At 40.8% G+C, this 131,796-nt stretch overlaps 4 protein-coding genes across 6 annotated transcripts in view; 1 reads left to right on the top strand and 3 right to left on the bottom strand.

Moving 5' to 3' along the window:
- The window catches only part of LOC119495757 (zinc finger protein 420-like), a 79,418-nt gene extending 70,984 nt beyond the window's left edge, over positions 1-8,434 (bottom strand). The window contains 3 exon segments of the mRNA XM_037782517.1: positions 7,255-7,378; positions 7,759-7,975; positions 8,299-8,434. Coding sequence (XP_037638445.1) covers positions 7,255-7,378; positions 7,759-7,871 — 237 coding nt within the window. The 5' untranslated portion in view covers positions 7,872-7,975; positions 8,299-8,434.
- A 3,761-nt stretch (positions 8,435-12,195) lies between these two features.
- On the bottom strand, positions 12,196-19,634 carry LOC119496058 (zinc finger protein 501-like). Its single transcript, XM_037783104.1, has 4 exons — positions 19,453-19,634; positions 18,913-19,129; positions 18,409-18,532; positions 12,196-14,776 (listed from the first exon to the last, which is right to left on the bottom strand). The coding sequence occupies exons 2-4, from the start codon at positions 19,023-19,025 to the stop codon at positions 13,733-13,735; spliced, it is 1,281 nt and encodes a 426-aa protein (XP_037639032.1). The 5' UTR covers positions 19,026-19,129; positions 19,453-19,634; the 3' UTR covers positions 12,196-13,732.
- A 6,390-nt stretch (positions 19,635-26,024) lies between these two features.
- Positions 26,025-77,682, top strand: rasgrp3 (RAS guanyl releasing protein 3 (calcium and DAG-regulated)). Of its 3 annotated transcripts, none has more exons than XM_037783103.1 (17): positions 26,025-26,170; positions 55,852-55,990; positions 56,957-57,059; positions 57,270-57,332; positions 58,352-58,483; positions 58,878-59,025; positions 62,219-62,392; positions 63,383-63,499; positions 64,661-64,939; positions 67,692-67,772; positions 68,035-68,148; positions 68,257-68,372; positions 70,263-70,410; positions 70,738-70,774; positions 73,824-73,973; positions 74,169-74,536; positions 75,633-77,682. In XM_037783103.1, exons 2-17 carry the CDS (start codon positions 55,921-55,923, stop codon positions 75,639-75,641), a joined length of 2,109 nt encoding a protein of 702 aa, XP_037639031.1. In that variant the 5' UTR covers positions 26,025-26,170; positions 55,852-55,920; the 3' UTR covers positions 75,642-77,682. The 3 variants fall into 3 exon arrangements, with proteins under 3 accessions (XP_037639031.1, XP_037639029.1, XP_037639030.1); XM_037783101.1 differs by lacking the exon at positions 26,025-26,170 and adding an exon at positions 32,358-32,798; XM_037783102.1 differs by lacking the exon at positions 26,025-26,170 and adding an exon at positions 43,525-43,674.
- A 3,490-nt stretch (positions 77,683-81,172) lies between these two features.
- On the bottom strand, positions 81,173-112,177 carry LOC119495699 (B-cadherin-like). The gene is made up of 18 exons (XM_037782428.1): positions 111,754-112,177; positions 109,763-109,877; positions 105,543-105,631; positions 104,861-105,073; positions 102,406-102,543; positions 101,665-101,820; positions 98,661-98,805; positions 96,898-97,070; positions 92,312-92,440; positions 91,493-91,678; positions 91,083-91,327; positions 87,989-88,131; positions 87,736-87,827; positions 86,630-86,762; positions 85,914-86,132; positions 83,867-84,000; positions 82,558-82,701; positions 81,173-82,176 (listed from the first exon to the last, which is right to left on the bottom strand). The coding sequence occupies exons 1-18, from the start codon at positions 111,802-111,804 to the stop codon at positions 81,964-81,966; spliced, it is 2,718 nt and encodes a 905-aa protein (XP_037638356.1). The 5' UTR covers positions 111,805-112,177; the 3' UTR covers positions 81,173-81,963.
- Positions 112,178-131,796: the final 19,619 nt, after the last annotated feature.

The following is a 131,796-nucleotide window of genomic DNA, read 5'->3' as shown; positions in this document are numbered from 1 at the left end:
GTATATAGAACATGTTTTATTATAAGACACTTAAGTAAAATAGTTTGACTACACAATATTTTCAGTCAGCATTAAGGTAAAGAAAGAAACATTTATTTATCAACTGATTTTAATGTCTCTGATATTGAAAAGCAGATATTTTGTATTGTTCATACACAACAAATTACAAACACAAATATTTAGACTTATTAACGTTTATTGATTCACTTCTACTGAGAACCTCAATTACAGCAGCTCCAGGAAATATTGATTCATCTGGAATAAAGCATTCTAAACTCATGGCTCACATACTCTTTTTGAGCTTTTGACCATATCTATGGCTGGGGCAACAGATTAATAATCAATCATTAATTAATATCAAAATATGTATCTACAATTAATAACTCAATATTATGAACCATAAACCCCTGAATTGTTGCCAAAGGTGAAGGAGAGTGATGGCACTCAGCTATCATACACAATTAGTTTTAATATCAGAATCAACCTTATATTCAACTAAATTATTCAATTTAGGACACCACCCAATTTTGGAAAAACAGGGAAAACCCAAAAATGTGATATTAATCAAGTGGATCTCATAATCTTAGGGATACCACGGAGTTCTTGAGCATAGTGTACAGTCATTGAAGTTGTTTTATAGACACACACATCAATTAACCAAGTTCTTTAGAAAGTGTTTATTTAACTAACTACATGACTAAACTACTAACAGAAAACAAGTGAATAAATGATCAAACAAAAGGAAAAAGGAATAGAATGATAAATGATGAATGAAGGAATACAGTGAATACAACGAAGAGAAATTATGAATAGAAACAAATCAAATGTGACCAGGTCAATTCAGTGACTGATATCTCTTCATTAAATTTGTTGCTTGACGTTTAGGCGCATCAATTAAATTTAGTTTTGGGTATTAATGCACCGTTCAGCAGTTGAGAGTTTAAGAAGCACCAGGGAAGATTGTGATGCAGTGTCATATTCTAAATTTAGGGATGAGCCTAATTTAGGGTAAAAGCTTTTTGATTATTTTCTCAATTACACTTATATCTGATATTAACTACCAACTTCTTAACCAAACCCTATTTATTAATTGACTCTAAATTTGTTTAGTAGTAATCAACAAACTCTTTCACATCTGAAAATGTATTTATATCACCTGACGTTTCAGATGTGCAGATGGGAGGTTGTGCTGGTTACCAGGAGTGGTTACAGTTTCTGTCTGGACCTCGGCATTCTAGAACTGTTTGATCCCACGGCGTGAACTCGGCTTGACTCGGCTTGACTCGGCTTGACTCGTTTCTGTCCGTCTCCATCTCTCTGACATTGCTGGATGTTGTTGTCGGCGGACACGTTCCCTCGGTGCGACTTGGCATGAAGTTTTCCTCCGTCTCCATCCCTCTCTCTCGTGCAGCGGGTCTCTGAACCATTTCTTCTAGCATCATCGTCTCCAACCATCATTGCCAGTTAAAAATGTCCTCTATATTAATTGTCCTTGGACAAATCCAAACAAAGTTTTTAGTAGAGATCAGAGTCCACAGTGGGATGAAAGTTGGTGTCAGCTGGTCTCTGTTAGGGCGCTTTATGATGGCCAATGCTGAAGGGATGTTTATGTAAGTGTCTGTGGAGATCTTGAAGGGTCAAAGGTGGCTATATAGAAGAAAAGGGATCTTCTTATCTCGATGGTTGCTGTTCGCAGGATGTTGTAAATCTATGATGTCTTGTTGGCCAGCATTCCTGGGGGTTGAAGGAAGAGCTGGTCTTGTATCTGGAAGGTTCTACTGTCTGCATTCGAAACATGCGGCGACATTTCCTACAAATAATATGTGATTATATCAGAGATTCACCTAACACCTCCAGAAGCAACAGGGAGGCAGTGTAGTGAACAGAGAAGAGGAGTGGTGTAGGAAATTTTGGGAAGGATTAGGGTTAGGATTAGGATTCACCTCAGCTGGCGCCATCTTTACTTAGCACTTAAACTTCCTCAGTTGTCATCATATGACGCTAGTCCAGCACAGTCACATCATAACAGGTGGTTGTATTCAAGGGGAGATGGCAACCCCTGTCTCTTTTCAAAGATGGTCTCTGGTGTCGGATGTGAATGTCCTCCTTGATCTTTCTCCAGCTGTCGACTCGTGGACGGATTATTGAATGGGTCTACGGGGCACAGGCCCAGGGGGTCGACTACAGTCACAAGTTTCTGGTCTTTACACAACAATTAATCAACAAAATATTCAAAAAATGTATTACAGGAATAAAGGCCAGTGTGTAGTCATAACCACAATAACATACATGCAGTTTAAAACATACATTTACGGTTGGTCAGCCTTCAATGTAGAGAGAAGCTGAGAATACAACAACACAGCTAACAGGGCATGGGGAGGAGGCAGGAGGAAACAGCTAGCTGGGCTTTGAAAAATATCCAAAATGATGCAGTATGAATGCGTTGGTGGTATTTAAGGAAACCATCCTGAGAAAAGGTTTCCCACATTGGTCACACCCGTATGGTTTCTCTCCAGTAGGAATCCGGTGGTGGGTTAAAAGGGAACTACCATCAGAAAAGGTTTTCCCCTCTTGGTCACACCATTACGGTTTCTCCCCACTGTGAATGCGTTTGTGGGATTTAAGGTTAGCAGACCAAGAAAAAGTTTTCCCACATTGGTCACACCAGTACGGTTTCTCTCCAGTGTGAATGGCTTGGTGTTTTTTAAGGGAACTACCATCAGGAAAAGTTTTACCACATTGGTCACACCAGTATGGCTTCTCTCCAGTGTGAATACGTTGATGTCTTTTAAGGGAACCAGCTTCAGAAAAAGTTTTACCACACTGGTCACACCAGTAAGGCTTCTCTCCAGTGTGAATGCGTTGGTGTTTTTTAAAGGAACTACCATCAGAAAAAGTTTTACCACATTGATCACACCAGTACGGTTTCTCTCCAGTGTGAATGTGTTGGTGGGATTTAAGGTGACTACCCCGAGAAAAACCTTTACCACATTGGTCACACCAGTACGGTTTCTCTCCAGTGTGAATACGTTGGTGGGCTTTAAAGTGACTACCCCGAGAAAAACTTTTACCACATTGGTCACACCAGTACGGTTTCTCTCCAGTGTGAATGCGTTGGTGGTCTTTTAGGTGACTACCCTGAGTAAACTTTTTCCCACACTGATCACAGCTGTACGGTTTCTCTGCAGTGTGAATACGTTGATGCCTTTCTAGGCCACCTTTAGTGGCGAAAGCTGCCCCACATAGGTCACAGCTGTACGGTTTCTCTCCAGTGTGAACTCTCTCATGAATCTTTAAACATCCAGATGTTGTGAAGGATTTGTCACAGTGTTGACAGCTGTGACGTTTGAGTCCCCCTCTTCCTCTCTGTTTCTATAGCAACAGACAAACATACAGAGAGAGAGAGTCAGTGACATGCCATGCTGGAGCGAGCTATCTAAAACCATAAATAACATTTAGAACATGTCTGTGGAACATAACCCACAATGGGCCTCATGCAGCAACGTTATCTTAAATTAACGTCATATTTTCTTTAAAATTTCTGCTAAGAGAAAAAATAAGAGAAGGGTTAAACGTAGAAGATGAATTCCCCCGTGGGGATCAATAAGGTAGTATTGTATTCTATTTTATTTTAATTTAGAAACGGGTGCAAACTCATCAGGGGTAAAAAAAAGGTGACAACGATGTGTATCCCCTTGGGACATTTTTTTAAAAAACATCAGCTGTAAAATTTGGATTTATAGTCGATTTTAGCACGAGGATAAAAGGAATTAATTTAATGTCACTGCTACAAAAGTAAAGTAAGGGGGACATCCACTGTGTCTGGTTCACTGGAGACACTCACCTCACCTTCCCCTCTCATTGTCTCTCTGCTGGACTGATTATATACCTCACCATACTGATGTATTTTTGTTATATATTATACTATACCATATGATACCATAGTATATTTGACATTCTAATCAATTCTACATTATATTGCTGCATTATACTACATACTGTATTATACTGTAGCAGACTCTTAGGACATAATTCACCAAAATCTGTGGTACAACACAAGCAGTTATGTTATGTGCCTTTTCTGTGTTGTTTTTCCTTCACACTGACAAAGTGACAGTTGGTCCCATCAGTGTGTTTCTATGGTAATGTTGTGTCAGTGAACTGAGTAACACCTTTAACGGCTTGTTTTTTATTGTTAGCTGAGAGAAATAAGAGACGCACACGTTTGTGTAGTCAATATTTCACGTTTAATCTCAATGCCATAAGGGAACCATAACATTAATGAGGTAATCGCCGCGAGGTGGATGGAGCTGTCACAGCTGGTGTGCATGGAGCACAGGTGCCAGGTAGACCCCCGCAGCGGAGCCCTGCAGCAAAAGCGCTACCGGAGAGGCCAGACACACCGCCACCCGATGGTAAAGATCAGAGTGAGCGCTCTGAACATGTTGACCGTCATCTTTTCTTGTAAAATATCCGGTGTTATCCGTGACACCGGTGTTGTCACAAGTTTGTTAACCGGTGGGAAAATTTTCCTCACTGTCACATCCCTACCAACGACCATTACAGGCATCGTACGGTACCGTTGGTACTGTAGAAAAAGAGTACCGTCACTTTTTTAAAAATTTTGGCATCGACTTGGTCCCGAAGTATCGGTTCTCGTGACATCCCTACTCCCTACCATCACACTGTCAAATGTGCTATCTCTTAATAACAACATTTATTTGAGTTAACAGAGAGACTGACCCACGAAAGAGACTTCAAACTGTGTAATCTCATCTGCCTAACGGAGACATGGCTAAAGCCAGAAGCAACAGTGTCCGTTGACGGATATAGAACAAAGTGGGCAGACAGAGATAAGCACCTGTCAAAGAAATCAATTGGTGGAGGACTATGTATATTTATGGACAATAAATGGATAAATACTCATAGAAGACTTTCATTGTTGGATTTATAACTTTTATGAAGTCTCTAAAAAAAGACTGTTGTTCCAAGTTAGATTACATACCATCTGAAAGAAATACGTTACACAATACATTAGAAAGCTACTGTGGTGACGAAGCAGCTGCAAGTTAAAGTAAGTCTCTACGCCACAGCTTTCCAGAGATATTCTAAAAAAGAGTAACTAGAGTAATTTCCTGTCGTATACGACAGCTTCGACCTCAGGGGGTTAATAACTATCGGCCAATTTCCAAACTGTCCTGTTTTGCTAAAGTCTTGAAGTCATTAGTTAATAATCAGCTCATATCATTCCTAAATTCAAACCAGTCTGGTTTCAGAGCTAAACATTGTACTGTCACTGCGATTACAGTGGTTATAAAGGATAGTGTATCTGCTGTTGACAAAGGGAAATACTGTGCTGCCCTCTTTGTCGATCTAACAAAAGCATTTGACAGTGTTGATCATGCTATGCTCCTGCAGAGGGTATGTGAAATTGGTCTTGATTATAAATCCTGTAAATGGTTTCAGGACTACCTGTATCATAGACAGCAATGTGTGATCCTGCAATGACCGTTCTGTATGGTTTCCACTGTCAAAGGGGGTTCACAAGGGTCTATATTGGATCCTGTCTTGTTCACAATTTATATCAACAACATTATGTCCTTCTTAACAAATTGTAACTCTCATCTTTATGCGGATGACACAGTTTTGTATTGCTTTGCTGATACTGCAGCCACTGATATCCTACAACAAACATTTGACAAATTGCAAGATGCACTTTTTAATCTGAAATTAGTTCTGAATGCAAAGAAGACTAAATGTATGTTATTCTCGAGCCAGAGATACTGTGGACAATAATTTATATATTACCACTCTGAATGGAGTTAGTATTGACAGGGTCTCAGAGTACAAATACCGCGGCATCTGGCTGGACCCAAAACTTACGTTTAAATTTCACGTTGACACACTTGTCAGCATGCTACAACAAAGAATTGGATATTTGTACAGAAACTGAGCTAATTTTCTTGTTCTGTAGGACGCAAATAATTGAGGCCGTATTCTTGTCTGTCTTGGATTGTGGTGACATTATCTATAGAAACGCCTCTGCCTCCACTCTCAAACCCTTAAATTCAGTTTATCACTCCGCCCTCAGATTTATTACTGCTGACAGTTATTGTACTCATCATTGCATCTTGTATGAAAAGGTTGGTTGGGCGTCTCTAACAATAAGACGTGATAGGTATTGGTATTTATTCATTTATAAAGCCCTTAATAGCAACTTGCCATCATACATCACGTCCTTATTAAATTGGTCCTATAGTCATTATTCGACTCGTTCAAGTGAACGGCTAAAGCTTGAAGTCCCGCGTGCAAACACTAAATTTGGGGGAAACTGCTTTTGGTGTTTGTGCTGCAAAAACTTGGAACAGTTTACAAGTAAGGAATAATATACAGCGAGCCGGTCATTGTTGTGAACATAGCAATGGTCTGCTATACATAGCAACGGTCTGCTATACAAAGCAACGGTCTGCTATACATAGCAACGGTCTGCTATAAAGAAATTATAGACTGCAGAACGCTGTGATTGACCAATCAGAATCAAGTATTCAACACAGCCGTGTAATAAAACACATTAAAATTAAACACAGTTGTACCTCTAGGTGATTTTAAATCCATGATCACAATCTAATACGCTCTTGAATGTGACTGTTTTTCACAGTGTTCTATTGCTGTCTGGCTGAATGCTTCTTGTAATTCGTTGATTTGGTTTTTGTGTATTTATTCTGTTTTATTGTTGTCTTGACATCATTGAAATTGAGGGCATGCCCTCAATGATTCCTCGAGAACTAAATAAAGGTTGAATGAACGAAAAAAAAAAAGATGACATGGGAGATATATGCGCACCCTGCTAGGATGTACGAGGACAACGCCAGAGTCCTGGGGATTCATACCATATTAAGCACCACCTAGCACTAGAAGGCAACGAAGAGCCTCACGCTAGAGTGAATACCAAGGCAACACCCCAGCGGCGCCAACAACCTCGCCAGCAGGGTAGTCAATAGAACCAGGGGGGTGGTAGCCAAGGCCACTTCCAGAAACAGACCAGGCCAAGGCAACAAAGTACATTCCCATCAAAAAGAAAGTTTACAGTGTTGAGATTCTACCTTAATTATTATAATAGGACACCCGACAGACCAAAAATAGCTAAAGAAAAATGGCTTTGACCTCAGAGGGTTAAACAGTAATTTATTCAGTTACTGACTCTTCCTCATGTCTTTAGAGTCGTTATGAAGCCATGAAGTCATGAACACTGACCTGAACACCGATGGTATCAGAGGACAAGCCTGCTGCTGGTCTTCTTGGGACCTTGTTGTTCTGCTGGTCTGGGTTCTGCTGGTCCTCCTCCATTTCACTCTTGTAGTGCTCCTGGTCCTGGTCTCTGTTTCAGAAAGTGTGATTAGTGTTTTATTCCCTCATTCATTCAGTCCGTATCGAAGGTTTACTGTGTGTCAGATATTAGTTTGTTACTCAGGACTGTCTAAAGTTACTCTTTTATGTGCTGTCAGTCATTTCTTTGAACATTCAAATATCTCACAGCATCAAGTCACCATCAGCTCAGAATAACACTTTATCATCCATTAAGGAGATGTCAGTCTGCTAAAAGATGAATTAAAGGACAACACTGAATTCAACTTTATTGTGTTGTTGACGCTTTTGCCTGCTGGGACTTTTTTAAAGAGAAATGTGCACAGTCAGCATATCCATGCATTAATATCTCTAGTGGACTGGATTCAGATGGAGGCTCTGCCTCTTATTTACCTGTTGCCATGGTGAATCGTAGTATCAGAGCTCCATTGATGAAGGCTGGTTTCATCCTCACATTTGATTGAACAAACTCTGATCAGCTGTTCTGGATCTGAAAACTTTTCCATCTCAGAGTTTGTTAAAGCTGCTTTCTGAAACGGGCTCCTGGTCCTGGTCTCTGAGATCCAGCAGGTCTCCACTCTGACTGCTGGACTCTGTTGTCCTGGACTCACTACAAATCAAAGCACACAGAGATATTCAGGTCCTGCTGTCTCCTCTGGTTTTACTCTCATCCACGTAGTGCTGATAACACGGTCAACTGAGACAAACTGAGAAACTCCTCTCAAACTGGACTAAAACACAAAGGAACCGGAAGTTCAATCAGATAACAGGAGCACACATTACAGAGAGCTAAGGCTAACGCTAGCAGTTAGCCACACAGCAGCAGGCCGAAGCTAACAGGCTAACTAGCTGTTAGCATCGCAGCTAGCCCAGCGTGCTAACGCTATATTCACTTTGATTTCCGGCTCAAAGAAACATTATTAAAGTGTTTACCTGAGTGTGTGCGGGTTCACCTGGAGCTCTGCCGCCTCGAAACGGATCAAATATGCTCGTCAGCTAACGAAACAACTCCCCGCCACCAGGCCGAGGTCACTACGAGACAACCACACTTCCGGTTCCAAGTACTTCCGGTCTGGTTTTTCACTTTAAAGTAACAGAAAGTCTCCACCTGGAGGTCAAGAGGGAAACAACAGGTACTATAGTCTCTTAATTAATCCAGTGTTGATCAGAAACCTAAAAATCACCTTTCTCCCCTCCACCGTGTCCCCGCATCCAAGCAAATCCTCCACCCTATTCTCCACTGGTGCCACCCTCTGCAACCCTGCTGTCATACTCCGTCTATTTAAAGGGACTGTTTGTAACTTTTTACACGTATAAATCAAGTCAACGAAAGTCAGAAATGTCTGAAATGTTAACATGCATTTCTGATTCTTACAAACAGTCCCTTTAACTCATACTTTGTACATTAAGTAAGTACACGTTCAACTGTCTCCATGACCTGACGCTCACTACAGTGACCAGTAGGGTGTTTTCCAATAATATATAGTGAGCTGTGCAATTGGCAGTGCCCAATTATTAGTCTGCTAATTATAACCTGTTCTTTTCTGTTTTTACCATGACTTCTTAACCCTCCTACTTTATTTTGGATTTTGTGTAAATGTCTCCCTTTGGACTCTCTATCCCAGCACTGCTGCCACTGTTTGTTGACCTCCCTCCAGACGGTGCTTTTTCCCTCCGATTTTGAAAGTTTTATACTTCTTTCGACCTGCTCTTTCATGATCGCCGCCTTTGCTAACTTATCTACCTTCTTGTTTCCTGGGATCCCTGAGTGTGCTGGTACCCACATGAATACTATGTCCTTCCCCTCTCTGGTTATTCTTGAGTTTATGAACAACATTTCATACAATATGTCATGGTGGTATTTGGATAATACTGATTTAATGCTTGACAGTGATGAAATTGAATTACTACAGATGAGTATTTTACTTTCTCTCATATCCTTCACCCACTCCAATGCTAACAGAACTGCAACTAGTTCAACCGCATACAAGGCAAGGCAAGGCAGCTTTATTTGTATAGCACATTTCAACAACAGGGCAATTCAAAGTGCTTTACAGAAACATTCAAGAACATTGCGACAAAATGCAAAAGAACATTAAGAAATAATTAAAACAGTTATAAAAACATAAAAACATTAAAACATTAAAGATTAGAAAATAAAAACAAGCTAAAAATAAAAGCTAGGATAGAAGCTAAAATTGCATAAAACTCAAAAGAGTAAAAGTTATAGTGCAGTGTCAGAATGAAAGGCACCCGCAAACAGGAAAGTTTTAAGCTTTGTTTTAAAAGAAGTGAGAGTTGGAGCGGTCCTGCAGGTTTCTGGGAGCTTGTTCCAGATATTTGGTGCATAAAAACTGAATGCTGCTTCTGCATGTTTAGTTCTGACTCTGGGGACACTAAGCAGACCTGATCCAGATGACCTGAGAGGTCTGGATGGTTCATAACACAGCAGAAGATCAGAAATGTATTTTGGCCCTAAACCATTTAGTGCTTTGTAAACCAGCAGCAGTATTTTGAAATCAATTCTCTGAGAGACAGGCAGCCAGTGTAGAGACTTCAGAACTGGACTGATGTGATCCACTTTCTTGGTCTTAGTGAGGACTCTAGCAGCAACGTTCTGAATCAGCTGCAGCTGTCTGATCGATTTTTTAGGAAGACCGGTAAAGACGCCGTTACAGTAGTCAAGTCGGCTGAAGATAAATGCATGTACTAGTTTTTCCAAATCCTGCTGAGACATCAGTCCTCTAATTCTTCTTATATTCTTCAGGTGATAGAAGGCTGTCTTTGTAATTGTCTTAATATGGCTGTTAAAGCTCAGGTCTGAGTCCATGACTACACCAAGGTTTCTGGCTTGGTCTGAGCTTTTTAACATCACAGATTGTAGGTGAGCACTAACCTTTAATCTTTCTTTTTGGCTCCAAAAACTACAACCTCAGTTTTGTCTTTGTTCAGCTGAAGAAAATTCTGGCACATCCAATTATTGACTTGTTCAATGCACTCACTCAGTGCTTGTATTGGACTGTAGTCTCCTGGTGATAGAGTTATGTAAATTTGTGTGTCGTCTGCATAGTTATGGTAATTTATTTTGTTGTTCTCAAAAATCTGACCCAGTGGGAGCATGTAGATGTTAAACAAAAGAGGCCCCAAGATGGAGCCTTGGGGAACTCCGCATGTGATTTTGTTCAGCTCAGATTTGCAATTACCTATAGACACAAAGAAGTCCCTGTCTTTTAGGTAGGATTTAAACCAGCTGAGTGCTATGCCAGAAATACCCACCCAGTTTTCCAGTCGGTCTAGTAATATATTATGGTCAACCGTGTCGAATGCAGCACTGAGATCCAGTAAAACTAAAACCGTAGTTCTACCACTGTCTGTGTTCAATCGGATGTCATTGAAGACCTTAACAAGAGCAGTCTCAGTGCTGTGGTTTCGTCGAAAACCTGACTGGAAGACATCAAAAGAGTTGTTTAGTGCCAGAAAGCTATTTAATTTTTGAAAAACTGTTACACTCAAGTAATGGGTATCATCACTGCTGCACCTGTTGCCTCTGTCTGTGGATTCTTCGATCCATCTGTACAAAGCTGTACATGATCACTGTACTTCCTATACCTGTGACTGTAATACTCCTGGACTAGATCTGCTGTCTTATTTCTGTGCTTAATATTCGTACGACGGTGGTTCACTTCTTACCGGGTAGATCACTGATGCTGAACACCTGACCTGCTCCGGAGCAGGTTATGTTCCAGATAAGAGATCAACTCGTATAAAATCACTGCCTACTGACCAATCAAAGCTCGGTGCGCGGATTGTATGATAATATTATACAAATACGAAGTTTTTATCATAATCCAGACTAAAATCAACACAGTTTAAACTGAAAACTGCAGGAAGGACAGCTATGTTTAGTTCTGACTCTGGGGACACTAAGCAGACCTGATCCAGATGACCTGAGAGGTCTGGATGGTTCATAACATAGCAGAAGATCAGAAATGTATTTTGGACCTAAACCATTTAGTGCTTTGTAAACCAGCAGGAGTATTTTGAAATCACAATGTACAGTAAAATGTACAGTATCTGTAATTAATAAATCAAAATTATGAATCGTAAACCTCTGAATTGTTGCAAAAGGTGAAAGAGTGATGGCACTCAGCTTCAGTTGTCATAAACAATTATTTTTAATTGCAGAATCAACCTTATATTCAATTAAATTATTCAATTTAGGACACCACCCAATTTAGGAAAAACATGGACAATGTGATATTAATCAAATGAATCTCATAATCTCAGGGATACTACAGAGTTCTTGAGCATAGTGTACAGTCATTAGAATTGTTTTATACACACACATCAAATAACCAAGTTCTTTATAAATTAAGTGTTTATTTAAATAGCTACATGACTAAACTACTAACAGAAAATAAGTTAATAAATGATCAAACAAAAGGAAAAAGGAATAGAATGATAAAGGATGAATGAAGGAATACAGTTAATACAACCATGAACATTTATGAATAGAGACTAATCAAATGTGACCAGGTCAATTCAGTGACTGATATCTCCTAATTAAGTTCTTTTCAGATGATCATTTAAACATTGAATATTAATTACTGTACATTTTAATAGCAGAATTAGTTTCATTCTGATTCTCAACATCAGTTCATTGTGTCTTACCGGTCTTCACTGCTTCTCTGAGTCTTTGGGAAGAACTAGATGTCAGAGCCTTTAACCCATAATTCAATAAACAGCTCAATTGGTCAGGATGGGTACTAAGTCTTGTGGTTGTTTCTCCTCTGTGAGCTTAACCAGGCTGGTTGTAAATTACGAATCTCACCACTTAGTGCCCTGAGAGGTCAGGTAACATTTCTGGAAGAAGTTTCAAAATAAAAGGATTTGCATAACGTGTGTCGAAGCATCACAAGAAAGCATTAATGCTTATCTCCCGATCACATATTTTTACTGAATGTTGGCTGATAACGATCGGCAGTAAAAACTTTATTTTACAGTATGATGGTGGGGATGGGGGGGGGATTGGTTCTGTTGGATCAACTACAATAAATGGATCAATACATTTTCTAAACATTTTCTCATCCCCTCTGTGTTAAAATTAATTTCTGCACCGTTGCTGTCATGGTAACGTAACATTACAACATGCGTCATCTAACGTCGTTATTGGGCCGTTTTATATTTTCTGTTTACTTTAACGGCCATTTATCAGTGAGAAAATGGCTTAAACTAACGCTACAGTCTGTCAATTCTTTCTAATACTTTCATTGCCCCACACTGATTGCCAGTGATGATCTTATTAGGCCAGTGATTAAATGAATCCATATCATAACCATTTTAAGTTTGAAGTCAAGTACTTCAGTAAAACTACTGATTCTTAAGTTAAGGGAAAGGGTCGCTGTGACACACAGTGATTAAAATAATCTGTGTGTCACAGCAATGCTTCTGAATTTGAGGTCCAGTATTTTTCTGATCAGGCATCTGACAAATAGGGTCTATAATCTTGTTACATTTGTTTGTTTTTAAGAGAACATGAATGAATACAATATTGAAATATTAATCAGACAAGGTTTTGATAATTATTTGGGGTAAATTAGTTATGTGTTATTTTAGGATTTTTAAAAAAATCTTTAGAATAATCAATAAATTAGTCGTTAGTTTATTCGACTAATTGAAAAGATTAATCAATAAAAAAATACTTGGGGGGGAGGGTGGGTTACCCCTTTCTTTGTTCAAAGATGGTCTCTGATGTCGAAGGTGAATGTCTTGTCATTAGGGTGTACCAGCAGATATCTCAAAGGAAAATTCAGCTTTATTTATACCTGATGTATTTCCCATAAATTTGTCCATTGTGACTCTATTGGTCATGCTAACTTGTTGTTACTGAATCTGACCGAGTCAGTTAATTTGGAAAGTTGTAGGAGGCTCGAGCAGCTGTCCCTGATATCAATGTTCTGTACTAGTCTTTGATCCCTCATTCTCTATAACTGAGGTGCTGAGTGCAAAGTTAGCGTGACCCATAGAGACACAACGGTTACATTTATGGGAAATACGACAGGTTGAAATAATCCTGAAATTTCCTTTAAGATTTTTAAAAGTTTGTGGTTGGTTCTCCCTCCTTGTGATTGGAATACTCTTCCAGATGTTCTGACAGTTCAGCCACATAACGGAGTCCCATTGGGAAGATTCTGGTGGTGCAAGTATGTAGTTATAGCCAAAAAAACAATCATGCTGTTTAGAACAGGAATTTACTGTTGGTCTGCCTTCAATGTGGAGAGAAGCTGAGAATATAACAACACAGCTATCAGGGCATGGGGAGGATGCAGGAGGAAACAGCTAGCTGTGCTCTGAAAAACATTCAAAATTATGCAGTGTGAATGCGTTGGTGGGCTTTAAGGTGACCAGAACGAGAAAAAGTTTTCCCACATTGGTCACACCAGTAAGGTTTCTCTCCAGTGTGAATGCGTTGGTGGACTTTTAAGGATCTACCATCTGAAAAAGTTTTCCCACATTGATCACACCAGTATGGTTTCTCTCCACTGTGAATGCGTTGGTGGACTTTAAGGTTATCAAACCGAGAAAAAGTTTTATCACATTGGTCACAACTGTAAGGTTTCTCGCGAGTGTGAATGCGTTGGTGATTTTTGAAGTGACCACTCTGAGAAAAGGTTTTACCACATTGGTCACACCGGTACGGCTTCTCTCCAGTGTGAATGCGTTGATGTCTTTTTAGGTGACTCTGTTGTAGGAAAGCTGCCCCACATTTTTCACAACTGTAGGGTTTATCTCCACTGTGACTACCTTGATGTGTTTTTAGGTGACTCTGGCGTTGGAAAGTTGACTCGCATACATCACAGCTGTAGGGTTTCTCTCCAGTGTGAATGCGTTGATGATTTTTCAGGTTACTTTGGTGCCGGAATGCTGCTGCACATTCATCACAGCTGTAGGGTTTCTCTCCAGTGTGAATGCATTGATGTCTTTTTAGGGAACTCTGGCGCTGGAATGCTGCCCCACATTCTTCACAGCTGTAGGGTTTCTCTCCAGTTTGAATGTGGTGATGCATTTTCGTGACAGCTGCACCAAATTCATCACAGCTGTAGGATTTCTCTCCAGTGTGAATGCGTTGATGCCTTTTTAAGTGACTCTGTTGTAGGAAAGCTGCCCCACATTCATCACAGCTGTAGGGTTTCTCTCCAGTGTGAATGCGTTTATGTCTTTTCAGATGACTCTGTTGTAGGAAAGCTGCCCCACATTCATCACAGCTGTAGGGTTTCTCTCCAGTGTGAATGCATTGGTGGACTTTGCGGTTACTGCCCAAAGCAAACATTTTCTCACGTAGGTCACAGCTGTGTAGTTTCTCTCCAGTGTGACATCTCTGATGAATCGGTCCCTTTTTTCCTCTCCATTTCTAAAGCAACAGAAATACAGAGAGAGTCAGTGAGATGCCATGGTGGAGCGACCTATCTGGAACCATAAAGAACATTTAGAGCATGTCAGTGGAACATAACCCACAATGTTTCAGTTTGACTTATGCACTACCACCTGTGACAACAAACTGCAGGGCTGTGTCCCTCTGTAGACATTTGATTGATCACCACAGATGCCCCTTGACATTTCTTAATTATCAGTCGACATCCCTAGTATTGAGTTGCATGATGGGAAATGTAAGACCCAGTATTGTTGAAACTTGACCCGTACCATGCACTAAGTAAGGATATCTCCACCTTTGCTGCACAGATTTAGACCTTTTTTTATTAAATATGTCTCTGTTTCTGTCATCCTCTTGTGTATCTATTTAAAATACATTTTATCTCATACAGCTACGCATGCACTGTCAGTATCAGCTGCTCCAACTAAGTACATACACTTTAATTATCACTTTGAATGCAGGCAGGTCTAATAATTCATTTGCACTGTTAGTGTTGACAAGACATCAGCCTGATATTTGCAGAAAGCCAGCTAGCTAGCGTTAGCTAGTTATCAGCCGACATCAACAAACATAAACAGAGCTCAGATCAGTCTCAGTCTTTTTTCAGTCTAGCCTTTTCATTGATGAGATCTCTAGACTTTATTTTACCCAGCAGCACTACTGAGTAAAAAGGTCTCCTCTACAAATCTTCACTGTCGATCCTACAGGATACCTGTCCAAAATCACATAATTAAAAACACAATGACAAAATATTTCCCTGCTCAAGTCCAGTTGGTTTGCTGAAGGAAATCCTGAAAACTTCTGTTTTCCAGAGATGGTATTTCTGTCTAAGCTCTTAATCACTCTGATGTTCATAAGAACGGCTACAGAACGTCGGGCATCAGTGATGAACCTGATGAACACAACAGATTTTTTTGTTTTTATTATATTACATTTATTTTGCTGACTTTATCCAAAGCGACTTACAAAAAATATCAAATAAAATAAAAATTAAATTAAATTAAAATTCATCAAATAGGCAAACTGCTTTGAGTGCTACATATTAGAAAGAAGAGACCAAGTTTTTTTTTTTTAAATTGCAGTCTGATGCAGTCTGAACAGGTGTTTTCAATCTGTGACAGAAGATGTCTAGGGTTACTGCTGTCCTAATGTCAGTGGGGAGCTTGTTCCAAAACTGTTCAGCTCTTTCACTTCAAAACAAATAGTGCAAATATTTTAAATCTTTTTTCATGTCCTTATTGTAACTTTTTCTATTCAATGGTTTTGTTTGTCTTTTGCAGTACAGTGTTTGCTATTATTGATTTTATTTCTCTTACTATGTTTATTGTTATGCACCAAAAACACCAAGGAAAATTCCTTGTATGTGTAAACCTACTGGGCAATAAACCTGATTTTTGATTTCTGCTATTCTTCCCTTTTAGCTCTGATTTTGGTCTCTACCAACTCCTGAGGGAAATTTCTGTCGCTTTAGCTGCTAAATGCTCCACTATGTTCACCAGCTAGTCTCTAACTGTGTCTGTCTGCTGTTTGATGCTGAGCAGGTAGTGTACGGTATGGTATACATGAGCGGGCAATAGGGGTGTCACAATCTTGATTCTAGATTGGAAATAGATCAAAATTAATTTCCGATTTTGGTCATAGAACTCAAAAGCTGGATCGACGATTAGCGATTATTTTTTTTCTCCGTCACAGCCCACAAGAGAAATGTAACAGCTTTCTCACTACTGGTTAAAACTATAAACCAGCACAAAAATCATAATTACAAACATAAGCCTCCATGTTCTGAACAGACACATTACATTCCAAACACTAACAAAAGTATATTTCCATTTTGGAACTTAAAACAGCAAACTACTCAACACCAGCAATTGGGACTAGGCAGGCATGATAGGAAATGTGGGCCGTCCTGTCGCTAAAATACTCAGGACACGTCCTGCATGCGTCCTATGGCATTTTACACTACATGAATTAGACTACAAGGTTAAAACAATTAGCTTCCTGCAGGCAGCTAGCCAGTCCCAGACGGACAAGTCCCCGTTGTCCAGGAGTCAAGGGGGAACACTTCCAATGCTCATGCCTCTTCCAGAGCCTGATCTCGGCTTTGACCCGTCCATGCCACCCACGAGCCCACAGCCGCCGCGGGTTGGCAATCCAAACTTGTTTCACGATCACAGGTTTTTTCTTTGCTTGCTGAAAAACACAAATTAGGCGTTGTACGGCCCCTGTATGATCGGCGGCGTGCACCTCAATGGCATGGTGACCCATGACATGCTCCTAGCACTCCGGTCCGAGAGGTCCGCTGTCAGTCAAGACCTGTACCATGACCAGTGTCAACAGAATCCTCCCCCAGCCTTCGCACAGCGAAGCCACCGCCTTCTTTCTGCGGAATCACCGCAGACTCTCCTCAAGGCAATTGGAGTATATGCCCTTTCCGTACAGATCGGAAAGAAACAGGTCATGTATTTTGTGAATTTAGTTCCTCAACTCCTTCTCAAATGAATCACCACCTTACTGTGGTAGAGGGGTTTGTGTGTCCCAGTGATCCTGGGAGCTGTGTTGTTGGGGGCATTAGTCCCTGGCAGGGTCTCCCCAGGCAAAGTGGTCTCAGGGGAGGGGCCAGACCAAGAGCGATTCACAGACCTCAATGAAATGGACCAAACGGACTGAAGTGACCTCGCTCGGACAAGGGAGACCGGGGCCCCCTCCTGGAGCCAGACCTGGGAGGGGAGCTCGCCGGCGAGCGTCTGGTGGCCAGGCCTTGGCACATGAGGCCAAATATGCTTTATTCACAGGTGGGTGAATTGACCTGGATATGAAGCATCTGTAGCGCAAAATAATATAACGTTAGTTTCTGAAGAGATAAGACGGAGCCCTCTCCTCTCTCCCCTTGTAATAAAAAAAGTATGCAACGGTGGTCGTATTTTAGCAGCAATGCTGCTGCTTGCATATAGAGGAAACACTGGTGAGGCTGCAGGTCACATGTGTGATGGAATTTTCCATCAATTCCTCTCTTATTGGTAGAAAGGTCAGAGTGTTTGTCAGAGTGTCCCTCTGTTGACATTCTTGGGTTGGAGTCCTGTCTAGAGGAGCCACCGTTATCTGTACAGCTGTGCCTGTAGTGGAGACCGTAGAGCCAGTCGCTAGGGCAACCAGGGTCAGAGATGCCAGAGGAACGAAGTAAGTCATAACATGATAAGGGGTAAGACGCTGAGCACCGGGGAGGAAGGACAGAGTTGTGAGGCCTTCACGCAGAGAGCATCTATTGTGGAGACCTGTCAATTCTCCTTGATCAAGCTTCAATAAACCTTCTTTTGTAAGACATCATCAGCTCCGGACCTCTTCCTTCCAAAGATAACTTGTATATCAATTATTCCATCACAGCATGGTTTCTACCTTCGGCTTTGTTTTGGTTTTAAACGGATATGACGTCATGCTACTCAGACTACACAATAAAAGCGGTAACTTCCTTCTACCTGCGCATGTAATTTTTCAACGCAGTTTTGTGGGTAAAAACATCCGTTTTGTGTCGTTTAAACAGTAATTTACTCAGTTACTGACTCTTCCTCGTGTCTTTAGTGTCGTTATGAAGCCATGAAGTCATGAACACTGACCTGAACACCGATGGTATCAGAGGACAAGCCTGCTGCTGGTCTTCTTGGGACCTTGTTGTTCTGCTGGTCTGGGTTCTGCTGGTCCTCCTCCATTTCACTCTTGTAGTGCTCCTGGTCCTGGTCTCTGTTTCAGAAAGTGTGATTAGTGTTTTATTCCCTCATTCATTCAGTCCGTATCGAAGGTTTACTGTGTGTCAGATATTAGTTTGTTACTCAGGACTGTCTAAAGTTACTCTTTTATGTGCTGTCAGTCATTTCTTTGAACATTCAAATATCACACAGCATCAAGTCACCATCAGCTCAGAATAACACTTTATCATCCATTAAGGAGATGTCAGTCTGCTAAAAGATGAATTAAAGGACAACACTGAATTCAACTTTATTGTGTTATTGACGCTTTTCCCTGCTGGGACTTTTTTAAAGAGAAATGTGCACAGTCAGCATATCCATGCATTAATATCTCTAGTGGACTGGATTCAGATGGAGGCTCTGCCTCTTATTTACCTGTTGCCATGGTGAATCGTAGTATCAGAGCTCCATTGATGAAGGCTGGTTTCATCCTCACATTTGATTGAACAAACTCTGATCAGCTGTTCTGGATCTGAAAACTTTTCCATCTCAGAGTTTGTTAAAGCTGCTTTCTGAAACGGGCTCCTGGTCCTGGTCTCTGAGATCCAGCAGGTCTCCACTCTGACTGCTGGACTCTGTTGTCCTGGACTCACTACAAATCAAAGCACACAGAGATATTCAGGTCCTGCTGTCTCCTCTGGTTTTACTCTCATCCACGTAGTGCTGATAACACGGTCAACTGAGACAAACTGAGAAACTCCTCTCAAACTGGACTAAAACACAAAGGAACCGGAAGTTCAATCAGATAACAGGAGCACACATTACAGAGAGCTAAGGCTAACGCTAGCAGTTAGCCACACAGCAGCAGGCCGAAGCTAACAGGCTAACTAGCTGTTAGCATCGCAGCTAGCCCAGCGTGCTAACGCTATATTCACTTTGATTTCCGGCTCAAAGAAACATTATTAAAGTGTTTACCTGAGTGTGTGCGGGTTCACCTGGAGCTCTGCCGCCTCGAAATGGATCAAATATGCTCGTCAGCTAACGAAACAACTATCCCGCCACCAGGCCGAGGTCACTACGAAACAACCACACTTCCGGTTCCAAGTACTTCCGGTCTGGTTTTTCAGTTTAAAGTGAAAGAAGGTCTCCACCTGGAGGTCAGGAGGGAAACAACAGGTACACATAGGATTTTATTAATCAACGTTATTATATTCAGTGTTGGAAGTACATTTAGTACTTTAGTACTGTACTTAATTCATAGTACTTTACTTGATTATTTCCATTTCCTGCTACCTCCTACTTCTCCTCCACTACATCTCAGAGGGAAATATTGTACTTTTTACACTACATTTATCTGACAGCTTTAGTTACTTAACAGATGACAGTTTTTCATCCGCTCCCTGTCCAGTGAAAACCACGTATGTCCAGATGTGTTGATGTTGAATGTTTGTGGTAAATCTGTTTTATAGGACTAGTTGTTGGGATCCCTTAAATTGCTTACCCATAGGCCTGCTGCCTCGACTCAGTAGCGTGTGCGCGATGGCATCTTCTGGGTTATCAAGTGCGTGCCTTCTTTCCTCTGTGTTTTGCTGATAGGCCCACGGCACCTCCAGAGGGTTCAGCAGTGATTCATGGCGTCCCAGGCTCACCCAATGATATATTATGATCAATTTATACATATATTTGTTATACTATGATCAATTTAATTTTTGGACTAATAGTGGTTAATGAAGTGAAATAATATGGCATCACAGGTAAAATCATTACTTTCCCGTCAGGTCAGTGTTACAGGAACTCTTAGCCTGACAGTTAGCCTGACTCGGACCAGGTTAGTTTCCCAGCATCAGTTGCCATAGTAACTGAGCTTGAACTACGTTGAATTTACTTCATGGAACTGAATCAACTGAAAATGAGTCAGACTAACCGAAATAAGCCCGGGTTATTTGGTAAACTGGCTTTATAGAACAGGGCTCCACGTTGTGATTGTGATGCTGATGGATGGACACAGATTCTCTGGATGCAAGTGTTTACCTCATATTATTGGATTGTTATCAGTAGTCAATGAGGAGAGGGAGCTCATGAATGCTAGTGAACAGAAGAACCTGATGTCATGGGCTTTACAGCAACACAAACAGAAATGAAACACTTTTAAACACACAATAAATACAGACACAAATATTTAGATTTATTAAAGTTTATTAATTCACTTCTGCTTTTAGGAACATTTTAAAATGTCAGTCACAGCTGCTGTGTGGGCTATTACTACTGAGGTAATTTATTATCTGACTGGTGCAAGATAGTTAATGATAATGAGTCCAGTTAGCTCATGACTTAGTCATAAAACAATGTTTTTTTTTTTGTTGTTTTTTTATAATTATACATACATATGCACACACAACATGACGATACCAAGAAGGAAAGGAAAAATAAATAAATAAAAAGAAAGAAAAAGGGGGCAGGGAGTGAAGAGCAATCACGGGTTACAGCAAACATTTGAACTTACATTACTGACTGACAGCAGTGGCACAAAAAACATCCATTTCACATTGCATGTCATTTCAGCAAAAACATAATTTACTCATGGACAGTCAGACTACACAAGAGTGTGTGTCTCGCCAGATTGCGGTGTGAACTGTAAGGTGTTCATCAAACTGAACGGGTAACCAGAGGAGGCCAGAGTGCTGGTCATCAGAGAAATTTAAGAACTGGACAAATACCAATAACACCAGAACAACACACCAAGGTAATCATGTCTGTAGAAAATGGGTTCTTGTGGAATTACATAACATTCTCTGAACACTAACTGAACACAATATACATGAACTGGAACTGGAAGATATTGATCCTGACTATAATTTCTTTAACCATCTAAACAACACATGTTGCTACTACACCGATGAACAGTATAATAGTTATGTGAAGTCAGATCAAGGAATGTCAATTATTCACTTCAACATTAGAAGCTTATATGCTAATCACCAAAACATCAAAGAATACTTAGGACAATTCATAAAACCATTCAATGTCATAGCAATATCTGAAACCTGGCTCAATTCTGAGAAGGAACCAGATTTCGAGTTGAAAGGATATGAATGAATTCAATTACATGAACAGGAAGAGCAAAAGAGGAGAGGGTGTGGCCCTGTACGTGAAAAATAGTCTGAACTATAAGATTTTAGAAAACATGTCAACCACTTTTGATGATGTGATGGAATGCATCACTGTAGAGATCTGCATGGAAAACCAAAGAAATATGATTGTCAGTTGTGTATACAGAGCACCAGGAGCCTGCATTGAAACTTTTAAAGACAGTATGGAGAGAATATTTGCCAAAACTAATCAGAAGATTACATTCATTTGTGGGTACTTCAATATAGACCTGCTAAATCCTAACACACACAAAATGACAGACAAATTTATTAACACAATGTATAGTATGAGTTTATATCCACTGATCACCAAACCAAGCAGAATAACAGCGCACTGTGCCACTCTAATCAACAATATATTTACAAATTGCATGGAAAGTAGAGCGGGCTGCTGATGAATGACATCAGTGACCGTTTGCTGGTTCTGTGATCCATGACTGTGATAAAATCACCATAAAATCAAATATAGGAGAATGGTCACTTGCGGAGACAGCTGCTCAGCAGGTTCTCAAACAACAACTCCATTCCTCACCGATATCTGCTGTTTCTCCTAATTCTTTGCTGCCCCTGGTCCCTTGGACACATAACAGGCTCATAATACCAATTCTATTCACCTTATATATGCTTCCCTTAGGCAATGTTATTAGAAAACACTCCATAAACTTTTATTGTTATGCAGATGATACCCAATTATATCTATCGATCAAGCCAGACGAAACAAACCAGTTAACTAAACTTCAAGCATGCCTTAAGGACATAAAAACCTGGATGCCCTGCAATTTCCTGATGTTAAACTCAGACAAAACTGAAGTTATTGTACTTGGCCCTGAAAGCCTCCGAAACAAATAATCTAATGATATAGTTACTCTAGATGGCATTGCCCTGGCCTCCAGCACCACCGTAAGGAATCTGGGAGTTATCTTCGATTAGGATATATCCTTTAACTCCCACATAACACAAACCTCAGGGACTGCCTTCTTTCATCTACGTAACATTGCGAAGATCAGACACATCCTGTCTCAAAATGATGAAGAAAAATTAGTCTATGCATTTGTTACTTCTAGACTACATTACTACAACTCCTTATTATCAGGCTGCTCCAATAAGTCTCTTAAGACTCTCCAGTTGATCAAGAATGCTGCAGGACGTGTACTGACGGGAACTAGAAAAAGAGATCATATTACTCCTGTATTAGCTTCTCTGCACTGGCTCCCTGTAAAATCAAGAATAGAATTTAAAATCGTCCTCCTCACCCACAAAGCGCTAAACGGTCAGGCCCCATCATAACTTAAAGAGCTCATAGTACCCTATTACCCCACTAGAGCACTGCGCTCTCAGAATGCAGGGTTACTTGAGGTTCCTAAGCTGCATCCCAAAGTTCTTAATTGCATCCCTGTTTTCCTCACTTGCGTCTTTTCCTTGCGCCTTAGTCCCTCCCACCAGGGAAGCATGGAGAGACGCAAGGAAACCATGCGAGGAGAGAGGAAACGAGGAAATACGTTTTAAGAGACATGAGACGATCGTTTCCTCTGAAGCGTCACGTGAAGCGACGTCCGTTTCTGATGACAGCAGAAGCTGATCACATCTGGATCAAATGTCAGTCAGCTTTAACAGCTGTTTGTGTCTGAACTGTACTAATACTAATAAAGACAAGTGCAAGCTGCAGTCTGTATTTCTACTGTGGACTGAGTCATGCTTAGAGGACCAGGAACCATCTCTACTGGCACAATAACTTTATATTATTTATTCATTATTAGCTTCTGTAGTTATTGATATTCTGATTGTGAGCTCATTATTTCATAACCCAGAATATGACTACGGTGTTTTTTGAACACTGGACATTATTTATTAGGCTAAAGGGAAAATGTAAATGATATAACTCATATCAAACCCGACGTTCAGGAATTATCAGCCTCATGTGACTGAATGGAAATGAGGATAAATGATGTAAAAGGTGTTTGTTACTGACAGACAGACTCTCCTTCTCTCTCTGACTTTAATAGTATCATTAATAAAAGTTAACGGGGGAAATAACAGATCATAAAAAGACAAATCATTCTAATAAATAAATAAGTTATTTTAAGTCAGTTTGTCAGGTTTTATAAACCCCTCTCAGTGTCGAGCTCCTTCACTGATGGTGTGTGAAGCAGAACTACAGCAGGTCCTTCTGCTGCTGTTCAGAGCTTCAATTAACACAGATTTTAACTAGATGGTGAATCGGAAGACAACTAAAATATAAAACGTTAATATGTGATCTGTTTTCACTCCGGTATAAAACTCAAGTGATGTTGAGAGGTAAAGTTATCAGATCAGTCTGATCGGCAGCAGCGTCCAAGCAGTGACTGATAACCAATAAGGGGGCGTGTCGGTCGGTAAAAGACTTCCGTGGAGGATATACTGGTGTATCCTCGCTCATAGCTCCTCCGGCAAGCCTCCTCGATCCTCGATCCTCGCTCCTCGATGCACAAATAAGAGCTTTGGGACGGTCTTCAAGATGGCGCACCAGAACAACTTCCAGTTCAAGCGAGGAGCGAGGAGCGAGGAAACGAAAATTAAGAGCTTTGGGACGTACCCCTAGAGTCTCCAAAAGTAGAATGGGAGCCAGAGCCTTCAGCTATCAAGCTCCTCTTCTGTGGAACCAGCTCCCAGTTTCAGTCTGGGAGGCAGACACCCTTTCCACATTTAAGAGTAGGCTAAAGACTTTCCTCTTTGATAACGCTTATAGTTAGGGCTGTCTTTGACCAGCCCCTAGTTAAGCTGCTATAGGCCTAGACTGCCAGGGGACTTCCTATGACACACTGAGCTCCTCTCTCCTTCTGTATATATTCATGTCCCATTTATTGTTACTAACTTCCTTCCCGGGAGTCCTTGTGCCTCCTTGTCTCGCAGGTAACCATGGAGCGGGGTTATACCTGGATCTGAATGTCACCTGGATTGTGGCTGCATCTGCTGCCACATCTGCTGCCTGCTTGACACCAACTGATACCATCATTAATTCATTCCGTCTGTACGAGGGACTACCGAGGCTAACGAGGGACTACCAAGACTTAGTGACAAAGTGGCAGCCTGGAGAATGAGACTTCTCGGTTACTGCCAAAGACATCAAGAACTCCCAGTAAGCATGCTGGTGCTGCGGGAACCAACGCACGGGCATCGATCACAGGGACGTCCCACACCAACATACATGAACGTACTGTGGAGAGATGCTGGACAGTGCTGGCGAGCTAGCCAGATGTGTGGTGGACTGAGATAGCTGGAAGCTCCGCTCGAAAGCCCATCTGAGGACGACCCAATGATATCAATTCCGATAGTTGTATTATCACTCTTCTACATCCACTACTATTGGTTTTGTGTTATTAGTCCAACTTTTATTAGTTATTACAGCTGCTGTGCTATTATTGTGGTTGCTTCTCTCTCTCTCTCTCTCTCTCTCTCTCTATCTATCCCCCCAACCGGTCTCGGCAAATGGCCTCCCACCCAGAGCCCGGTTCTGCTCCAGGTTTCTTCCTACTAAACGGGGAGTTTTTCCTGGCCACATATGATATGCATATGAATATATATTTTCAGAATTTTCTGTGTCAAAACTAGCATTGTGATCCATGCTTATTAATATGTTAGACTGGCCGCTCTCACCATTGTGACGTCACGTTCAGTAAGTCTTTTTTTTATGCAAAAGTAACATTGCCAACATTGCCATCCCCAGAGCCGCACCACATAGGCCATATGTTAGCTGTTCTGGAGCTCTCACAGCAGATAGAAGTTTCCCAGCTGGAACGTGGATGTTAAAACCTCCACTTCTCTGAGCACTTTAAGAATTTATCATCCATGTTGGCTTAAACTCCATCTGCTGAGGAAAATCAAGTGATATGATCAAAAGCTCCAGGACAGCTATTAAGTTGACCTTGTGGAGATATTGTTTTGTCAACTACAGTTTCCAGGGTCAACAATAATAATAATAATTCTGCAAATTGTGACTTTTGTGTCTTAGAAGGAAAGGCGGAAGCAGTGGAACTTTGTTATACTGCTGCAAACTCATTCCATTTTTTTGTGTCTCTTCCTCTGTCTCTCTCTTCTCTTCTTTTCTATCCATTACCATAATGGATAGACCATACTATCCATACTCAATGCTACACTAGGCCTACATAATGTATTAGCATATTGAACTGGTATATATTCTTATAGGACACTGACCAACAGTTGAATCAATTGCAGAAGATTTTCCATCTGGATTAGATTCTGTCTGTCTCTCTGGCTCTGTCTGCTCCTCCCCTCGGTCTCTATCTGGAACACGGCTACACAGTTATATTTGCAGAGCTGTCCTGCACACCAACCTGTGTTTCCAGTAAACTCAGAATCTATTTATAGACTGTGTGTGAGTGAAAAAGTGAGGGAGAGTGTTTGTGGAAGTTATTGGAGAGACACAGTTAACCTGCAGCAGATTCTTTTTTCATTGTCTATCCTGAGGAGCACTGATAATATGGGATTATGATTTGTGCTACAGAGGTCATCTGGCAGTAATGTTTGTCTGGGTCACAGTAAGTAAGGTAAGGTGTCCTATAACAATGGTTTGTGTCTGGGGCAAACAGAACTTTATATTTGCTTTAAACGGCAAAACTAACACATATTCAGATAGACATTACGACAGGTGTATTTAGGAGGTAAACTTGAAGTTATAATTTATTATATATATATTATATTATATTTTTCACATATTTTGCAAGAATCTTTGCTACAAAGCAGGTGAAACCGTGGGCTCTTTGATTTTTTTTTTCAAATTTTGATGTGTTTCTACACTGCACTACAATCAGTGGCAAGACTGTAGCCTACTGTATAACTTAGATTTTCTGTGGATGAAATTAGGTGTACAAACATCTAATCGCACTGGTAATTTTGCTGATTTTCTGTTGCCACACTAAGTGGTAGTGAACAGGTATGAACTTATAGCTTCAGTAGGCAGTATATTTTTGGCATCATAGGGCAAAAATTCCATAATAACTTTTCAGCATATTGTAATTCAAGTGTTCTGAGAGAAAACTAGACTTCTGCACCTCCCCCGTGATGGGAGACTTTGACCAATCACAGGTCATTTCATTGAGAGAGCGTTCCTATTGGATTTGCTCCGGTCATGTGACCAGAACTTGGTGTTCCGTCACCAGATTTCACAATGGTGGCGGCGTCACAAACTTTCTCATTTTACTTCTAAACCGTGCGCTACAAGATGATTCTGAAAACATTTGAGGCGAGAAATAGGCATTAACGTAACACAATATTAATTAATATTTGATCAGCGCTGCCTAGTTTGACCGTTTGGTCGGAGTTCGCGAGTGATGGACAGCCGGCTCTCATAGACGGCAGCTGGACAGCGGACCTGAGATTAGCTTGTTTTCCTCCGGTATGTGAACTCTTGCAGATGCCGTTAGGAGCACCGGAGGACACCGAGGCACATGATATTTTTCAGGTTACCTGTTTCACGTACTACTGCCATGATATAGCCACCGTTTTATAAAAATACCTTTTTTAATCATATTTGCTCCAATCTCGCCTACTTCAGCTTTTAATGCTTTTGCTCTGTTAAATACATTTTTGTGCCGTCTATCACATCACCCTTTTTTTTTTCTTGAATTTGAAGTTGTAGTATCTCCAGTTCTGTTAGTTTTTGTTTTGTCACTGTAATTGTGGCCTTTTGATTTCAGGAATGTTTATTGTTACTTCTGATCCTAAAATACAAATGAGCGGAACTGAATGATGTGATAATGAGTATAATTCAAGGTTCCAGCAACATTCGTGTGTATGTGGAAGTGAGTAAAGCTTCTTAACGCCATGTAATTGTAATGGGTTGCTACGGAGCCCCCCTAGACCCCTAGGTGAAAATCTTTATTAAGTCGTGCCCTCAAGTTAGTAACGCATTCCCTCAAGTTCGTAACTCGTTCCCTCGAGTTAGGTATCTCGTTCCCTCGAGTTAGGTAACTCGTTCCGTCGAGGGAACAAGTTACTTCATAGTGCACTTCTTCCAATCATTCCTGACAGTCCACGCATTGCTGATGTATGGAGCCGCGCTAGATGATGTACTTCGGTAAAGTTGGAAAGATATTGACAGATTCAAACTTCCTGCATCAATAACTCATAAACGAAATGTTAAAACACAAACAACGGGTCTTTCTAACCGTAGTAAGGTAGACAACGAACTACAACCTCATTTTAATCAAAACGAGCCGTCCTACAAGCTGGACACATAACATTGGTCTCTATGCGCAGCCGGCTGTGAGACGAGTGGTCAGAGACTGTCTAAGTGCAACACCGAAAAGAGATGCTATAAAAATATTCCATAACTTCAGTATTATACAGTGTAGTACCATCAAAATGATTTCACACATCAATGGTCTCCTCATAGTTGTACTACAACACTTAGTTTGGAAAAATATGCTTTTGCATAATTTTGGTGAATTTTTAATGGGAAAAATATTCAGTAACTTCACTTTTATAAAGTGTAGTGAGAGAGAAAGAGAGAGAGAAAGAGGGAGAGAGGGAGAGAGAGAGGGAGGGAGAGAGAGAGAGAGAGAGAGAGAAAGAGAGAGAGAGAGAGAAAGAGAGAGAGAGAGATTATATATACTATATTAAAACTATTTCATTTGGTTCTGAGTGTAGGTAATTTTCAATAATCTGGAATCAAGGACTCATAACCCCAATCTACAAAAATGGAGACAAATTTGACCCTAACAATTACCGAGGCAACTGTGTGAACAGTAATCTGGGGAAGGTTTTCTGTAGTATCATGAATGCCAGACTTTTGAACTTCCTTACCAAGCACAATGTCCTGAGTAGAAGCCAAATTGGATTTGTACCAACTTTATGCACAACTGATCATATTTACACCTTACACACCCTGATTGATAAACATATAAACCAAAATAAAACCCAAATGTATGCCTGTTTTACTGACTTTCAAAAAGCTTTTTATTCTATTTGGCATACAGGACTGTTCTACAAAGTTAAAGCGGTGTAGAGGGGTAAAGCATATGATATTATTAAATCAATGTATACTGGCAACATGTGCAACATAAAAATTGGTAAAAAAAAAAAAAAGAGAACAGAATTCTTAAACCAAGGGCAGGGTGTTCGTCAGGGCTGTAATCTCAGCCCTGCCCTCTTCAATATTTACATGAATGAATTAGCTACTGTAATAGAAAAGTCCCCTATCCCTGGGGTAAGACTCAACAATCAGGAAGTGAAATGCCTGCTGTTTGGAGACGACCTACTCCTGCTACAGCAATACTATCAGATCTGGACCTGCTAGAGCAGTACTGTCAGACCTCGGCCTGCTAGAGCAGTACTGTCAGACCTGGACATGCTACAGCAGTACTATCAGATCTGGACCTGCTAGAGCAGTACTGTCAGATCTGGACCTGCTAGAGCAGTACTATCAGATCTGGACCTGCTAGAGCAGTACTGTCAGATCTGGACCTGCTAGAGCAGTACTGTCAGACCTCGGCCTGCTAGAGCAGTACTGTCAGACCTGGACCTGCTACAGCAATACTATCAGATCTGGACCTGCTAGAGCAGTACTGTCAGATCTGGACCTGCTGTCAGATCTGGACCTGCTAGAGCAGTACTGTCAGACCTCGGCCTGCTAGAGCAGTACTGTCAGACCTGGACCTGCTACAGCAATACTATCAGATCTGGACCTGCTAGAGCAGTACTGTCAGACCTGGACCTGCTACAGCAATACTATCAGATCTGGACCTGCTAGAGCAGTACTGTCAGATCTGGCCCTGCTTGAACAGTACTGTCATATCTGGACCTGCTAGAGCAGTACTGTCAGATCTGGACCTGCTTGAGCAGTACTGTCAGACCTGGACTTGCTGTCAGACCTGGACCTGCTAGAGCAGTACTGTCAGATCTGGACCTGCTTGAGCAGTACTGTCAGACCTGGACCTGCTGTCAGACCTGGACCTGCTTGAGCAGTACTGTCAGATCTGGACCTGCTTGAGCAGTACTGTCAGACCTGGACCTGCTGTCAGACCTGGACCTGCTAGAGCAGTACTTTCAGACCTTGTCCCTGACAGTAAACCCCTAAAAAGACCAAAATAATGATTTTCCAAAAAAGATCCAGATCTCAGGATGTTCTACCAAAGTAGAGGCTGAGAGTGAAAAGCATGCAGAGCTTTGAGTGTGTTATTGAACCGATTGCACTCTATGGCAGGGGGGTGTGGGGTCCACTTACAAAACAAGACTTCACTCAATGGGATCAACACCCCACTGAGACCCCGCATGCAGAGTTCTGTAAGATTCTCCTACATGTCCGGAGGAAAACTATAAATAATGCATGCAGGGCAGAATTAGGCCAGTATCCACTAATAATAAAAATACAAAAAAGAGCAATTTAATTTTGGACACATCTAAAACATAGTAGAGAGAGAGAGATGCACAGCAACCACAGTAATAGCACAACAGCTGTAAGTAGTAATACAAATAGTACTTATAGCAATAATCAATAGCAGTGGATGTAATAGAGTGATAATATAATTATCAGTAATAATAGCTGTAATAATAATAGAAATATGATTACTACTACTAATAAAAAGGGTGATATGATGTCAATATACTGTCAAAAGATGATTTTCTCTGTCTCTTTTTGCTGTGAGCCACACGGCATGCAGATGAAATTGGCGAGATCTTGAATCTCTAGAGGAGACACAGCCGGAATATAAAGTGGATTATTCAGAGGATGGATGGCTCTCCTAGCTAGATTGACAATAAGGGGGTTTCTGAGCAGTTTACGTGACAGGAGTGCTCACCATCCAATCATTGAAAAATGCGATTCTTGCAGAAATCTCCAAATGTCAAAAGTTTTTGATCCCAAATCACAGTATGGCTTTTTCTATGGTGTTCCTCAAGGTCTTGGTGTCTCAATATGGTATTTTGGAGGGATTATTGATCATTTTTATCAATTCTCCAGTGGTAAAAAATGGTTAGATTAGGCACCAAATCTGTGAAACAAATGGTATCAACCCAAAAAATGCTGCAACAACTAATGAGACATAATAGAACATGGGGATGGACATCATATACTTCTATCATAATGTTCTAAGCCCTTATACATTTTCACAATTCATTTAATTAATTCATGTTTATTACAGATGTTTATCACTGTCAGATGATGTGCACCCCTTCTATGTGATGTATACTGTTGACCTGCTATCTCCCCCTAAAGATGCCCTGTACCCCCCTAATAAAACAAACAAACAAACAAACAAACAGGTCTATGGTGGATCTGTTAGGGTTAATGAAAATGAACAGAGGAAGACCGGTCTTGATTAAATTGTATTAAATGTTTTAATAAGCATTACAGATTGATACAGGTGTACCTATTGACTGCATCTCACTGTCAATGAAAAAGTCTTTTAGTGGACCTTTGACTTGAGATTATTCTGTCACAGTACAGTACGGTACAGTTGTGTTGAAGAGCCGAGCGGGGCTGTTGATGTCATCAAGAACACTGCTGTTCCAATTGCAAATTGAGCGTATACTGCGTCCTCCCATCCTCGGGAGTTTGGACTGAGTTGAACTTGAAGTCTGAACTTGGCGTACTGGTGTTTATCTGTGTCTGCTGGCTGTATACTGTATGGATATAATGTTATGCTAACCCATTAACAACTGAGGCTTTTGTATGACAGGGATTTTTTCTTTACTGAAAATACCAACTGTGGAAGTTACCCACTTGATTTGACCAACTCAGACTGCTGAAGCTTCATGTTAAGAAGGCATTTTTCCACATGGGGGAGGACTGGATTTTTCTTATATGAGAATCACATTAGGAAGTGACCATGGATAATATAACTATTTCGATGTACATATGGGCATGTGAGTATAGATACACTTTGAAAAATGGGAAACTATCCTTTAAGATTGTAGGATGTCCTTTACACGTTTGAGATTGGGACTATTCATAGCATTAGCCAGTGTAATTTATTTGATGAAGGATGCTGTGCAAAACTTCATCATTCCGCTATTTCAGCCAGACAGTTCCACTAAATGTATCATAATGTTGGGGTTATCTCTGTTACATACACACGACCCAATTCATCAACCAGAGAATCAATAAACCTTAACCAATTTTCACTCCATTTGATCTCATACTAAATTACACTAAATTCCAGTGTCCCCACAGTAGCAGTCGTACAGCCCTTTGTTGAAAATGTGACAATAAAAGTAGGAGTTCAATTATTTTTGTCCAACCAGGCAGCAGGATGTGCAGTGTTTAGGCAGACAGTTTTAGAAGCCCAGAGAGACAAAACAATGTGAACAACGTCATTAGAGGGGAATATGGGATGGGTTGACCCTCTCACACAAGCGCAGAGCAACAACACACAGACACACACACACACACACACACACGCACGCACGCACACACGCACGCACGCACACACGCACACACACGCACGCACGCACGCACGCACGCACGCACGCACGCACGCACGCACGCACGCACGCACGCACGCACACACACACACACACACACACACACACACACACACACACTTCCTCCCCCCTACTTGTGAAGTGGTTAGGTAGAAAAATCCTCTCAGAAATGCAAAATAAAAAAATAATGTAATCACCTAACCTCTGCCCAGTTGCAAACATATAGTTCACTGGACATTTAATTTACAAAGTTGTCATGAATGTTGGTGGGACTTAAAACAGGAAGACACACAAATTAAACACGAACGTGCGCACAAGCATATTGTGATACATTTCCTGCTCAGCTCTTTTCCACTTTACCTTGTGTGGTCCCTATATTTAGCTCAGTCCAGGGAAACGAACCAACACAGGCAGGAAAACTAAGTTGGGAAAGAATTGGAGGAAGTCTAGTGGCCATTTAGACAAACAACTCACACACTGGGATCAGAGCTGGCTGAATATGCAGCAGTAGGCCTACTCTATATGGCTGAGACAGACAAAGGACTTTAGAATGATAGAGGGCCATCTGAAGAAAGACTTAGCAGATACTAGAAGAGCTATGCTGGCTTCAGTAGCAGCCTTTTGGATCCTGCTGGATTTGGGTTTTGATGTGGATTTGAACAGACAAAAGGTGGATCTATAAATGACCATGTTTAAAAGGTGGATCCATGTGGTCTGCTGGTAGATCTCGGCTGGTTGAAAGTCTCAGATGAGGTAAGGTGCATACGTGGTTACCTAAATGTTTGAATAGAAACCTGCATTAACATTAAAAAACAGAGCTGTCATCCGTAGTGACTTCCTGAATTGCTTTGTAAAATTAGGACCTAGAATATCTTTCTAATACCAGCTGTAATGTGAATTTGAATGTACTCTAATAGCATATGGTGACAACTGTGTCCTGGTTTGGATGGACATCGATCATCTAAAGACTTGGTTGTCTTGTTACTGATCTGGGGGATATTTAGTGGGCTAGTTGTCTTTGTCATAGCTGTGTGTGTTTGATAGTCTTGTGGTAGTTGTATATACCACATGATATAAATACACCAATTTTAATCTTTGTCCTCGCTGCAGTATTTTAGACTGCTACTTGCACTGTACATGGCAGTATCTATAGTAGATAGTGTGACAGCCTGTTGCCTGCATTTAACATGAATACAATCAACGATGAGTGAACGCACATAGTTACCCCATAGACATCCAATGGTCAGTACATTTATTGTCAAACATTGGCTACACACTGTTTCTTACTGTTTTTACTATTAGTTCATTGTAGTATCAGTTCATTAAGCAATTATCTTCTTTACCCTTTATTGTCTGGTATTTATGAATGTACACAAACCGTCATGCCTTTACACCATTAGTTTTGGGTTTGCACAGATGATTGCATGCTTGTAGTAATCTCATATCTGAGATGTGTGCACTGATATATTTACATACGTTATACTTATTTACATAGTTTAGTTGGCTAGGTAGCAAGTTATAGTCAGTGGTGGTTTTAGACCATGCAAAATGGGGGGCCAGGCTGGGGCCACATGTGATTTTAGGTGTACCAAAAAATATGAAGCACAATTATTACATACCTCAGGAGGTCACTAATCGGAAGATTGGTGGCTCGATCCCTGGCCCCTGCATTCTACATGTCAAATGGTGCCTTCAAATGGGGTCTTGTTTGCCGAGGTTTAGGTTAGGCCCATATGAACGCCCCCCTCATGTCGTATTCACGACCTCGAGAGTGGAAAGTTTCTGAAATTCCGAGTTCACGACTTGTGACGTGTTTCTTCATGTTGACAGAAATGGCGGAAGTTATGGAAGTTCATTTTTCGGTGCATAATAAGTTGATATATTGTAATTTTAGCCATAAATAGTTTTTCTTCGTAATTTTATAATGTCTAAGGAAAATGCTGATATTCCCAACGACCTCATCTTTTTCCTCTGTTACCCACTTGCTAAATTGTTAGTCTCTGTGGCTTCTAGACGCCGACAGTAACGTTAATATTGCCATTGCTTAGCACAACTTGTTCTCACAACTTAACCACTTGAACGCCAAGCATGTTGTGTACATGACTTCACATGTTGTAAACACGAGCGCACAAGTTTCATTTGAAGGCACCAATAGTGTCCTTGGGCAAGATACTGAACCCCAAATTGCTGAGTGTGCATGTGTTAACCGCTCCTGAGGAACAGGTGGCACCTTGTATAGTAGCCTCTTCCACCAGTGTATGAATGTACAGTATGTGTAAATTGGTGAATGCTGACTTGTGTTGTTAAGTGCTTTGAGCGGCTGCTAAGACTAGAAAAGTGATATATAAGTACAGTCCATTTAACACCCCCAACAATACACATATAACAATAAACACAATAATACTCATTCAGTAACGTACATTTTATCACTGCTATGAATAGAAAATTTTTTCTAGGCTATGAAAAATGTGCGAAAATATTTGCAACAGTTAGGGGGGGCCAGAGGAGGGTCCAGGCCCTATTACTGCCCTGTATAGAGTAAGCATTTATTAGCAATTATTATTTATTGTGTGTAGATTGGGGAATATGGCAGGGTGGGGGAATAATGTATACACACATTATATCCAGGGAGAGATCGCCTGAACCAAAAAATGATATGATTTTTGAGGAGACATGTGTAACTGCAAACAGACTGCATCCTGTAATGTGCCATAAATGTGTGTCTTGATCTGATCCAGGAGTGTGTATACAGTTCTGGCACCTTGATGTCAACTATACAAGCGGGAAGTTCCTGGATATTAAATGTTCATGTACAATTTTCTGTATTGGGCCCAGTAATATTTGCTCTTAACCATAAGAGACCCACTTAGACCCGTTTTTGTCTTTTTTTTATTTAAGGGGAGATAGCAGGTCAACAGTAGATGTCACATAGAAGTGGTGTACATCATCTGAATGCTGGGAACCTGAAGATTAATTTGTGATTAAGCTCAGCCATCCCCCTCTTATCACTCATAAGTTGTTGCAGCAAGCAGTTGGGTTAATAACATTTGTTTCACAGATTTGGTGCTAAATTTAACCATTGTTTTTACCACTCAAGAATTGATAACAAATTATCAATAATCGCTCCAAAATACCACATTAAGACACCAAGACCTTGAGGAACACCATAGAAAAAGCCATGCTGGGATTTGGTATCAAAGATTTTTGACATTTGGAGATTTCTGCAAGAATGGCATTTTTCACCGATTCAATGGCGAGCACTTCTGTTGTGTAAACTGCTCAGAAACCCCCTTATTGTCAATCTAGCTAGGAAAGCCATCCATCCTCTGAATGCTCTAGGTCTCTAGTTTGTGACTGTAAAGTTTCATGAGGCTGTGATTATCCTAGAGGTCACCACAGGTCATTTTATACAGTGAGGTCAATGAAATGTCTCCTATGGGGACTAACATCATCACACATGAATATAGTTGGGCTCATTGGATCCGCAAGAGTCTCAGCTTTACAGATTTATGTAATTCAAGACTGTTTAGGGACCCCAGTATGTAGAAATATTCAACTCCATCATTTTTAGAATAGATGAAAATAACACACATTTATACTGCATGCAACTGCATGGTGGTTCATGGTTTATCAAGTGGGCTGGTCTGTAAATGCCATTCACATATCTTGAGATCAGAGGTCAAAGGACCCCTTTGAAAATGGCCATCCTTCCCGACAAGCTAACATGACATGGTTGGCACCAATGGATTCCTTAGGTTTTCTAGATTCATATGATATCAGTGCATTCACTCTAACCAGCTACAGCCTGAAAGACAATATAGTCGTTCAGGATCGCAGAGGGAAGCAGCATGTCATTTGAAGATTAGTACAACCAAGGCTTGAACCTTGGTATTTCAGACCAATTTGGGTCCCGGTTTCCGGACTTCCTGTTTGGAAGTTTTTTTGGAAGCTTGTCTCATCTTTCTCTCTTTCCTCTTCCCTCTCCTTTCCTTCTCCCTCACCTGTACACTTTCCTTTTCAACCAATTTTCATCACGAACAGCAAACATCAAGATGCAAACCCTTTATACAGTCTGACTGGGTCTTACAGGTTAACATTTTTCTTTCTCAACAAACTAGACCTACATACAGAATTATAATTAGAATATATTAAATATCCACAGTCAGTGTGATAATAATGATACTTACTTACTTAGTCCTTGTTGCGCCGGGTGGCACATAGGGCAAGGACTAAAAATAATAATGATAATAATGTGTAATGTAGCCTGGGCTCTGCTACCTATTACCCTCCATAAAGTTATGAAAACAAAATAGACTGCTGTCTCTGATAATCACATCTGAATTGAAAAGTCTGCACTGTCAGTCATAATGGTGACAACAATAAAAGCAGACAATGTTCTCTTTGCAGGATTACATAACTCAAACAAGTTTCAAGTCTACAAGTTGAAGCATATTGTACTGAAATACATAGAAATCAAGGGCTGTAAGGTAAGAAAGTCACATTAAAACATCTGGAAATCATCAGTAACAGTCTAAATAATTCATCATGTTAGGTATTGTAAATGGGCTAAAGTACATCACAAATAGTCAACACTCCCCCCATATTGATATGGCAGATTATCATCTTGTCTACCCAGATAGAGTTTCTTGCTTGTTTTCATGGTCCCTGATTGGGTTGTTCAGTTAAATACAGTAGATGCAGAATTTTGATTGCTTTGGAAATATTGTGAGGAAGTCCACTCATCATGTCCTTCGGAGCTGAGTTTTTTTCTTTGTTTTTTTCATTATAAATGTGAAACACATGTGGCGTGTTCTCAGATGAAGAGGCAGTACTTGTATGTCAGCATATCCGCATGTGGCTCATTGCTCTTTGAGAGGGACGAGTGAATGTAGAATAGGTCAAAATGATGAAATAAACCCGTATTTATTAATGGCATGCATAGCTTGACTTGACTGATGTCACTTTCTTTAAACGCACAACCCTGACTCCTGGAATGTGAGATTGTAAATGGACTTGCATTCATATAGCCCATTTCTACTCTTTTGACCACTCAAAGTGCTTTACACTACATGTTAACTTTCACCCATTCACCCATTCATACAGTGATATCAGAGGCTGCCATAGAAGGAGCCAACCTGCCCATCAGGATCTGATCTAATGCTCACACATTCGCTCACACAGATGGCTCAGCCTACGGGAGCAATTTAGGGTTCAGTATCTTGTCCAAGGACACTTCGACATGCAGGAGCCGGGGATCAAACTGCCCTCTGAGACACAGCCACCCATGTCACACACACACTCACAGTCAGTAAATTACTTTATTAGTTTGACCTTGTGCCTTTGTCAGAGAATGAAGTGCATAAACAATAAAAATGCTCTCAAATAAAAAGCGAGCAAGTACAGTGTGTGCTAAAAAGATCCCAGAAAAGACCTTTTTAGAATACTTGGTGTATTTTTCTCTTTGATTTCGAAATGCACTATTTAATGTTCTAGAAATATACTGTACACTGTATACACAAAAAAAAAATACTCTTTTAAAGAATATGCATTTTGTGTATTCATTGTATGCTTTATTCTTTCAAACATTGTCAGGTGTTTGCTGCACCATCCCCTTTGTTTAACCTCCTCTTAGCATTTGTATTTTGAATTGTTTAATCGAGGATAGGCAGGATAAAATGTAGGTTGAAAAATAAAGCATTCTTGTAAATCCTGACCTTACGTCTTTACAGTCAAACAGTCTATTTAATACTCATAGTGCCTACTGGAACAGCATGAACATGAAAATGCAAGGTTAAATCATCATGTTGCACATTGTATGGATTTAGATTAGCCAGTGTACTTTCCATTGGGCTCATGTGCTGCGTGCAGAATCACAGCACTAACTGAGAAAAAATATTTAGTCAAACTGACTGTGATTTTTCCCTTTCAGTTATTTCTCACAGAAAAAAATACCAACATTACTATGATAAATAAGAATTGTATTACACGCTAATAAAAACACAAATATATTAGCAAAATGGTGTCTGTACTGTACATGAAGTTAGTCCATTGTCAGTTTTGACCCACAGTAACTTTTCTATATTGTCTACATGACTCCTGCTGAGGCTTTCAAAGAGCAGCCTTTCAGATTTGTTGAAATGATGACATATGTATATAAAGAGCAATCAAATGACAATAGAGCAGGAAAATCATACACTTGACATCAAATTTGCACCAATGGGTTTGTCCGATGTTCTAACTCACACAGGCTCTTGCCTCCACTGGACTCTATGGATAATACTCTGCTCCAATCACGCGCATTGCATAAATGTAGCCAGCTAATCAGAACATGCCTACTCGAATACCCACAGTAAATAAGGCAGCCTCCCTAGCTGCCAACTATCCTTTCTTCTTCAGCAATCAGAAATTGTCCACTGACTGCTACATCTCCACAGATAGAGTCGCAGCTTACAGAACCCCGCCAGTGTCCGTTGTTACCTCGGCGCAGAGCGGACCACGCAGAAGAGTGTATTTTGCAACCTCCAGACAGCCTGGCCTGTCGGTCGATTCACAAATTTCATGATGTATATTTGAATATATACATTGTGATCAATGAGCGTGAACGTGAGCCTCATTAACTTTTGGAACAGTTAACGGCTGCATGGCAGTGCAATCAAAGGGGCGGAGACATCATCCACTGTCTATAGCCTCGCCTCCAGAGTCTCAAAAGTCAACTTGACAAGCGAGCAGTTGCGAGCGCGTAAGGAGGGTCGAGCTCACGCTTGTTATAGCCCGGTGCTCGTGTGACCGCATTTGTGCATGCGGGGAGCATATGCTCCCTCGCAAGGATGCTTCTCCGTTTTCCAATCAAGGATACAAATCGGTGCGCTCTTATCACGTGCCAGGCCTGGTTTTCATGTGCATGGGTTTTGTTCTTTATTATCATATGCATATTAATTACAACAAAGCAGTCATTGGCTTGGTCAATTGGTCATTGTCTCCCTTCAACAATGCTCCTTAAATATGTAGGCCTACATAAAGAAGGAAATTCACACAAGTAACAGTACTGACTAACTGAGTGTAGCCAGACTGCTGCCTCTGTGAGTTCCCTCAGCACAGACACAGAGAGGCAGATTGCTGCGATCAATGACAGTTTTTATTTTTAGGCTGATCTCACACACTTTCAACACAAATACACAACCCTCAGACAATGCACCTCTGTAGGCCTGGTCTCTCTGCCCCACAAGGTCCAAAGGCATTTGCATTTAAAGGGAGAACTGTCAACTCACCTGGCACTGCTGTCATGAGCATCTCCTACAACTCTCTCTCCTGCAGTTGAATTGCCAACCATGTCCACCTCCACACAGTAGTCGGTAGGCTATTTCAAATGGATAAACTGAATGTAAACAGGAATATATATATAAATATATATATATATTTCATCATCCATTCAGTATTTGTTGAAGTATTTCAGTCTGGACCAATGTGGTGGATCAACGACCAACAGAATGGCATTACCGTCCCTAAAAAAATAAAAAAGTTCAACTTATAGAGATGAGCATGTTTTCAAAGAGATTGGCCGATATGGTGACAGGGAGAAGAAACAGATCCTGGAGCTCCGTCAGCAGTGACATAATTCAATTCTTACTCTAATGATTTTGATGCCTTATTTCATTTGATACTGGAAGGGATTTTTTGACGATGATCAAAATGTGAATTTTCAGCACAAAGCCACATTAGAGGACAAAGTTATTGGGGTTAAATGGAAACTGTATGTAAGCAATGTAATATAATATTGCATCACTTTGTATTGCTTTGATTACATCTTATTCGAAGCTAATGAAGTACAAACTGTGGGATAAACCAGACTAACTAACCAGTCTGTGGAGGTTATGCATTCACTGATGAAACAGGACATATGAGTGATTGTGAACACACACACACACACACACACGTCATAAACTCAGAGGCCATCTGCTTAAGCCATCCAACCAGCTGTCTGAACCGAAGGTCGATGTAACATCTGTCTCCAGCAGTAGACTCCAACCTGTCTAGTCTGCTCTGAACATCGTATCCATTCCTAACACATTACCTGCTCAGTGGGTCTGCTTGCATTCAGTATGCATCCATCAATCAGTCTTCTTCAAACAGCTACATTACAAAACCTGATCACAGTTAACAACCTGGATCAGCAGATGATTTAGGTTACAATAAGGAGTGCACTTTTAAAGGGTTCTACATCTGGTACAATTGAGGTTATTAATATGAATTAATTACGATTAATGTAATTATCATGAAAAAAATCTGTCTCTCTGATGCATTTTACATTGCTTACATGTGGTTGCTTAAAAGCGCAAAGGGAGATTTGCTTTACTACCAGGGAAATTTCTTTCTACCTTTCCTTTGACATAATTATATTTTTATTGGCTAAAGTGATATAATATTTAAAGTTTTATATTAAGAGGATGGAATCTGCTTTCTGCGGTCTTTACCAAATTTTCTATAAATGCAGATAAAAATATTAAATAAGATAAGATATTGAAGCTGCACTAATCAATATGTATTGGATTAAACTACTACGTGTGATACGTTGCTAGTAGAGTGACTATCACCATCTCTGCAGTTCCCCTATCAGAGGATAGGCAAACTACATAGTTCCTTTTTTAGGTTTGAGGTTCTTACTAATTAGCTGTTTGGGTACATTTGTGTTTTTACTTTGGAACAAACAGGTCCAAGATTACACTGTATATGTTGTTCAGTAGGCCTACATGGCGTAGAACATTGTACTCATAGGATACTTCAGACAGGTTCAGTATAGGTTTGTGTGGGTTGACACTGCTGTCACACAGGGTGCTGTTCAGTGTTATTATGGAGTATGGGAAGCAGAAATGTTTTTTGTGATGAGGTGTCTACAGGAAATAGAGCTGAACGGGAAACCTGGGGTCAGCTGTAGAAACCATGCGTACGTTGTTTCTCACACACAACCTGGTATTGGTATAAAGGAGGCGGTTTCACGCGTACTTCAGACCAGCGTACACACAGCTTAGCTGAGACTGCTGCGGGTGACATGATGAGGAGGAGACTGAATACGAGTTGAGAGATGGGTCACCTTGTTTTTAGGTTGTTTGCCAATTTCACTGATTGTGTTATTATTTTTGCAGTCTACACAGCATTTTGTAAAATATGAATCAAAGGCACATTTATAAAATTAATTCTAAATTATTTATGAGTGCTAAATTGCATCCTTCTTTTTATTTACATTTGAGCATCATCTCCCTGTTAATCATTTAAAGGGACTGTTTGTAACTTTTTACAGGTATAAATCTACCGGGTAAGTGTCCCATGCGCGCCCACGTGTGTGGCTACGCTGTTCAGACTGCTCCCCTGCCTGCCTGCCTTCACTCACACAACGCGCGCATTCTCACTCTACTCTCACATTCATGCGCGCACACTACACACTGCAGAAGAGTTAGTTTAGCTCTGAGAATATCTAGTGAATGTACAGTGGACGTTTGTGCAGAAATAACTGCTGCAGCTCCTCCAGACCAACAGAGGTTTTCCGTGTCTTGTGAAGTGACAGGGCTCCGCAGAGAGAAACGTTATCTTCTCCGACCGGATGCCGGTGTCTCCCTCCGGCCGCGGTTGGAGAGAACAGGGAAGACACCGGCCGCGGTCTCTTCCTGCTTCAGCCCCGCTGCTTCAGCATCCGCTGAAGCAGGAAAAGCCAACACTAGGATCAGCATTGATTCATGGAGAGACCTTCGTCTGGTCAGCTAACATTACTGTCAAGCAGGTGAAATATAGAGTGATATTGTGGTTTTAGCTGACGTGTGTCGCCTCACTGTTTTGAGCGATGCTCGTTCATGTCTATTTAGAGCGAGCAAGCGTGAGCCCGACGCTGACTTTCGTTGACTTAACGGCCACAGGTATCGCTGTTAACAAGCATTTCTGAAAGTTACAAATAGTTCCTTTAATTTTATGCTGAGTTGTGAAGCAATTTGCAAATATGAGTGCTATGAATGAATCATTGATCATCCTTCTGACGTTTCATAATAACGATGATTGAGATTTTACCGCAAGGATGGTTTACATGTACATGTGATGAATTAGCGGTAGGCCTAAGGACGCTACAAATAGCCTCCACCATGCCGTTCTTCTCATTGACTAATGTCCAATGAGTGGTTGAGCAGGCACAAGTATCAATACACAAACAGCTTTTGAAGGGCGTTTCTACTTCCATTTATGGCTAGCTGTGGGAGTGGAAATGAGGCTCCAGCATGTGCGCCCAGTTCCATATTGAGTCAGGCGTACACACAGCTCTTTAAATTTGAGAAGAATGCTTGTGTATTTTTCTGTCTTTGTGCATACACACAGTTTTAGTCATGAATCTACACAGTTTTAGGAGTGTTCATCTAACGGCCAAGGCAGACATAGAAGATGATCATTTTATGTCCTGTCCCGGTGTAACTAGAGTTGTTCCGATACCGATACCAGTATCGGAAATGCGTATATATACAGTACTGTATACTGTATATATATATATATGGGGAGGAGTATCATGAGAATCGCAAATTAATCCTCACATTGTGAATCTGTTCAAAATGTACCTTAAAGGGAGATTTTTCAAGTATTTAATACTCTTATCAACATCGGAGTGGGAAAATATGCTGCTTTCAGAAAATGTATGTATATAAATGTATTTCTTATTGGAAATCAATTAACAACACAAAACAATGAAACATATTGTCCAGAAACAATCACAGGTACTGCATTTAGCATAAAATATATGCTCAAATCATAACATGGAAAACTGTCAGTGTGTCAGTGTGCTGACTTGACTCTGACTTGCCCCAAACTGTATGTGATTATCATAAAGTGGACATGTCTGTAAAGGGGAGACTCGTGGGTACCCATAGAACCCATTTTCATACACATCTGGAGGTCAGAGGTCAAGGGACCCCCTCACCAAAATTTTGTGCAAGTTTGGAGCGTTATTTAACCTCCTTCTCAACAAGCTAGTATGACATGGTTGGTACCGACGGATTCCTTAGGTTTTCTAGTTTAATATGATGCTATCCTTTGATTCACATTCACTGTAGCTTTAAAACTGAGCCCACCACAACCTAAAAATGTGCGTTAATTTGATAAAGAAATTAGTGGCGTTAAAATGAATTAGCATTTTATGCGCATTATTATCGTGTTGACTTTGACATATTCATACATAATCAAAATTATGAACTAACTGTTTGGGTCTTTAGGAGCATATTTCTCACTTCTACTTTAATCAATAATAATTTGTTCCTCTTCTAAAAGTGTGCAAGTTAGGATTCAAGCACGTAGTTAAGATTACGGCGAGGGTGAAGTGTAATCAGTGGAAGGTTCTCAGAAATGTAATAAACCTGATGTGTGTGTGTGTGTGTGTGTGTGTGTGTGTGTGTGTGGGGGTAAGGTCACATGGCAGGACTGCTGCTGCTCCAGGCTGCTGTGTTTACCAACAGAGGAGGACTGTAGCGTAGTATAAGCTCCACCATGGGAGTCTCTCTGCTTGACAGCCAGTAGCAGACTGCAGCATCCAGCAGCAGTTACAGATATCTCAGTTAAGGGTCTGATCTTTAGCCTGGATGGTTACTGTTACGCTGCTGTTCAAGGGGTAAGATTTGACTGCTTGTGAAATATATGTGATATTTATAACTGCTAGTTTCTGTGTTAGCAAGAACAACATTTAAGGGCTGATTGTCGCCTTTCAAGACGAATGGACAAAATGACAGTTTACAGTTTTAGCAAGTAGTTTTTCAGCTATGGCTTCATTTTGTGTAGTTAAAGCTGTCAGTGTTGGGCTGAAGCAAGAAGTAGAAGTCAAAGATGGCATTATATTACAGTTGTGTCTCTGTCTAACTTTGTTAAGTTGGTATTTTGTGAACATTCAACAGATCTTAATGTTTGGCAGGGCTTTCAAGAACAGTGTACTGTGTGTGTGTGTGTGTGTGTGTGTGTGTGTGTGCCGGTGTATGTCTCTGCATTGGTATTATACTTTCTGTCTGAATATGTGTCTGTGAGTGCACCTACAAGCAGCCTATGTCACTGGACTATGCATAAAACACACAATGACGCATCCGCAAACCAGAGGCAGAGACACAGTGACCCATTGTGGAGGCAGAAAAGCACAAGTCATGCTAAAGGGCACAGCTGACTGTAACATGCACAGCCGAGCTGTTAAATCAAAAGGAAGAAAAACATAAGAATGTGTCAGTGTGTGTATCCCGTAGCAATTGACATATAACGCATTAATGTTTTACGCACCGTGAAAGCAGCGTGATGTCCACACAGACAAAGTAAAAGAGAAGTTTCAGAATGGCCTGTTTGTTGTTTGTGAGGCATCTATGTGTCACACTGTCAGTAGCAAAGCAACATGAAGTGTTCTTGCTTTATTTTCGTACTCATTTTACTTTTATTAATGCATTTGCTTAATATTTGATGTGTCAGTGACATTTAAATCACACTCACTTCAGAGAGCTCTTATGTCATGTCCAAGACAAGTCCAACACCAAGCACAGTTGAGATTGAGTCAAGATCAAGACCAACAAATGAGTCCTCTCCCAAGAACAAGCTTCAACAGTGAGTCAGCTATTTACTCAAGAAATTTCACGAGATTTAAATGTGTGACAGGAACAGGCAAGCGCTGCTGTTGTAGTCTATTGTGAAATTATGAAAATATTGTCTGGCTGGGGGGTCTTTCTGTGAGGAGTATCTGCGTGGGTTTCCTGTTGGGGCTCTGGTTTCCTCCCACACACGAAAGTCATACAGGGTTTGAGGACTTTAAATTACCCGTCGGTGTGAATGTGAGCGTGTCTGTCTAAAACAGGGACCCCTTCCCTGTCCCAGTACCTTCTGGGGTAGTCCCAGAATGGAGAGACAGAATTGAAAGTTGGTTAAGAAATGTTGAACTCTCTACAAACAAAGTCTGTGAGCATGCTGCACATGGCTCGCACCATTGGAATTTATAGCAACTCATAAAGGGAAACTACTGTCTCTGCAGTAGAGCAAAGGCAAACAGGTCAAATTTACTATGTCCTTCTGATGTACAAAACAATTAGTTACCCATGTTACCAAGTTACCCCATGATATCCAAAAGTTCCCCAAGTGAGAGTAGGGTTGAAAGTTTTCCTATGATTATAAAAACCTTAAAACCAGCATTTGATTCTAAACGAAGAACAGGGAATAATTCATTCATATATCATAGGCTGGTTTTTATATTTTTGATGCTATTATTTCACATAAAGAATATATGGTAATATTTTTAGGATGTACAGTATCCGCTCAGGACCATAAACTTCCACGACAAATGAAATGGAAATCCAGTTTGAGAGACCTCGACCAATACTTATTGTCTATGACAAGTGGAAATTTTGGATCTCCCTCTTCAATCTAACCAGTAGGTGTTATGATATGATGACAAAAAGTGACTAGCCAAATTATTGGTTGTTAGTTATATTTATCTGTTCCCAAATTTGTATTTACATGTGTTGTTACTTAAAGGGACTCTATGTAAGAATCAGAAATTGCTTCTTAACAGCGACACCTGTGGCCGTTAAGTCAACAAAAGTCAGCGTCCTGTTGCTCGCGCTTGTGCTTGCTCTACATAGACATGAACGAGCATTGATCAACGCAGTGAGGTGACACATGTCAGCTAAAACCACAATATCACTCTATATTTCACCTGCTTGGCAGTAATGTTAGCTGACCAGACGAAGGTCTCTCCATGAATCAATGCTGATGCTGTGTTTTCCTGCTTCAGTCTCCCGACCATGGTCAGAAGGAACAGGGGGGGAGACACCGGAGTTTTGGTCGGAGACGATAACGTTACTCGCTCCGGATCCCTGTCTATTCACTCAGCAGCAGGAAACGACACGGGAAACCTCTGTTGGTCTGGAGGAGCTGCTGCATTTATATTTGCATAAACATCCACTGTACATTCACTAGATATTCTCAGAGCTAAACTAACTCTTCTGCAGTGTGTAATGTGCGCGCATGCACATAAGAGGAGGAGCAAGATAGCGCGTGAGAACGAGTGCGGAGTGTGAGTGAAGGCAAGCAGGCAGGCAGAGGAGCAGAGTAGGCCTACAGCAGAGACTCCGGCCATGGAGACCAAAGCTACGGTCTCCCCTGTGTCTTCTGACAACGTCAGGGGGCAGAAGCAGGAATAGACAACACTGTTTTGCAAGACGGGCTTCACTAGATACAACTTTGCGGTTTTGGTGCTTCTGTGTAGTTTGTGTTGGAACAGCGTAGCCACACGCGAGCACGCATGGGACACCGACCCGCAGTGATTTATAAGCGTGTAAGTGTAAGAAGTTACAAACAGTCCCTTTAAAGTGTAGTGAAATTGACTTCTAACTTGAGTTAGTGTTGCACCAGATTTAGTTTTAGGCTGTATAAAAAAGTATAGTTACATTTTAGTTATTTGCTTTAGTCAAGATTATAGGCTATATGCACACTCACTTTCGCATTTTGAGTCAGCCAGCTATGTCACTTCCGGCACTCGTAACAGTACAGACAGCCATGGCATTTTCACTGTCCATATCATCGCGCTGCTTGCTAGGTTTCCCACTTTGCTAATTAGCAGCTGGCCTACTGTAATTATTCTCACAGTAGCCTGGCAACACTGTTTATATAGGCCTACAGTATGTTCAGAGAGTATTCTGCAAAATCTTCTAGCTATTCCCTGGTGTCAGGACACAGGACATACATAATACATCAGCTGTCTTACAGTAACAACCTTGTAATTGCTAATGGTTGTACTATGGACTATCTATCGTCAGCCGTAAAGTGAACTTATTGATGGTTGAGATGGAATTTGTCACAGGCAAGCCAGACTGTGGTCAAAGCCAGTAACTTCCCACAAGGTCTCTAACACTGTCATAACTGTATATCTAAATCATGGTCATGTCTTTCTCCTTTCCTGACTTTGCAGCTGCCATGTAGAATTTAAACATCAAACAAGAAGAAACAAGAATATAGAGTCAAAAGCAGACCGTTAAAAGTAAATAATCCAACGAAGGCGCCGTTTTATATTTGAAAAAGGTGTTTTTGACTTTTTAAGAAATTAGTTGACTAAATGTAGTTTGGTCAGAACTTGGTGCAATAGGCTTGTAATCCGCTAGTAAACAGAGTAGGAAAAGTAGAGGTTGCGAATCAGAAACAAAAACAAGCCACCTTGGCCATCTTACCATCTACGAGAAAAAAATGGAGAGAGATATTCAGGATTTAATTTCCAAGTTTTAATTGTTCTATCAGGTCAGCAGTATTGGCCACGTTTCATGTTGTCCGGAGACGAAGACAAGTATTCACGTTATGGGAATATCCTATAAGACGTCATCGGAGTTAAATGTTTGCTACGTCAGAGTTTATTTCCATATCCTGTTTAGCTCATCAACTTTCCTTACAGCTTTTCTGAATCAATACTTCAAAATGTGAATAAACACATGTATGAATGGAAACACGGCTATTGTCTCAGCCCGATATGTCCCGATATAGAATAGTTCTGCCATAATGAAAGCATTTTGCATTTTTTATGATGTTTGTGAGCAGTAGTGGAAAGTACATTTTCTCAACTACTGTTCAATTTTGAGGTATCTGTATCTGACTTGGTCTTTGAACCCATTTGTGTCTTTTTTAGGGGCGTACAGGGGGTTTTTAGGGGGAGACAGCATGTCAACAGAATACAGTATTATTACAGTAGTAATACAGTACACACACACACATATATATATATATATATATATATAGAGAGAGAGAGAGAGAGAGAGAGAGAGCCAAGAGGAAGACCAAAATATAAAAGAGTAATTGGTTGAAATAAACCATTACCGAATCTCAGTATCATTTATAAAATAATTGTTCTCTCTTCTTTAGAATAAATCCATTATTTCTAATTAAACAGCTTCTACAGCGACATTTACTAAATGGTAAATGGACTTGCATTTATACAGCGCCTTTCGAGTCATCCGACCACTCAAAACTGCTTTGCATTACGTGTCAGCATTCACCCATTCACACACACATTCATACACTGATGGCAGAGGCTGCCATACAAGGAGCCAACCTGACCATCAGGATCTGATCTAAATACTCATTCACACACCCAGGACCGCTGCCCTCACCACCACGCGCTGTGTGTAGGGCACCAAGTGCCGGAGGGGGCACCCCAATTATGATCATCATCATAATAATCATAATGATGAATTATTTAAATTTAAGATGAAGCACAAGTGCACAACTACAATTGGCATCATTAGACCATTATAGGCAAATCAAAGATATACATATTTGCTTGAAATAATAAAAGGAGTTATGGTGCCATGTGACCAGAAGAGCCAGGGATTGAATCACTGACCTTCCGATTGGTGGACAACTGGCTTTACCTCTCAGCCACATCCACCCTACTACCACTTGACAACTTAACTTCTAATTTCTTCTCTGCTTCGATCGCCAACAGCTGTCTGCTCTGAGCACATCCACCGTCTCTCTCTTTCTCTCTCTCTATCTCTCTCTCTCTCTCTCAACCACACACACTACACACTGAGCTGTTCCTGAAAGCAGAGACGCTACTCTTATAACTTTAACCACTGTCAGCCAGTCAATGTCACTACTACTACGTAGGACAGGGGAGTATTGGATGAAAATATGCAGCCTCTTTCGTTACCCAAAGACAGAACTCAAAATGTTTCTTTATTGCTTTAGAACTGAGATGCTTTCGATGCCGTCATTGTTTGGATATCTGTCACATCACTTGGCTGAGCCGCACCTGCGCAGATAGCCGTTGGCATTCAATAACTGGAATAAGGTGTATAAATACAACAGTGTGCAGTTTCTTTCAGAGAACTCCAGCTAGCATATTCGGGTTTCTCATAAATGGGATAAGGTCTTATTCATAAATCATCATATCCATGTAAACACACAACGATATGAAAGAAAGAAAAGCAGGAATTCTTCACATAGGCAAAGCTGGAACAGGAGGTCAGCACTTCTGCTTAAAAAATTAGAATAAACAGATTCTGAGAATAGTTGCTGATTAAATATTCTGTCGATATGATGTATGGCTTTACATAAAACTACCTAACAGTATATTAAGTAGTTAGAAATAGCTCCACCTCGACCAGCTACAACATTAAAATACTGCTTAATGCATCATAAATAGTAATCTATACAAACATATAATAACATTGACAAAGGCTATTATTCCACCATAATAAGTTCTTTAGTACATTTTGCTGATGACAGGTACTTTTACTTGAGTGCAGGACTTTAACTTGGAGTACTTTTCATTGATGTACTGCTCAAAGGATCTGAGTACTTCTTCCACCACAGTTTGTGAGTAAACACAGAGAGGCATCATTCAAAGGGGTGTGACTGTGCAACAGAAACCGTTTTATTTGTTGCCCTGGCAAGTATGTCAGCACCAGTCCTTTTGATTTCTATTTTGGTTAGCCAGCTGTATGCCGACACTATTCAAGACAACACAGCTTATGTACGATGATTGGCTGTCCTGTGAAGCTGAGAACATGACAGGGTGGAGCTTTAACAAGACAAAGGTCATGGTTCATGTTATAAAAAAACTGCACCAGTCAATGATCATATTGTACAATGACAAAGTCATTTATTATTGGTTTGCTGATCCAGATGAAAGGACTCTCATCCGACTCACTGTTTCAAACACTATGACAGTGTCAGCAAAGACAGTGGAGAACACTGACATGGTATTGTTTGTATTGTGCAGTGCACCATGGGGTGAACTCAAGAATATGTGCTTTTCTAAGTGGCAAAAGGTTTTGTTGAGAAAAGAAGATCCCACACACTACTCTTGCTCAGCATCACAATTTATTAACAACACTAACGTTTCGGTCCCTCTAAACTGTGGACATAGTCACCCATTGGTTTGTTGACTATACGGTTTTGAAGCCTTGAGGTCGGCATTTTGGCCTTCGCCATCTTGGTTTATGGCCGGCGCCATCTTGGTTTTTTGTAACCAGAACAGACACCAGTGGATGGAGTAGTACTCCCGAAGTACAACCGAATACTGATTAAGACATTTTTAGGTGACCAAAGTGTTACAATTAACTTTGATAAACTGAAAACACACTGTGAAAGGGTTTAAGTTGTAAGACGAAAACACAGACAACTCCCAGACCGGAGCGTGGTAGCGACCTGTCAATCACAAGGTAGCCCCGCTCTTAAGCATCCCCTGCTTTATGGTCTATTTGACTCTAAATGGGACCATAATTTACTAAATGAACATCATGCTGTATTGAAGAAGACTTGAAACTAGTGATTGTGACAATAAACTCATATTTACAATGTTTACTGAGGTAATAAATCAAGTGAGAAGTAGGCTCATTTTCTCATAGACTTCTATACAATCAGACTTCTTTTTGCAACCAGAGGAGTCGCCCCCTGCTGGCTGTTAGAAAGAATGCAAGTTTAAGGCACTTCATTATTGGCTTCACAGACCGGGAGGATGCCCACTGCTCAAGACCCTCGTCAAGAGTATTCTTTTGTTTTTAAAAGTGGCATTATTATCATTTTGCAATGGTTCAATTGACTATGTGTGATATGAAAGGGGTTGCATGTAGTGTTGAACCCACAGAGAATTACCACCAACTCTGCAGTTCTCCTCAGTCAGAGGGCTTTACAACACCGTCTGTGCTTTACAACCCTTGCAGAGGATAAGGAAAAACTCCCCAAAAAATCATTTTTAATGGGGAAAAAAAATGGAAGAAACCTGAGGAAGAGAGCAACTGAGCAGCACTATGAAGCTATTTTAGAGTCTTTCAGCTCATAATTTTGGTTGTATGGCCTAAATGGACAATGTTTCCCTGATGTCGGCCAAATTATCTGCCCAGAGAATTCACCAGTGTTTTTGTTGCTGCTGTTTACAGTTCTCTAGATCCAAATTCAAAAAATGCACTACAGCATTGCCCTACTGTTTTTATTTTATCTTTCTTGTGAAGCAGTTGTTTAGCAACTGCATTTGGTTGTGCAACCCTGTGTTGTACAATGACAATAAATGAATGTTGAACCTTCCACTGTTTTGGTTCACTCTCCCCACTCTCATCAAGCTCATTTCCAGCAGCAGCGTGCTGCTATTTTCAGTGATAAAGCTCAATAGTTAGCTAGCCGAATGGCTCTGAAACCTACTGAACACCACCTGTCCAGCAGCAAACAGCAGACACGCATAGTTAGAGACTATAGCTGGTCAACATAGTGGAGCATTTAACAGCTGAGTAGACAGATATTTCCCTCATGAGTTGGTTAAGATCAAAATAGAGCAAACAGGAGATTGACTACACTTTACGTTCATCAAGTGGCCAGAAGCACAACTCCAAATGAATGTAAATGTTGCTCTATATGTGCTGGAAGTGTAAATAAGTAATTTTTGCTAACATGTTTGCCATAAAAATGTTATAATGATATATAAATATATACATTTTGTGTTTACAGCTTGTTCCACGTAAACACAGCTTTAAATCGGTCATTTGGTGAACAAGGTCAGACAGTCAGACATTTTCAAATCCTATACATGGAGCCTTTCAAACGGCCACAGCTCGCTGAGATGGGCTTATATCAGGTTATTGCATTCTCATAAATAAATATGTTAGAATCATTCATAAGTCAAAGGATACTTCAGAGTGCTCTATTATTTATGAATAAGAACTTTCGGGTGATGATAGTACTGAAATCACCAGACGCATTAGGTATAACCACATGTAAGCATTGTCCCTTTTAAGATCTTATCCATTTATAGTCGAGGAACAGTGTCTTCATTCATTCAACTGTGTACACACACACAGACTAACACACTGATTGCTGATGTTGACACAGAATAAATTACATTTTGGCCGGTGACGTCTTTTTTGCCTCGCCAAGGTGACAGCAGCTGATTACATACTGAGCCATTAACAAGGTCCAAACCCCCAGAGCTCCCACAATGCACTGCTAATCCTCATTCAGCTGCCTGAATAATGAGGTTGGCTGCCGATAGATATTCCAACACTGCACCTCAAAAAAAAACAGGATTAAATCAAGTGTGAGACCACCTTGAAATGTCTGAGTTTTAGACTTCTTATGGCGACTATAGACTAGAATTAATCCTGTTCCAGCAAAGACTCATTTAAGAACAATATTGTGTTTTAAAAAGTGCCTCATGTAACAATTGGAGACAGAAAACACCGCTTACTGTAATAGGAGCATATGAAAGCACTGGTACTTTACTCGGTTAGTACTCAGGTACTCGGGATTAATTCACAAATTATGAATTATTTGTTGAAATCTTGCATCTGCACAGCATTGTCAAAAACATTACACACTGAAAACTGTTTTAAAATGTCATGTCCTGCTCTGAAATATATATTTAGAGATGGCGTGTGTGCATGTGTGCGGGGAGACTGAAATAGACCCCATTTAATTGAAACCTGGTATTTAAGTGGATACACAATGAAAAACAATTTTAAAGGATGGTATGTACAACATGAATGTTGTCATTTGTGCAGTCATGTGTTGTTATTAGAAATAACCTACAGATTATATTCTATGCCAGTATACTTGTCACAATGGCTTCCTTAATGTTTATTTCTGCCCATTCTGCCTCTGTGTCCCTCCTTCCATCTCTGTTACCACTTTCCCAAGCCCCTGCATCTCTATTAAGCTTTAATGCCATTGTCCACCTGTCCATCAGATAACCTCAGACTTTCCTGACTCCCACATCCTCCTACTCACCTGTCTCATTTCCCAATCACAAGTCAGTACAGATACCAGCCCCCTCTCCCCAGCCAGTTGCTGATTGTCAATGGGTACATCCCAAGTCTCTTAATTGCATCCACGTTTCCCTCACTTGCAAGGAGAGAGGAAACGAGGAAATATGTTTTTAGAGAAATGAGACATCCTTTCCACTTTTGTTTCCGAAGCAGAACTCGGAAACTATTTAACTTAGGAACTTCACATTTGGTATGATGGTTGACAATGTGGTCTAGTTGTGCCTTTTGGGGGTTAGAAGTCCAGGGTGCCCAACATTTTTTAAATTTTTCCAAAAGGGCAAAACCTTTGGCCCTATAGCAGGGGTCAAGCAGTGAGCGGGGTATGTGAGCCATGCTCACTTTTGCCTTGTTAGCTTCTGTTTTTATCGATTTTCTGATTGTGAATTCATTATTTAATAACCCAGAATAGGATTATTGTGTCTTTTGAACACTGGAAAAGATTTATTAGGCTGAATGTTTCAGTGAAAATTGAAATGATGTAACTCATATCAAACCCGACCTCATTTGACTGAATGTAAATTATGATAAATGATGTAAAAATAGTTTCTTGCTCACTCTCCTACTCTCTCTGATTTTACTATTACGGAGTGTCTATTTGCACCCGGGTGAGAATAATCATATTGCAGCTAGCCAGCTATTTACATTCGACCAAGTTGCATATGCTACTTAATTTAACAATAGTTAGTTAGCTGAATGGCTTTCTGCTTTTCTGGCAGAAAAAATCAGTAGTAGTAGTATTATTTTCTGTTTTTTTTTTTTTTATTATCATTTTCAGTTTTCAGTTGCCGTTTGGTTAGGTTTAGGAAAAATATACATATAGTTCATATACAGTTTACATACAGTGTGCCCAGGTCGGGTGCAAATACATAAATAGCAACAGTTTGCTACGAACACCGGAGCAAAGTAGAGCAGAAATAAGATCTTTGAGACAGTCTTCAAGATGGCGGACCAGAATGAGTTCTGGTTCAAGCGAGGACAGCTTCGCCCACTATTTTTGTTTTGAGTTAGCCTATAAAGTGCCGTCCTGGTCCTGATGAAGCCTCTGAGTAGTCGAGCCTTTTAAGAAGAGGAAATGGGGTTGACCAGGGTGGGGTTCACACGGGTTGGCAGGGGGGTTGTTTCAGAAGAAAGGTGGGTAATAGTTTTGTTCTGGAGTTTGATGCACTGTTAGATGTTGCTGGAACAGACATTAACGTCAGCCAGCTTGTTGCCCGTTGACACTTATCCATGTCTGAGCTAAACGACAAAGGAAAGGTGTTTTTGGGATGTGTTTGATAAAGTCTCACGCATTGACCGTGTCCCAGCAAGCCAGATTACGTCATGGACATTCAGGACTAGGCCAGATCACAGCTGATATTGGGATGATTTAGATGTCATTTCCAGGACGTCATCACCGGGACGTCATCTTAACGACCTACAACAGCTGGTTAGGGCCATTAACAAAAAGTTTAGCATGATCATTCTTTGCATGTTAACATGCTGATGTTAGCATTTAGCTCAGAGCGTTGCTGTACAGAAGTAGCTACAGAGTCGCTTAGCCTTGTTAAAATCTGAACTTCAATGAGCTAAATAAAAACAGATTTTTAAAAATAAAATGTCATTTGAATATATATATACACATAGAGAGAGAGAGAAAGAGAGAGAGAGAGAGAGAGAGAGAGAGAGAGAGAGAGAGAGAGAGAGAGAGAAATAATAGAATAGAGAATAATGTTGGTTTTACAGCAGTTTCAGTTTCACAGATTGGATAACTGCCAAACAGGAAGAGGAAGTGAAATGTAGACCAATCTTGACCTGTACATGACCTTAAATGAATGCTAATGTTAAAAAAAAAGATCTATTGATGCTGCTTTAATCTCAAATGGTAGCATGATTTCAAGAGAGAATTATAAATATGTATTCAACATGACTTGGACATGGACAAGTCCAAGTTGGTCAGGCAAGAAACACCCATCGGTGTTGCAATTTTTAGTTTTGATTATTATTGGTAATTTTGATAAATGATGTAAAAAATGTCCTCATGCATATAGACATTTCTTTGTTGTTGCTGTAGTAGAATTATCATTGTTGTGATTACAAACATCCCTGGCATCTGTACAAATGTCACTATGGATTATAGAAAGATTACTGTCATGGGTAAAAATATCATGACCAAGCATATAACATGCAATCTGCAGATATAAACAGCATTATTTTGGATAAAAATATCATGTCATGGGTCAAAATATCCCTGTTGTTGATAGAAACATCATGGACGTGAGTAGAAGGGTCACGTCTAACAGACACTTTGTCTCTGCTAGGGACAGCCTGAAAGAAAGGCACAACAGAGTATGTTCTCTGAAATGGATTTGGATTAGAAGTATGATCAGATGTAAGATTTATTTAATTGTCACATCACATAGAGGGTACCAAAAGTATCAGTGAAAATAAGAAAGAAAGAGATGAAAGGTGTCCTATACGGGGGACGGACATAATGATGTTGAAATTGGTGGGAAAAAAAGGCTTCTTCATCCATAGTTTGGACATGTTTCTGCAAGTTATCTATGTTTATAGTGTGAATACTGCTCCTAACTTTGTAAAACAATGTTATTTTGTCAATAGGAATGGCACAAGTTTTACATACAGTATGACACTTGTGTATGTGAAATTGCCTGTACATTGCTGGCAGAGAGAGGCTCTTGCGTCTTCCTTATACTTTTTCTGCTTTGGTGGACATTTGGTTTCAACTGATTTAGCTTCAGACCCCTTTCTTGGTGAAGCCTTCAATATCTTTGGTGTGCATGCATGTAAAACATATTGCTGAGGACTGCTTCCTTTGCCTGTTTATAAAGGAAGCTTTGAAGCCAAATTGATTTACATAATGGACACATGCCTATCAGCAAGTGTCTACTTAAAGCTATTTGATTAATTACAAACAACACATGGGCAATTTTGCCTTTACATGATCACAAAACTAGCACAATTAATTTTTTTCTATTATATAAAGACTCTTATACTGAAAACTGTCTCTCTCCTGCTTCCAGGAAAACCCTGATTGGTCCAGAGCAGTGAGCAGGAAGTGTTGACCTCTGTCCTTCCTCCAGTTTGGCACCATGGGATCATCCACATTGGGAAAGGCAGCATCTCTTGATGCTCTTGTAAATGAATGCATTCATGCATTTGGTAAGTGAATTTGAATATATTGCAACCAAGGCTGGATTAACTATCTGATAAAGCAGGGACCCCAAAGGCTCAAGGGTGGCAATTAGTTTGTGGTAACTTGATTCAATTATTAATATGAACAGATATGGAAGGGGATTCATGGCGACCTTTACATTTGTGCCTCATCTTGAGGCCCTGTCTTGTAGAGGGGCCCTGGGTCAAAATCTACTATTAATACCTGTAATAATTCATTTAATATTGTGCTTACATGCTGCATATTTTTAAAGAAATTTACATTTAATCAACTTATAACCAAACAAAGTTGTGAAACACGGAGGTGCATGGGGGCTCACAGCTCAATTTTTATCCCACATCCCACACATGCGTATTCACTTTTATAATAAGACTGGCATTATTCTAAAATCCTATGAAAAGAGCAACACCAACAATGTGTTAGTCCATCTTTAAATACTTCCTGACTTCGCTAACCTGCCTGTAGCTCTCAGCCCAAGCCCATTGATTCCTCCTGAGGACGTCAATTTTTCTAAAAGAGCTGGTCTCTCTTATAGCAAACATGACAAGTTTTATCTGCGGATTAATCCACATTTGGTGTTCTAGTGAGTATTTGGGGCAAAATTAACTACAGTGTGTGTGTTCATGGTAATGAAGGAACATGTTGCCCAGTGCAACAGTGTGGCTCATTGATATGATTTTTTTTTTTGGACAAAAATGGAGCTGTTTGGTACAGAGGAATGATATATATCAGGCTTTTGATACACATACTATACTTAATATGAATTAATTAATATCAATTCATTGTTGATTTCATGAGATTTGTTGACAATACAAATATAGAATATTACCAGCATTATCCTTTAAGACAAGTAAGAAAACAACATGATTAGGCCTCCCACATGAACATTAACATAGTGCCTGTTACCTAAAGTTTAAGTTTGATGACATTTTGTGATTCACTTCTCTTCATAGATGACAATGGGGAGCTGCAGGCCAACCTGCTTCCTCGCAGCCTGCTGCTGATGCATCGTTGGTACATTACATCCTCAGAACTGGCGGGAAAACTACTGATGATATATCCCATCTGGCAGTAAGCCTGTATGCTGTAGGAACTACAGCTTTAACAATATGTTCAAATACTAGTGGTAATTGTCAGCTTGCTGAAGATATATACTACTGTAAAGCAACCCATCCATCTATTATCTGTTACCACTTATCCCATTCAGGGCCAATTGTATTGTATTAGTTTGTCAAATATTTGAAAAAGTCCTTAACTGAACCCCACGTACCGTGACTGTAAAGCTGACAACTGCCAGGGAACCAGGCTGAAGATTTGTTATTTAATGAGGTAAGGTGCTACATACACATTTATCTGTCCATCGCAACACATTAACACTCTTTATTCTGGATTTCACTGAAAAATCAAGGTTACCTTAACCTCTTTTCACCGTGCGGAGCATGGCCGTTCAGAGTGTGTGCCTGTTTGGGTCAATTGCTTGGTAGGGTTAGGAAACTTGGTAGGGTTAGAAAACGGTCGTGATTGGCGTTAACTTCACTGACTTACAACTCACGTGGGTCACGGGGCTGACGATACCGAGGAGTCACCTGACTGTCGTGACAAAATAAGTCAACGTTACTTTTAGTTTCACACGGGACACTAACACCGGTCTCCTGGTTGGAAGTCCTGTGTTTGTTGCCAAGTGTGAAGTAGATCGGATGAACTTTTCTCCTGATATGCCAAGGCAGAGATTCCTTGTTTTATAGTTAATTGTCACACTTTATTTACTGCAGTTATTAACCCAGAGCGTACAGTTTGTCAGTTTCAAGGTTACACACATGAATATTGGAGGCCACAGTTAGATTTTGTCCTCACATTGCTCATTGCCCATGTCTTGTTAAATTTCATAATGGAAATTGAGCCTATTTTTTAACCTTGTGTTTTTATTTATTTATTAATTTATTTGACAGGGACAATACATGTAGGCATTGTTACACTTAATTAAAGTGCAACCGATGCAAGGTATATATGACTTCTAGCTGTAGCAAATTTGCAGACCTTGTCCCTGGTTAGGCTTTTAAGAAAAGGACAACACTGCCCTAGAGCCAAGTCACAAAGGGTGTGGACATCCAACAATTCAAAGTTGGAAACGTGACATAAATTCTAGGGATCTTCCTGCACCGTACCACTACAATACAGAGACATCACACGTGTCACATGTCATAAGGTCGCAAGGGTCATCGTCTGGTGCAGTGGAAAGTTCTTTGGAGCTAAAATTAGATGTTTTCCGTTGTGGCTTCAGCTTCATCATGTCACCATGTTTTTAGTGTCAAAATATTTGCTGCTGAAATGTCTATGTGTGTGTTCAGGTACTGGATTGTGACATTCCCTGCAGAGTTCAACCTGGACATGGGTCTGATCAGGATAACAGAGGAGTTCAGAGATGTGGCTGCTCAGCTCGGCTGTGAGAAACATTTCAAGCTCCTCGACATCTCCACCATGTAAGACGCCAAGAGCATACAGATACACTTGTAGAAACTATTGACCTGATCAGTGTTACCAGATACATGGGTAAGATATTAATTGTGCCAACAATTTAGTCCCCACCCTAAAGTAAAACTAATCCCAATTCCAATCTTAACCCTAAACCAAAGTCCTGGTCCTAAAATATGTGAATGACAAACATTCATGATTGAGTGGTAAAACATCTCTAAGGATACATAGGACAGAAAACCTACATAGACATAGCTCAAACTACCTAAAACCTTAAAGGACCATACTGGTGATTCTGCAGCTTTTAGTCTGTTAGCTACAAGTTGTTTATATTCATATCGCTGTGTCATATTTTATTCTAGATTGATTGTGCTTATTGTTTATAAATTGTCCTCCTTGTAGTCCGTCATATGACTGGATGCGTAAGTTGACCCAGCGCAAGAAGCAGGCTAAGAAAGGCAAGGCCTCGCTGCTGTTTGACCACCTGGAACCTATGGAGCTGGCCGAGCATCTCACCTTCCTGGAGTTCAAGTCCATACGGAGGATATCGGTATATCTTCAAACAGCTCTGTTTGTGTCCAAAATATTTTTTTTCAAGGGTCAGCTCAGTCTTTCTGCGACTAATGAATATAATCATCAATACTTACCTTAATTAAAATCTGAACAAAGCACTGCAGAACAACAGGCCTGCAACATTAATATGTGAAAAATAGACATGAATCTTACTAATCTCCAGTCAGTTACAGTAATAAATCACACAAACTTAAGTGCACACGGACTCATTTCAAACATGTTGTTTAACTATTCCAGCTTCAGCTTTTAGACCGTGGTCGGGAAAGCAGGAGAGACTTTGTTTTGCCAACGTAAAATAGTCTTCCATAGTTTCCCATAAGTTTGATGGATCAGTTTCCCCGTTTATCATTTATTTCTAAGAATTGCAAAAGTTAAATGTTTGCCATATAGCAAAAATCTGTATCTGATAATATTGACCTATTACACTGCCAGGACTGTCTGTGTTTATAGGAATAAGTAGTGGAAATCTCTATTGTAATCGGGGCGTGATCTGATGTATGGATGTTACCAATACTGCTTCTTGCTACAGGCTATGTACTGTACATACTTTAGATAGTAAAATGAAATCAATTCTAGAATATGTTATATGTGGATTAGAGGAAAAAAGTGTAACCTTTATCGTAGGACAGCAATGAACTGCTTGAAAGAGGACCGCATGATCAAACATACAGTAGATTGGATGGTGACGTGTCCCTGGCCAAAATGGTCCCAGTCTAACCACAAAGCTGCGACGTGGTTATGAGGTGGACGCCAGATGGTGACGTTCTTTCCACGTCCACTAATGTCCAGTCAGACCCTCTCTTACAATAGTAAATATTGATCATATTATTGCTATGACAAGTGAATGCATGTGGCAACATTTGATTGACAATTATTCGGTTGTGAAATGTGATCGGATGGCCACGCTGTGATGTCCACTCCACGCCCAAAGACGAGTATTACTCAACGCCCATTTATAAACATAAAACACTTCTATGCCGTTTATGTATATCTATGTATAAATTATATTCATGTCTCATCATTTTAAATTACCTTCAGGGCTTCTGCGAGTCAGGCGACATATAAAAAAAGAGTAAAAAAGACTGTGTAGAGAGGAGGTCGTGGTGAATGTAAGGCCAAACGCAGGAATTTCACCCAAAATGATCTATACAATCTGGCAAAGAATGAGTGGAAATGGGCCGGTTGCAAGGCTGATGAGGGAAAGTGGAAACAGGTGAGCAGGTGAATGAGAGAGTCAGGGGACTGGGACATGTGGGAAAGTCTTAGGGCATCTAGTGGATGGATGTAGAATGGCAATGCATTGCAGGGGCCTGGGGAAGTGGCTGGAGACCGGGACAGAGGGCCAGACTGAGTAAAATGAAAACTACTGAGGCAGACATTGTGACACATGCAACCATTTAAAGCAAGACTATATCTAAAAGAAGAAACAGACATTATTCCTCTTAAAAGTTGAATTTATAAGAAATACAATACACCCATGTTCAATTCAGGACACTCAGGGATTTTGCTGTTACAGCCTTGGTCTGGTAGTAGCTTATGGTGGCTAATGCTTAATATTGGCTAATGTCAGACAGATGCTACTGTGTTCTTTAACTTAGTTAAAGCTGGGTTAAATATGCTTAAATACGCTCTCTGAATTGGGTGAAGTATGTGTAACACTGCTCCTGGGAAGCTGACCACCTGCTGTAGAGCTTTGATGTGAAGCTAGCTGGCCTCTGGGTGAACCGCCTTGTTTCCACTGACTAGGTGGTTAATTGGTAACAACGCCAGCAAGAAGTTCAAAGTTTCAGGGCAATGTGTGCATGTGAGTGTTTGCGTTTGTCCTTGAAATGTAATGTAATGACCTGAGAAGCTGCTGCTTCAGTTCACATAACTCACATTTCCCCACATATGGCCAGAAATTGCCTTCTAAAGATTTACAAAACAACATTCAGTATCTGAATGTCGTTGTGTATGACCCCTTGATCTTCCTCTAGCCACCAGCAGGCTACATTTCCAGTTTTAGGCTACGTAAGAAATGTCAAAAACTCATTGGCCAATGTAGGCTACATCAATTCTTCCCAGAGGATGAATCATTTTCATTTTGAAAATTCCATGAACTTTCCTCAAGCACTGTTGTCTGGTCAAAATATTAACTTTACATTCAAGATATTTTGAAAACCTAACAGGCAAATGACAGAGCCATGAAATGGTGCTCCCAGAGGGATAAATCCTTTTAATTTTGACGATAACATGGCTTTTACAATACCATCACCCTTAGAAATATTACTTTTTTTTAAGCCATCAAGAAGAGCAAAATTGTCAGTATGAAGTTAATTCTATCTTTCAATTGTTCAGTGCAATGATTATTACAGGCTTTAGGACCAAAAGACCCATATAGGCCCTTGAATCAATCAATCAATCAATCAATCAATCAATCTTTATTTATATAGCAAGTCAAATGCAATTCAAAGTGCTGTACAGACGATTGACAAAAATATATTAAAATAATAATAATAAAATAGAATAAAAGAGATAATAATGATCAGCAATAAAATGTTGATTAAATAAAATAGAGTAAAATAAACACTATAATGATGATGATAAATAAAATAAGTATTAAAAATAAAATGTTATAAAACTATAAAACACTACATAAAAGCCAGACTAAATAGTTTATGTTTGCAAATATCTATATTTTCAGCCCCTCTCAGTTCCTCTGGAAGGTTGTTCCAGCGGCAGGGAGCGTAAAGGCTGAAAGCAGCATCACCAAATGTGTTTGTTCTGATCTTGAACAACTAAAAGAGAAGAACCAGAGGATCTGAGGGGCCTTCCTGGTTCAAAAACCAAAAGCATTTCTGCAAAGTAGTGTGGTGCAAGGCCATGTAGTGCCTTATAAACTAATAAAATAATTTTAAAATCAATACGAAAACTAACAGTGTAAAGACTTTAAAATAGGCGTAATGTGTGTTCTCCTTTTGGTTTTAGTCAGCACTCGTGCAGCAGAATTTTGAATTAATTGTAGCTGATTTATTGTATTCTTTGGTAGACCAGAAAGGAAAGTGTTACAATAGTCAAGCCTGCTAGTTATAAAAGCGTGCATAAGTCTCTCTGTGTTGCTCAGAGATTAGAAGATTAAATTGAAAATTGACAGCTTGGATATCTGATTTGTAATACCCTTTTGTCTCCAGTTCACTGATTACCAGAGCTATGTGATCCACGGCTGCCTGGTGGACAACCCAACTCTGGAGCGGTCCATTGCTCTGTTCAACGGAGTCTCTCAGTGGGTCCAGCTCATGGTGCTCAGCAAGCTAACACCTCAGACTCGCGCAGAGGTTATTACCAAATACATCCACGTGGCTCAGGTAAGACAGGGAGGAGGCAGCACTGCAGTCCTCTACAGAGCATTTCCATCTGCTGTTTTTTCAAGGGGTGGGGGGTCCACAAAACATGGACATTATGTGGTTAGCATTTTCTTCATCCAACACTGTTTAGAAATATTTATACAAGGCTGACAACACAACTGAGGAAGGAAGCTGATTGGACAAGACCTGCACACTGGTTTCACATGGTTCAGGCTTTCACATCCTGTCCTGAACCCCCTCGCCAGCCCAAAACAGAACCCTTCTGCCTAAAACGTATGTTGCACATGACTCTGTTTATTTAGACAGATGCAACAGTAAAGTCTTGTAGACTCAAAACCAACTAGGCACAGTGGCTAGCATCATTGCTTTTCCTTTTTAGAAAAGTGTGGACATTAAATTGCAACAATAAATTGGAGGTCTTATCTCGTAATGACTTCCGTGTTTAAGAATTACAAGAAAATATCATAATTCCGTGAAAGCAATATCATAATTATGAGATAAAGGTGGTTATCAGTCATTTGAGAAGGCAGACAAGCATACCTAGTATGTCAATATTAGTATATCAACATTGCACAGGCATCTAAAGTCCCTGGTATTGGTCAGGCAGAAAGCACTCTGATCTGCTCTGTTTGTTCAGGAGAGGCTAAACCAGTCCAGGTTACTTCATGGATATAAAATCATGCATCAGAAATGCATCCAAGCTGCCTACATTTGTGACTCTATCTAAATACTATAATTTGGTAATGGCTATCAAAGTAAAGCATGTAATAAAGTATGATAAAAATGTTTGCTGTGGCAATGAAGCTGTCCTGGAGGGCTTGGGTTTGTAAAGCACGGAAAGCATGTCATTATAGTGATGATAATGTCATCTGAATGGGCCATTCACATTTCATTGTCACTAATCTAACTGGAACAGACACAGAATATGTTTGATTAGATAATCATAAAAGAAGCAAAAGTGAAATTCTGAACATGTCACTCTATGATCAGAAACTTCTGCAGCTGCAGAACTTCAACACTCTGATGGCGGTGGTGGGGGGCCTGAGCCACAGCTCCATTTCTCGACTCAAGGAGACTCAGTCTTATCTGGCTCCCGAAGTTGTGAAGGTAAGTCAATACCAGCCTTTGAATGCATGTTTATGTATATCCACAAAAATATTCAGTGCATATGAACATACAAATAAGCATATACCACTGTATACAGGTTTGGTAATACATGGTTATAGGCAGCCCGTTCTCATTCCCAGAGCGTCAAATACTGATGCTTTGTCACGGCAGTTGGTGTTCGAGGCACCCTTTAGTGGCCGTATAGGAGACCCACCGTGGTTTCCATTAACTACAATGTAAACCCATCCGTGAGTTTAAAGAGTGGAAGAGACACACCGGGCAGGTGGGAGAGGAGGTGGATGGGTCCAACACACACAAGGTTTTCATCCAGGAGACCACGGTTTGTGTCCTGTGCATTGCGTTCACTTTTACTTTGCAATCAGCTTTGCCTTCATGTCCCAACGTCAAGTGACATTTTCACTGTAAAAACGTAGTAATTTTAAGCCCAACAATGTTGCTTTTTCCTAAACCTAACTAACTAACTAGCTAACCTTGTTGCCTAATCCTAAACAAGTGTTTTTGTTTAATTCGCAACATCCAGCACGTGTTTACATGTGGCCGAAAAGTGACGTCGAGGGGTCTGACAAAGCGTCAGTATGTGATGAGAATGTGCTGTTAGGAGATTCAGTTGTGATGTGTTTGTAGGGCAACCAGAATTACAGGTTTTGTTTCAAATTTTCCTTCCAGGTAGACCAAGTTTTGTTTGTTAATGTAATTAGTTTCATACTTTAACAGCTTAAAGGTACTGTTTTTAAGTCCTAACATGAATAAATCAGTGCGGGTCGGTGTCCCATGCGTGCTTGCGTGTGGCTACACTGTTCAGACTCAGACTCCAACACAAACTACACGGGAGCAACAAAACCGCAAAGTTATATCTAGTGAAGCCCGTCTTGCAAACAGTGTTAACTCTTCCTGCTTCGGCCTCCCGACCTTGGTCAGAAGACATGGGAGATCAAAGATGAGAATGAGAATGAGAAAATCTCCTCTGGGTCCTAGTGTCCCACTGCTACACTAATATAGCAAATAGCTGGGTACAGATGGTGTCAACACATTCTTCACAGTCTAGTTTTTGGCCATTGTCAGTGGATGCAGTGAAGTAACACTTGTCTGTGCATCAGGTGTTTCCAGTAGATTTAGAATGCTGTCTGTGTTCCTCCCCAGATCTGGAGCGAGATGACAGAGCTGGTGTCCTCCAACAACAACTACTCCTGCTACCGAAAGGCTTTCAATGAATGCCAGGGCTTTAAAATCCCCATCCTGGGTGTGCACCTCAAGGACCTGATTGCAGTGCATGTCGTCTTTCCTGACTGGGTTCATGACAGTAATAAGGTGAACCTGGTGAAGATGCATCAGCTCTACATGACCTTCAATGAGTTGGTGTCATTGCAGAGTGCAGTGGCCCAAGTGGAGCCCAACATGGACCTGATCTACCTGTTAACGGTGAGGAATTACCACTCCACATATCTTATCTTAAAGATTTAAGGAACAGATTAGTATTAAATGAAGAATTGTTGCCGGCCAAGTAAGTGTGCACATACAAGGAATTTGCCAATTACATTTAAAAAGGGATAGCTCTTTTCCACACAACTTGCTTCAACACTCCTCTCCTTTCTGTCTCTTTTGTTACTGTTTCAATTCATCATCAATCAAACTCAGCACAGCTCTTTCAGTGTCAGTGTAAGTATGTGCAAGGACATGAGAAGAGGAGAGGAGAAATAGGAATATGTGTTGTAATGGATTTACAGACATCCTGGAGGACCTGAGATGTAGTCACGCCAATAGTAAAACATCTTGTAAGAATTATACACACATCTTTGTATCTGGGGGAGGACAAAAAAAGGTGATACTTCTTAAAGACAGAATGCTGTGTACATGACTGGGAATTTGGATCAAAATAGCAACATTCGCTCATCTATCCATCCATGGTCTTTCGATCCCGCTCCGATGCCGTATCCAGGGGGCAGCAGGCTTAGCAGAGTATTCCAGACATCCCTCTCCCAAGCAGCGTTCCCAGGCCAGATGAGATATATAATCTTTCCAGCGTGTTCTGGGTCTACCCCGGGGCCTCTTACCAGTTGAACATGCCCGGAAAACCTCTAAAGGGAGGCGCCCAGGAGGCATCCTGATCAAATCCCCAAACCACAAACAAGTAAGGGATAATGTACAGCGAGCCGTGCGTTGGGGTACAGCATCGCGTTGGGCGACGTCATGTCGCCCTGTGATGTCGCCCTGCGGCAGCACCCTGCGACGCGCCCTGCGGCATCGCCCCACGGCATCGCCCCACGGCATTGCCCGCTAGCTGTACATTATCCTGCTTATTACACAGCTACTTACTGAAGAAATCAATAATTTGACACAAAAACAGTCCGCCAGAGTCTGGCATCAGAGTCTAAAAATAGATCACTTCTTATTTTTGTGACTGTGACTTTCGTGATTGTGTAACTTGCATTAGACTAATATAAGAGCAGAATTAAGACAGGTCTAACACTACAGACCAGTCTAAAATATATTTATGAAAGATAAAATATCTTTTAGAAAAACACACCCAACTCGTCACATACTGCAGCTTTTTCACCCCCTTTGGCGTCACTTTAGATTTAGGGAACAAAACAACTTAGGCCCTGTTCACACCTGGTATTAACATGCGTCCTCAGTGATCAGATCACAAGTGGACAGTTTTAAGTACAGGTGTTAACACACTCAAGACGCATTGAGGACGCATTGAGATCGGATCGTTCAGACCACATTCAGAGGTGGTCTGGGCCACATATGACCACATTCTTTTAGCAGTGTGTACGCAAATGCGTCCTGGCCATATTAAGGACCGCCTACTCATCTGATGTCCAGCTGGGATCCGCGGGATCACCGCGCCCCTCAGGTTAATAAACAGGCAGATACGGGCGCTTGTCAGCATGGAAACGGCCTCTGTGCTCTACTGTATGTAGACTGGCATGTGAAGTGCATTATTATCATACTGTCGGAGATGTGTCGGTGTTTTTGTTCCGCTGCTTTGAGCGGAGCTGACACCCAACCGCCTGCCTGTTTTCTGTCCTCCCTGGCTCTCTGGAGCGCTGTACCCCGTTGTTGTCTGGCAAAAGCAGCGGTGCCAGCGGCGCCGGCGGTGCGGAGGTCCGCGGGCACCGCCGGTACAATAACCTTTTATTTTGATGTTAATACAATGTACCAGAATTAACGAATATGTAGGATATTACCACTGATATTCATGTAATATTACGGCACAACGTCTGCTGTATTAGCCGTGTGTTTACTATGTGTTTATTTGTATATGGGGCGGGGAAGAGAGATCGGCTCACAAGTGGCCACTGAAGACGTGTGGAGACGCATTTTAATGCCAGGTGTGAACAGACGTACTTAAAGCTGTCCACTTGTGATCGGATCACTGAGGACGCATGCTAATACCAGGTGTGAACAGGGCCTTAGTTAGGTTTAGGAAAAAACGACATGTTTGGGCTTAAAACTGCTATGTTTGTAAAGTGAAAATGAAACTGCTTGTTGTGAACATGGAACATGAACGAACAGCTGATTGTAACATGAAAGTGTAACTTAACGCACCGGATTCAAACAGCGGTCTTCTAGATGAAAGCCTTGTGTTGGACCCATCCACCTCCCGCCATGTGTGTCTCTTTGGCTCTTTAAACTACGTCACCACAGCACTTTCCCTGAGCGTTTAATATCGATGCGGATGGGTTTACATTGTAGGTAATGGAAAGCCCGGGGTGTCTCATACTGGCACTTAAGGTTGCCTTGTGGTATCACACGTCGATGGCCGTGACGAAGTGTCGCTATTTGACGCCCTGGGAATGAGAACTTGCTCGGCAGAATATTGTTACGGACTGTTGTTAAGCTCCAGATGACCAAGAATAGTGAGTTAGTGATTTACTGCTTTCACCAATGTAGTTTCAGTACTAAACATTGCTCATTGTTTCTGCCAAAATATTGCTGAGAAACAGCAGATTGGAAACTGCTCTACAGTATAGTGCTCTGTGGATTGCACTTGATTAATGGAGGAGCACCCAATCGCTGTAATACAAGAGAGAATCATCAGCACTTGAGTTTGATATATCACAAACATTCAGTAGTCTAATACATTGAATGAAAGCTCACTATGTTGTTTTCAATTGTTCATTGATTTTTTTAACTAATTATATATCCAAAACCCTTGTATTTTCAGCTTTCTTTAGACCTTTATTACACAGAAGATGAAATTTATGAGTTGTCATTGCTAAGGGAACCACGTAACTCCAAATTATTGGTAAGTCTCAGCTGAAATGGTTTGTATTTTGTGTTCAGGTTCGTCCACACTGAGTGTGTGCAGTTTCAAAAAACTTGATACTTTTGCTGAAATGTTAAAGACCCTTTTGCCATGATACTTCTTTTTGACAACTTTACAAATATTTCTACTTTTTTATTTCTTTTTTGCTCCTTTGGAACTACTGGGAGAATTGGAAATATGTACTCTGTGTGCAACACATTATTTGCTGAACTGTGTATGTGTACTGTATCCTTCCTCACAGCCTACCTCTCCAACAACTCCCAACAAACCTATGGTCCCACTGGACTGGGCCTCCGGTTTCAACACTAAACCAGACCCTTCTGTGGTCAATAAACACATCAGGAAGGTGGTAGATGTGAGTAGACAACACCCCTTTTCAAATTATACCTACAGAATGCAGAAAACAGCTCGGCTGGTCAGATGTAGATATGTGTGTGTAACTTGTTTCTTGTCAATGGGAAAGTCTGTGTTCAGGAATTATGACCATGACCATGATGGCTATATTTCTCAAGAGGACTTTGAGAGCATCGCTGCTAATTTTCCCTTCCTGGACTCCTTCTGTGTTTTGGACAAAGATCAGTGAGTATAAATGTTCAAATAATTGTCTACAGTAACTGTATTTTTTTAGTCCAACCCAATCACAGCATGATGATGTAGTTTAAATCTACAGTTGGTAACTTTAATAAAAATATATTTTTTAGTATTTGCTCAAACTGTCACTAACTCCTGACAGTAGTACACGAGACAGATAATCTGTAAAAAAAAAAAAATCTGGTTCTTCTGCTTCCTTTTAGGGCTCCTAATGGCATTTTGCAAGATTCCACCGCACCAGAAGGAAATCAATAATAAAGTGAGAAGTCTCTAACACAGCTGTCAATCACTGCTTGTGAAGCTCGTGAACTCCAATCAAACTGTCCAACTAGACAGCGCTGATCAAACATGAATCAAGATTCTGAGAACGTTAGCTCCGGCCGGTGGACGGTGCTTGGTTTTGGCTCGATTGTTTTCAATGTGGTGGCCGTTTTCTAAACTTTATCATTTAACAGCGAAACAGTACACTATTGGTGCCTTCAAAAGGAACTTGTGAGATCATGTTTATGCACGATATGCTTGGCGTTCAAGTGGTGAAGTCGTGAGAACGCTGCTGCTAAGCAAAGCCAATATTAACGTTACTGTTGGCATCTAGAAGCTACAGAGGCTAACAATTTAGCAAGGTAGCAAGTGGGTAACATAATGTAGTTAATGCAAAGGCATAATGAGGAGAAAAGAAGGATGAGGCCGTTGGGAATATCAACATTTTCCTTGGACATATTTTAAAATTACATTGTTTCTGAGACCATTTGAGGCGAGAAATAGGCATTACAGTAACATAATCTTGATTATATTGATATTTGATCAGCGCTGCCTAGTTTGACCGTTTGATCAGAGTTCACAAGCTTCACGAGCAGTGATTGACAGCTGTGTTAGAGACTCTGCGGCTCTGATTGATTGTTTTCCTTCTGGCGCGTAAATCTTGAATATGCCATTAGGAGCACTAAAAGGAGGCACGGGAACCTGATTATCTGTCTCATGTGCTACTGTACTGCTTCTGTAAAAATGCCAGAATTTGGAAATACAGCCCTCATCCTGCAGCTCTCCTTTCTCCCATCTTTGTCCTATAAGCCCCTCCCACCAGGCGAGCACGTGCACACGCTTCATACAGTAACCAGTACTAGTACTAGTCATTCATTTCAATCATCATCCTTCATATAGTAACCTGCATCCCTACAGGGTCAAAAGGCTCTTTGCTGACGCCCAGAAACATCCCTAACGCAGCTAAATAATAAGAAAAGAGAAAATACAGGCAGAGGGCTGCAGGGTCTCTGCAGATTCAGACACCACAACACTTAATAATAATAATAATAATAATAACAACAATAATGGGTCATAAGTGATGATTTAGAGGCATTATTCTTAAATGAGTCAATACATTTTTTGGGGGAAAATGCTGCTTATTACATCAATTTGTATTATTGTAAGTTCTTAATTCAATTTTTGTAATATAAGTATTGTTTTGTTTATTATACATTGACACATACAGTACACCCTGTGCACTTCAGCAGCCTGCACATCCTACCTATCATAGATGAAATGCTCTAATTAAAGAAATGATACAGTAATGCCATCTCCAACACAGTTGTGGAGATTCAGGTTTTTTCATTAATTTCTTGGCAGTATTGAGGTTTGTTTTTTTGTTTTTTTTGGCCTCATGTAAGATGCAGGTGGTACTTGTGCTTAGATGTGACCACAGTTTGAGAACAGCTGTGCTATGTAGGGGAGAGCACACTCCTTTCCTATAATTCTGTAATTTTAGTTTAATCATGGGGATGAATAATATGATGTTTGACCTGGTACACCTGTAAATGACTATCTTCTCTTTCTACTCATCCTCCCTTCTTTCTTCTCCCTCTCTGCTCCTCTTTCTCTCAGAGATGGATTGATCAGTAAGGATGAGATGATAGCGTATTTCCTGCGGGCTAACCCACTGCTCCAGTGTAAGATGGGTCCAGGTTTCATCCACAACTTCCAGGAGATGACATACCTGAAGCCCACCTTCTGTGAACATTGTGCTGGATTTGTGTGTATCTCTAAAATTCTGTCACTGCACTTTCCATGTCGTCTCATCCTACTGGCAATGAAAATTTGCAAACATTGCATTTAAACTGACCAATCAATCAGTCTAATTCCCAAAAATGCTGTTGGGCATGACACATCTGTCTTGAGCCACACACTGTGAAGTCACATTCTCACAGATGCAACAGGCATATAGTAATATACACATTGTTACAGGGAATGTTGTGATGACTTGGCTTTAGGAACATGCCTCCATGCTTTTATTTTCTAATGTTGTGTTTTGTATTTTCTGTACCCACCTCCCCCCTTCCTTACGTTTCTGGATCTGCAGCTTTGGGGAATCATCAAACAGGGCTACAAGTGCAAAGGTATTGTTTCATTGCATTCTTCTGTAAAGACTAGCCAAAAATTAAATAATATTAATTACAGTATATTTATAGAACACTGATCAAAACAAACTTGAAAGTGCTTCACAGAGAGAAAATTTAATGAAATACCAAAATGAAATATAAAATACATGAAAAATAATAAACGAGAAATTAAAAACCAATAAGATAAACAGGCAGCTCAGATAAAATCAGGATATGCTTTCCGATAAAAGTATGTTTTTAAAAGAAACTTAAAAGAAGACACTGACTCAGACAGCCTCATGTCCTTGGTTTCAGAGCCACGGGGCCATGATTGCAAAAGCTCTGTCTCCCTTGGTTTTCAGCCTGGACTCTGGAAGAGACAGAGGACCACTGCCTGAGGATCTCAAATTACGTAAAGGATCATAAGGGATTTAAAGGTCAAAAATATATCTTGGAGCCAGGTCATGAGTTTGCAAATGTAAAGAAGTTGAAAAAAGGTGTGATGTGCTCGTACCTCGCTGAGTTCTGTTCCATCTGTTATCGTTTCAAAGATTTATGATTAAGACAAGAGGCTGTTGCAATAATCATGGAGCGAGGAGATAAAAGTATGCAAAACAGGTTCCGCATGTCTAAAAGTTCAAATATATATTTTTTGCAATATTCTAAGTTGATGCAAACATGATTGGACAAGCTTTGTGATATGTTGCACATAAATTATTATCAAACAGGACACCAAGATTTCTTGCAACAGGCTTGATATGTTGTGACAGGTAACCAGAAGATGGCAGTAGATGTGTGATATGCTGGGGACCAATAACAAGTATTTCTGTTTTATTAGAATTGAGCTGGACAAAGTTTAAAGACATCCAGTTTATTGTGTCAGACAGGCAGTCCTGTGGAGAACTCGGCACCCCCAGGTGGTGAAGTGGGAAGACTTGTCAGCGTGAATATTATAACGACGTGTCTATTTGCACCCGGATGAGAATAGTCACACGTCAGCTTCCACTATTTACACGTTGAATATAACAAGTTGATTATATACTTAATTTAACAATAGTTAGCTAGCCGAAGGCTTTTCTGCCAGAATGCCCTTCTAGCAGAAAGATTTAGTAGTAATACTAGTATTAATATAAAGAAAGTTTGTATAGGGAGTAGGTTGTGGTGGATGAAGGGGTTAAACTCTGGACTTTCACCTAAGAGACCACTTAAAGGACTTATTATTTTCTGTTTTTGTTACTATTATTTTCTGTTTTCAGTCATATTTTGGTTAGGTTTAGGCAATAAAACTACTTGGTAAAATTTAGGAAAAATATACATACAGTACATACACTGATCAGCCATAACATTAAGACCACTGACAGGTGAAGTGAATAACATTGATTATCTTGTTACAATGGCACCTGGCAGGGGGTGGGATATATTAGACAACAAGTGAACATTTTTAACTTTGACCTTTGTGTTGGAAGCAGAAAAAATGGGCAAGCGTAAGGATGTGAGTGACTTTGACAAGGGCCAAATAGTGATGGCTAGACGACTGGGTCAGAGCATCTCTAAAACTGCAGCTCTTTGGGATGTTCCCGGTCTGCAGTGGTCAGGACCTACCAAAAGTGGTCTAAAGAAGGAAAACCGGTGAACCGGCGACAGGGTCAGACCCGAGGCAAATTGATGAACGTGGGAGCGAAGGCTGGCCCGTGTTGTCCGATCCAGTAGAAGAGCTACTGGAGGTCAAATTGCTGAAAAAGTTAATGCTGGTTCTGATAGAAAGGTGTCAGAACACACAGTGCATCGCAGTTTGTTGTGTATGGGGCTGCGTAGCCGCAGACCGGTCAGGGTGCCCGTGCTGACCCGTGTCCACCGCCAAAAGCGTCTACAATGGGCACGTGAGCATCAGAACTGGACCACGGAGCAATGGAAGAAGGTGGCCTGGTCTGATGAATCACGTTTTCTTTTACATCATGTGGATGGCAACGAGTTCAAGGTGTTGACTCGGCCTCCAAATTCTCCAGATCTCAATCCAATGGAGCATCTGTGGGATGTGCTGGACAAACAAGTCCGATCCATGGAGGCCCCACCTCGCAACTTATACAGGACTTAAAGGATCTGCTACTGACGGCTTGGTGCCAGATACCACAGCAGACCTTCAGAGGTCTAGTGGACTCCATGCCTTGACGGGTCAGGGTTGTTTTGGCGGCAAAAGGGGGACCTACTCAATATTAGGCAGGTGGTCATAATGTTATGGCTGATCAGTGTATACACATACAGTATCTAATTTGTGCCCGGGTCAGGTGCAAATAGCATCGTTTGCTACGGACATCTGGTGCTTGTCTCTGCCATGCTGTATACACCTGGGTCTAAAAAGCCACATTGGCTAGTCCGCCCCAGGTACAAATAATATTGTTGGCTATTGACACCTTGGTGCGAATAACATCTGCCATATTAAAATCACCACAAAGAACAATTCTATCATAATTTAAAATGAGACTGGATAGAAATACAGGGAGTTCTAAATATGCAGCAAATATGACCAGGAGTGGGCCACCAAGTTTAAACATGAGCACTTCAAAGGAAGAAAAAGGATTACATTTGAAATGCTTTCTGACAGTAACAAGGCCACCACCACGGCAATCCCTAGGTCAGCTAAAACGGTCATAATCTGTAGGGCACGATTCAGGAACTTGGCTAAACCCAGGTTGTAGCCAGGGTTCAGTTAAGAACATAAAATATAAGTCAGTAAAAGAGATAAGATCATTTAACATGAATGTCTTATTGGAGATGGATCTTACATTTAGAAGAGCCATTTTAGACATCTTAGTCTGTACTGGGTTGAAACTGAAGTTAGAGCTGGAGTTAGGTATTTGCCAAGGTTTTGGGCCAATTTGGGTGACCTGACCCTTTAAGAAATGTGAAACTGAATAAATCTTTCAGTACAACTGCTATGACGCGTCATATTTTCATGCATGATCCCTCGAACATGCTTCCAATCTGGCAATCGAGAAAAAAAGTAACATCATCTACCTGAACACATTTGCCCTGAATATAAGCTTATGTGTCTATATTTACTCTGCAGACTGTGGCGTTAACTGTCATAGACAATGTCGGGAGCTGCTGGTTCTGGCCTGTAGGAAGCTGATCCGCTCTAGCTCTCTGGGCAATGTTTCTCCTGCCAGACTGACCCACAGCTCACTGCCCAGCAGCCCAGCATTGCCCACTTGTAAAGGTAATTTTCAGCTACAGATATTTACTGAACAAAGTGACACAAACAGCGTAGAAAAATGGATTTATGAATCTCAAGCAAATTGTAGTTACAAAGGCTTCACGTGTTACTCTTTTTGTCATTTTACGTATAAGACATTGATGTTGTACTATGATGAACAATTAATCTGTTAATAATTTTCTGGGTTGTCTCCTTCAGATGAGGATGAGGTGTTTGAGTTCCCAGCTGTCACATCAGCAGGTCCAGCTCTGGACACTCAGTCCATCACCCTGATGACTGGCTCGGCCCAGAGGATCTCTGTGCGCCTGCAGAGGGCCACCATCAGCCAGGCCACCCAAACAGACCCCCCGTGGTCTGAACACAGCTGGGGGGCCACAGATGGCGGCTCCCACACCTTCCCCAAAATGAAATACAGGACTCACAGAAAAACATCTAAAAATAAAGGTTTTGCCCGCTGGGAAAACCAGAATGACCAGGCAGTTTCTTCACGGTGCAGCACGGACTCTCGGGAGAAGTCAGACGTATCAGGAGAGCTTGTACTGAACGGGAATCCACACAGAGGGAAGGTAAGGGAATAGGTGGCTGCAGATCTTTAGTTAAAGGTGTAATGTTTTAACAGATGGGGAAATGGAACCTGTGGAGGTGGAAGCGACCTTTTCCAACCTTTTCAAATTTTCAAAGCGTTTTCTCCCGAGCCCTCTGCATGAAAACGGAGTCAATGTCATTCACTGACGATATTATTTTGTCAAACCACTTCAAATGTAATTTTGTCAGGTAGGAGAAAGATCCCTCCCTTACTCAATCACCCTGTGTGGTCCAGCCAAAAAAAAAACACTACTGTGCTGGCAGAGGTAACTGCACACCCTTATTACTTAGACAGTGCATCACATTATCATTGCAAATACAAACTCCAAGCTATACAACACCTGCAGACTGACAGGCGATCCAGCTGTGCCACAACTTTTGGGACATAGCGCATAACAGTCCTGCTCTGGTTTATTTGTGTCCATTGCCACATAATTTGCCATCTGTAGCCCTTAAGTTGAATTATTACAATTTCTATTCAAAATGTTTGCACACAGTGATGCAGTGGTTAGCACTGTTGCCTCACAGCAAGAGGGTCGCAGGTTCGGAAGGACGATATTTGGCTCATCTAGAGCGATACGACACGATTCAATGACTTAAAATCGATGCAGTAACTTTTTTTTTGCCAAAACTTCAGTCAGTGTGACTGTGAAATAAATATCTGATACTGGACAGTGCAGGTCAGGATTCCTCAAAGTTTTTCTTGTAAGGGAATCAGGGATAAATTAATTATGGATATAAACAAGTAAACAACGAGTAATGGCAAATACATACAGCTTTTATTAGAAAATAATAAAAAGTGCAACTTCAGGACCCGCTGATTCAGTTCTCAAGATACAAGGCAGTGCAATATTTAACAAGAAATAAAATAAACCAACTTGTATTCAAGTTAAATGAACAGTGATTTAACCTGCTGCTTCTGTTCTCATTTTCAATATAAACGGTAGAGCAAAAATACAGAGATCAACCGCTTATAGTGATCTATCTATCGATGTAGTAGATGAATCGTTACACCCCTAGTAAAAATGTCATAATTTCAGATACAATTGACTTCATATCTCTACTGTTCCTCTCCAGGACAGCTGACTTGGTCACGTTGGTGAGGGCCAGTTCCAGGGGTCCAGAAAGCCCCTGGTGGCTGGGACCAGGAAGCTCTTCTCTCTGGGGGACGTGCTGGGTTGTCTGAGGTCCCCCTTCAGTGACTTGGAGTTATCATGTCCTCTCTAGACCTCAGCACAGGCGGAGCTACATCTGGATGCCATGTAGCTGCATGGAAGGACATAATGTGTGGTCTCTTGGAGACTTCACTCTTCTCTTGGAGAGTTCACAAAGATGAAGCAGATGAGCTCAGAGGATAATGGAACATGGGATGACACCTCCATCCTGTGCAGCATAATCGGCTGGGGATCAGTGGAGATTACTAAAACGTAACTTAGGTTGGAGTTTGATTCGGGATGTACATAACACTAGCACTTGAAAAAGAGAGAAGAAACATTTTTTAAACTTCCTAAAAGTGTGGAATGAAATTCAGTTGAGTGGATCAAAGCCAGCCAGTTACTCTACGTAAACCAGCTTTAAATTCCAGGCTGGGTACAGAATGTCAAAATAAAAGCCTGATCTGAAGAAAGCGACAAGCAAGTTCTCAATGATCACTTCCCAAGTTGAAATGATCAGATAAAGTGTGATGGATATGGGAGAGTGTGTACATTTTTGTATGGTGAGTTGCAAAAAAAGGGAAAGTCAAAATGAAAGTGAATGTTAAAGGCATCCAGCCCTTCTGAAGATGGACGATTCTGGAAAACCTTAGAATCTGTTAAATTATGTTTTTGAGTGTTCATTGCCAATGTTTTTATTTATTCCTACAGTATCTGCACCTGACAACTACAGTGTGGTTAAAGGTTCTATATTTGAAATTCAGAGCATTAATATAGCAGCAAACAACTATTGTCTATGTAAAGATATAGAGGAGTAATGTCTACCTGAGCAGAGAGTGAAGTCTCTCTTTGTGTGTTGTAATCAGAGCTTTGCTGTGCTTTGCTTACATAGCCAGCTGGCCTCACATGCATTTTAGTGCATACAAGTCTCTCTGTTGTGCCCCACTGGCTAGCTACAGTAATCGACGCATCGCACTGCGGTTACAGTTGATAATTGTATCCCGACCATGGATGTATAAAGAGAACTGGATGCAGCGTTGGAGGCGGGACCCCGTTCATTCCTATGAAAGTTGCTCAGAGGAGCATGAAGCCTAAATGGCTCGACTTCCATCTGGGAAAGTACCCGAATCTTCCGGTGATCTTCCGCATCCATTGGGCACATGGAAGATGCGCAGTAACGTCCGCTCGGTCACATGACGAAATTGGGATCAACGACTGGCGCTCTTCTTGGGGGCTTGGTCCCGGCGCACGGCGTCTTTGCAGAAACATAGTGCCCACTCTCCTCTAATATTTAAATGCAGACAATCACAAGCACTAATGTTACTAAACGTACCTTCAATAGTAGTGCCTCTCCAGTCAGCTGGCTCACAGGAAACTATTTTAATGTGACAGCTTGTGTCAGCGGTGAGAAGCTCTGCTCATGCTCCCACCCCCAACCTGTGATTGGACAGTTGATTGTTTTTCATTTTGGCATGGATGATGCGTTAAATCTCAAAAAAAAGAAAAAGCTCTCCTGCACCTCCTTATGAAAACTGTGATGATGCTTTGCATTTAGTATTGGCAGGTTTAAGCTGAACACTGAGATGTAATGCACCTCTTCAATTTGTTTTCTGTGTTGCGATTTCATTTGAATGTAGCATTGAAAAACAATTCATTCAGTTGTTAAAGACAAAAAGCTAAATAATTGTCCTTTTAACAAATGTTTTTCATTTAATTATGACAGGAAATGTTATTTTACTTTTTATTTAGGCATAATCGGGGTACAAAGATTACCTGTAGGTCTCTTTTGACATTTACAAAATCTTTTACAGATGGAATTAATTAATAATATGAATTTATATCAATAAAGCATAGTAAAGAATGTACACATGGAGTAAGAAAACAGAATGTGTGTGCTTATGCTTTAAAAAAACACCTCCACACCTCACTCAGAATAAAAAAATAAAAAAATAAAAAAATCTAATCATTTTGTGCATGAGAGTATTATTTTCTTCCAGTGGATTCAGGGCAACTCATGTCAGTCCCTGAATCACTGAATCAAGTCCAGGGCATGAAAGAAAATAAACAAAATGCAGTGCACTGCAAATGTGAGAAATACATGTGTGAAGCCCCTGCTCTCAGATTGAATATTGTACTGTCATACATGTGTTAAAGCAGCAGTGGGTAGAAATGGAGCAAATATGATTAAAACAAGTTATTTTCATAAAACGGTCACTATATCCTGACAGTAGTGCATGAGACAGGTAATCTGCCTATTTCTCGCCTCAGATGTTTTCAGAATCATCTTATAGTGTACTGTTTAGCTGTAAAATGAGAAAGTTTGTGACCCGGCAGCCATGTTGAGATCAGTTGAGGAAATACCAAGCACCGCCCACCAGCCAGAGCACAGCCAATAGGAACGCTCGCTCTCTCTCTGAAATGACCTGTGATTGGTCAAAGTCTCCCATTGTCATGTTATTGTTTGAATATGTGCAGTATCCCAACTTGAGAGAGATTGAAACATCCGCTCAAAGACTTTTAACTGGAATCCACTCAATGACAAACAGCTTTTCCTTTTTCCCTCCTTTGTTTTGTAGGCTGAGTGGAAAGTTCAGTTCATTTGGGAATTATTATTAGTCATTAGTCATTTAGGTGAAAAAACTTTTGAAATAGAAAAAAAAATACAGAAAAGAAAATATACACATTATTACAAAATAAGTATAAATAAGAACAAATTCATTTTTTGAGACTTTGCAAAATTCATTAATCCTTATTTAATTCAATACACACACTCATATTAAATGTCTCATGTTAAATGCAAATAAGCAAGTGCCCACTGCTGCCATAGCTTTTTCCTTAACATAAAGGTAATATGTATATGTGTATTATATTATTTGATTAAATTACTATTTTTAATTATTTATTTAAATACAAAGTATTTTATAATTACGTTTGAGTTAATATCAAATCACGCAGTCATTTCAAACAACATTTCCCATAAGCCCATGTACTTCTCATCACGTTTGTGACTGAATGTGAACCAGGATATACCCGCTGCCTCTCACCGTGTTATCTACCGGACATGCAAATGGACTCAAAACAAACTATCGGCAGAATTAAACAAGCGATCTTCTACAAATCAGAGTCAAAAGCTGCATCTCATTTCCAGATTTTTCGCCTCCTCGTCTCTTCGTCTCCTCGATCCTCCGGGTGTGACCCGGAAATCGATCTCAGCACTCCATCTCGAAGGACGTCCCAATTTCTAAAATGCATCTTGAGGAGCGAGGAGCGAGGAGGCTTGCTGGAGGAGCCATGAGCGAGGATACACCATTGTATCCTCCAGTGTGTCCTCCACGGAAGTTTATACCGACCAACACGCCCCCTTATTGAATATCAGTTATTGATTGGATGCTGAGCCGATCGGTTTGATCTGATACATGTAGACATCACTGGAGTTTTATTACGGATTGGAGACAGATCACAGATTAAAAATTTTACAGTTTAGTTGTTTTCTGATTCACCATCTACTTATAATCTGTATTAACTGTAGGTGTGAACAACAGACGGACCATGTTGATGGTAAAGTGTTCCAGCAGCAGAAGGACCTGCAGTATCTCTGCTTCACACACCACGGCTGAAGGAGTCTGTTACTGAAAGAGCTTTATAAAACCTGACAACGAACAGACCTCAATCAACTTTCTTCATTTATTAGAAAGAGTTTTCTTTTGATGATCTGTTATTTCCCCCATTAACTTTTATTAATGATACAGTTAAAGTCAAAGAGAGAAGGAGGGTCTGTCTTTTACACCTTTTACATCATTTATCCTCATTTCCATTCAGTCACATATGAGGCTGATAATTCCTGAGAGTCGGGTTTGATGTGAGTTACCTCATTTCAATTTTCCCTCAAACATTCAGACTAATACATAACTTCTAGTGTCAGAATATCAATAAATGCAAACGCTAATAATGAATAAATAATATAAAGTTATTGTGCCAGATGGTTCCTGGTCCTCTAAGCAGGACTCAGTCCACAGTAGAAATACAGACTGCAGCTGTTATTCTTGTGCAGGTGTTTGTTAAGCAGGTTACAGGTTACAGAGAGGAAACACTGCTGCTCTGCCACTGATAACTGTGTTTTTATTAGTATTAGTACAGTGCAGACATAAACAGCTGTTAAAGCCGACTGACAGCTGATCCAGCTGTGATCAGCTGCTGCTGTCATCAGAAACAGACGTCGCTTCACGTGACGCTTCAGAGGAGAAACAACGTCTCATATCTCTAAAAACATATTTCCTCTCTTCCTCTCTCCTCCTGTCTTTTCCTCGCCTCCTCCACTCGCATCTCACGTGGGCGGGACTAAGAGGCGAGGAGAGGAGTCGAGGACAGGAATCGAGCCGTATAAAATCGGAAATGGGAAAGGCCCTGAGAGTTTTGCTTTTCTAATGCTCCGGACGTAATTAGATTAATTAGTTCCCTCCGGTTTACTTCCTGAGCACTCAGCTTTGCTAGTGGACTTATTAATTTACAAATTACTTCCTGATTTATTAATTTTCTATTTATATTATTTTCTTAATTTATATTTATTTATACTTATAAAGCTTAATTAAGTCTAGTTTTCTCTTGGAACACTTGAATTTCAATATGCTGAAAGGTTATTATGGAATTTTTGACCAATGATGCCAAACACATTCTGCCTACTGAAGCTTTAAGTAAAGAAATACACAGCCATGGTGCTCATGCTCCCTAGAATAAGAGCTCAATGTAGTTATTACTATTACTATGAAGTTAGGACGATGATTGTTGGTAGCTGTTGTTGGTTTTGTTTAACCCATTTCATCCCAGATTTTTTTTACATGAAAATATCCAAATCATCTGTCCTTAGTAACTCTTTGAAATAATCAATCATTACGGCTGCCCAAGAGAGGTGGCCAGCTCTATGATATCGACCAGCTGACGGTGCCTGCCCGTGCCAGTGTCAAGGTAGATGATGAGGGTGATGGCGTCAGCGTGATGCAGGAGGATGAAGAAGATGTCAGTGTCTGGGGTCCTTACTACTGCCGACTTGAAGTCCAGCTTAACAGTATGATGTAGGTAGGGCACAACCTGGTCTGACAACCTGTTCCGTGACAAACACAAAACGGCGTTGCACGTCGTCAGTAAGGGCAGCTGGTTGAGTCGTCATCGATGCTGGCTAGCTGTCAGAGGGTTTTATAACCCACTTCCACTCCCCGCTGACTGGTTTGGGATGGCACTTAATATGGCAGACCCTCCATGTGAACGCTCAAATGGAGTGGAAGTGGGTAGAGAGATGGTGTAGGGGCCAGATTGGATTTGGGCCACAGTGAGGGTGTTAAACCGAAGAGGAGACCTCTCCTGCACTGCTTTTGTCATGACCGCTGCTTTACTGTACTCTACAGAGTTTAATGTGTTTTAGTGAAAAATAATTTCTATTGATGAAATAAAAGACCATTCACAAATCCATTATTGTATTAAGATAACTTTATAAAAAATTCCAAAATTAACAAAGCGTTCGCAATAAAGTACCATTGGAGGCAACGTTTAAAAGTGTTTTGACATTACAATGTGGTAAAGATGTCAACTGAACAGGAGATTTTCAAACATCTTAAAAAGCATTTATTTAGAACTCATTGACCCCCCCCCCCCCCCCCCTCAGAGGGTGATGTGCATTGGCTGGCAACGCAGATTCCCCCTTGATCATTTGTAATTTCATTCCTCAAACAGAGATACAAAACAATGAAATTTAACTGAAGCAGTAGTACAAACTATAAAAAAAAAAACAGAACAAATGTTAATAAGTACCATACATTGCCAATATTACACAAACGTTACAAGTGCAACTGCAATCATCTGTGTACATATCCAGTGTCGCCCAGTAAGCCATGACGCAGGCTGAAATATCTGCACAAAATCCATAAATCACCATTGAGACAGATGATGTGGCTCAATGACGAGAAAATAAACAAAAAGCATCTTTAGCCTAGAACTAAACAGGGATCTAAAAGACAGGCAGAGAGAGCTCAACCATTCAAAATGTAGAACTCATGTATAAAAAAAAAATAAACTCATCGTTTGGCTTCCGAGCAGTGGCTGTTAACTGCTAACCGGACTGCACTGACAACAATAAACCTCTGTGGGCCTACTGATGGCTGCTGTACTATACTTTCCCTGGGAAGCAGCCATTTATCAGTTCATGCTTACATCAATCTAACATTCACGCAGCCATATGTGTTATTATCTTTTCTTTGGTACAATTACAGCATGTCATCTTCTCCTCCTCCGTACATGTCGGCCAGCTTCTTGAAGCGGGGTCCCCACTCGGCGAGGTTGTCGTAGTCCTGGTCTCCGCTGCTCGACGAGTTCAGAGAAGAGAGGCTTCCCGCGTCGGAGCCGCCTCCCTCGTAGTCAAACACCAGCAGGGAGTCGTAGGGGGGTGCTGTCGGGTCGTTGTCGGCTGCCTTCAGGTTCTGGGAGAGGAGCAGAGGATATATGTTCTCATTTTACACAACTACAGTTTTTTTATATACAGCAGAATCAAGTCAGGAAACATGGAGAGAGAGGATGAGGCCACAAGTATCAAACCACATTAAAAAATAATAACTTGACAAATAACAAAATGGTGATTTCAATCATTTTAAAGCTTGTGTTGATCTTTAAGATAAGAAAATGCTCTAGATGCACTTTGAAATGCAGAATTTGGAATAATGAATGTGGCAACATGGGATCGTTGGTGATGTCACACAAATATATGCTTTAAACCACACTAATTTATAAAAGTAGTGATAAGTTACCTATTTTAACCATGTTAGATTTTAATGTTTGTATGAGCTCGTGAATGTTTGACTCACATCACCAATGAAGTTGCCGATTTCCTCTGGGTTGGCTGGGCGAGGCCGGTACTGAGGAGCCGGCATGAAGTTTGGCATCACGTCGTTTCTGAACACATCGGGCTTGTTATCCAGACCACGGTGGAGGACACCCAGGTCATAGTCCTGATGGCCAACACATGCACGGGTTTACACATAAGACACTGCAGCTTGCATTTCAACTAAAACATCCGTTTGTGCATTTATACAAGAAATGTAATTCATGTTTCTGTTGAGATTTTTCTATGAAACATGCAGTACTGTATTCTATTGTTAATCTACACACTGTCAAAATGTAATCCAGACTCCTCATGCAGACATTATAAGGCCTAAGTGGACTATGGTATATAATCACTAGTAGGGCTGGGCCATATAGTTTAAATTAAGATCACGATAATGAGGATATCTTTATGACGGCCACATCTATATCTACATCTACATCTATATATATATATATCATGATATGGAAAATGTATGGAAAATCACATATAGAATTGATGTCTGTTGCAATGAACTGTGTTTGACTGTTTACAGGCAGCATTACATTTACTCAAGTTACATTTACTTAAGTACACTTTTGAGGTACTTGTACTTTACTTAAGTATTTCCATTCATGCTCCTTCCTTCTTCTACTCTACATTTCAGAGTGAAACAAATGTTCTTTTTACTCCATACGTTTATCTGACGGATCGATATTTTACATTAAAATTAGTTTCACTTCTTATACCTAACACATTGAAAAGCTGCTTACAATGTTAATAATCCAGCAATATAAATAATGATACGCTGAGAGTTTATTATACAGTTAGTATATTTAGTTTACAGTGTGGTATTCTTCTTGGACGACTGTGCACCGTTATGCTTTGCATAGAAAAACTTAATTTGTTAGAAATTGGCTTGGAAGCACAGATTTATTCTTAAATTCTGGTCAAGATACAATTTCACTGCGATAGAGGATCCTATTGTACCATCACTACTGCACTCAACGTCCACTGGCTTTTCATCCAGAAAATGTGTTAGCAGAGGTGGTGCTTTCACTAAAACAACCATATGATCAGAGGAAGTGATGATCTACTGACGTCTGTATTCCCACTACCTTTAATGGAGAGCCTGACCAGCAGCGCTGCTCCACTGGGACTCTGGGAGACATGTCCCTCCATCATTTCCTAACTGGAAATGTAGCCGACGTTTTCTGTTACTGACTCTGATGTACCACCCCCATTATTTTAAGTATGCGTACCTGATTGAGCCTCGTCATAAAGAAATCAGTCCAAAACCTTTCTTAATTTACCTGATCGTCCTCCCCGCCTCCCTCTTCATCGTAGTAATAGATGTTGTCTCTGATATCTTCGTTCAGTAGTGGTTCATCCTTCGGCTTCAGTCCTCTTCTCCGTCTCGCTAACAGCAGCAGCAGCAGCACCAACACTGAACATACAGAGCACAAAGCTTAATACAACACACCGATGACTCCATCAGCACAAGTCCAACCGTCTCCTTCAGAGCAGAGACAGGAAAGTTAAAAGGTGAAGTGGTGAGAGTCCAGTCATTTAAAAATGAGACGTTCTATATGTTTCTTATTGTTAACAAAGAGCAAAACCAACAATGTATCTGGCAAGTATAGTCAGAGTGTATATCAGAGTCCGACATCTTCTTCCTTTGTGCCATAGAGCTCGATTGTTGTCCACAAGCTACTAAAAACACATCAATGAGCCTCACATGTTCCTTCATCACCATGAACACACTCTGTAGTTTATTGTGACTCCACCTCACATCCACTGTCCTGCTGCCACTAATACTCACTAGAGCACCACATGTGGATTCATCTGCCCAGGTTTACAATTACACCGTGGCTTTCAGGGGTGGGAGGTTACTGACTGTACACATGCACGCGCATAAATGAATGCGCACACCTACCTGCAAAAATAACATTTCAATTCATAAAGATAATATTTAGCCTGGGAGAACCAAGAGAGAGAAAATGTATTCATCGTTGCAATGGTGTTGTTTTTTTAATTGCTCACCGATGAGGCACATTAAAAATGCCAATGCACAGTGGACAGGTGGTTGGCGATGGTTTGCATTACTTTGTTAAACAGACCAGACCCCGCGGGCCACGGCAAAACACCACACACCATAAAGGACAGCAAAACACAGTTTGAGACTGTATTTATGTTATTTACCTAATTCATGTGCACTTCTTTCATTTCAGCTCAGTGAGAGTCTCTCTCAGTGAGAGTCATGTATGATGCTGCGTTTCACCGCGGCTGGAGCTCCGAGCAAAAGCCAATAAGAGTCATTTATTAATGTAATCGGCACAAAAGACGTAGAGAAAACGAAAATACACACTCAAGGTCATTTCATTCAGGTAACTCAGGCTAACTCAGGCTGCACCTCAGGAACAAACACTGGAGGACAATTCCCTCAAGACAGCGACAAGGCCAAAAAAGATTAAAGAGAGGGATTGTTATTTTGTAAAAAAATAATAAAGGAAACATTAAAGGTGTAGTGTGTAGGATTTGGTGGCATCTAGCAGTGAGCTTGCAGATTGCAACGAAATGAAAAAACATACTCATTAATATTATATTCCATTTCTGCCAATAGATGTCCCTAAATGATACACGCCGTCCCTTTAAAAGGAACAGCTTGGATGTAGGTATTTTTTTTTCTTAATGCAATGCAGAGCTATTCAATTGTCAAGCATACTGTATACATTGGATTGATTTTATTAACTATAATGTACTTAAAGTATGCACTGTGCAGCTGTAGTTGGGACTCGGTATCGGCAGATACTCAACACTAAATGACTCGATCGGGACATCCACACCACGTTTGAAACACATACAGGGAAATCTAAATCTATATAGAAAATAACACCAAAAATTACAATATTTTAGAGTTCCCCCTAAATTTCTCAAAAGAAGCTTTCTGAAGAGCTCATGTCTCTTTCGGGGAAGCGCCATAGGTCCCCTATATTATGAACTCAGAATCCGCCTCTGAAAATAGTACCCAACAAATGCACTATTTCACTTATCATCCATCAGTTGAGCTTGCCAAGCTAGCTCTAGCGACATAGTTCAATGAAACCCAAGTAACAAAAACATTACATAGCCCTTATACTGTAAATGTATAGCTTCTGGTTTTTGTACAGCAGTTTTGAGATCACTGGACCATCCAGAAGTTCTCTCACTGCCCACAGCATCCTACAGACCAAGTTAATGACTCTACCATCACACAGTTCATGACTTCTCTTTTGCATGCAAGCTATAATTTACATCCACAGGCCCGGGAACTACGATAAGCATCTTTACATCTATGAATGAAATAAATATCAGACTTACTGAGCAGCAACAGGATGCCTCCCAGTATTCCCAGGATTATAGGCAGTTCAGTGCCAGCTATCGCCCGATCTTTGCAGACCACGTTTTCCCCAGAGCAGTCACACACTTCAGCCTGGACGGTGCTGTCCTGCGCCAAGCCCTGGTTGTCTGAAACCCTCAGGACCACAGTGTACTCTCCCCTGGCTAGCTCAGTGTTCAAAGCCAGGATAATACCCGTTTCTGTAACAAAGAGGAAAAGAGTTTCCAACAATATTTTCATAGAAACACTCAAATTGGAACAAATTTTATGACTGCCTTTTCCCCAACAAATAATTCAAAGCATATCTTGGCAACAAACTAGCTTCCCTGTAATATGTTGCATGAGGGGCTCCCTCCCACTGAGGTGTTCTCCTCAGACATTGCTTACTCCCGCACTGTGTTGCCACCTCCCCAATAAACTCCAACCATCAAAACCTTACACCTAAACGGCAGCATCTCTGAACTAGGACCTGAAACTTATGTAATGTGTGGAGCTTACTTTGTGTGGTGCACAGCCTGGGAAGATGCACGCCCTGATATATGAACTTTGAACTTTTTATTTTTTTTAAACCTATTTTTTCCCCCTGGAATGACCAATGAGATTCTTCCTGGGACTGGATATTTGATTGGATGGTATTAGCTTGTGGCTTGCCATGTGTAAAAACAACTTCTAAGTTGTGTATTAATATTGTACGTACTGGAGCCGTTCATCCTAGCGGTCCAGTTGGTCTTCGAGATGCCCTGTAAATGGACGCTGTATGGAGCGGTATAGCCCGGTCCGTCTTTATCCATCACCGACAGCAGCCGAGGACCCGATTCCTTGTTACACACCTGTTAAAAACACAATATTAGACTCAAGTCTTTGTTTGCTCATGTTGCTGCACAACTTTGGCTTTTGTGGGATATATTTTGAATCACACCCATCACAGAATAAAAGTTCTGCAACCAAAAAATGTCAATTTTAAATTTAATTTGTATTAAAATTGCTCAGAAACATGACAACTACCTGTTTGGCTTGTTAACAGAGTAACACCTGTTAATGCCTAATGGGAATAATGTCTGTATATTGATGGGTTTTTTGTGGTGTTATATGCCGTACTCCACTATCTCCACGCTCATACCACATCTAACTAAAATGGCACTCTGAGAGCCGCAGACCTCCGCCAAGGTGCGTGACTTTGAAAACAGATCACAGCTCACAGCTGGCGGTACCGTGAGGTTGTCGGCCATTTATTAACACCGTGTGTTTCCGTGTAACGTATCAGCAGACTTGTTATGTCTGTATAACGTTACACTACGTTGTCTCTCATCCCGTCATCTACTGCTTTTTTCTTTCTCACCGCGGACGGACAGCAGCTCCCGCACACACATCCACATACATATCTCTCTGCTTGAAGGAGGAGGAAGAAGGCGCGGTCATGCGTCATCAACGCATCATGTGTTATACCCTGTGGTCTTAATGCTCCGGCTCATCGGAATCCTTAAAAAAAATCCTGAATCCGGATCATGGTCCGGATCGCCACCAAAATCTAATGAATTGTTCATCGTGTTACACTCCACCCCTCCCAAATATTTCATTTAAATCCACTGGGAATTTTTCGAGTAATCTTGCCAATAGACAGACAAACCAACGCATGTGAAAACATAACCTCCTTGGCGGAGGTAACAACAAGAAGGGCCACAATGGAAATAAGTCCTGTGACTTTTTTCTGTGTTATCCTTGATGTTCTTTTAACTGTACATGTACATTGGTGCTACAATTGTCAAATAAACGAAACTAAAAAAAAAAAAAAAGGAGACGCACTTTGACTGCTCGGTCCACGATGGTGGGTGCATTGTCATTGACATCTTCGAGCGCGATTATTAGAGTGCCGGTTCCTGTGGCTGGGACTTCATCTGGTGAGGTGACAGACAGACAAACATGAATCAGGAGAACAACTCAATCTGAGGGAAGCTAAAACATGACAGTAAGATAAAGTCCATTTTTTTTTTTGGCCCTAAAGCAGTGCAGAAAACCAGATGAGCGTGTACAAGTGCAAGTGTTGCCTCCTTCCTACCATTGTCATATGCAGCAATGAGTGCTGTGTATTTGTTGTCCTGGACGAAGAGGGACTCTCTGTCCATGAGACTTTTGACTTTAATCAGGCCCGTATTTTTGTCCACATTCAGCCAGCCGGCAGGGTCTCTAACCACTTTATACCTGGAAATAAACAAGATAACCACAGAAAGACGTAAATGCTTTGCAAGCGAGCAGATTACAACCATCATGCTTCACGACTGAACATTCACAGATCCGATCACTTGAATAACATTGTTGATATTTACTGTTCTTTGAGTTTTGCTTGGACATGGTGGCAATTTAAGATAGAAACATTTCAGATTTCGCTTTTTATTTGGCTAAATGCTCATGAAGCCATACTTAAACTAAAAAACGGAAACATTTAGGATTATGGTGGATGCAATTATTGAATAACAGTGATTACAGAATATCAACAGCTACTGATTGCAAAGGTCTGAATGTGAGCGGGATCAACATCTTACTCTTGTCCAACAAGAAACACACAACAGAACCATAAATCCATTTTAATATGTTGAAGCAAAGCAGATAGGGATGCTAATTTGGAAAAATATTGTTAACCGATAACCAACACTCGTTAACCGATTATTAACCGTTAACCGATGAGATTTGTGCCTCGCATGCAGCGGTGCGCCAGCTGCAGTGTATGAGCACAATAGACAACGTTGTACCCAGTTCACCCGTACGGGATCGAATGCTGCGTTCACCGTCTCCAGTTCATGGACCAGGAGCGTTAACTAAGCAGATAGGTAACTTAGATGCTTCGTGTAGTGTCGCGGACATGCAACCACTTTCTCAGTAAAAGTCACCACGCACATTTAGTTTAGTTTAGCAGGTTGTCCGCTGTGTGTCTGCCCGGCGTAACGATACTCTGTCTGCCCGGATTAACGATAGTCTGACAAACAGTGTGTGTGTTTGTGCTATGTTAGCAGCTCAAGCGTTGCTGGTGGCTTCGTGCTCCCCGTAGTCACACACATACGGTCTGATAGCACGGCGAAACTTCAGCGAGTTTCCGACAGACCGTGTGTGTGTGTGTGGCGTTATAGCTGTGAACGTAAGTGTAGCAGACAGTGTGTGTACAGTTTATTTGTCGGTGAATAAATGCTACGAGGCTTCAACTCCTCCGCTCAAGCGAGCTATAGACGGGATCCAACTTCCTGTATCTGTAACTCTGGCTCAGACTCTCTTAAGGTGGACCAGCTTTTCTCCTTAAAGTTTTTTTTTTCTCAGCTTTTTATTAATAATTAATATTTCTTTTAACCGTTTTAACCGATAGCGTTAATCGGTTAAAATACTTAATGTCGGTTAAAGCTGCAGTGCGTAGAAATCCGGAAAACGCAAAATCCTGCATCCCCTCGAGCTGCTCTCTCCTCTCTCTCCTCTCTCCGCTCTCCCCTCTCTGTCCGAAGCCCCTCCCCCCACACGAGAACAGGCATATGCACGCGCTTCATACGTGCTCGCTACATCTGAGGAGGCTACCGCAGCGAGCTACACATTACCTTCTAACGACATCAACAGTTTGGACTGTCTTTTTGAAAGTCTGTCTTTCTTTTTTTGGGTTGTTTTGAGGTGTAGGCAGTTGCTGCCAATGCTGGAATAGCAAGCTTTCCAGTAGGTTGTTCCGCCATTGACCGAGGCTTTCACTATCTGCAGAGACCAGACGTGAACGCGCATCTCCTTTTGTGGAACAGCCAATAGGAACGCTCTCTCTGAAATGACCTGTGATTGGTCAAAGTCTGCCGTCACGGGCAAGATTTTCTAAAGCCTGTAAACAGAGCCATGAGGAGGTGCAGAGGTGTAGTTTTCTCTCAGATCACTTGAATTACAATATGCTGAAAGGTTATTATGGAATTTTTGCCAAATTATGCCAAAATATTGTTGCCTACTGCCACTTTAACGGTTAAACGGTTAATTACTAACATCCCTAAAATCAACTTACACAAAAACTCTAATGGATTTATTGACTTTCGCAAGACACAAGTTAACATGTAGTAAATCCTGTCTGCACTTCAATTTCTACTACTTTATACTATTTAACATTAATTGCATCAACACGTTAAACTGTCCTAACCCGCAAGAGGTTTCGAGCACCTCTTCTTCCCCACCATCTACATGGTTGATCGTCTGGAGCTGAAAGATGAGACCTGTATGGTATCAAAGTGTTGACGTAGGATGTGCTGGAAATTACATGTTGGAGGACTTGTAGCCTCTACATTAGCTTTATGACATTCACTAAAATCTCAGCTACTCTTACATTTTATCAGTAATACGGTCAACATCGGCAGACGTTTTGGTGATGAATGCACTCTTTGTTGTATTGAGTCAGATCAGTCTCAATAATAATGAATGCACACAGAAAGATTCACAAATGTACCTTGTGATTTATATATAAATGACTCTCCATAAAAATATGTCTCAATGCACACAAAAATAGTCATTGTATATAAATGTAAAGAAAAAAAAAAATCCACATAAAAAATAAGGTTCACAAATATGTTTTTGATGCACACAAATATTTCTTGTTTTAAATAAATGTAATAGAAATCTACAAATAGATGTATTTAGTAGTGTTCTATTTATATACAAACTGCTGTCATGTGTGAACTTCACTGCATCTGTGTGGGTTTTATGAGACTCCCCTGACGTGCACCGATCCGCAAATGCATATTTGCAACAGGAAATTATCTGTAGCCAATCAGAGGTCTCCCTCCTTCTCAGCCAGTCACGTGGGTGTGTCCCCATGAAGGTATGATTTACGTCATGCACGGAGTAAACACGGAAACTACAACTAGCTTTGGTGAAGTGGTGTTGAAACAATCAGACGTGGACAGATATGTCTGTAAAGATCCTCAAAAGAATCCAAACATGGTATACAGCAACTGGACTGAAGGTTTCATCCCTGTGTGTGAATCCTTTTGTGTGCATTCATTAATATTGAGACTGATCTGACTCCATATTGTTGCCCTTCTGAGGTTTCGAGAATCAAAGGTGTCACCTAAATTTTCTTTAGCAGTGATAACCTTGTGTTTAAATACATATTCAAAATCACAAGGTACATCAGAGTTTGAGCTTACATGACTGTCTGTTTGCGTGCAGTGTCTGGGTCAGAGGCAATGTACTGCACCACAGAACTGTCGACGGCAAGGTTCTCCGGTTTTGACACTTTCTTCTGTAATGGTTCAAAGATTGGAGCTTCGTTGACGTCCTGCACAGTCACCACGACTGTGGCGGTGGCAGTGGGCAGTGGAGTAGCAAAAGGAATCTCATTCTCCACCGTAATCAACAGAGTGTGCGTGGTGCTCCTCTCAAAGTCAAGACCCTGGTTGGATGGAAGGAAAAGCACAGCAGCACAACTTATCAGACAAATGTCTCACTCGATTGTTGTCTAATAAACTAACAATCCATAAAATAAAGCCAACATTTATTGACAGATATCTCACAACTATAATATGGCTTATTTGAGAATTCTTTGTTAACTTCCTACCTTGGCAGTAGAAAGGATTCCTTCCTGTTTGTTACTTGCTGCTTTCACGGTGAAAAGTTTTCCAGGATCGCCACCGACAATCGTGAACTTGGCATTCCAGGCTGGGGAGTGTACCTCGTCACCATCGGTTACCGACATCGTAAGGATTCGAGCGTCCACTTTATTTTCTGCAACTGTTGCCACATACTTGGAGAATGCAACAGGTGAGATAAAAAGTGAAACAAAAAGAGAACATGAGGATTGTTGTCGGTTGTAAACAAGAATTATTATATTTTTTAAGCCTCAACTTAACTATGATCTGCATCATCATGTAGTTTAGTTCATTACTTCCCTGTACAGCTACGGGACTCTAAGTTTAATTATAGTTGACTAACTTTAAGCTAAAAAGTGCATAAAACTTGCCTTCCAATATCAAATAGATTGTTTTTAATGTAAAATGTGTCATCACATGTATTGCTTAAGATGCAAAGATTCAACATGTCAAAAAATTTCCAGGACCAAAACTGAGATCCAATCTATTGAACAGAGTAAAATGAAAAAGGAGAATCTTTGTAGCTTTCAACATCACCAACAATGATTATGGTGAGCTACCTTCTCCAGCAGACCTGTTGTTGCTTTAAAGCCACTACTTAAATAATGACAACAGCACTGACTATAGTTGTTATTACAGCCCCATAGACACTGCTTCAGCATTGTGAGAACTCCGAAGCTCAACAGATGTGCTGTGCCTAGTTATGGTTGCTCTGATTGGTTGCTAGGCTCCTCTGGGGAGGTGTTTGGCTAACAGTACATTTCCAGTCATAAGTGTGTTGTACTTACGGAAGGCTGAGTGAAGACCGGAGCATTGTCGTTGCTATCTGTGACAGTAAGGATTACTTTCGCTTCTCCAGCCAACCCTCTTCCCTTCATGTCTTGTGCTACTACCAGCAGGGTGTACTTTGGGTATTTCTGTTAGAAGAGACACACAACGAGTTTAACTCCTCAGCAGGAAGGCTTCAGCATGTTGCGGTCATTTTACAGACTCAGTTGTAGCAGAATCGATTCAGAAAAACAGCTGCAAAAATAATGACATTAGTCACATTAGCCTCGGCTGGTGGGATGTTACATGGCACCTTCTCAAGTCATGTTCCTTGGATATTATCTTCAACTGAGAGCAGTTAGAAGCAAGTGTGCTTTGGAGGTGGCTGCAGACAGTGATATGGAAGTCGGACCTACTGACGCTGGACAGTTTCTCAGTGGTTGCACAATAAATGGCATCATACAATAATGTAAATAAAGAAATCATAATGAAATCAATATGACCCTAACCTGTGATGCTAACTGCTAGTGTACGTTCCATAGCAACCACCGTTCCATAGCAACCGCCTTGGTATGTGTAGTCAGTGAACATTATTTATTTATAAAAAACTATATAAAAATAGTAACTTTTATATTGCCATATTTAATGAGCGTTTTGTAAAAGCAATAGCTCACTTCAGTCCAGCTAAGGGACGTTGGGCGGAGAGACACAAACAGCAGCGGGCAGAGAGGGCAGGAAACTGGGAAGAGGGAGAGGGCTCCGTCTTATCTCTTTAGAAACTAACAGTATAATATTTTTGTGCTACAGTCGCTTCATATCCAGGTCAATTCACAAACCTGTGAGAAAAGCGAGGATCTTTGCACTTACCCGATAATGTCAGCAAAACCATTATAACAAAAAGCACCGGGTAAATGTCAACAATGAAGCAAGCAATGCTGATCACAGATTCAGGATTATCATTCACTGAAGGGAAAACAGTCCTCTGCAACTACACAGGAGTGTCGCACAGTAATGACGCAGCAAACTAGGGCTGTTGATCAACAGGGAATATTTGAAGCTGGGGGGTGGCTCAACCTCAACCTGCAGCGTGCGTGGGACAGCTTTAACCAGAGGAGCACTTTAAACTCTGTTAGTAGGCAGCCCGGACAGTTCCCACACGCCCCTGTGTGCTCATATACTTTAAGCTGTTAAGACTTTTTTGCTTGCTTGTTAACAAGTAGAAAATTGAATAAGTCCAGTTGTTTTAACGAGATGTTTTTACAGCAATATAAAATAGATAATAGAGAGGGAATTATGACCTGTTTAACTTCCTAACTATAGCTCTAAGCAGCTCATAATACCTCATCCCTCTGTGTGTGCGAGTGTAGACGTACCTCAAAGAACAAAGATAGTAGGTATTCCACGTATTCCTCATGCACCGATTGTTTTCTTCTTTCTGGAGGCGGGCCTTATGTGCAAGGGCCACCATGACGCGCAAAATCTGTCAATCTCTAATGGGCCTTTCACACAGAACGTGAAAATGGCACCACTGCGCTCCGAAACATGTTATTTCCAGTGGCTTGCACGGCACAACAACGGCTTTTTGGTGCGCCGAGCGAAGCACAAGCGGCCAAAGTTCAAGCACTGATGGCAAGTGCAGAACAAACCGCGTTCTGTGTGAAAGGCTCATAAGACAGTTTTGACAGATTCCCTCAGAGATATTAACGTTGCATATTATTTATATAGGATTCCCTTAAAGAAACGTCAAGTTGTTCTACAAACTATTTCAAGCTGGGTGGCTCGTTGTACAGTTTCTTCTGCATGGGAATGTTTGTTTCCATTTTCCGCCTATGCTAACTGATTTCCTGAATCTGTGGTGTTACATCAATGTCTGTCACATATTTCATGATTTCCAGATAATAATAATAATAATAATAAATTCAACTTATATAGCGCTTTTAAAGAACTCAAAGACGCTTTACACTATCGGGGGGAAAAACGGTGTGAGACAAACAGGAGACAACGATACACACAGGCGCACTCTCATACATACACACGGACAAATGGGTAAGGGGAGGGGGGGGCTAGGAGTAGGCAGAGGATAAAAGATGGGTCTTGAGGCGGGACTGGAATAGGGTGAGGGAATCGGAGTCTCTGATGAGTTTTGGGAGGGAGTTCCAAAGCTTGGGAGCTGCTCTGGAGAATGCTCTGTCCCCAAAGCTGCGGAGGTTGGACTTGGGGGTGGAAAGTAGACCAGCTGAGGTGGATCTGAGGGACCGTGGAGGTTGGTAGGGGGAGAGGATGGAGGTCTTTGAGGACTGGGGTGATGTGATGCCAGGATTTGGTGTGAGTGAGGAGTCGGGCAGCTGCATTCTGGACCAGTTGGAGTTTATTGATGGAGGTGGTGCTGATGCCGTAGAGGAGAGAGTTGCAGTAATCAAGGCGGGAGGACATGAAGGCGTGGATGAGCTTCTCGGCAGCAGGGGGTGTGAGGGAGGGTCGGATCTTTGCAATATTGCGTAGGTGGAAGAAGGATATTTTGACAAGTTGGCGGATGTAGGGCTCAAGGGAGAGGGTGGGGTCAAGTGTCAAGCCAAGGTTGCGTGCCTGGGGGGAGGGGGAAACAGAGGTGCCATCAATGGTGAGTGTGAGGTTGTTGATTTTTTCTGAGGGTGGATTTGGAGCCGATGAGGAGGAGTTCTGTTTTGTCACTGTTTAGTTTAAGAAAATTCTGTTACATCCAGGTTTTAATTGCAGAGAGGCAGGAGTTGATGTGGGAGAGTGGTGGGTTGTGGGGGGTGTTGGTGCTGAGGTAGATCTGAATGTCATCGGCGTAGCAGTGGGAGTCCAGGTTGAAATGGCGGAGGATCTGACCGAGGGGGAATATGTAGATTATGAAAAGGAGTGGACCGAGTACAGAGCCTTGGGGGACACCTTGTGTGACTGTGGATGTGGCAGAGGAGTTGTTGTGAAGGGAGATGAAATGAGATCTGTTGGTGAGGTAGGACTGGAGCCAGCTGAGTGCAGTACCTTCGATACTGATGTCTTGGAGTCTGGTGAGAAAAATGTTGTGACTCACGGTATCGAAGGCTGCACTTAGGTCCAGGAGGATGAGGATGTTGAGGGCTCTGGTGTCAGCAGAGGTGAGGAGGTGATTGAGGACTTGGAGGAGTGCAGTTTCTGTGCTGTGGAGGGGGCAAAAACCGGATTGGAGGGGTTCAAACAAGTTGTCGGAATGCAGGTGGGATTGGAGCTGTGTGGAGACGAGGCGTTTGAGGGTTTTAGAGAGGAAGGGGAGGTTGGAGATGGCGGTAGTGATTGAGACAGGAGGGGTCCAGACCAGGTTTCTTGAGTGTGGGGGTGACAGCAGCAGTTTTGAAGTCTGAGGGGACAGTTCCATGGGACAGTGAGGAGTTGAAGAGGTCAGTGAGGTAGGGGCATAGAACAGGGAGGCAGGACTTCAGCAGGGGAGTGGGGATGGGGTCGAGGGAGCAGGTGGTGGGTTTGGATGTGCCGATGAGTTTGGCAATGGTTGCTGAGTCAACTGCGTCGAACCGGGAGAGGCGGCACTGGGGGGGAGGGGTCAGGGGGTCCAGAGGGATGGAGAGAAAAGGGGCCGGTGTGGTTGCTGCTGGGTCAGACACAGGGAGCAGTGAGTTGTTGATGGTGGTGATTTTGTCAGTGAAGAACTGGAGGAATGAGTTGCAAAGATCGGGTGAGGGGTCAGAGGCTTGGCACGAGGCTTGAGGAGAGAATTGACAGTGGAGAAGAGGGTTCGGGGGTTACGGGTGGGGTCATTGATGATGGTGGAGAAGTAGTCAGATTTGGCAGCAGTGATGGCATCTTTGTAGGTGATGAGGTGAGATTTATAGGCTTTGAGGTGAACAGTGAGTGATGATTTTCTCCAGAGGCGTTCAAGTTGGCGGCCGGTCTGTTTGAGTTTTCTGAGGTGGGGTGTGAACCAGGGGGAGGAGGTGTTGAATTAAACATTTTTGGTTCTCAGGGGGGCCAGTGAGTTCAGGGAGGCAGACAGGGTGGAGTTGAGGTGGTTGGTGAGATCATCAGGTGAGGTGGGGGGTGGGTCCAGGTGGAGGGCAGTAGATAGCAGGTCGGAGAGATGGAGGGGATCGATGGACTTAGTGTTGCGGAATGATATGAGTTGCAGACAGGGTGGTGGGGAAGGGATTGTGAATTGGATGAGTTTGTGATCAGATAGGGGGATGGGTAGATGTTGAGAACCGGGGGGGTGGGGGGGGTGCTTGGTTGAGGGAGAAGAAGCCATTGGGTTGTGGCCAGGTTTCAGTGAGCAGGAGGAAACAAAACAAAACGAGAAGAAAGACAGCTGACAGTGGGAGAAGCGGCAGTCAGGCGACGCCAGCAGTGCCCGCCCACCGTACACTCGCGGAGGCCGCGAATTGATCTTTCCACCCCTACCTGTCAAGATCAGCCAATAGCAGGGAACTAATGCAACATATCTACTATTATACCTTTTTCCTACGTAGATCACTTTATGTTCAAATAACAAACAAACAAACCACATTCTCAGTCAGTCTTGGTGCAGAGGTTTGGTCTGCACCAGAGCTTGCATGAAAGAAAGACAAGTGAAATAGGTATTTAGAACTCTGACCTCTCTGTCGAGCCCAACGGCATTGACTCTGATGGCTCCAGTGACTGGGTTGATGATAAACAGGTTGTCAGCGGGCAACTTTGGATCCTGGTCCATAAGACGGTAAAGGATATCTGAGTTGTCATTATTCGGCTCGTCAATATCCGTGGCCACAACCTGAATCACCGGATCATCTGGAGAGAGGAAAATCAGAAGGGAAAATTAAAGCTAGGGTTGGAAATCTTGAGAAACTAGCAAGAGTACGTTGGATTTTAAAAATTATCCAACAGAAAAACCCAGTGTTGCCAACTCTTTTCCAATTTCAGTAGCTAGCAGCACGAGCTCCAGAAGTCGGTAAGTCTAGTGAGATTGTCGCAAAGTCAGCAACATTATCATTATGAACCTAAACAACGAACATGGCTATTATTAGTACTCACAGCTGTCAAGCTAGCTAAATAGATAAAAATTATTTTGGAGAAGACTACCAACCCTCGCTTAAGTACAGAGGTTTCTCAAAGTATTCAGAGTAGGGCTGGGCAATTAGTCAAATTTTATTTTCAGTTACAATTTTGGCTTCCAACAATTAATAAAACAAGATAATTGAGATAAAACAATTATTATGCCGCATTCCGTTTTGCAATGATGGTCTTGTTTTGTCTTTTGTTATAAATCCAGCACACCCCTTTCCTTTACAGCGGTGTGTTTTTGAACCAGAAAGGACAGAACGGCTGCTATCCGGCGCTGGCTGGCCTTCACCGGGCGCTTTTCTCGGTGGCGGCGCGCCAAGACCGGGTTTAGGTTGGCTTGGAAAGGCCCGGGGCGAAGGTGGCTCCGGCCGTGAGCTTTACAGCAGGCCGCGCCCAGACCTCGCCGCTTCCCGGAGCCGTGGACTCGCTGCGCCCTTTCTTCATGCGGGGAGGGACATCCCGGCACGACTGACCAGTGCTGCAGGAAATGTTGGCAACCAGCCCGACCCCGTCTCATTTACCATGCTTTGTGGGTGTGACTTTTGCCGCGTCATCACAATTCATATCTATACAACCAAATGTGTTTATGATTAAATTGTTTATTTGAGCACAAAATTGTCTGAGCAGGGCAAAAGCTGGGCAAAACAGGGCTAAGAGTATGCTAGTTTTCTTTCCAACCTAACACTGCACCTGGTGATTGTGGTGTTCTTGGAGTGTCAGTCAGTTAAGTCATTTTGTAGTCTTCTCATACCACATATAGTGGACTAAAATGACCAAAAATATAAAAAGCAGTGTACAATCTATGATCACTAACTAAGGCTAACTACTATAATGCGTTGCGTGCACAGAAAACAATGGTAGATTTGGACAGTGTCCAGAGTTGTTTTTGATTTTGTCATCTGATACCAGCTTTAGCTTAATTAGTGTGCTGCTCACTTCAGTGGCGTACTGAATGTTGAATGTTTTACATCTTTATTCTTCTGGACACAACATTGGCAACTGCCCATATCCATATGCTTTCACCTGTAAACTTTGTTCAAACTTTTGTTAAGCGTTTTCTCTCTTATGTCCAGCTATTGGACACCTAGAATGGAGGATCATCAAAGTGAGAAGACTTTTTAAAAAAAATTAGGACTGGCACATCCACTGTGCAGTATTTCCCCGATGTGTTGCAACAGGTCCTGGATTTTACTATATCAAAGCTTTAGGTCAAACTGTAGAAGTTCAAATTTACTCTTTTGTCTTTTAAAAGTGAAACATACTGTTGAACACTAACAGACATATTTTTCAGGCTTAAATGAGATCCAATGACAGTACCGATATCCGAAGACTCAAGAACTTCTCCCACGTAGGTGCTTTGAGAGAAAGTAGGATTGTTGTCGTTCTGGTCAATTACTTTCACTATAATATCCATGGGCGCCTCGGCATTTGCTGCACCATCTTCAGCAGCATGTGCTTGAAACTGCATACGACAAACACATTTGCATTATAACACTGTACATGCAAGAATAATCCATGTAGATGCTTTCATTCTGTAACACAGGTGACGCCCACACATTCCTGCCACTAATTTCCAACTTTAATAACTGATCTACAGGTGTTGGTAAGGACCCAAGCCAGTCACACTATATTAGTATAGTAATAGGGGTGTAACGATTCATCTACTACATCGATTTATCATGATATCAATGTGCACGGAGCATCAGCCTCACGTATCCAGCCGGAGAGCAGACGGTCCGCGAGGCAAATTATCACGGGTGTAGAGTAAAAAAACAAAACAGAAATAGTTAATAAAAAAAAAAAAAAAAATTTTTTTTAAATGTTTTTCCGTATGTTTTCATGTATGAAAAGACCCCAAATGAACACTGTAGGTGGACTACTTGATTACTATAAGCAGATTATTTATCAGCTTTTGTATTGCCATGATTAGTGTCAGCTTTTTGATTGGTTGATCACTGTATTATTGCTCTACCGTTTATATTGAAAATGCGAACAGAAGCAGCAGGTTAAACCCCTGTTCATTTAAAGGGACTATTTGTAACTTTTTAAGTGTATAAATGTAGCGGGTCGCCACACATGCACGCTCGCATATGCGCGTTCGCGTGTGGCCGCTGCCTCTCCTCCTCTGCCTGCCTGCCTTCACTCAGAGAGCGTGCGCGTTCTCAGCTCGCTCCACCTCTAGACATGAACGCGCGCTCACGCCACACTGCAGAAGAGTTAGTTTAGCTCTGAGAATATCTAGTGAATGTACAGGGGACGTTTGTGCAGAAATAAATGCTGCAGCTCCTTCAGACCAACAGAGGTTTCCCGTGTCTTGTGAAGTGACGGAGCTCCTCAGCTAGTAACGTTATCGTCTCGTTACCGACCGGGTGCCTGTGTCTCCCTGCTCTCTCCGGCTGCGGGCGGAGAGAGCAGGGAGACACGCTACAGAGCCTCGCTGCATCAGCCTGCGCTGAGGCAGTAAAAGCCAACACTAAGATCAGATCTAAATCATGTTCATCGAGAGATCTTCGTCTGGTCAACTAACATTACTGCCAAGCAGCTGAAATATAGAGTGATATTGTGGTTTTAGCTGATGTGTGTCGCCTCACTGTTTTGAGCGATGCTCGTTCATGTCTATGTAGAGCGAGCAAGCGCGAGCTCGACGCTGACTTTCGTTGATTTCTCGGCCACAGGTGTCGCTGTTAAGTATTTCTGAAAGTTACAAATAGTCCCTTTAACTTGAATAGAAGTTGGTTTATTAATTTTTTTGTTAAATATTGCACTGCCTTGTATCTTGAGAACTGAATCAGCAGGTCCTACAGTTGCAGTTTTTATTATTTTCCAATAAAAGGTGTATGTATTAGCCATTAATCGTTGTTTACTTGTTTATATTCATAATTTAGCCCTGATTCCCTTACAAGAAAAACTTTGTGGAATCCTGACCTGCACTGTCCAGTATCAGATATTTATTTCACAGTCACACTGATTGAATTTTCGGCAAAAAAAGTAACTGTATCGATTTCAAATCATTGAATCGTATTGTATCGCTCTAGATGAGCCAAATATCGTCCTCGAGTTGTATTGGAACCACGGAAATCGTATCGTAGTAAAAATGTATCGTTACACCCCTACTGAGCATATAACTTTGTTGGTTTACAAGAAAATTCCACAGGGCACCTTTGACTATTCCTCATGATTTCTGTCCATTTGTCATATTAACATACAGACATTAATTGTTCTTCCTAAAGAAGAAAACTATGCCATACTGAGACAACAGACTACACCGGGCATCGTGGTCTTACAGGCCTATGAAATCTCCTATCAGTTTTTAATTCAGTGTATGAATGAATGAAAAATCTCTCTGCATAACTGGGCATGGATCATACAGAAAGATGCATACTGATTCAAGAAATCCTGTCAGTGACCAAAAGGTGAAAGGTGTGGTTATAGTGTTATCATGTGGTCAGTTGTAGGATTTCTTTTTTTAAACCTAAATGTAGATTGGGAGCCTTTGAACTTACATAAAGTTTGGTTTTGTACATGTTTCTGAGAGCCAGATACAGCTATATTTAATATAACAATAATAATCCTGGCAGCTTTATTTTCAACATGACTGAATTATGCAAGAAAACGAGAATTACAATAGTCTGAATTAACGGTTTACATGGAATGTGATATAATATGGTCTGGTGTTCACATGCGCCGACGCATTTACTCAGAACAGCTGTGTGACATGCGTATAATGGTGGTTATCAATTCGGTAAGTCAAGAATATGATTTTGTGTTATTGTGGTTATATAAATGTAATTTAGGGTGCTTTTAGATTGCTGCTCGACCGCCCCGTTAATAAAGGTGCGTGCTTCCCTCTGTGTGCGGCGAGCCGTAGAGAAAATTGTTTTTAATCCAATAAACAAACTTTAAAAAGCCCTCGGGGCAGCTCTACTTCCTGGTCCTCTCATGTCGGACTGAGGGCAGACTGGACCCTACAATGACTCCATATCGCCTCTATAGGTACAAGTGGTATTACAAGGTGGAACGGGCCGGGGCTAGCTGTTAGCATGCTCAGTTCACTAGATATCTCTACAATACAATACATAGATATCTTTGACATAACGTCAACCCTGTAACAGTGTACTTCTTCACATTCTGGTGATAATGTTAGTTCATTTTTTGAATGTTTTAAACTAAAATTCTGGCCATATCTTAGACATTTCTCCTTTAATTATGATTCTTAACTAATGACTTCTGAGGGGAGTACAACGTGTGTCAGATGACTCCATGTCTGACCCTGAAAAGTCAACAAAGAGTGAATAAAACTAACATCAGAGACAATGCTTACCAAGTACTTATCTTGACGCTCTCTGTCCAGTGGTTGTGTGAGATACAGAATACCAGTGTCTTTGTTCATCGTGAAAAGGTCTACAGGAGGCAGATCAGCTCCTGGACCAGTGATGCTGTATAAGATCTTCTTCACTGTATCCTCATTTGAACGGATCTAGAAAAAACACACAAGGCCTGAGTTATACCACTCTCACTGACTACAACAATAGTTTTAATGTTGCAAAACAATTTTCACTACAGTTAGAAAGTAGTGCAGAGGTCTTTGAGTTATACAGCATCTACAGAAGCCGAGATTGGCCTGGTTATAATATTCTACATGTAACTGCTGTTTCATCATTTCAGCCATGGTGCACCTGAGAACAATTATGCTTTTTCATTATTGAAATGAGAAAAACTTTTGATTTCTTCTGATAACCTGATGATTTCACTTAAAAAAATAAAGCAATTTTGTCCCAAGAAAACAAGGCAATTTTTTAATTAATAGTTAATGAATAACTGTAACTATAGCATTATTTAGGGAGGACTGTGGAGAGATGCATACAAGAAAATAAAAAGCTATATATTTGAACGTACTGTAAATAGAAAGATTTCAAAAATAATAATAAAAAAAAAAGAAGTAAATTCAGAGCTCAATGATTGCAGTAGAAACCACCATGGAGTCATCCTTTGCAGAAACAAATATTCAAACTATAGTTCAGTATCAAATTCATCAGGTACGAGGGGCATTAGTTCCTCTTACCTGAGATACTTTTAGGGGGTATGGTCCTCGAGAATTCTCAGGAACAGTGAGGTCAGGAATAACCCAGTCTCTCTTCCTCCTCCTCAGCCCTGCACCAATCGTGGGAAAATGCAGAATGGGCACCTCATCGTTGTCACTCTGGAAGAACATGCACATTTGTTGCCAGTTATAATGCAGCAGACACTAGACATTGGAATTTCATTGGCCTAAAATGCATGATTAGGGAAATTACAATGACAATACATAACACAGATATCTGATCATGTTACTTTTGAAACAATTCAAGTCCTGTAAAAATGCATTGAAAAGCAGAAAAACATTCTCTCAGCATCTTTTGTGAAAGGTACAGTCTGTGTTGCGTTTACTGCAACTGCAGAGGAATAAATCCCATGCATGTAGGATGTTGTCTCTCCGCTGGCGTAAATCGGGCTTGCTAATGCTACCAGCTGCTTCGAAATGTATATGAGGCACACTGTAGCTATGATCAGCATACAAAATGTACCTAGGAGTCTTGCTTATTATATCACGGTTAAGGAGGGGACACATTTCAGCTGAACCAAAATGAGCATTGATTTTGGGCAGAAAAAGCAGTTTTATCTTAAACTATTATAATTATACTAATTATTAGTTTATTGTCTTCTTGAACAACATGCATTATTGCAAAGAGCCCTGCAGACCAGAGAAACTTGATAATGAATTAGAGCCACAGCATCTACTCTGGTGCTCAAAAGTTTCATATAGGCACTACAATAAACAATTAAACAAGTACTCCTATTAAGTTATATTACACATACTGAAATAATGATGGTGCGTAGAATTTTTTTTTAATTTTAAATTGACATCCCACAGATTGCTCACAATCTAACATGGCTTTAACAGCATAACTACGAACAAGACTTCTACTAACAGCATGGAACCAATGAGTCTTAGCTGTTCATACACAGCCACTGAGGGGCAGTGTTTGTTATAGAGAAACAGCTCTTTGCATGCAGAGTCTTGTCACTGTCAAAACTGACAATGTCTGTATTTTCTGACCATTGATAAACAACAATTTGTACAATTATACATAAAATATATTGTTTTGAATGAGTTTTATTTAGACACCAAATGGGTTCACAAGTTTCCTTCAACAGTGTCCCTAGTAGGGGTGTGAATCTTTCGGTATCTCACAATTCAATTTTGAGTCTTGGGATCACGATTCGATCAAAAATCAATTCCTGATTCAAAAACGATTCTACTGTATATTCAGTACATAGGGGTGCTAATTTCAGGATCTCCTCCAGTCCGCTGTGCGCTAATAAAGGCGGTGTGGCAAATTATGGCATGAAAACGGACTAAAGATTATGGAGTTTTTATTCTTTTACACACAGTGACGTCACACTCTACCCAGGCCGCTGTCTGCCACATATTTGCATCTCTGCCTCTGTGTTTGCACCGCCAACAACAATAGAAGAGACCCCAAATGTCCGTATGTGTGAATGAATATTTTAAAAAGTTATATTGACTGATTGCAATAATATAAACACACAAAGGTAACATTTATTCATGCTAAACTTGCACAAATAAAACTTGTTTTTACTAAAAAGTTTTTTTTGTATTTCTCAATTCTCAGTGGCTTCAAGAATAAAAAGTTATAGAAAAAAAATAATGCTGCCTGTTACATAAATACATTTGGTTGCTGCCTTTTATCTCTGAGAAATTTGACATTTCAAAAATAAATTGTAGATAACCCTGTAAATCTGGTATTTTCTGTGATTTTTATCGCAGGCATTATGTCCATGACTTTGTGTTCTTTGAGCTGAACTTTTGTCGAACGCCCTGTTTCTATTTCTATTTAAAGCGCCGCAACGGACGAAGAACGGCTGATTCATGAAGTTGAAATGAGGAGTTATCTATACGATACCTCCCCCTCCTCCTAAATTAGGTGGCAGCTGGCTCGAGGGGAGATGAGATCACCTGAAAGTTTCCTACTTGCTGTATTGTAAGTCATTTTCAGTAAATATCACAATATTAAATGTGTGTTTTCTTTTTAAAAAGTACAAACGTTGGAAAATAGCGAGTACTACTCCCCCATATTTTAAGTAGTTACGTCTCCAGTCTGATCTGGAGCTCACAGCGTATAGGTCCGTGGTGTGTTTATATGATGTAACGTAACGCTGGCTGTTAGGACACGGTCTCTCTCTGTGGCCGAGTTTGCTGCAATCATTACTATTGTTGTTGAATTATTCCTCGTTTGGCTTGACCTAACTTTACATTTCATTTTCAGTTTATGAAAGTGATGTGTGACTCCTCTCGTGGTGCATTCAGTGCGTGAGAGGCAGACAGCCACTGTAGTAAAAAAAAGTAGTTAAAATAGATTTTTGGAAGTTGTGAATTCAGAATCTTTGAAGAAGAAGAATCATGATTCTTACATAAATCGATTTTTTACCACACCCATAGTCTCTACCTATCCTACCTGTGTGTTATTAGCAGAGTCCACGTCAGTATGGTGGTGCTGATGGTTGTGGTGTGTCTGGTCTCCATGGTGATGCTCAGCATTTTGGTGGTGGTTCCCATGGTGATGCCCGTGGAACATTACTTTGACAGGAACACTTATTTTGCTACCTTGTGAGTCCCAGGTGTGGATAAAGAATTCCCGGGATCCATGAATATCAATCTGTCTTTTTACCTGAAGGAAAAAAAGCACTCATTAGCAAAGAGCTCATAAGCTCTTCTACATGACAAAATCAAACTCTAAAAAATCCAAACATCAAAAATCAAACAGTTTGATGACAGTCTTCACCAACATGTGCAGGGTGTTGCTGTTTAACTAAATCTGTAGAACATTTCAGGTGGGTTCAGGTCTATAAGTGGTTTATGTAAAGCAAATGACAAGTAGGAGTCACTCACATGGGTTCTATTCAGTATAATGGATCACCCACACTTCATCCAAGTTGAGTCAAAGTTGTGTTTTGTCACTGCATATCTGAGATAAACCACCTGAATTGTTGCTGAGAATTTATATTTTCACTCACAATAGTTACCAAAATCCCCTAATCACTTTAACTTGTATAGGTGTAAAAGGATGTGCGAAGATTTTGAAGATGTGAGCATTAGAAACTGCAAATTTGCAATTGAGTCTGTTGAACTCTACTGACCTTCAATACGCCGTCTGACTGCACCTTGAAATGGCTGTTGTCACTGTTGAAAGGAAACCTATTGCGATCTGTGCAGTCAGTAAAGCCCACTGGAAATTGACAGAAGAAATAGTTATCCATTACAAATGCAGTACATACAGAGAAAACAAGAAATAATTGGCAAGTCTTCAGAACATAGTAATAGTAGTACAAGTAATGTACACCCTTTTGCAAAATCTGACAGAATTCTACAAAAGTCCTAAAGTGGCATTACTGACAGTGATACAAATAAACCTGCATCTCCCACACCATACATACTCAATACGTCTAGAGTTGGGTCCATATCTAGTTTTGTACGAGCTTAATTGATTTTATGCAAACCTGCATTTGATATTATGACAAGTTCCTGCAAATTAAAAAGTAGATTACAATAGTAATAAGCAATATGACGTGACTAACATAATAATATGTTTATAAATGGACTAACGGAGCCACTAGTGTCTGACAGGTTGTGCAATTTACTGCCGATATTTGAATGCATCATGATAAGAGTTATAATTATTTGTCATCGCACAGTACTCATTTTTACTGAGTAACACATCATAATGTAACTCAGTAGACCTCAGTAAACCTCCGTTAACAGAGCCGTTTAACTCCGTGCTGATTAAGTCAGTTGTTCCCAATGTTCCTCCGCGGCTTATTTTGGACTTTGTGACAAATTGCAGCTTTATGTCTTCTTCACTCACGCTGAAGAACTTCCACACCAACGACAGGTTGTGTGTGTGTGTGTGACGTTACCGACTGTGCCGCTGTGTGCCTGCTGCATGCCGACATAAAACTATCATGTGGCGGCTGCATATGTGTGTGTGACTGGCAAAAAAAAAAAAAAAAAAAAAAAAATGTATATGAGACTGATGAAAACCGGCCGGCTTCGATCGGCTGCTGATTGACGGTGCATCTTTAGCTGTTAGTTTAGGAAGCGTTTGATTTATGCAGCAGAGTTTCCTATGAGTGGAGCATTTTTAACAATACCGCAGTCGATCACGTTCATTTAATTGTGGGATGCCGAAATCGTGAACACAATGTTCAATCGATTGTGCAGCCCTGAGCAGCACTAGCTCCAAAAGTTGCTAAATCTAACAAGAGTCTCCAAGTCAGCAAAACTGACTGACTGAAGGGACGGCCTCCCTACAATAGCCACTCTCCCCAAATTATCATTATGAATGTAAACAACCAACATGGCTCATTATGTTCCACTAGTGGTCAAATTCAGTATACCTGTCCGGTCCAGTGTTTGGTTATCAAACCAGTTTGAAAATGTTTACACCGGCCCAACCCTGTACTGGTCAGAATCCGTAACAAATCTGGGAACAACATTTCACCACAAACTGACCCGTAACGAGTGTCACATCGTTGTCACGTAATCACACTTGTAATCGTTTAGCCGCCTGCTAATTGAAGAACCACAAAACTAAACCAATAAATGCGGATTCAAATAGCTGCATCGGGTATCGGAGACATAGGGCCAAAATTGTATGTTTATATACTATATACATTATATACTGGAATTTGAATTCCTGTTTAAGTTTGGCCAATTTGTTGCTGCATTTAAAAAGGTTTACACTTGAATTGTAATTCCTTTTAACTTTGAAGATTTTTTACCAAGTTGCTGGTGTAAGATTTATTAGTTTAAAATTTATATCTGTGTATTTATTGGTCACATTTTGTTTTACAAAGTTAGGAAAGCAATGTTTAAGTCAAGCCTGATGTTGCCTTACACATAAAAGACTGACCCAAGTCACTTCCACACAGCAAGGCATACAGCTTATTAATCAAACACTGGTATCGGATCGGTACTAGGTATCGGCCGATGCCCATGTTTCGCTGACGGTATCGGGACTGAAAAAGTTGGATCGGTGCATCCCTAACACAGAAGCCCTTTTCAGACATCGAATTCAGATATTAGTGCTGTGATGGTGGCCATGCTAGAAGGAAAGCAAAAGGATGAAATGAAAGAGAAAATAAATCAGATACCACTATCAGATTCCTCTGCAGCAAGGCAAACGGATATCCTGCTGATGATTTGCTTTAGCTTTGTGGTGGAATAAAAAAAGCACAACTCATCTTAGGGTAAGGCAATATGAAGGTACATACTCGTGTGACAGTAGAAATGTGCCCCTCATTTTTAAAATGAAAAATGAGCAAATCCTGCAGGAAAAGTGATGTCTTTATATTTCTTTTGGTATACTCTGAAATACAAATTTGTGTGATTTTTATATTTCACTGACTGTAGTTAGGTTGGTATTTATTTGCACCTGTTAACCTTAAAAACTGTAACACTTGAAATTATTGTTCTCAGGAACCTTAATGGGTAACTCTCCAAAAGATTGAGGGAGAGCGCTGTAGATGGCAGCTGCTCGCATGCTGCAATATAATCATATTGGGGCAATTTGGGAGCGTCAACTTACGTCCACTAAACGTGCTGGTTTTTGCCATGACAGGCTCTGATTGTTATTCTAAGTGTCTGACAACATTATGAGAGATTAGTGTCTTTCTTAGAGCTGCAACGATTAATCAATTATCTGTCAACTATTAAATTAATCGCCAACTATTTTGATAATCGATTAATCGGTTTGAGTAATTTTGTTCCTCAAGGTCTTGGTGTCTTAATGTGGTATTTTGGAGGAATTATTGATCATTTTATCAATTCTCCAGTGGTAAAAAAATAGGTTAAATTTAGCACCAAATCGATGTAACAAATGGTATCAACACAAATATTGCTGCGACAACTTATGAGACATAAGTGAGCTTGGGAATGGCCATCATATACTTTGATCATATTCATCACTTATGACTAGAACAACTTGACACACAGTGCTGAGCTGCATCTCAAAATTAATATTCAGTTTCCGAGCTTTCAGATGATGTACACCACTTCTATGTGACATCTACTGTTGACCTGCTATCTCCCCCTAAACACCCCCTGTAAAAAAAAGGATAAAAACGGGTCTATGTGGGTCTGTTAGAGTTAATGAAAGTGACGTAGTTTGACTCCTGTCATGCACTCTCAGCTTTCAGTGCGCGCGAGGCAGACAGCCGCGGTAATGCTGCTTTTTTTCCTTTCACAATTGAATATTAATTTTTATATTTGAATGTCTGTTTCGTTTTTTGTTTTTTTTACAATTTCAATATATCGGCCTGATGTTGCCTTGCACATAAAAGCATTATCCCAGTCACTTCCACACAGTGAGGCATACAGCTTATTAATCAAACACTGGTATCGGATCGGTACCCAAAGCCCTGGTAACAATATTGGTATTGGGAATGAAAAAGTCCGGGTGGTGAATCCCTACTTACAAATGAGTCATTAAACTCTTCCATCATGAAGGTGAAGCTCAAGCATGTGCTCTCAACACCCCACCTCGTGCCCAATGCATGCTGGGATAGGCTCCAGTGTCTGGTGACCCTGTACAGGATAGCCAGTACAGTGGAGCAGCATTTTTCAAAGTCTGAGTGTCTGCTCTTACTCCGAGAGAAGAAGAAAGCTGCACTCCCGGACAAAGTCTAGTGAAGTAAAAATTTAGCTCACTGCTGTATTGTTTTTTTTGAGTCCATCACTTCTGATCACAAAAGACACTTCATCTGCATTCATATGTTTTCCGGAGACAACAAGGTAGAACTTAGTTATTGTTGAACAAGTCTTTAAGCTACACATAGCAAACCAGAAGCCTGGTTCATTAAAGTATAACCTTGTCTTAGACAAGCAAAGATGTGACAATCAGACAAAGACACAGGCCACACCAAAGAGGGTAGATAGCTATTCAACAGTTGGAGAAAAAAAAAAGTAGAAAACTTCCATGTCCTGACAAAAATGTAAAACTGCAGCTGTGTAGTGCTCCTGACGAGTACTTCATAGAGCAAGGCCTGCAAAACAGGCTCGGGGACATTGTTTTGCCCTGCAGGTAAGAGCATTACACGGGTGAGTGCAAGCTGAGACCTGAGGTTGTTTTGGGGGTGGAGCAATGTGAACAGCTAATCTGTAGAAGGCCATCTGAGCTAGATGAAAAAAGAAAGGGTTTTTCTAGTTCAACTATGACTTTAACTCCATGGCTAAAATGTTCTTTCTAGAATTTACAATCTGAAAATAATCCATTTTATGATATTGGACAATGGAAATGAACACCACAAAGTTTCCTTCAGGTGTGTGTGCATTATTAGCCAGCTTCCTGGATTGTTCCTACCTCTTCCCAGTATTGCGTCCCGCTTCAGGTGCTTTCTGGACACTGTGAAAATCAACATATCTGACTCGAATCCAGGTACACATGTTGGCTCCTCAGCAGGCACTGAAGCAGAGGCCTAAGAGAGGAAAACAGCGTTTTAATTCATCATAATCAAGATGTATGGGAATGTGGTATCAGTAGGCTATAAGAAAACTGTTTCAGTCTGATTTTATTGAGGAAACTTAAAAGATGGCATTTCATGTGATTAAAACACAGTATTCAACACTAGTGTAATCCCCAACTGAGGGAGATAAACTTAAAACAAAACACAATGAGTCAGAGGATCCATTCAGGGCCGCAACTAAAAATATTTGCATTATCGATAAATCTCTCAATATTTGTATTTTTTTGACTCATCAATTAGTTTGTAAGACGGAGTATTACGGCCACATTGAGGAAAAAATAAATAAATCTGAGATTTCGTGAATAAAGTCGTAACATTACGATAACAAAGGCGTAAGTTTACGAGAAACAAGTCATAAGTTTACAAGAAAAAAGTCGTAATATGAGAATAAAGTCATAAGTTTATGAGAAAAAAAGTTGAATATTATGAGAATAAAGTCAGAAGTTTAAGAGAAAAAAGTCGTATGAGAATGAAGTCCGAAGTTTACGAGAAAAAAAGTTGTAATATGTGAATAAAGTCAGAAGTTTACAAGAAAAAAGTCGTAATATGAGAATGAAGTCAGAAGTTTACGAGAAAAAAGTCGTAATATTATGAGAATAAAGTCAGAAGTTTACGAGAAAAAAGTCGTATGAGAATAAAATCAGAAGTTTACGAGAAAAAAGTCGTATGAGAATAAAGTCAGACGTTTACGAGAAAAAAAGTTGTAATATGAGAATAAAGTCAAAGTTTACGAGAAAAAGTCATAGTATTGAGAATAAAGTCAGAAGTTTACGAGAAAAAAGTCGTATGAGAATAAAGTCAGAAGTTTACGAGAAAAAAGTCGTATGAGAATAAAGTCAGACGTTTACGAGAAAAAAAGTTGTAATATGAGAATAAAGTCAAAGTTTACGAGAAAAAGTCATAGTATTGAGAATAAAGTCAGAAGTTTACGAGAAAAAAGTCATAGTATTATGAGAATAAAGTCGTAACTTCACGAGAAAAAAAAGAAACACGTAAAATTATTACTTTATAATATTATGACTTTATTCTCATCATATTACGACTTTATTCTCGAAATCTCAGATATTTTTTTTCCTCAATGTGGCCCTAATACTCCGTCGTACCATAACCCTACAACAATGATAAATAAAAATGAAAATGTAAACAAAAAACAGTTATTCATGTCCATGTTTAAAAGTCCCCAGGGAGCCACTGGAGAGGAGCTAAAGAGCTGCAGGTGGCAGACCCCCCTGATCACTGATCACTTTAACTCTGACAACTGAAACACACAATCATTGTTTCTCACAGTGATTACAACATCATGGTAAAACTCATTGTTGTCATGACTTATATCTGTGTTTGTTCCAGCAGAAACATGTTGGACTGGAATTCAACCTGCCGAATACGTCATCAACGGATCTAGGGCGAGGCCCGCGAGACTAGGGGGGGGGGAAGAACTCTAAAAATGGCGATTTACCTGGTTTACCTTGATTTACCTGGTTTGAAATACGCTGTTTGTTTGTAAGGCGGTGACACACCTGTCCAGACATTGTTTATAAACTTGAGATTCTAGAACTCATCTTCATATTCAGTGTTGCTATGGTGTTAGCAGTCGGTCGCCATCTTGGCCCCGGTAAACTAGTGTTAACGTTAGTTCCGTTAACGGAGAGCAGGTGGGCACTAATGGAAGTAGAGACTGTACTGAAGTAAAAACATTAGTATCCTGTCTAAAACTGACAAGAATGTAAAGTTTCTAAGTACCACCCAACTAGTGTTTGATCATGAGTCAGGTGAACAGTTGCTTCGTCCCGGTGGAGGAACAAACTGAAGAGTTAACGAGAAGTCTCACCTGAAACACGACGATTAAAATGCCCAAAACCGCGAACCGAACCGTCCCCATCTGTCTGTAAATCCTCTCCCTCTGGTCCTCAGTGAAGGAAGAAGAAAAAACAAACTGTGAAATGAAGTAAAAGTCTATTCCTGTGTGAGTCTTCTGCGTGTCTTCTTTGTGCTCGCTCTCTCCGGTTGGACGGTTAGTGACTGACTGCAGCTGGGCGAGTCGCTGCAGGTACTTTCAGAGGATGACGTCAGTTCACAGGTGCGCGGGTTCCGTGTTCCTGATATGGTCATAGAGGCTGAACACACCTGGAGAGACAGAGCGACAGATACCAGGTAGTTTCTGTTCCTCTGTTACTCATCAATAATACTCTGAATAATAAACAGCGGTCCTATGAGCAAGCAATTAGCCGCAGCCCATCTGAGCTGAGTGAACAGCAGTCTGCAACTTTCTGTCTCATTTCCTCTTACTGACAACCCCCCCCCCCCCCCTCTCTCTCTCTCTTTCTCTCTCTCTCTCTCTCTTTCTCTCTCTCAATTCAATTCAATATGCTTTATTGGCATGACTGTTAGTTGAACAATATTGCCAAAACATCAATTCAATAATAAGAAAAACAAACAAAATAAAAACAAAAACATATATATATATATATATACATATATATATATATATATACAATTCATACAATTCTCTCTCTCTTTCCTATCTCTCTCTCCCTCTCTCTCTTCCACTCCCTGTCTCTCTCTCTCTCCCTCTCTCTCTTCCTCTCTCTGTCGCTCTCTCTCTCTCCCTCTCTCTCTTCCTCTCTCTGTCTCTCTCTCTCTCTCGCTCTGTCTCTCTCTCCCTCTCTCTCTCTCTCTTTCTCTCCCTCTCTCTCTCTACCTCTCTCTCTCTCCCTCTGTCTCTCCTCTCTCTCTACCTCTCTCTCTCTCCCTCTGTCTCTCCTCTCGCTCCCTCTCTCTCTCTCTCTCTCCCTCTGTCTCTCTTTCTTTGGAAGTATACTGAGATGATTTGGATTCTTTGAATCTTGTTTTATTGACCGTGTTGTTCTTGTATCGTGTTTATTGTTGTGGTTTTATAATATCTTGAATTTTTAATAAAGTATTGTTAAAATTCTCTCTCCCTCTATACCTCTCTCGCTCTCTATCTCTCTCAGACACACACACACACACACACACGCTAGAATTGTCTGCATAAATGTAACCCTTTATATTCTAATATTGAGAACATATTTTCATATTTGGTAAAGTAAGAATTTGAAAGATGTACCCAGTTGAGAACTGCTGTCATTAGTCTGAAACCAGCCCAGTGTCAGTTTCAGGTTCCCCATTTTCATAAACCCAGTGAGATCCTATAATTCAACATGGTGAGACAGATTTCAGAATGCCGTGCACCACTGATTTTAATAATGATGCTGTATTTACAGCACTTATTTTGTACACCGTTAGACAGGAAACTCCCCAGAAGACCTGCCCGTTGATAGAGGGAGTTGGTATCGTGGCTGATAAGAGTTTCTGGAATGTGTCTATTCAACTTTGACCTCTATATTCAGTGTGTCATCTGAATACGCAACACCATACATCATCATAATACACAGAGGCTTACAAAACATGTTCTTAATGTGCTCATTGAAGTCATTTTCTGTAGTGATAAACATCAATAATTAATCCCTAAGAGAAGAGCACTTCCTTCATCCATCCACTCTGTTCTTCCCCTGACTGTCTGGACATCAGCTGACTGAAAGACTAGAGGTTAACAGCTGATTTACAGTCAGTGTACAGCAACCCTCACACGCAGAATCATTCGCTGATTCACAATAAGGCTTATTTTTATTTATTACCATTTATTTACTCTTATTAAAGTAATTAAATAGGCTGAACTAAATATAAATTAACTAAATATATATATATACGAACTGAATATAAAAAAGAAAAATTATATGTAACAATCTCATCTCACTCGATGCTGCCATTGTTTTGCAATTGGCCTTTAAAGTAAAATTAGTGGCTTATTGATCACAACTCGGAGGGTAGCAAGAGAGGTTTAAAACCTCTTTTATTACACGGCTGTGTTGAATACACTACAAGAAGGCTACGTATTTTTTACAATTGGAGAATGTAAGAAACACTTAAGCCTACAACAATGATGTTAAAAAAAATAACTGTTATTCATTTCCATATATTTTTTTGTCAAAGCCACTGCAGATGGGCTGAAGAGCCACATGTGGCTCCGGAGCCATAGGTTGTTGACCTCTGGCCTAGGGCTATCATCATTTTAGCATTATTTAGCATTATTTTTAATATTCTAGGGTGTTCAGTGGTCTGGAACTCCTTTATTTGTCTTCGCTGAAATTGCAGGAAGGTCCATTATATTTAACAAACTGGGAGCCATGTTTGTAGTGTGGCTCTGTAGTGTGGGATGTTCTTTACATTAGCCTATATAAGTTGTCTCCACCTTTCATCATTCAACAATTTTGTTTTCTGGACAACCATGGCTGAACACACATGACAGACAGGGGACTTTTCAAAAAGCAATTAAGTGATGTTATCTTTTGTTTTTCCCCTCCATCAGTCATCCATCCTTCCCACTAGAAAGACAGAGGGATGTGGGGGCAGAAGAAAGACTAGTCAGTTTACAGTGGCCAGCACTTAAGCCAGTAAAGAGGGTCGATGTGGGAGAGAGAGGGAGAAAAGAAAAGAGGAGGAATGGAATGAGCGGCAGTGAAGGAGTGGGAGGAAGTCAGCGAGCAGTGTCACATTACATTGTTAGTTTGTTGAGTTTGAAGAGGGATTCACTTCCTTATGTGTGACTATTGGTGTAATCACACCTTTAATGTCTATTTCTACAATTATTACAATTATTTTGTTTTTGGTTTATTTAAAAGACCGGTGTGTAACAATTAGGGGGATCTATTGACAGAAATGGAATATAATATTATTAAGTATGTTTTGTTTACTGTATAATCACCTGAAAAAAAGAGTCGTTGTGTTTTCGTTAGCTTAGAATGAGCCGTTTATATCTACATATCGGGAGCGGGTCCTCTCCACGGAGTCCGTCATGTTTCAACAGTAGCCCAGAACGGATAAACCAATCACTGTTAACTTTAAGTCTGCCATTGGCCGCCTATTTCAGCTGGCATTCTCCTCCCCTTCTGCGCTATCTACTTTGCAAGAGCACGTCGCTGCATCCTGGGCCTAGCGCCGCCCAAGGCGATTGTTATTGGGTTAAAGAAATGCAAACATTTTTTCTCCTGTACCAGGATGATAATGTGTGGAGCCAGACCTTCCTTTAGCACTGACACAGTGCTGTGGAGACAAGTCTGGCTCTGCGAGACTACCTGTAGCCTACTGTGACGATTCCTATAGTGTTACATTTTCTAAGGATAGAAATATTGGTCGGTCAGCAAGGAGAAACATCCTATTCAAATATTAGATGTCTATAAATTATGATAATACATGTCAATTGGTAACAAAGTAGTCTTCATGTCCTTCAGGAAAAAGACCATCCCCTATCAAGGCGACTGACAGACACCGAAGTTGCAGTACCGCTGTTTGGCCACCACGAAAGTTTGGATCAACGACCGGCGCTCTTCCTGGGGGGTTGGTCCAACACAGCCCAAGTCTGAATTTAATGTTACCATATTAATGTAAATGGTGCAGTATAGAAATTTATAACAAAATTATAATCCCTTATGCTCAAAGAGAAAATAAAATCAGTATGACAAACCAGGAAACAATGGGCCCATTTTAAGTTGTTTAAGAGATTCTTCTATGTGACTCTTCCCCTAACAGTCTGAATAAAGCTATACCCAACATTTATGTAACAGACACCAATGTCTGAATGACAAAAAGTCATTACTTAATAACTTGATGAAGCCAGCAATGTTGGGTATTCCAGGTTCGAAAAGGGATTGAACACATGCAGAATTTCCTCCACTACTCGGCCTGACACGGCGTCTTAATTTATACTTTAAAAACTGATCTTAGTTTGTTTAGTCGATGGATTCTCACCATAATCCCTGATGGGACCTGATTTTTCTACCACCAGTTTAAGGTGGGCATGCAAAGGTTTCTGACCTTTTACATTGTACAGTGATATTTTCATCTTTATGTGGCATAAATTCACAATAATATCTCCATTTATGAAGCCATGCAGCGTCCCCTGCCAAGGTGTACCTACCTTCTTCCCAAATAATTAAAGCTAAACCAACAAAGTAATGGTCTTGGCCTTTGTGCTGGCCCTATCTAATTTCCTCTGGTATATGATGGTCTATTTGTACGCAGCTGTACATGTCTTCTTGAGCATTAAGTGAGTAAAAACCAAAGAAACAGAGCTGTAACAGTCTATCAACCACCCAAATAACCCACTGACCTTGACTGTGTCCATGTGTGTCAACTAAGAGACAGTTTATTCGGATCATTTATCTCACTCACTTTCACACACACACACACACAAGTAAGCACTGTGTCCTTCCACTATCATATACTGGAATGTATAACAAGCTCCCAAACTCCAGATGTACTTGAATCTGGTTAGTTAGTAGAGAAAGCAGACGGTGGGAGTGTGATAGATGGTGCCAGAGAAGTAGCAAGCAAGCTAATGATATTTATAAAGCAGATTTAAAACACATCTCACACAGTGACCATGAAGAACACAGACACTCATGACCCCCTCCGTATGAATTGTAAAACTTTAGTGATCCTCTGACTCTTCAACTGGCTCCATCATCGGGTCAAAATTTCAATTTGTCCAATACTTTGATCATTGACCATATACCTGCAAAACATTCCCATCAGCCTCAGCTGTGTTAATCAGCAAATATTAACATGCTAACACACTAAACTAAAGGTGCCGAAATAGTTAACATTATATCTGCTAAACATCGGCCATGCCACTCCATGCTAGCATTAGCATTTAGCTCGAAGCACTGCTTTGCATGCGTCCAGCCTCACAGACTGTAGACTCCTCATCAATGAGTAACTGCACTGACATCAGATTAGGAAAGAATGGTGGAATGTTTGCTTCTCTTTCACTTCTCGTCTTCAACAACATAAGAAAAAGAAATCCTCACTCAAGATCTACTTGGACCAAACTAGCTTTTCCCAGAGCTTTCAAACATATCTTTTATTCAGTTGCCATAGAGATGGCTCAGTTGTTAGGTTTTCATTATTGTGTCAGTTTGTTTTGTCCTATTTCACACTCAACGAAACAGACTCTGCTATAATTCAATATAGTTTATGCTCAGCCCTTATTCATTGAATAGAGATACATAACTTAGATCCACATAAAACATGACTGTCAGGAATAAACACTGTGCTCCTTTGACTTCTTTTCACTGCTTTGTCCAGGCCATTAGTGGTGGCTGCTAGAAGGTTATCATGTCAATCATTAACCGTCAGGTCAATGTTTAGGACGGTACCTGCTAACAGCAGTGGGGAACCTGGCAGCACTATAAAAGCTTAACTTTCAAAACAATAAAGTGAGGTATAAATAAACAGTTTATGTAATTGAATATGGACACATTATGTTGTAGCCCTGGTGTTCTGTCTCTTTAGATTAGATTTAGATTACGACAAGAAAGCACTCAGCATATACCTCTGCCAAGGCTGCACTAGCCTGTAAAATTGTCATGTTAATATTAGCAAACATTTAAAATGTTTTATAGAATGCATTTTGGGAATTCTAATGGTTTTAGAATGATGAATTGTGCAAAAATGACCAGTCAGTTAAGTCATGTCACAAACATTTGGGTGAATTTGCACAATCTAAATATAAATTTTGCAAGAAAATAACTCAATAACTGGTTTATTAGCTAAATTTCACTAATGCAGTCTAATTCAACAACAACAACCCTGCAATAAATTCAGAATGTTTTAGAGACGCTAATGGCTGATGGTGGGTATACCCCGTATACCTGCGTATACCTGCGTATACCTGTGTATACCTGCGTATACCCTCCACTAAACCACTGGAGAACCGTACTTCCAGCATTGGACTGCATGAACTTTTGATAGGTGTTTCTAATGAACTGGTAAATAAATGTATGCTACAGTATGTAACAAGTTTGTGGTTCAAATGCGACGTGTTGGTTCAAGGAACCGAGGAAAAACGTGATTAATGTATTCACTTCAATTCAGGAGTTATGTACGGTGGCCTTGAGAGTTCAATGCACTGCAAATTCAGAAAAGACATGCAAATAGACAAAACACAAGCCAATTAAAGGGGCTATATGTAAGAATCAGAAATTGCTTATTAACAGTGATACCTGTGGCCGTTAAGTCAACGACAGTCAGCGTCCTGTTGCTCGCGATCACACCTGTGCTCGCGCTATGTAGACGCCAGTGAGCATCCGTCAAAATCATGTTGATTAATGTTAGCAACATTAGCCAGCTAAAACCATAAGATCACTATATATTTCACATGCTTGGCAGTAATGTTAGCTTACGTTGGCTGCAAATAGAGAAAACACAACCAAATACAGAGATGTGCTGCAAGAAGTTTGCGCGACAACAAAAAATGTTTCCAGGGGACACTAAAAAGTGATGCACACTAAATTTTTACAAAATTACATAGTTCTTTCCACAAAAGTTATTGGAAACTTTAATGCAATTCTGAACCTGTAAAATAAAATAGATAAAGACACCATACACACCTAAAATCCCTGTAATTGATCAAGTTGGCTGTACCAGTGTTTATCTATATGTCTGCAGCTGACTGCAGCACAAAAGCTCTTCCATCATCCAGTAACACTTGACTTCCTGTTAAAAGCCCATCATCAAGCCATTCATAAGCTTTTAGTTCCCATCAAATCTTTATGTAAGTGGAGCCGTTCCCTTTGTGATTAGAGCTTCAACTGTATACGTTCACATAGACGCAGTCACATGATCACAATGCACGCACTGGCAGACTAACAACCTCAGTTTTCCAGTGAAAAGATACACGTCAAGGCGTGTGAAACCACTTTAGACTTTAGAGTGTCTGTGTGTGTGTGTGTGTGTGTGTGTATGTGCGTGCGTATGTATGTGTGTGTGTTGGCGGAGGACAGGCCCAATCATGATTGCTTTTCCTGGAATGTGTGTTGTGCTGTGGTTTCACCTGAAGAGCCACATTAATGCAGTGGGGTGGGGGATGGCAGAGGGAGGGAGGGGTGAGAGATCATCTTCCTCCTCTTGAATAATTGTTTTAGCACATTCTTGTTTACGGCCTAACCACTAAACTAAGGCCAATGAAATGACTTGTCTGCATTCATGGATAGAAGAGTAGATTGAAAATGGATGAGCTGCTGCTTCATGAGTAAAATGCAAAAAATGTCTCCTAAACCTCAGACAAGTGAGTATGAGCTCCATCCAAGGACAGCTGGAGTTGCCTGGTAAGGTAAGGTAAGGTAAGGTAAGGTAAGGTAAGGTAAGGTAAGGTAAGGTAAAGTAAGATCAAGCCCCCAGGAAGTGAGCCGGTCATCAATCCCAACTTTCGTAGTGGCCAAACGGCGGTACTACAATTTACGTGTCCGTCACATGATGCATTGGTCCCAAAAATACTTTTTCCCATAGACTTACATCGGGAAAGGGACGTCTGTAGCTCAGCGGATAATTTTTTTGTGGTGAATCAACTTCCCATTACGAACACCTAAATAGCCCTTACTTAAAAAATTAAGTTTTTAAAGTTATAAAATGCACTAATAGCTGAATTCAGAGTTATTTCTGTTCCTCCGTTCATGTGAATGAGACCCAGACCGAGGCTGGAGCGCCAAGCCGTGACGACAGCGTGACGTTGGGACCCCGTGACCGAGTCATGTGAACGAGCGGACTTTACTGCGCATGTTCCATGCGCCCAAGATCCGGGTACTTTTCCAGACGGAAGTCGAGCCATTTAGTCTTCATGCACCACTGAGCAACTTTCATAGGAATGAACGGGGCCCCGCCTCCAACGCTGTATCCAGTTCTCTTAATACATCCATGGGTAAGGTAAGATAAGATAAGATAAGATAACTTTACTTACTTAGTCCTTGTTGCGCCGGGTGGCACATAGGGCAAGGACTAAGGATCTCCACTCCTCTGCTTTCTTCACAATGCAGTTCCAGCTGTATCCTCTCGTCTTCATTTCTCCTTCGATGGTTCGCCTCCAGGTTGTTTTGGGCCTCCATCTTTTGCATTTTCCCTCTGGTGTCCAACGTAATGCCACTTTTGTCATGTCATCAGATGGTTTCCTTAATACATGTCCTAGCCATCTCCATCTTCTTCTTATCAATATTGTTTCCATGTCCAAGCACCCTGTCGTTTTGTGTAGTTCATGGTTTGTAATCTTCCTATCCTCATGATCTTTCTGAGGCGGGTATTGTGAAAGCTGGAAAGCTTGCCTATGTCTCTTTCAGTCATTCTCCAGCACTCAGCACCATATAGAAGGACAGATAGTACACAGCTGTTGTATAAGTTTATCTTGGTGTTTCTAGTTATATGTGTCAACTTCCAGATGTTTCCAAGTCTTAGAAATGCCGTCTTTGCTTTTCCTAATCTGGCCATAATGTCTTGGTCAGCTCTACCATCTGATGTTAGCCGGCTTTCGAGGTATGTGAAAGATGACGTACATGTCAGTTGTTGTCCATTTATCTCTGTGACAGGTGGTTCTTTTCTGTTGAAGGGCATGACAAGTCACATGCAAGACAAAACATCTAGACTACAGAAGAATGCAAGCATGCTGGGATTTAAGATTAACATTAACAAAACAGAAGTCATGCCCCTCAAGATAAGATAAGATAAGCCTTTATTGATCCACAGAGGGGAAATTTGGTTTCGCAGCAGCACAAAATACACATAAAGTTAAACAAAATAACATTAAGAGGTATATAAAACTAAAATAAGAATATAAGTAAAAAATAGAAACTATACAAGAGCAATTAAAAACAGAATTACAAGGTAAAGTGACTATGGTGTGATGAATTCAAGGTAACTGAACATCCACCCCAACTACACACTGTCATCTGGGGCTGCAAAAACTGAAAAGGATGTTTTAAAATCTGCTAATATATTGTTTAAAACTGTAACAAAACTAGTCAATTATCAGTTTATTAATACTGTCTGCATGTCCATACATAATACTTCACATTCTTTCACAATAGTTCCTTCCCATCACCCTTTCACACCTTTGCACTGCTATCCTCCCTTCTTACTCAGACTGTATTGTCATTAGTTACTTTAGAATGCACCCAGTTATACATGGGAAGTGGTCACAGATGATAAAACCACGTCTTCTAGATTATACCGACACTACATGAATGCAGCATGAATGCCCTATGGATTGTTGGTCACTGATATTTCCGTAACATTGTATTGAGCTATACATGGTCTACCTACAAGTGAAATGCTGAGTCAATGCATTCAAATTGAATCTTTATTAATGTAATCGGCAGTTCGATCCCCCGGCCCCTCCAGTCTGCATGTCGAAGTGTCCTTGAGCAAGACACTGAACCCCAGAATGCTCCTGAAGGCTGAGCCATCGATGTGTAAAAGATCTCAATGTGTGTTTGAATGATTAAATTAGATCCTGATGGGCAGGTTGGCTCCTCGCATGGCAGCCTCTGCCATCAGTGTATGAATGTGTGTGTGAATGGGTGAATGCTGACATGTAGTCTTAAGAGCTTTGAGTGGTCGGAAGACTACCAGTACCTTATTAAAGTACTCTAAACTATGAATGACTATCACTAATAGCATTCTAAAAGAACCACCATTAATGTTAAAATACATTAAAATGTCAAGCAGAATTGAAGTTATAACCAATTAAAAAGCAAAAAGGAAATTTTAGATAAAACAAGAATCAGATAAAACAAGGCATACAATTAGTACAGAGTAGTAATAATTGAGAGTACCCCTCATCTAAAAGGCCCAGGCAGCCTTTCTGTCTATGTTTTACTATTTAGTGAGCATCAGGATAACAGAAACCGTACGCTGTACAAAGTAGTCGAATTATGGTATGGTGCATATCACAGTCATGATGAGTTAAAAAGACTTATGCAACTTCCTGCTTGCGTGTGCGTGTGCATCATGCCCTTGAGGCCTTGTGAGTCATGCTGTGATGAGTTGGTCGGTCATGCTGTGATAGGGGGAACTCAGACTGAAACTCTGTTGAGAGAGTGCTCCCACTTCCCACCTCCTCTCGTGGTGGGCGGGGACGATGTGTCTTCCATTGTTATAGAGATGAAACGGCACTCTACCTTCCTTAAAGGTCCACAAACCTCAACGTCAACCTCAACACAGGAATATATAGTACACATAAATATAATGTTGCTGTGGTTACCTGAGGATAAATATTCACTGATAAACTGTTGACCAGAACTATTGTTGTAGTTGTCCTGATATACAATTGTAATACGTTTCAGCCATTTTTCCGTAGCCATGGTCATTAATATCACACTGACTGCATGTTTGTATTTTGTTTGTCCAGATTTCCAGTTGCAATTTCCAGTTGGTATGGAGCCAAAAGTCACATGACCCACAAGTTAATATATGGAAAATATTGACCAGCTAATGAAGATGGTCTGGTCATTTTGTGCCCTTTTCCCACACAAGCCATAAACCCCTAAAGTGCAGTGTTATTTCCTGTCATGTGCTATGTGAGGGAAACATCTGCTTCTCTTTTTTTCCAAATGATAGCAGCAAAAGTCACTGAAACAGTTGATCATACACAATACTTGACAGTGAACCTAACACAACACAAAGAGACAAAGGTCTGTTACACTACTTACAAAAAGAAACGTTTAACAGAATGTACAGTATGTCTGTAGGAGTTTTGAGTTAGCTGGAAATTGTAAAAGGATCAACAAATCAACAAATCCCATTGACCCTTATTACAAGTATTGGATGTGTATCCATATAGTCAATAATCGTATTCCTCTGAGCCACAGAGCTCCATTGTTGTCCAAAAATAACTACATTGTTGGACACACTGTTTTACTGGGTGACATGTTCCTTCATTACCATGAATACACACACTGTTTACTTTGACTCAGTCCCACATATACCGTCTTGCTCCCCCAAATACTCCAATTGTGTATTATTCCTCCTGTTTGAGTAACTTTGTAAAAAAACTACAATAGCCAGCTGTTTTAGGAAATTGTTTTTATATATATATATATATATATATATATATTTCCTGGGTGTTTTTTCCCCTTATTGGCCACCTGTGACAGCAAAGCAGAGCTCCATTGTTGGACACACTGTTGTTGTTTAGGCTACGCAAAGCCCAGAATCTTTACTGTTCATCACGCATTGGATTTTAGGTACTAGACCCAAACACGGGACAGCTAAGTTTACACAGTTCTAAGCTGTAAAACTTTTTAAAATCCTTCATCACATTGGTACTATAAGCCGTGTTTCCACTGCATGGACTCTGCTCGACTCCATTAACTTTTGTTACCAGGTCCTTTTCTCTAACTGTGTTTCCACTACAGATAGCACCCCCTCTGTGTAGACGTGATTCTCAGCTGATTGCTGTAGCAGCGTCTCAAAGCTGCCGTGACATCATCTTAAACGGGACATTCACTGAATCATTTCAACGACCAACAGAACAACCAAACAGAGAAACATCTGCACTTCCTCAATCGTACAGCATAGTGTACATAGCTGCCATATTTTAAAGTCTGGTTCAAGCAAATTAAAAATTGCGGTCACTATTTAGGGCAGTGTGGCTTTTTAAAAATCACGGGTTTGTGCCGGATGTCCCGTATCGCGCTAGTGATGATTTTCTCTGACCAATCAGGGGTCTGCAGTGTTTTAACTCCGGCTCAGCTCGCTTGGCTCCTCGAACCAAGGTGGTACTGAAAATGGAGTGGTTCTATTGGTACCAACCACAACTTTTGCTAACCCTAACACTAAGCGTTAGAGTTCCACTAGCATTTGGCAGTATCTCCATCAGCATTGTTGGAAGCTGTATCTGCTGACATAGCATATTGGTTCTGTTTATGTTCTTTCTCCAAATGTGTGTCACCAGAGTTCAAATGGCTTGGCTCCCACCCAGACACTCTGATCATGTTTGGTGTGAACACACCTTTAAAACCTCAGGGTTAACATGTGCCGTCATGTTTTCTTGAGCTGTGAATCTCACTCATATCCTCATCTGAGTATACATATTTATTTCCCCAAAACTCTTTAAATACTCGCTTCTGGATACAATAACACACCCTGAATCTGGTTATGGGGGATCATAGGAAAATTCACCAGTATAAAAAAAAGATTGCCAAGCTGTAATCTCGTGGTATTCTCTCCATAAACTTCACTGACTTATACAAACCAGAAGAATTACCTGCATTCCTAATTTCCCCTCGGATCCCTGGAAGGGGGAAGACAGCCTGAGGACAAGGCCTGTCTGCTGTTTACCTCTGAGAAAGCTCCTGACCACACCCACACCTTAACCTCTCTTAATCCTCAGTGCGTGTGTTTAACTACCAGTCTATTGTCATGGCTCTGTGAGTTTAGGTGTGGTTCCTCTTTGGAATTACAGTCATTGACATTAGTCAACACAGGGAGCTACTCTACCTTCAAATCAGAGAGACCGGGGCAAGCATAACCCTTTACCCTTAATCTAGAAACCCCTAGTGATTTTGAATTAGATCATAAAAGAATACCCAGTCTTCAAGTTATCGAGGGCTGGCCCTGTGTGGCTAATGCTTCAGGCCCAGACACATCTCTGCCTGTCAGTAGAGCTCACAGCCAAGCTGGGCGGGGTGTCCTCTATTCTAGTGCAAATGGAGGTAAACACACACACACACACACACACACACATAGTTGCAGGAAGATGTCTTATCATGTCCATAAAACAACGTCACTCCGGCTGCAACAGACAGTCAGGCAGACTGCAGGCATCAGCACACCCACAGGTCTGGTTTACAGGAACCACTGGTTTGTTACTCATTAGACAAGAAGAAATACATGAGATATATATATATATATATATCAACCATTACTGCAGGTCTATTCTTCTTTTACAGTATCACAACTGCCTGGAGGCATAAACAAATTAAGAGCAAGCAAATTACATTCATTCATTTCTTCTTTTAATTCCAACTTAAATCACATTAAGTCATCCCTTTTTGTAGTTGTAATTATGTATTTAAATTTATATTGTTAATAGAGTTTTATTCTCTAAAGGCAGAAAATGGTCTTTGGGTGCCGGTAGTACACCGTAGGGAGCGAGAGACAAAGATATTATCACTAATTTGCAGCAAATAGTTTTTCAGAAATACTAGCGGCGACGAAGGCCACCAGTTGCGTCACCTCATCTCACCTTTGTCTTGGCCAAAAAGTTGCACTCGAACACACCACAAAGACTACAGCCAACAGCCAACTACCATGTACGTTCTGCGCCTCACTACCAGCAGGTGGCGGTAGACTGTATTCGTCATTCAAAAAGGGAAACAGGAAGCCTTTGTTACCATACCTACATGAAACAAAGCGGCGTCTTCGGCGTTTTCACACCACTCTCTCTCACCAGTTAGCTTCATTACAGATGTTCATGTCGCTGTGAAAATATCCGTGTGTTGGAATGATCAGATGAGATGAAGATGAAAAATGAGGAGGGTCTTCTGTGTGTCTCCTCTCGACTTTACGCGTTTGTTTGCTTTCCTCACTTCCGTTTCTTTTCTCGTGCACTGATTTGTTTAAACTGAACAGCCAATCAGTGATTTCTTTCCCCGACAGGCTCCGCCGCTGATTCAACATGCAGCCGACGGTGCTGGACACACCGATAAAACTAGGCCAACAGACGCTCAACGACGGACAGCCCCAAACTGTCCGACGGCCGACCGTGGGCTTGGTGTGTCAGGACCAAGAGAAGTCGATGCAATCGTCCGAAATTTCCGAAGTAAAACTTGAGTTATAAACCAATATGTGATAGACCACACCCTCATGCATCATTTTGTCTACGGGCTTAGAGATACAGATTTTTGGCATTTGTGGTGCTCCCCATGGCTCGAGCCCACTCTCAAACAAACAATGAATAACTACAGTATATCTACAAAGATGTATGATGATTGGAGATATGATCAATGAGTTATGGCCAATTTCCAGTTTTTTGATGAATGGCGGCCATATTTTTGGACCGGTCTTGCCCAAATATACACTGATCAGCCATAACATTATGACCACCTGCCTAATATTGAGTAGGTCCCCCTTTTGCCACCAAAACAGCCCTGAGCCGTCAAGGCATGGACTCCACTAGACCTCTGAAGGTAAGCCATCAGTAGCAGATCCTTTAAGTCCTGTAAGTTGCGAGGTGGGGCCTTCTTGGATCGGACTTGTTTGTCCAGCACATCCCACAGATGCTCCATTGGATTGAGATCTGGAGAATTTGGAGGCCAAGTCAACACCTCGAACTCGTTGCCATCCACATGTTGTAAAAGAAAACGTGATTCACCGACCGGGCCACCTTCTTCCTTTGCTCCGTGGTCCAGTTCTAATGCCCATTGTAGGTGCTTTTGGCGGTGGACACGGGCACCCTGACCAGTCTGCGGCTATGCAGCCCCATACGCAACAAACTGCGATGTGTTCTGACACCGTTGTATCGGAACCAGCATTAACTTTTTCATCAATTTGAGCTCCAGTAGCTCTTCTACTGGATCGGACAACACGGGCCAGCCTTCACTCCCCACGTGCATCAATGAGCTCTGGGTCTGACCCTGTCGCCGGTTCACCGGTTTTCCTTCCTTGGACCACTTTTGGTAGGTCCTGACCACTGCAGACTGGGAACATCCCACAAGAGCTGCAGTTCTGGAGATGCTCTGACCCAGTCGTCTAGCCATCACAATTTGGCCCCCGTCAAAGTCGCTCACATCTTTACGCTTGTCCACTTTTTCTGCTTCCAACACAAAGGTCAAAGTTCAACATTTTCACTTGCTGTCTAATATATCCCACCCACTGCCAGGTGCCATTGTAACGAGATAATCAATGTTATTCACTTCGACTGTCAGTGGTCTTAATGTTATGGCTGATCGGTGTATATTGGTGTATGCCAGGCCGGCATATGTCTCATGTCATAATTATGACATGGGTCTTGGGACTCTGGATGAATCCCTGTGCAGCTGTTGTGAACTGAGACTGGCGTCTAAGTGAGAGTAAGAAAGGCAGCAGAGGGGACTTTACCCTCTTTAAGCAACAGGCTGTTACAGACAGGGCGGGCTATGACTGAATAATCAAACTGTCCAATGTTGTGTAAACGCATGTCACTGAGTGGAAATTTTATGACACATCTGTTAAGTATGATGAGGGAGAAGTTCTGTTTCTTCTCTGGAAATGAAACATTACAATGTTAGTGAGTCTTAACGCTCTTTACTGTTTTTGTGAGGAAGTCATTTAGAAAATGAAAGTAATTCATGTTTCACTGTTGTTCCATCTCAGCCATGTTAAACGCAATCCATTGCTGTACTGTGTAGGTATATAGAGTCGTGACAATGTATCTCCATCTGCAGGACAACCACGGATACAACAGCTTGGCATATAATAGTCATGGATATAGCAGCTGTGGTTCAGAGGTGGAGAGATGGCAGCCTCTGCCATCAGTTTATGAATGTGTGTGTGAATGCTGACATGTGGTGTAAAGTGCTTTGAGTGGTCAGAAGACTAAAAAAGCCCATTAACCATGTGCATATGTATATTTTGGTAATCTTTATGCATGATAAAATGATTCATTCTCTTGGAAATTGTTGGGTGTATGTCTTCGTTTAAGTTGTTAGTATAAATAATTCAGAGTGTCATCAAATAAACTGTCATTTTATTAGCCTATTGTTTTATTATAGTGCTTTGTTGTTGTTGAAGGAAATGGAATGTAGCCTAGCACAGAAGAGAACGGTCTGCTAAAACATCTGGCGAGAATGGACGGACATGTTTTGGCTAAATAGAAGAACACAATAAACTGAGAGTAAATAAATGTTAATTACTACACACAAGATGATAACCATCACTTACCTGACTTATGTCCCCTCAAGTGTCATGTTGTGTTGTGAATGGTGCTAATCACAGTAGCATCACATACACACATCACACTTCCTCTTCATATCTTCACACCTTAGCATACTTCCCCTCCTCCCCGGTTCTAAACAGAGAGTGCAAATGTACAAACAGTGTAGCCTATACTCTCAACATTAGTGCAGAGTTTAATTTCATTGTTAGTATATTTTATGGATCTGGGCAGGGAATGAAGTTAGCACCTGCCACCTGCCAAATAACTGAGTAGATGTTGGCTGTGTCAGGTAAATATTACAGGCTTTCCTTATATTAAGAAATATTATTTTTAAAAGCAATTCTAAAGCCTAAATTAAATATAGTCATGGATTAAGGTTACATGATATATTCCAAAATTCTACCGTCTGGTACCACTGACTCAGTGTTTACAATTTTAAAGTGTTCTACCTAGAGGCAAGAGCTAAACAAAATAGTGTTTATACGTGATGAACAAACATCTAACACTCAGACAATCATCTCTTTTTCTGTCTTCTGTTACAGATGGTGCAGCTTGATCATGAAACTCCATTTGGAAATGGGTTATTTGTTGTTAAGAACTGCTGTTAATCACCACAGGTCTGCCATGGGTAACTGGGACGTCACTATTTTGGTGTGATCGCCATCTTTTGGCCAACTTGGACTACTTCAGTTCTTCCTTCAGTCCATGAGGAGGAACCACAGAGACATGGAAATATGATGCATCTGACTGTTTTGTATTTTGATAAAGGTGATTTTGTCTATAATTATGTGTCCTCTGCTGATATCTACTGTACATATTTACTGCACAATCCGGCATTTCTAGAGAATCTTAAGCACTGATGCCAGAAAGGCTCAACTTTGGAGTCGGTTAGTAACTCTGATGTTTACAACTGTTGATCTAAACCCTGTTGGTGGTTGTCATATGTGTGAGATACGCAAGTTAAACCAACTATAAATGTACTTTAACCTCCTTTATAGATGGTTACGGTAACTGATGAAAACTGATACAACAGCCAAAAATGATGCCTCATTCAGGAAGAAAGGCAGTTGATTTCAGGATATGAAGATGTAAGTTAGCGATGCAATTACACTGCCCTGACTCTAGTGAGATTATGATACTAAACAAAAATGACAATTCAGATTTTTTTTTTTGGAATGAAATACAGACTAATCACAATCACATCACAGTGACGTACATGAAACCTTAGTGCACTTCTAGTTATTTTGTGACTTTTGCATGTTCTCCCCGTGTTAGCGTGGGTTTCCTCCCACAGTCCAAAGACATGCAGGTTAGGTTCATTGTTGACTCTAAATGTCCACAGGACCCTTTAGAGTCCTGGCGACCTGTCCAGGGTCATGGCGACCTGTCCAGGGTCATGGCGACCTAGCGTACCCTGCCTTCACCCAATGTCAGCTGGAATCAGCTCCAGCCCCCGCGCCACCCTGAATGGTTACAGATAAGGGATGGATGGATGAAATAACACAATGAATGACCTCTTCAATACTAGATTTTAGTCATTTCTGTTGAGGCTATGGTGTTTTGGAGCCAACTGGTCCCCCAAAATATATTTTATCCTAGATTCTACAACACATTTTGTATTTATGTATATATATATATAAATATATATATATATTGCTATTTATTAGGCTACTTCTCCGCTGTCAACGTGTTTTGATTTGATCCTGTGAACTTGACCTCATGAGACCCCTGGACTGTCCTCTCACGGATCTATTGTGTCCTTGATTGTTAAGGCTGCACTTAACACTTGAAGACAGGTTGGAGCTGGAGCAGGAGGAAAAGAGGGCGACTTGAAGGGCACTCTGATGCATCGCTGCTCCTCTGTGGTGCTTGACTTGTGGAGGTAATCCAGTAACTCCGGTGGGGGAATGGAAAGCGACCGATGCATTCGGGATTACGCTCACAATGTTGTGTTTCAAATGGCCAAAAGTTGGTACATTTACTCAAGTAACCTACTATACTTAAGTACCTGTACTTTAACTGAATATCTCCATATAGGCCACTTTATGATTTGTTCATTTGTAATAATGTGTTACTCCATTTGAATACTGCTTACATGTTAATGCACCAGTAATAATAATAGATACTGTAGTATTATCACCTCTAGTAACACTCACAGCCTACTTTTACTTCTGATTCTACAGTTTGCTGATAGTGCTTACCTACTTTTACTTATGTAACATTTTGAGTGCAGGACTTTTACTTGAAATGGAGTCTTTTTTTTTATAGTAACAGTATAGTATATCTATACTTATACCTGAATAAAGGATCTGAATACTTCATCTACCACTGAGTGATGACCACCAGCAGACAAGGACACACAACCCTGTAACAGTTCTTTGGTGAGGCCATGACACATGTAAGTTTAGTTTGGGGGGGGAATTACATTATTACGGTTAAATACAAGAACAAGACCAGACTGTAGTTTTACATCACTTCATTTTATTATGACAGTATTCCAAGCATTAAGATCTGTAGCTTATGAGATGGGTCGTGTCTAGAGGGATACCCACAACCCGAACCCTGACCCTGCCCAACGACCTATCCTAACCTCAACCATCTCCTGAGAGTTTTGCAACTTGTGGGTTACCTTCTAGACACGACCTATGAAATGTCAGCACTGGTCTTCTTACCCCATAAACCGTTATATTATTACTGGATACGGATGTTCCACCCACTGGCTTCTGAGGTCTTGTTTTAGTAGCCGCCCTGGAGGATAACAGGACCTTTAAAAAATATATATATATCACTTGATGAGCATAGACAGAAAAGCTTATGTCATTAACATCAAATTACAGTTTGTTACCTGGACAGAAACCCATTTGAGATTCATAAAGCTCAAACCGTCAGCAGAGATGAGAGCCTCATTTTCAATCAATGGTTTTTTCTGTTTTCTACAGAATCCCCTGGATTTTACTCATCAGACATGACCTATAAGCATAGAAAATGTTATCAAATTGGAAAAGCCAAGTCTTTATACATTTTATTATTTTACAGTGATTCTGTGGAAAAAAATGAAAGCATTTGTACAATATGTTAATTAGAACACTCAGCACCTTTCATCCTATGAACACTCTCTGGGGATATACTGTAGGTATATACTGGAGCAACAGTCAGTATAAAAGGATGGAGCTCCAATCCCAACTATCAGAGCCCACCTTTTACTGTAGCTTCACTGTACACTTCAATACATTCAACAGCATTATGTAAGGAAAAATAAACATTTGATCAAGTAAATTTTTGATATATGGCCCAATATAACAAATCACAAAGTTGCAGCATATGACACCCTCTGTCCTTAGTGACCCCTGATTGATAAGGTACAGTAGCACTCCCCCCAAAACTTCAGGAAGAGCAACAACAACCTGGATGGACAGACGTGCAACAGATGTTGTGTGTACAGAATAACTTAGTAAAATTACAGCATAGACAATCAAGATGACAACATTATAGAGAGATTGCAAACATCTATGAAGAATGGATCTGGGAAACCGATAGGACCTGAGCCACACAACCTCCTCTCTCTCCACCATCCAGCACACCATTCACACAGAAGGGGCAGAGGGAAAGATCCAGATTCAAACATCTGGAAAGAGGCAGACAGCCAGGAGAGAGAGAGAGAGAGAGAGAGAGAGAGAGAGAGAGAGAGAGAGAGAGAGAGAGAGGTACACAGCTGTGCTATTGGGACACAGACAAACACAGATGCTGTGGTGTTCAGAAAGTTTTTAAAGTATTCTCGTCGGCAGGACCAACATTAACTATAAGCACTAAGCTTAATGATGCACGTATTGGCACATACTACATATTTAAGAATCAGGATCAATAAATTTGATTGGGACCTCCCTACTGCCCCGGGGCACATGGTACTTTAACGCGGCTTTGGGCTCTTTGCCCAGACCGGAGTCTGTGTGAGTTAGAACTCTGAATATAATTTATTCTAGCCCCTTGCTCTAAATCCAACAAAAATAGTAGTAATTAATGTTTAAATGTGCATCTTGGATACATTCTAAACTACTCCCTGAAGAGGTGTGATTTTGGTTTGGACAGGAACCCTGGCTTGAATTGTAGACC

The sequence above is a fragment of the Sebastes umbrosus genome, chromosome 10 (genome assembly GCF_015220745.1).
Source record: "Sebastes umbrosus isolate fSebUmb1 chromosome 10, fSebUmb1.pri, whole genome shotgun sequence".
Classification (NCBI taxonomy): Eukaryota; Metazoa; Chordata; class Actinopteri; order Perciformes; family Sebastidae; genus Sebastes; species Sebastes umbrosus.
This window is presented reverse-complemented; position numbering and strand designations above follow the sequence as displayed.

Coding starts and splice junctions, on each gene's coding strand:
- LOC119495699 (XM_037782428.1), bottom strand. CDS start 111,804: ATGGGGACGGTTCGGTTCGCGGTTTTGGGCATTTTAATCGTCGTGTTT. Junction 91,328..91,492: donor GAATCCTTTCTACTGCCAAG/GTAGGAAGTTAA, acceptor CCATCCAACCAG/GGTCTTGACTTTGAGAGGAG. Junction 86,133..86,629: donor CGCTAGGATGAACGGCTCCA/GTACGTACAATA, acceptor TCTTTGTTACAG/AAACGGGTATTATCCTGGCT.
- rasgrp3 (XM_037783103.1), top strand. CDS start 55,921: ATGGGATCATCCACATTGGGAAAGGCAGCATCTCTTGATGCTCTTGTA. Junction 58,484..58,877: donor CTCCTCGACATCTCCACCAT/GTAAGACGCCAA, acceptor TCCTCCTTGTAG/TCCGTCATATGACTGGATGC. Junction 68,149..68,256: donor ACATCAGGAAGGTGGTAGAT/GTGAGTAGACAA, acceptor TCAATGGGAAAG/TCTGTGTTCAGGAATTATGA.
- LOC119496058 (XM_037783104.1), bottom strand. CDS start 19,025: ATGGAAAAGTTTTCAGATCCAGAACAGCTGATCAGAGTTTGTTCAATC. Junction 18,533..18,912: donor ACGATTCACCATGGCAACAG/GTAAATAAGAGG, acceptor TTTCTGAAACAG/AGACCAGGACCAGGAGCACT. Junction 14,777..18,408: donor CTGATACCATCGGTGTTCAG/GTCAGTGTTCAT, acceptor CTGTTGCTTTAG/AAATGGAGAGGAAAAAAGGG.